The sequence below is a fragment of the Falco punctatus genome (genome assembly GCF_963210335.1).
Source record: "Falco punctatus genome assembly, chromosome: 9".
NCBI classification, from domain to species: Eukaryota; Metazoa; Chordata; class Aves; order Falconiformes; family Falconidae; genus Falco; species Falco punctatus.
In genome coordinates this window covers 51,893,115-52,037,293 of record NC_137589.1, presented here as the reverse complement: position 1 = coordinate 52,037,293, position 144,179 = coordinate 51,893,115, and the positions used below count along the sequence as shown (strand labels likewise).

General features: G+C 43.6%; 1 long non-coding RNA gene across 1 annotated transcript; it reads right to left on the bottom strand.

Moving 5' to 3' along the window:
• Nucleotides 1-78,612: 78,612 nt before the first annotated feature.
• On the bottom strand, nt 78,613-143,010 carry LOC308069668. The gene is made up of 2 exons (XR_013930479.1): nt 134,523-143,010; nt 78,613-134,486 (listed from the first exon to the last, which is right to left on the bottom strand). It is a non-coding gene; the product is annotated as an uncharacterized lncRNA (long non-coding RNA).
• Nucleotides 143,011-144,179: the final 1,169 nt, after the last annotated feature.

Here is a 144,179-nt window from a genome sequence, read left to right as displayed (position 1 = left end):
TTAATCAGTATTTCTCATATTGCATGTATCAACTGTTTCTAGCTTATTTGGATACAGATCAAAGTTACATCAAATAGATAGAAATTAGTTAACTTCTCAAAGCAAGATACCACACTATTCTATCATGGTCTATTCACAGAAAAATGTTGTGATCCATCTTACACCATTTTAATTATTCTGCCATTCAAAGTTGTTTCTGCATACTATAGAGGGCACGCTAATAGACTTACAAGAGCCTTGATCAATTATTCTAAAATACATGTGTTTACTACTCTTCTATCATATAATATCAACCTGCTACTGAACCGACATTCTTTAAAACAGCTCTTTCAGATATCAGAAATGAAAGGAATTTGTTCCTTTCATTATGATCATACCAAGCAGTTTGAATCGTACTTCTACCTCAGTTATAGTAATATATTATATATATATATATATATAAATTAAATGTCCATAAACTCCTTCCCATTCATGACCTGCCTTTACGCCGTGGTCATTACTAACATCCTTACTGAAATCGAAAGAAAGTTATTCACTTCGTTTTTAGGAGGAACGTAGATTACTTTTAAACTTGGTCCCATTCTCCCTGCATGGTGTAAGTATTTCTTCTTTCATTATATTCTCCTTATTTCTATGGGTAAGGAATTTCTACTGTTTGTTTTAATTTCCTCTGCAAAGAATTTCCTGTGTGAGGAAATTAAAACCTTGACATTTTCCAATTCTCACTTTATCCCCACAGCTCATCTGAGATGTTGTGCTCATTGCTGATCAGTCCCTTTCTTTATAGGTCTACTCATAACCCAAGTGGGTATCTGGAAACCTTTGATTTTTCTATTGTCACAGGACATTTATCCTTTTGACTTTCTGAATCCACCTAGTTGTCTGATGTCTTTAATCTAGAGAATTACACAATAGGTACTCTTTTATCCTAGAATCTCCAGCCATTTCCTTTGTGTTAATGTAGCCAGTTACATTCAAAAAAATTAATAGAGTTATTTCTAGAGTTAGGAGAATGATTGTATTCCTCAGAACTTGGGAAGGGTGGGGGTGCAGGGATGGATGGATGGATGGAAAAAAAGTTACTCGCTCTAATTCAAAGTCCACGTGCTGCCCAGGGTGTTGAATAGCTCTGGAGCGATTTCTCCACTACACCCAAAGGACGGATGCTGCAACACACAGCAAGTTTATCTAAAAACCATATTTTTGAATATTGATGTCAGACTCACTTCTATAAACGGAAGCGAGCAGAAATACAGAGGTTTGCCCAAAATACATTTATAGCATGTAGATCAAAGAATGGCTTTTTTTCCTGCACAAAGATGACTTTCACTTTCATAGATAAAGCCATTTCTTACCTCTTGGTCTTACACTGAAATGCATATCTAAAAACTTATCACTTACCAGCTGAGTGGCTATCAATTAGGAAAAGTCAGAACTACATTCATCATCATAGATTTTAATTCATACCTTATGGACCTGAATTACTGGTTGCTTTTATACTTTGAATACATTTTAAAGTCAGACCATTCAGCAGTCAGTCAGCTCAATGCCCAGATAAGCCATTTTACTTCACCCTCCAGTACCTCCCACCTAACATACTTGCTTGGGATCAAATAATTTAGAACATAAATTGAATGGAGCCACAACACCACCATCCAGCCCCTGTTATTTTTGTGGTCCCTGGGTTCCTCCACTGAACGCTTGTGCTGGATATTCAGAATATGCATTGTCACTCATTCTGCACAATTCCTTTTCTATTACATGTACTAATGCACAGCATCTGCTAGTGTATACATAGCTGTTCCATGAGGACTGGGTACTTTGAGGACTGTCAGATGACTGGAGAGGAATTACCTAGGGGTTCCTTCTCCTTGAATTATTCTACTATGAAATTCTCATCTGCAGACTGCAAAGGGGAAATGACAGAGAGAAAAGAAACAACTTCTCCCTGTCTAAACTTTCTGAGGAGCCTGTCGTGCTAAGTACTGGCCTGTCTCCTCTCGTTTGTGTTAACAGTGTCTAAATCACTCTTTCAACTTACTGCCTTCCACAGGAGGAGCTGAGGCAGCAGCACAAATGGATCCTTAAGTACAAGGGGCTGGAGTCAGCTATTTCCATATATACTTGGATGTAGAGGGGGAAAAAGGAAAAAAAAAAAAAAAAGTACCTTTAGCTTCATGTTTCCATCTCTCATTCCCATTAGTGCAAACCTAGAACCCTCCCAACCTGTTTTGCTTGTATTAAAGACATCTCAAAATAGCTTTAAAACTAGTCTCAATCTTAATATAAAAAAATATAACAACCTGGAAGGAAGCTTTGTGTCCATCCACCAGCAACCAGTTGACATGGTGCTGCTTTAGCTGCAGCTCCAATGAGTTCCTTGCTCTGGTCTCAGAAAGGTCAGAATGAAACTCCAGACACACTTCATAGACCAAGGTCTGAACCTGTGTAGAGGGCAGCTGGCCCTTAAGATGTTTGTCTCCTGACCCAGCATTCAGGCACACCTGTGAGGAGCTGCCACTGCCTTTATACCTTTGGTCCAACTGGTAGATAAGTGTAAGGAGCAAAAGCTGCGTCCTCCAGGGCTGTCAGCTCAAATGCCCTTCACCTGTTTCCTATTCACGGGCAAAAGCAAGCCATGAACGGGGCTTTGGGGCTTTTATCTGGCCAGGGAGTTGATCCAGCTGGACCCAGACAATAGTAAGGTGAAGAAAAGCCAATCTTTGGCTCCTGCAGCCTTAGGTGCTCTGTGACACAGCTCTGTCTCTGCGTGCCTGTTGCTGCTGGAAGCTCGCTCTTTGGAGTGTTATAGTCACCAAAAAGGAGACTAAGGCTGCCTACGGGTTCTCTTGCTAAAATTGCTTTCATTTAGAACTATTTATCAGCATTTTCACACCATTTTTCAACCACTCTCCTCAGCAGCTCTGTGCAATGCAAATACCTCCAAGTCATCACTGCAAGCCAAAAGAGCCCAGCCTGATAAAATATAACACATGAGGCAGAGAAATTCAATTACAACAGACTGGCTGTGCTAGCCCCAGCTTTTTGCTGTGCTTCAAAGGGGGAGGGATAACAGGTAGACAGATTTTGTAGACTTGTGTGTGCAATCATTTTTGCTGCTGATCTCTCAGAGGCAAAGTGATGGCTAGGTTTGCCCAAGACGGAGAATTTAACTGCTGTGATATGACCCATTGCAGAAGCTGAACCTTCATTTCAGTCCCACCTGAGCTTGGTTTTGAGGACTTACATTAGGCAAATTTCACCCTTAAACCCAGCTCAAAGTGTTCAGAGATTAAATTTGAAATATTTATTTGATTTGAGGTTGGAATGGTTTAAAATATCTTCAGTCACAGCACCAGGGCAAGTAGGGAAATTTGCACGTCTGCCTTATCAGTCATTACACCCAGGTAAGTTAAAGCCACAAGTTCTCTGTGCATATTTCTGTGCATATGTGATATTAATCCCAGAAAGTTGAAGACCAGAGAGAAGAATTATTCAATATTATGTTCACCATATGCATTAGTTGGATCTGATCAGCCCTCTGAACACATACCACTCCCTTACAAGCTGGCAGGACGCTTCTTTACCATTGCATGCCTGAATACATAAAAGAGTGTAATGAAACTGCAGGGCACAGCTGTGATCCTGGTGTAGTTTCCAAAACCTGCAAAGCCTCTCTCATGGTACTTTCCCAATTCAGGACACTTGCTGTGCTGCAAGAACAAAGCTGTCTCCCTTACGATATTCCTTTAAAACATAATACAGTCCTGTGGCACACTTCATATTTTTTTTTTCTCTTTTCTGAATGCACATGCACATATGTACGCATACATACATTTTTTTTTTCCTGTCCTTTGAGTAATTATTTTTGTTCCAGCAAAATCAGAACAAGCAGAGCAGCTACAAATATCTCAGAAGCTTTTAGAGAGCAGGCAGCAACCCACACACCAAGCTGCTTGAAAAGAAAAACTTGACATGATGAAATTCAGATGTGTCTTCCCGACAGAGACCTGGAGCCCAGGCAGCCATCGAGCAGGGTGAACCAGGGAGCAATGAGGCACTGCGTCACGTGTCATTGACTTTACTGCTTACAGACTGGCATCCATAACACTGGGCACGGCCGGCTGAGTCCCTCCCCACTTCGCTGCATTGAAATGGTTCCATGGGGGAATACAGGGAAGGAGGACTAATGGGAAAATGGCATTTGGCTTCCAGGATTTGAAAAGAAGGAGCTGCCAGTGTTGCTGTGCAAGCCTGTGCTCAGGATAACATGGAGAGCATGCATTACTTCTGCTGCATTGGGACCAAGAAGTTAGGAGCCTCCAGCACGGAGCTGTATATGGCCAAAGTCTCTGCTATGTTTCAGCAGCACATCCAAGAAGTTGTAGCATATTACAGCAACACAGGCGCTAATACACATCCATAACAGCCCAGCTGCAGTCTAGGATCCAGAAAGCCCCTTTGCTGAGACATGTGCTCCTTACCTCTGCTTTAGTACCAAACAGCAGCCCAGAATCTCCGACTTTGAAACTGCTGTGAATAACCTATGGTATCTGCTGCCAGCAGCTCCCCCAGCCAAGCCGCACATGCCATTTGGTAATTCCAACCATACCTTCCCGAAGTACAAAGTCATATTACCACTATCCATTACCTTGGGTAAATATTGGAACAGCAGCATTCAGAACACAGTGCACTGGGATGCAAACACCTTCCGCCTCGAGCCCTAAGGATCCCGCTGAATTTTGATGGAGGAAAACTATTCTTTGACTCCGTGGTGATACAAGGAATTAGCTTGGCCTCACCTACAGAGATTCAAGGACATCCAGAGGTGGCTGCATTGCCTGATACTGACAAGGTTTAAACACCTGCTTAATTTTAGGCTGGTTCTTAAAGCTCACAACATTTACACAAAAGTGCTTTTCTAAGGGCTGTTTTCCTGTCCTGAATGCCAATGCACTTACAGCTACATGCAGTCGGTATCAGTGAGAGGAGAGAATCCTCTATGGGATAAAAGTTTTTGAAAAAAAGATGTAAAGAATCCGTTGCTTCATGCTAATATTCCACTTTGGAAAGCCAATTTATTATCCCTAAGGATTTGAATATTCTGTTACAGGAAAACAGTTGTTTGAATAGATGTGTGTGAAGGAAGACACACACACATACACACTCACGCACAGGATATTGATTCAAACTGTACTTATGATTCCTCAGACCTTTAAGAAATTGATTTTAGACTATTCTCTCTCTCTCTGTCTCACTGCAGCTGAAAAAATCAAAGCTCAGTGTAGGATCCGTTAAAGAATATTTCTGATAGAGCGGGGGGGAAAAAAAAAAAAAAATATTTTTCCTAAGGTTTGTGTGCAAAGAAAAAAAAAAAAAGCCCCCAAATCATGTGGATTTGGTGTTCAATATTCTGTCAACTGTCTTTTCAAATAAACAGAAGATTTAGAAATGGCATTTAAAAATACACAGACAAACAAACACAGCCCCACTTCCTTCTTTCCTTTTCAATTATTGTATTTATTTTCAGCAAGTTCAGACAACAACTTAATTTTGTAATTCTTTCTCTCTCACCAAAGTCTTTCCTGGAATTCAGTGATCTCATTAAGACTGTTTTTTTAAAGAGACTTACACAAACTTAAAGTTACAAAATAGCCCCTGTGCCAGCCATCTACACTAGCACATATCTGTCAAACTGAATTCAGACTGAAATTCAGGCTTTGAATCTAAATAAACAATCTGCCTTTATTAAGAAAAGTGCTTAAGAGTTTGCTCAACTTTAAGCCCAGATTTAAAATGAAGACTGTAATTTTCCTGAGTTTTAAATGTTCTGACGAGCGAATGCACAAAGCAGCAGCTTGTGCTCTGAAGGGGTTTGTCCTGTTAGCTGGTGGCAAAACTCCCACAGACTCCAGGAAGACCTGCGTGAATACCGAGTCACCATTAACTCAGCCTCTGGTGTCTGGCCGCCAGGAAGGCTTACTCGAGCACAGAAAGACACATAACACAAGAATAATTTTGCAGGTGTGGACCACTGACATCTTTTAGCTCCTACCACCTCTTCATTTTTATTAGCCCCTGTGTGTTCTGCCCAAGTCAGTGTCTTACCCATCAAGGGGATCCACTTCATTTCATTCTAAGCACCAAGCACCAGCTAATTATAAACCAAACACAAATTAAACCCATCTTCCCATCCTCCTCTCTGAAACCCCTAATTGCCCATTACCCTGTATTGTGCTCTGACACAAAAGTAATTCTACTAAGTGGGGAGTTTTGTTGTTGTTTTTTCTTTCATAAAAACTGTTAATTTGCTATTAAATCTCTTGTTGAAAGACTAATAGCTTAATGAATGCATTAAACGTGCAAATTAGGTTTTTTTTACTGCATTACTTAGTTGAAGATTGAAAGGGTACGATACATCATCGTTGGCTCAGTAGGATTTAATGAGGCATTAGACCATCTTCTGTCTTGGAGGCCAGACTTATGAATGATCCCCAGAACTGCACAGGCAACACTTGTCCCAGGTCCCTCTCCTGCTAGCAACATATATTTTCCCCTTGCCTGTTTCTTCTCCCGTCGCTGCTGATGTACGTGAAATAAAAATGTAGTTTCCAGATCAGTTTTATAATGAAAAGTAGCCCATTGCTGATGACAAATGTTGTTTACAGTCACTAGAAAAGAGGGTGGAATGGTGAGTGAATATATTAGAGGAGGAGAGGATAGCTTTTATATTCATTATACTGCCATTTTGGGCCTGTGAAGACACATAACCTTTCCCTTTCTCCCTCCATCATACAGTCACTTTCAGATGTCTACATTAAAATAAAAAGCTGCAGGCAGTGTGCTTTGCATTAGCTACTATCAATGAAGAAGACATTTTCCACCAGTCAAACAGAGCTCCTTGTGGGAATACCATCCCTCTAAACACACTTACTGAGGTTTTCCTGGATGCTTTCCCCGCTATGCCCCCCTCCCCGGCTCCTGCCTGCTCCACACCGAAGGAAACCTGCCTAAGCCAGCAGCAAAAGGAGCCAGTGCGAGGTTCTGACCCTTGGCAGTACAGAGAGGGACATGACCCATCAGGGTGATGCAGGACAGAGAGTGATGCAGGACAGCAGCAGGCATCAGTGCCTGCTTGAGGAAACGGCAACCTCTGTGGAGAGGGTTATTTAGGAAGATTTTTACATCTCTGGGGCCTAAAGTGAAAGTCACCAGCCCCATCGACTGAGGTTAGAGAAGCAAGTACCCTGAACTCCACCAAAAACTGCATTTGAGCTGGGGGGAGCCTGGTGGCTGACCTCAGTGGGACACAATTTGCAGAAGCTTGCAGGCTTTCAGCGTGGGACCGAGAAAACACTGGTGCCAGAGAGGAAGATTTGGAGTGTGGGGATTGCAGATACCAGCAGGGAGAAGTGGAGACATAAGGAGGAGGACAGAGTTCGTGGAAGAAAGAGTTTTATCTTGGCAATGACAATAAACTGTTTTTTATGAGAAAAGTTAGATAAATTCCAGAAGAGAGATGCATAGTTTTAATACCTCTGGGGTTGTCTGTCAATTAACAAAGGAAGAGATCTGTGGAGAGGCGGCTGCAGGACAGCCACGAGCTGAGATGTTCTGGAACAAACCCAGAGTCAGACAGGCTGGCACCTATCCCACCCTCACGTCTTTGCTTGTAACTACTCTGTGCCATGATCAAAAGGCAGTCAGATACTAATAAAGTCTTAATGCATCATGTCTCATTCACACTGACTCATGTGAGACATCTTGGGTATCCAAGTTTAGTGGGTCATATTCCTAGGTTCCTTCTGTAGCCAGCAAAGAAGGATTAGCTCTTCCAGATTTGGAACAGATAAATTAGGATCCTGGCATGAATTACCATTTTTTCAAGCCTTTCTCTGCTGATACTACAAGGAGCTTTAAGGGTTCCAGCCAGTTATCTCTGACACCCCAGTCAGATGTCTGTACTTGGTGAATAGCTCTATAGGACTACGATTTTATTCATCTCTGCAAACCCAAGTACGTGAAAAGCAGCAGGGCTCCACCGCTGCTGTTAATGGCTCGTGCTTAGGCATTATCTAAGGGCCAAGAAGAGCAACAGGGCACAGAATCATCGCTACACCTGTACGTTTTCCTCTGAGCTGGTACCCTCCACTGGCCTGAAAGGAATCCCATGGAAGGGGCACGTAAGGGAACATCGGAATGAAAGTGAAGTTCGGATTGTATGGAAATCTGCAGTAATGTGGCCACGGTACCAGCCCTGGAGTCGCCATCTGGGTTTGTGTAGGGTGGAACCTCCCCTGGTTTGCGCTGAAGCCAAAGCAGACAGAGTGAACTTGCCAGGCAGTTCCTTTCTGAGGGATCTAGCTTTTAGGGGAATGTGCAAGGACAAGAACTGATGTCTGTTCAGGAAATGTTCATGTGCTAGAGTACTAAGGACATGCTTCATTTATCCCAAATCCACTGACACATTCATTAATTAGATTAATTTGAGTGCAGCTTCTGAGCTACATTTAGCCAGCTAAGGTTTAGGGGTTTAGTCTGGCCATCTCCTGAAGGTGCATCCAGAGGGCAATTGACACGTGTAGAAGACATTATTTGTCCCATCTATCTGGATATCAGAGTCAGTATGAGGAAAGTCGTCCTGTGAGATGTATAGCACTGTGCACAGACTTCAGAAAGATCCTGAACAACCAGCCTAGCCAAGATATCTAACTCTCAGGTGGTTAATGAAATGAGATGGATCCCATCCCACTGACATTGGAGAACAGTTCCATTAGCGCTCTCTATTAATACACTGACAGTGTAGAATAATACCATCATAAGTTCAGCTAATCTTTTTGCAACTCATAAGTTATGAAAATGCTTTACAGGTTATCAACTGAAGTCACTTCACCCATAATTAGGAAACATTGGATTTAAAAGCCTGCATGAATGCTGATCGTTACTCTTCAGAAATACAGCTATTTCGGGAGGTAAAGGCAGTCCGTGTACCTTACAAAAGTTGTTGAAAGCACATATATCCATATACAAAGAACAGTGGAAGCTTGTTGTTTTTAAATATTTTAAACTCAAAGAATCATTCATGGGAAGTTGCGAACAACTTTTTTTCCAGGATAGTTAGAAATTAGAGGTATTCATTCAAACCTTAAAGAACTGCGAGTAATTGTACCTTATTCACAGGTGAATACTGGCACATGCGCTGTGGAAGAGGATGTGCCCCTGCTATTCAAACCAAACATTTCTCTGTTTCTATTGCATACAGGCTGGGCTCGCATTGTTTACCTGCATACAGCACAGTGACGGCGTACAAGGTCAGTGCTAGACTGTACTCCTATTGTTAGTGTTTGAAGAGGGAACATTTTATCCTTCACAACAAATCTACATATAGGCTATTGAATGAAATACAATAGCTTCACTAAATTACTTCATCCATTAGCTAGATGCCTGTAAGAAAAATAAAACAGTGTATTTTTGTATGATCCATTATGGATTGTGAGGTACAAAACATGCATTCGGGAAAAAAAAAAATTGGTTTCTGATCACGAAAGCAGACAAATTTTGGCATTCAAAGGGAGGTGGGAAATGTCTTTCAGCATTACTTAGCAATGCTTTAGGAAACCAAGATGATCTAAAGTATGAGTGCTGTATAGCAAGGGAGAGTCTCTGTTCCAAGGGGTCTGTGATTTGAATGGGCTGATCTAACATGCACTCCTCACCTTGAAAGAGGGTCTCAGGGTGCAAAGAGAGCTGAGAGCTCCCTGGGGGCTGGGGAGTCAGGAGGGGTACCCCTGGGAGCTGGCAGGGCAGAGTGTCAGAGCCTGAGACCCATCCCCTCACCCCAGCGAGGGAGCAGGACAGCTGTGGGGGCTGCCGGGGCAGACCAGCATCCTACAGAATCTCTGGGACAGGAACTGGTGACCCTGGGCTGGGCTGGAATAGGGCTCTGGGTCCATGGGGCAGCCTGTTGTGTGTGGGATGGAGTCCCTGCATTTAGGCGTACCAATCTCATGCTGTAAAGATTTCCCAGACCTGTGAGCAAGAGTGATGAGGGAAACGGTAACAGGTGACAATCACCTCTACCGTTAGTCCAAGCAGCGATCACTGCATTGCTGATACGGTACTACCAGGTCCTGAGGGTTACGTTGCAGTTCCTCTACCTCATTTCGTCCCAGAACAGGCAGTGATAACGCTCCTTGCTTTTCATCCTGACCCAGTGGCTCCCAAGCACTACTCACAACACTAGTAAATCTGCTCCATTAGGTAATAAGGTAAGAGCCTTGCTGTTGAAGAGAGGAGGTGAGGACGGATATTTTCTTTTATGTTTCTGTCTTTTCTGCTTTCAGACTCTGCTGACGAAGCTTCGCTCTTCCTCCCCAGTATTCCCAGTCTACCTCCGAGCTCAGGACTCAGCTGTCATTCTTGAAAACCTGATGTGCAGGTGACACTTCAAGGATGTAATCAGAAAATGTCATGGGGGATGAAGGAGCAAGAGATGCTGACACAGAAAAAAATGTTCTATTTTAAGCAGGCCATGTGCATGCCTACTCCTGGCCTTCAAATTAGCAGGGCTGTCTGCTCTGTGTGCTATGAATCATCCCAATCTGGCTGGAGGAGTTGGACTTTTTCCCCCAGACTTTGCAATAGTGTGCTGAAAAGGGTGCAGCCATTGCCCCATCGGGGGTTAAGGCAGCTGAGTGGGTTTACTGGCCCTGATCAGAGGAGCAAGCAGATTCTTGGCATCATTGGGAGCCGTGGTGCAGCGAATAGGCTATCTGGCAAGTCAAGGGTAACTCGTGAATCTCCTGAAGGTATCAGTGAAGTGGCAGTAACTGGCTAAGAGCTCTCATCACAGCAGCAGGGATGCAGGGGGGAAAGGGGGCAGGGGAGGAATGGTGAGAAACCTTCAAGGAGGGGAATGAATGAAACACTCCTGGCATAGACATTTCCTTGCAGCTAAACGCACGTCCTCCAATCCTTTCCCATTAATAATTTGGGCATTCTCCAGTGAGGAACATCACTGCACCTTTAACCTGTGAAAATCACCACTGTTGGGGCCAAGGAGAGCTGGGACTGGGCTAGCATCATGGCTACCCTATCTGTGATCCTGCTGTGACTGAACTGGAGCAGCGTGGCCTGTATTTTGGAGCAAACAGCAAGTGAGTAAAACTCTATCTATCTTGCACAGGAGGGAAGACAGATATTTGCATTATAAACATAATCTATAGCTGGGCAAAGATTTCACCATTTCATATGCCCAGAGGTTATATCAAAATAGGAGCTGAGGCTGGAAGAGAAGCTCCCTGTGACGTGGTGGTGCACAGTCTTTGCCATAGTCTTCAGAGCACACAATCTTATAAAGCCAGCACTTTTTTCTCTTTTTTTATTCAGGATTCAGAGACCATAGCAATGAGAAGGTGGCTGACCTTTCAAACATTGCACTCGAGCTGTGTGGAGGTAAAGCTGGACCTGTGTCTGGTTAGGAGAGCTGAAAGTAGTGCACAGTGGAGGGCAAACTGCTTCATAGCACTCATGCATTATGTCACCGTCTAGTATTTGTCCCTCCAGGTCTTTGAACCACTTCTAATTCCTAGAAAGAAAAATAAGGGACGTTCTTGGAGGAAGGATGGAATCAGTAGCAAACTGGGTTACTTATTGGCTCTGTAATTATGTGTATGCTCTGGGCAAGGAGTTTGAGGAGAGTAAACAAAACCCGAAGGGAAGAAAAACAGAATTATCACAACACAGCTTGTTTTGAGGCCCCCAGAATATGTGATTGCTTTTCTTATGGGTAGGAGACCAATGAGAACCAAATACCACCAACTCCAAAGCAGAAAGCGTTTGAATGACGTGCCCCATACTGAGACCCAAATTCCTGTGAATCAGGCACATTACATGTTGTTGAGACGGTGCAGCCCTTCGGCGTGTTTTTGAGCCTGACTCAATTAAAACACAAAGCAGGTAAAACCGGGAGGAAAACTCGTTGTTTGTTTATCAGACATAAAGAACTTGTGTAGTCTTTGGATTACAGCTTGGCGCTGGGAGGGCTCCTGCCACCCAGGCCCTGTACAATAGCAGCCCGCTGTAATGACAGGCTGCTGGAAAACAATGGCACAGAGCGGCCGGGCAGCATGCGGGTCGCAAGGCAGGAGGCAGGGATCCCACAGGCTGATCTTGGCTTTGAAGCTAACGAATGCATTAAATAGAGGCTCACCAGAGCATGAAAAGCACACCTTCCGACTGCAGCTGAATTAACTTCCCTCCTACTGCCTGTAAGTCAAGCAAAGCCCATTTGATGGCACTTGGCTTGACTAAACCCTGGCTGACCATGAAACTCGTGGCTACCTGCATCCCTTCCTTCAGTGCCAGGAGCCCAAGCAAAGACGAACCCCACTGCCAACAAAATTCTTGTCATTGCAGTTGTGTTGACTAACCTTTTAAGCACAGTGTATACAAAAATCATCATCCAACAGCCATAGCATCCTATTCACCTGCTCACACACTCAGTTTCTGATTCATTAAGAGTTGCCCTTCACTTCCCACCGTCCTTCCAAAAATCTTCCATGTTAAGAAATTCGCTGGAAACATCTCTCTTGCTAAAATGATCTGCTGTCTTGTCTCTGATTTAAGCTATCGTTCAAAACTCCTCTCTGAATTAACACTTTTTCTGCACTACCTTAGAGTCATGTTCTGGTCTACGGCTTCTTTCATCACCCTCAGCCTATCTCGGGTTTCCATGAATCAAGGGAACCTTCGTGGCGGTGTATTCCCCAGAGGCAGCTTGTCTCCTGAGGCTTTTTCCACTGCCCCGGCATCATCTCCCTTTCTGTCTCTTCAAATCTATTTCTATTGCTGCAAATTCAATTAAAGCCTTTCTGGGAGCCTCATGATCAAGTCAATGCAATGACCAATGGTCAGATGAGTTAAACTGAGGTTTAAGGCAAGAAGATATGTGAGGAACTGTTAGGAGGGCAGGTTTTGTTATTAAGAAACCAGAGGGGCAGGATTCGTCACTCCTCACTCGGGTACGTACAGTGTAGGTGGCTACTTTTAAGGGGGGTGTCTACACTCCCATGACAGTCATCACAGATCCAGCCAGTACACTCTCATCCCCAAATCTGCTGACCATAGTAGTGCATCTCCATTGGCAACAGGAGGAATTGACTGGGGAAAGAAGGGGACCATACCTCATACCCCATCCAATTGGGTATGTGATTCTGGACGCATGAAATAAGCTCATCTGTATGGTCTGTATGGTCTTTTCTCTCAATTACCCTGCAGCTGTATCTGTTCCAAAAATAACAGCTAGCTCCTTTGCATTTTGTGATCGTGCCATCATAATTAAAACAAATTCCAATCTCCAAACAGCAGGGGTAGGAGCCCATCAATTTTATGGGGGAGAATGGACAAATGCTTTTTCCAAATTATTTTTACTCCAGCCTACCTGGTTTCAAAGCTGTCTTTGATTCCATTCAGTTGCTGTGGAAACAGCCATGACATCAGACTTGGGAGTCGTGACATCGTTGAGTGAATAATCATACACTGGAGAAGGCAGCAGGAAAAATGAAGTAAACAAATGTGTTTATCCACAAATGCTCCTACCATGAGGAACTGGAATCTCCAATGGTAATTTACCACACGTTGCTAATGTGTTTGTTATAATATATTTCTTAATCCTTTTTTCTTTTATTTTGGCTGAATATGGAAGTTCATCAGGGCTGGAACAAGCAGGGGAAACATATTGAAATGAGCATTACAGATCTGTCGTGCTCTAGTTTATGGTCTTTTCTCAGTGATACACAGTAAGTAAAACAAGCACTGATTGAGTCAGCTGCCTCCTGGGTGTTCATTTGCTGTAGTGTGAGGAATATTAATGCTAAGTACATCCGCGTGCATCAGGAAAGGCAGGAGGAGGCAAGCAGATTACCCCGGCTTAGGGGTATTATACACGCGTCTGCAACTTCCAAAGACACAGAGAGGAAACATTTCTGTGGGGTTTTGTCTCTTATCTTCTTACAGTCTTATAGATTTTGGAGATGCATTGCCCTGGAGTTTTAATACTCAGAGTTTTCAGGGGAGATTGTGATTATATATATATATATTTTTTTTTTTTTTAAATCCTCCTTTTTACAGGAAAAAAAAAAGGCAAAAAAGCAAGTACTGAATTTCATCAGGATAAAGAAAAAACAGATTCCAGGAGAAGAAAGAATACATGAAAAAGAAAAGTTTGATTAAAATCCCCTCTTGTTCCATGTGTTTGATGTAAATATCTTCACACCTTTCTCTTTTCCTTTGCAGCCTCAGCAGAGGGTTCAGCCCGTCACCAGGGGATTGAGTTCCAAGCTTAGGGCTTTGTAGTCGCTGCTGCTCTTGCTGCTGTTGTCTAAAGGGATTATAAGCCTTTGTAAAGCTTGTGTTAATACCCTGGAGGGGAAAAATGAGTTTCCAAATAACCTTTTTTGTGTATCTCCTGTCTGAGGTACCCTAGGAAAGGAAAAATTAGGAAGTGTTTTGGCTTCAGTGTAGAAGAGTGGGTCATTTAAAGTTCACAAGTGAGGTCTCCAGCCTTGCTGACCCTCTCTCTCCCAGGGCAGAGATGGCCCTTGTCATTGTGCTGCTGACACCAGGACCTGTTAGGAATAGCCATGCACTTCTCTGTTCACCAGAGAACACGTTCAATCTTAGACTGGTTTTTTAACAGGTACCTGAAGAAACTGAATTTGGTGTTTAGCTCCCACTGCATCCTTTGGTAACGTTTGGGCATTTTATATTCTATACCTTCTTTGGAAAATCCTAGTTCAGGATCCAACTCCACAGCTTCAGACTCTCTTTATCTTTTCAACCCCCTCTTTTTTTTTTATATACTGCAGGAGGATTGGTTTTGAGCCACGTCGCAACATTTCCCTTCAGATGCAGTTGCCGTTGCAAAGGTGCAGAGCTGCTTGGTATTCAGGGAGCGTTGGTGGCTGTGGGTCATTCAATATTCTAGCGTGAGGAGTGAATTGCTCGGCATGCCACTGCTCGGTGTCAGGCGGTCCCCAGGGCTGTACAGCTGTGGATTGCTCAGTATTCCTAGGGTGTGCTTCAGGTGTGTAAAGGCTGTCACGGTGCACTTGGGTGCTTGCCAGGCTGAGAGTGTTTCAGTATTCACATCTGTCTCTCTACTAAGGGGTGAGGACGCAGCCACCCATTCGATTCTCTGCCCTACCGGGTTTTGAGAATAGAAATGAAAGTGATGGTCAAAGGGAAAATTATAATGGAGAGGAGAGGAAAAGAGAAGTGGGGAAAGAAGAGAAGGGAGGGATATGAAAGGGCAGTTCTTTAGAAAATAAGACCTTTGAGCCCCTCACATGGATACTTCACAAAAGCCATAGTTGAGGTTTAAATTAAAAGGGTGATGGCAATGCATTCCATCTTTGTAAGGCTGACTTAAGTATCCATGGCAGAGCTGTCCAGATACATTCATCACCACACCTTTTGGTACTGGGCAGTGTTGGGTTATGTGACAAAAGGCTCATCCCCACAAACACAAAGGATCACAACAGGAGGTGGAGGCAACCCAACGACCTAAGGAGAGAGCGCAGCCCCTGGCCTGGCTCCTTACAGGGCTCTCACAGAGCCAGCCCACCCCTGGGTGAAGCCATCACGATGAGGCGATGGGAGAGGCTGTTCACCCCGCACACCGAGAAGCTTTACAGCCAACGGGGGTAATGGGGCTCAGACACAGCAGACAGCCTTTCGGGATTGTACAGAACTTCACAGAAATCTTTCTAAATTTTTCTTAAAGAAATTTGTAGAAATCTCGATGTGCTGTGTTTGAGAAAAGAACAAGTCCCTAGTTTTTTTGGGTTTGGTTTGGGTTTTTTTCCCCTGAAATTATGGCAATTTCATAATAATATTGAAACATGATAAAAACGGTTACCACAAAACTTTTTGGTGCACTTATTTTTTTCTTACGATTTGTCCACTAACAACTTTGCCTTTTAAGAATAATATTCAGATATGGGACAGAGAAAAAAGAATCTGAGTTTTTGGATAGAAAATGTTTCCAACATAGTTCTTTTCATAAGACCATCTGCTCCTTTGTTACCAGGTATGAGTTTGTAGATACATATGCCAGCTACTACAGATGACAAGCCAGCACTGTGTGCAGGTACTTCTGAGGATGCCTAGCACAGGGCTGAACAAACAGGCTGGCTATGGAAGTGGAAGAAAAAGTTGTGCTTTGGAAAATAGAAAATGAGAATGGAATCTAATACCTGCTTCGAGGGATGTTATACTGCAGTGAGGGTTGAGTGGCCTGCAGCTAGCATGGGCACCAGTTAAAGCTCACCCTGTCTTCAAATGGTATCGATCTTTCTGGATCGAGTTGCAGTGGGTCAGGAACAAAGCCACAACTCTTCATTGTATTCTGCATTTTTACACAATTAACCTAAGTCTTCAAGTTCTCCAGATCTCTCTCCTACAGCTCTGTGCTTCAGTCTCTTTCCTTTTTCTCCTGTCTGGGTATACCCACTGATCTGGAAGGCTTTGCATGTATCTTTTCTTTCTCCATCTACACTTGGCTTTAAAGCATTAAATCAGAGCTCTCTGGATCTGCTACACCAAGAAAATATTTAGTGGATATAACATTTATTCATGATTCTTGATTCACTCAACACACTCTCTAAAGGAATCTCTCCCAACATGCCCCCCAGTACTTAGCTAGGAAAATTACATTCCCTTCCCCATGACTTTGTCAGTGCAGGGAACATCACAGCCTGCTTCAAAATGCTGCACTGCACTTAATGGTATTTTATGACACATTTTTCAAATCAAATTTAAAAGCATAACTGAGTGGAATTAAATTAATGCTGTCTGGTAATGTCAGCAGCACCGGAGCTGTGCATGGCTGGCTTAGCTTCTAAACCTCTGGCAGCTTCCTGGGACTTACTTCTGACTTCAGGGAAGAGTGAATGTGGTGATGTGATTTTTTTTTTTTTTTAAACTGTATCTATGGAAGGGAGTGTGTGGGAGTGAATAGATGGCAGCTGAGGTCTTAGTAGGGTTTTCTAGGGAAGGTATCTTTATGTTTAGATCTAGGTATGTTCCTGTGTACAGCTGGGGGAAGGAGGGCATATGGATTTAAAGTAAGTATCCATAGGAGTTGTACTGTGCTGGATGCATATCCAAGAGCTCTGAGAATATCGCTAAATTATCCAGGCAGATCTTACTGAGTCTCCTTTTGTTTGGTGGGGGTTTTATTTACACCTGTTCACACAGCCTGGTGAAATATATCCCAGAAATGTGCATATCACAGTACTGAAGAGGATGACTATTTAGAACGGCAAATGTTGCATCACTGAGCAGAATGTACAGTTTGTGTCTCTCTGTATTTTGTCTATGCATAGTCAGGAGAGACTGGTAGTGGCTTTTGAGCTGGAAAACTGTTTATACAATAGTATTTGTATTGGATGAGAGAAGCACATGTGTGTGTGCACATGGCGGTGTGTGCAGGGTTGTGGACACATGCAGGTTAATGGACATTTGAACGCTATTTCTACTAACATAGTGTCCACACGTACCTGTTTGATATGGTACCTGCATAACACAGTCTCACTTGTATACAGCCAACTTTTTCCTTTTTTCACTTTGTTTTAAATGCAATAATTCCAGCTTTTTTTTTTTTTTTTGCTTCCCCCCCCCCCCCCCCCCATTTTGAAAGCATCCCGTAATATTTTTAGACAAAATAGATCCAGATTGCTTCAAGGCTATATATACAAGATGTACTTCACCAGTGCCCAACGGTATTTTTTCATTCCTCAATGACTCCACGTGTACTCACGCCATTCAGAGAGGTGTACTTGAGTGCATCGATTGCCTGCCCCTCTTTACCTTTCCATGCAGGCAGCACTTGAAATGCTCCCTCCATAGAAGAGGGAGAAAATTCCTACTGGCAATTCTAGATTAGAATTGCACAGACCCAAGGTGGGTCCAAACAAACTCTACAATCTAGCTGAAGTTTGCAAATCTCCTCTTGTCCCCCCACCAAACATGTGAGTTGCCACTGAACTTGGGCTCACAACATGAAGGATGAACCATGTTCCTTCTGAGTTAAATGAACGCAGGCGCCAACTGCCACTCGATCCACAGGGCACGATTAGAGCTTGTCTAAAGTAACCCTTCATGTAGCATAAATAAAAAGACTGTTGGCCCTTCACTTCTGTTCTGTTTGCTTGCTTTCACCTTTATGGCAAATACCTTGTTTTTAAGGCTACAGCAGTATCCCCCCCCCATGGCAAATGTCATAAGGAAACACAATAGCCCCCTTCCAGAAGATGCAGCATGTTTATCAGCACTTTACATCATCACCTTAATGCCATGGTGACTCATCCCAATCCTACACTTGGACTATAGGTTTTGGTGTCTTCTGGATACTTCCGTGACAAAATCACTTTGAGGTCAGGTATGTGCGTTTGTACTGGTATACGAAGCACCAGAGATATTTATGCTTCTCTATAAATAATAAAGCTGCCTTAGATTAACTTGGAGATTCAGGAGTACAGGAAGAAGGGACAATAATAAGGGGGGGTTGGGGGGGGGGGGGGGGGGGGGGGAAATCACCAAGCCAAAAATGTCAAGGAAAACTCATACTAAGCCTACCTAAGCATGACAGATAATGATGAAGCCAGAGGAATCCTGTATGTGAGTGAGAGATCTGAGATTCAAAATGGGGGGGTGGGGGGAGGAGCTTGTAAAGCTACATTGCTTATTCTCTGTGGCCTGTGAAATAGTATTTCGGAAAGATATTTTTTTCTGGGGACCTTGTCCAAGTCCAAGGTTCGAGCATGGAATTTTGCAAGTATTTCTAAAGGAACGTGTGGGAGCTGAGATTACCCCAGAATTTCACAATTTTTTTAAAATGCAGAAGTAAAACGGCTGCACAAGTATTCTTTTTTCTCCTTTGTTGTTTCTCAAAGCTTGGACTTAATCAGTGCGACACAAGGTTGAAGTAAAGTTTCATAAGCTGTTCTTAATGCACAGGGATTTACATCAGCTAAACTACTGAAATTTTGTATGCTAGACAAGAGCAAGACTCATTTCCTTAATTTAAGCATCTAGGTGTTCAACATCTAAGCCTGCTCTAGTCATGCCAGACTTCCTCTACAGGCAGCAGGGAGAAATAGGCTCCCCTGGAAGACGTCTCATTTCATTCTCAAGAACAGGGTCTAATCTGGGTCAGATGAATTGCCTCCGGAGGTACCCACAGCCCCAGACTACAGAGAGAGATTGGGGTGATTATCTCAGACCTCTCACTGTTAGACTTCTAAAGAGATGGGAGATGAATCCCGGCCTCAGCAGCTATTACATTCCCGTGGGTTAGGGTGCTTAAAAACGTCTCTCTTCTTTGCTAGCATGAAAGGCTCCATCTCTCTCACCGAGAGACAATTTCATGCTCTTAAACAAAGTACCAAGGCATGAAAGCACAATTTGAGTCTGTTCTTTCTGCAGGGCTGGTTAAAGAAAAGGGCCATATGATGTGCTTTGGATTGAACTGAGGAGCTGACATTGGTATCTGGGAAATGTTCCAGTAGACTGAGCAAGAGGGTTGTGCTCAGTGCCAGCATAAAAAGACACAATTTTCATGGAGATGCATCCATTTACACCTGGTCCACGTTTGGCATGGGGAGAAGAGAAATTGCCCCTTGATCAGGGCATATTTGACATATTGAGTTATCTCTCTCATGAGTAATGGAGTAAAGATGAGTACACGTTTGATATGTTATAGTGGCTTCCTATAAATATTAAAGCAAAAGGAAACTTTACAGACTTATGGGACGGAAGCACCTGCAATTCATCTACCCAGGGCATACTGAGTCTGAGGTGCCTGCCAGCAGCAGGTTTCTCTGAGGGGTCATTAATAGCTCGCTCTGGGCTTTTCCTGCTTGCTTTTCTGGTTTTCCAGGGTCTCCGTGGCTGGAAGGAAAACTTCACCTTGCTCAGACTCAGTCTTCAAGGTAGCTGAGCTCTCAGAGCTCACCAACACCAGTGAAATCACCATCACCGGAGGCTTTTAAGAACAGACTAGACAAACTTGTGTCTTGAAAAGCTCTCACTTCCCTGACCCTACTGGAAAGCAAAAGAGTTGACTAGAGGTCATTCAACGATTTGTCTACTTCTCTTTACCACACAAGTTCTCAAATGCTGTGGTCTCTAAAGAATGATTTCTCAGTCTATGGTCTGCAAAACACCTTAACGTGTTGCATTAAATGATTGCAAAAAGCAATTCAACTAAGAAATGAAAATACTCTTCCACATGCTATAAACAGGCAAAATGGTGAGGGAATAAATTAATGAATGAATACTCCAAGGTTTATCTTCATTTCTGTGTGGCTGTACACGAAGATCGGATAAAAGTTTCATATTTTTGGTTTGCTTTCAAAAAACTTAACGGTTTTCCATTCAAAACTAGAGTGTTCTAAAGGCCATTGAACCAACACCACAAAGTCAGAGGAGTGGCAAGCCCCACAAGAAGCTCAGCAAGTTTCCTGTTATTAACCACTAATTCACTGTTAGAGCACCACAAGAGCCTTGCATACCGCAGCTCCTCCATTCCGTGTTTTCCTTGTGTCTTTCTGCTGCAGATTGCAGGGTAATGTATCAAATAATCCCACCAGAGGAAGACTGATCTCAGCAGGGTTTGCTGGTGTCATCTGAAGTCATCTTCCTTCTCTTCCTAACCTTCTCTCTTGCTGATTTCTTGCTAGACTGCTCTACACTCTGAAGATTTTGGCTGCACCCCTTAAGAAAGGAGCTGTAATTGCTGATCCAGCTGTTAGATGTTCCCCTCAGTACAATCTGGAAGTCAGTAAACAACCGTCTGATGTTTATCATCACGATGCAGAGGAACTGAGCAATGCTGCCTGATCCCTCCCTGGAAGGGAACGGAGGGAGCCCTGCACACCTGTGTGCTGTGTTCTCTGCTGGCTCAGCGTTTGCTTCTAAGTGCATTTCAAAGTCAGAGTCTGAGATTTTTCAAAGGTACTTGCTGAAAGGAGTGACTTTCTGACAGACACAGGGTTGTTAGCTGAAAGGCTGCTATCGTAAAACTGGGAAAATGTTTCCTCTTGCTAGGAACAACACTTGTCTCTTGATTTCCCTGGATGGTTTTGCACTGCTACCTGTCCTAAGGCACAGAGTTAACCAAAAGACGCAAAGAGGTCACTAAAGAGCTGAACAAGAAAAGTAAAATGATAAGCAGCATAACTTCACCTCAGTGGAGTTAGCATCAAAATAGTTAGATCAGCAACGGCCTCAATTGCTTCTACTGTTCTGGTTTCTTTTATTTATTTATTGTGTTGCTGTGAAGAGTAGTTTGAAGAAAGAGTTGAGATAAGTCAGACAGGCAACTGCATGTGTCAAGGAGAAATGTGTCAGGTTAGGACATAGCATCTGACAGAGACAGTGTGAAAGCCATAAAAGGCTTCCCCATACGCAGAGGTGGGGGATTCATCAGACTTTTTAACAAGGATTTAGCAAAGACAAATATGTCTGTGAACCTCCCCTCCCATGACTGTCTTCTTCAGCCTGTATGCACGTTGTCCACTCTGGATGAGAGCATAAAGGGTAAGTGTCAGAATTTCATTTGGGACCTGAGGATTCTTGAATGAAAACACCTGTAGGACTCAACATCTGGCTGGGTACAGAGCAGGTGAACTGCAGAATTACACCACAAGAGAGGGAAAAGCTGAGGAAGAAGGGTCTGAAACCAAGCCAAAAGTAAGACCCCAGGAAAGAAAGGTATGCATGGTAACCTGGGAATACCAGGATTTAAATGGTATATGGGGTGTGATACCTAAACATTTCTGCCTGCGGCTTCTTAGGAGTCCACTGCCAATGGATGAAACGTATGTCAAGGGCACTGAGAAGAGAAACATGTCTCTAGAGTGACCCTTCTTTCTGTCACTGTTTTTTTTGCTGCTAGTTTTCGTTATGCTGTTGTAAACCAGAGGCTCATACGAAGAAAACAAACCAACTGGTCCTTTCCCCAGTTCTGACCAACATGAAGCCAAGGGTACCGCTCTTCCACTAGGAACAACACAGGGAGGCAGCTCCCATAATTCATCTGACAGCAGCTTTCCAAGATCCATATCACCTCTCAGAAGTGTTCACACCTCACCATAAGTACATATTCCGTGGCTGAGCAGCAGTTCAGGTATCGTTACATTTCAGACTAGCCAGGCAGCTCGGTGTGCTCGTGCCTAGGCACGCGTGCAGAAACCTATTAGAGCTGGAGCTCCTGCTCGGATGCAAAGCCGCACGCAGAGTCACTGGTTCCACATTCTCTGCGGCATGAACGCTTCTCCCCCCCTTCCCCCAATGTAGTATCAATCTTTAAGTCCTGTTTGCACCTCAATAAAATGGTAAGTGTTCTTTTATTACTGCTGTATGTACTGTCAGACACAAACCTCTATCGCCTGCCACGAGACAATCTGAAAACGGCTCCTGCAGGCTTGGCAATAACCAGCTGAAGGTCTGTCTCTCTTTCCAGGTAGGAACCTTAAGAAACTCCATTTGTTTCCCTACTCTTTTTCCAGATTTTCACCGGCAAGAGAAACAAACTCAGTTTCTTTGTCAGCAAGCTGATTTCAGGTTTTAGTGTGAGTCCTGCATGCAGCAGAGAGATTCTTGGCTGCTGTAAGTCACTGTGTCAATTTACATCCAGCTCAGGTGCCAGTGTTTCGTTAAATCAAACCTCCGCATTCGATAAAATAATTCTTTAGGAAATTAAAATTAGGTTTTAACATCTGTAGCAAACAGAGGGTGTGCTCACATGTCACATCTGCACCTGTGCAAATGCCAATTAACCCAGTATAATTAGTCACAATTTTTACTCATTACCACTAAGATCAGAATCAAAATCAGGGTTTACTTCCTCCTTTTTTCATTCCTCTTTTTCTTCCAGATCGTGATCTTTCTATCAGTACAGTGGATTGGGGTTTTCATGTAGTGGCCACGTGAGGCCAGTTTTAAATAAATAAAAACTAAAAAACCCCAAGACACTAAACCCAAACCCTCAGAACCAAATTCCCAAGATCTCAGCACCTGAAATGCAGATACATTTTTCAGAAGAGTTTGTTTCTTATTTAACCACCCAAAAGAAGGGGTAAATCTGTGCCCGTTCTCTGCCTCTAGCCGTTTTTACCATGATGCATATCATCAAAAGAAATCAGTGCACAGCAAATGGAGCATTTTTGAGAAAATTTGGCTCCTACTGTGAGCCTTGAGCCCTTCTGAAAATGGTGACAGAACACGGCTATTTCAGCACTGCACGAGGCTTTCCTGCCCTACTTCAGGTTTTGTAGCAAACACATGTTACATGACAAGCAAAAATGCTTCTCCCCCCCCCCCCCCCCGCTTATTTATCATTAACCACATCTCAGCAATCATCTATATTATTTATTGTTATTATTCATTACTTTTTGAATTAATAACCACAGTAGCAGGACTAGCATTGTGAATAGCATAGGGAAATACAGGATATTTTTGTAGGTCTTTTCACATGTAAAGTACTGGACTCCCACAGACTTTATTTATGAAGAGGCATGCTGTGGATATGAAGGGTAGGAAGAATATTGTAGCTACTATGGCTTAAGTGAGGGAAGGCTTGTGAGAAGTATTACTTCTTATTAATCTAAATTATATAATTGGGGGGAGGGGGAACGCACACAACACGGGACTGAAGAGAAAGAGTCAGAAAAGCTTTCGGACACTGAATTCTTCAAAATTGAAATTGGAGCAGCAAAATTTGCTTTTGGATGCTACGATTTTATCATTAGATGGAAAGGAATGGATTAGCATCTGTTGTTAACATCCTTGTACGTATTCACAACTCTCCTGAGCACTAATTTTTTTTTTTTTTTTTAGTTTTTAAATCTATTTCAGTATTGCATGGAGTTGCACTGATTTTGATGGAGCTTCTGGCAGAGAGATTTATCTCTAGGATGGCTTTCTGATCACTTCCAAAGATAGAGATTGTTATCCTAACTGAAATGGAAGTCACTCTGAGCTTAAAGAAATGTAACATCCCTGATCTAGATGTCCATCAAGAGAAAGCTCGTTAAAGTATTCTTAAAAGCACCCAGTAAAGGATAGTTCATGGCTATCCTTGCTAGTTCATTCAAGAGCTAAAATTTCTTCATCTAACACAGAACTTTCTGCTGGAAGTCAAACCCAGTACTCATTGTCCTACATCTCAGAGCAACTAACTGATCCTCTGATAAAATGTCCGTTAGCGTATTAGAAGGCTGTGTTGTGTCCTTTTTTAGTCTTTGCTTGTTAAGGCTGAACTGCTTCAACTTTTCTCAGAAGTTCCCTTTCTGGAACTTTTCTCCTCGTTGATTGTACCTGTGTGAACCTCCCCAATGCGCCCACATTATAAGACAGGCTCCCCAAAAGGCTTCACACCCCAGCTGAAGCCTCCTCAGTGCCCAGCTAAGCAGAACGTGCAATCTGCCTGGTGTTACCTCCCAGAGGGAGATTTGCCTCTTCTCCCTGTTAATTCATATCCACCTTGTGCAGCGTTATAAGCCCTTGAACCTTTTCCACTGTACTCCCATCAAGGCAGTTATTCTCCATTTCACAGACGTAGCCGTGATTTCTCCCTCCTAAGGAGTCATTTGCACCATTGTCCTATTGAATTTCATCTTGTTGATTTCCTACTGCTCCTCCAACACATCAGAATCATTTTAAATTCTAATCCTGTCTCCCAAACTGCTTGCAGTCCTTTCCAGCAAAGTGTCATCGGTAGATTTTATAGATGTGCACCTTAGTACATCATCCACATGGATAATGAAAATATTGAAGAAGTATGGGACTCCATTTCTAATGTCCTTCCAGTTTAAAGGAGAACTATTCATGTGTGACTTCTCAGCCAATTGTGGGCCCATCCTGATCTAAAGAACTTCCTCTAGATCATATTTTCCTGGTTTCCTTATAAGAAAACAATGTGGAATCATATTAAAAGCAAGATACATCACAACGACTACATCCTCCTAAACCGCTATGGCAGGTGGCTCTGTTAAAGAAGAAAATTAGATTGAGATGACAAGATATATTCTTTGCAATCCCATGTTGACTGCACCTTTTATCATTTTATTATCCTCCAGGTGCTTATAAATTGACTGCTTAATAATTTATTCTATTATTTTTCTGCATTAAAGTGGCTAGTCTGCAATTCCCTAGGTCCATCTTTTCCCTTCCCAACTGTAGGAACTATGTTTGTCCTTCTCTGGTCCTCTGGGCGCTGCCTGGTATCAGTGGTTGGTTGAAGAAAATTACTAATCACGTGGAGACTGCAGCAGCAGCTTCCTTCAGGGTTTGTGTCGTTAGTCTGACTCACAAACAAGTCACCTATATACTCTTCAACCCATTTGTCTCCTATTGTGGAAAATTCCTGTACTTCACAAGTTCCCTGTTATTTTTTCTTAGTCACCTACACACTTACAAGTCTATATTTCTCCATCTGTCCCTTCCAAGTCTTTCATTTGGAGGATGAGCTTCTCCAATTCTCTCCCTGCTTGTTTGCACTATTCTTTTATACCCATCTCAGTCATATATCAAGACATTTGCATTTGATATTTTAATTTTTCAAGTCTTTAAAGACATCTTCGTGTGTCTGTATTGGTGTCTTGCTTTTCTTCCTGCGCTGCTGTAACTTACCGCTGTGCCTTTAACATGGCCACTTGTAGCAGCTGCCACTTACCCTGCATCTTTTCCCCTTTTGTCAAGTTTATTCATCAGTTTCATGCATTTGCTCCCTGTTTTTCTGTTTTCCTGCCTTCTCCTTGAATTCTGAATCCAGTAGATTCTTGGTCACCATTTTCACAGAGGTTTATTTCCACCAAGTACTGCAGGTTAGGACTACATTCAATAGTCATTTGTAAAATCCACAAACAATGCTGAGTGAAGGCACCAGCACTGTAGTCTTTCTCTTCCCGTACGATTCCTACCAACCTTTATTCCCAATCAGGCCTTAGGAACTGATTTTAATTGGATTTGCCATAAAAATTAGAACTTGTATAATTAGACCCTTCAAGTCCGGCAAATGAATAAATCAGCTCTTCCAGGTTTTCATCCATCTGTGATATTTTACTTTGTCTATACCTACAGCAGTACGTACTGTAGGTTGCCATTCCCTATGGGGAGCCATTACTTTATGTAGGTTTCTTAAGAATCACATAAATCACATTAAGGAAAAAAAAAAACCACACCACCACACCTTTGCAAAAAATAACACAAACACACATTCATATGGCTGACCACTCTAGGGTTTTTTTAAAGTTTGTTCTACTACACCTCAATTATTACGCACAGGAAAATAATAGTAATTACAGAAGGGAGTAAGAGGAGAATAGTAATTTCAGTAGAAAGAGCCTGCTGGAGTCAGGCCAGGGACCCGTGTACCAGCCCTTACACCTGCAGTGTGTCTGGCTGGGGGAGTTGGTTTCCCTTCCCACACTGCAGGTTTGGGAGCACAGAGGGTGCCCTTTGATATTCTGCCTCTGAAATCTAAGACCACTTTGGGCCAGGGAGCTGGCAGAAAGACCTTTTCCCATCCCATCCCGTCTGCACATGGTCATCCACACACCTGTTTTGGCTAGAGGATAAATTACACTCAAGTAAAACATTTTGAAGCTTCCTTACCCCATGTTTGGTGCCAATGGCCAAAATTTGCAGCAGAAGATCTCAGTTTGCCAAGAGACCCCGATTTCTTATTGCTGCCTGTGAACTAGCCTTTTCCCCAAACCACCAAGCTGCAACACAGGAAGGGCATCCTCTCTTTAAACCATAAATTATCCCTTTAATTGGTGATCAGATGCTGTGTGAGAGACCTGGCAGGTGTCAGTTCTTCACTGGGTAATTGAATGCAGCTTGCTCTGATGCATCCCTGCCCCTCGTCTCTGCAATATGTTGGAGAATCAATGCAAGCCTTAAGTGTGACTTACAGTGGCAAAGCGGAAAGAGAAACAGGAGCATGTAGAAGTTTATCTTCCTCCAGAGCAGTGTCTGGGTGATAGCTGAGGCAGCCCGAGTTGAAAGGCATCTCAGATGTGCATTGAGATGGTTATCTGATCTCAGAGAAACTCCCAGTTGCTAGCTGTCCTATCTCATCACTGTCAGTGGCTGGAAGGAAATGGGTGTACACAGGATTTCCACTGCATGGATTAGAAAAACGAATGAAAGAAATTTCTGTGACATGCAGTATTATCTCCCTCTGTTGAACTAGCACCTCCTTTAGTTCCTATGCTTGATCTTTTCTTCCTTTGCTTTCTTTTTGCCCCTACAGATACACCGTTTGGTGTAATCGCTCTGTAAAATTGATAAAAATTAGAAGAAGCGTGCTTTCCTTTGGGATAGATATTTAGATCTTAGATATTTTGGTTTCCTCAAGATACCAGTCATCTAACTCCTGTTTGGGCAACTAACTCCTATTTTAATCAGCAAAAACTAGGTACTTAAATATCTTTGAAGAGCTGGTCCCCAGTGTCTTCCAGCTACAGGATCAAATCACTGATTCATCAGTCTCTGGATCCGATCAGCAGTGATTGATTTAATGAGGTCAATATTCCTTTCCACTCCTCCATAATTTCCCGTCCCTGCCCTTTATGACTTACTATAGGAAGCAACCCGTTATGATAATTCAGTATTCCTACTGCAGAAAACTATGCTTGAAAATGAAAAAACAAAATTCTACACAGACCCAAGGAGCATCCATAGCTGCAGCATCAGTGTCCAGCCTGCTGTTTATTGAATTGTTTATCTATAATGCAATGCCACAGTTTAAAAAATTAAATTAGTCTAATTATGCTATTTAAGAAGATAACTCTCCTGTTGGTACCACTCCCATAATTTTCTGCATTTCCATCTCCTAAATTATCCACTTCTAGGCTTTTTTCTAGCCCATATATATCTGAAAAAAAATATCCTTCGAGGTATAATTAACTTTTTCATTCAGAATCCTAATTTCCTCTCTCAGACATTTTCTGCAGTGTTTAAACTATTTATTATGCAAACTTAGAGAAGTCAAACTATGAATTATGTACAAATCTACGTATTGGAGTTCTCAGCTAATCACTGCATCTCTGTGTCTTGTGGTTCAAGATAACCAAAGTGCACAGAGTGGAAAATAGCAAGAGTCCAGCACTCAGCACATGATTTTTTCCCCTCACGTTAAAAGACATCCTTTCCCCCAAATTAAATAAGTTAGTGCCATCTTTTTAATGATTCTTTTATGATGATGATGATTATTCTGTACTCAGGTAATTTCTTATCACCCACCACTATGTTTGCCTTCCTACACATCATGCTTCTTTCACCCCTCCTACAGCGCTCTCCATAAACTGCAATCGGACATGTGAAGACTTGCAATGACTTCTTATGACTGGAGAAGGTCTTTACACTTGGTGTTAGATTTTCCTCTTTTTCCTGATCTTGGTTCATTGGCTTGTTATTATCCCTTGCATTTCTTGGGGTTTATGTTGTGATTTGACATTGTGCTTTTGAGGGTGGGGACTGTGCTGCATGCCTCTTGTCTTGCACTTACCAAAAGCATTTGTCTTTAGATGTAATTTAGGCTTTGGCCCATCACTGTTGTTATCGTTGCGATGAAAGCTACATGGGGCTTCAAGGCTAGACTAAGGCCTTAAAGACATCAAAGAAAAAGATATTTGCGGTCCCAACGACTTTTTCAATCTATGATTATTCTTTCTGCTAATTAATAGCACATCAGTGGCTATCTATCTGTCCTGTCAGCAAGAAGATGTTTAAAAACCCCTCTAGCTTTTCAGTGGCATATTTTCTTGCGTATCTGTTTTAACTAAAACAGAATTATGTTGCTTGGAGAAACTTTTTCTCCCCCAGTGCATGTAACTTGAAGAAAATGAAAGGAAAAAATATGCTTTTATTTATTTTTGCATATGGGATTGTTATGACTCATTAGCACAGAAAGTGGACAAGCACTGTGGGGTTACATCCAATGAGATAATTAAAAGTGAATTGTTAGAGCTGGATCTTCTGGTTCTATAAGGCTGCAATGTTTCATTGAAAACTGTTCCGTTGGGCTGGTAACTGGAGCTGGATTTTCTGAAGTACAAAGAGTTCTCAAAGGGCTTTGTCCAGAAAAATATGACTGACTTCCCTTAAATTTAGCAGCCAAAAGGTCAGGCATTCAGTCTAACCTACCAACCCAAATTCGGTCATCCCAAACTAACTAGTTACCAAAACAGGTGGGATAACATGACATCCTGGAATTTTTCTCTATGTTGCATATCTATAAAAATGGAATAGACATCTTGAGAATTTTTATTGTCCAAGGGTAATAGCTGGAGAGGGAGAGAAATCCTGATTCAAGGGAAAAAAACCCTTTTCTAGGAAAATTCTTCAGCTAGGCTTTAATTTATCACGGCTTTAAAAGCCAGTGGCTTTTAAGCACAGCAAATGAATGTGTTGCCAAAGGTGTTTTCACATTCGAGGCCAAAGACAAAGATGTATATGCTCCTGGAATGAAGATTGACTAATAGATAAATACTATTAAATGTGTGCAGCCGAAGAAGGAAAGCTCCACGTTGTTTTCTAGGAAGACTTGCTTAACCATGAGCTTGAACTCCGCGCTTTAGCTTGCACTTGCAACCTTGCTGAACGTACGGTTTATTCCATACCTTCAGCCACCAGCCCAGTGGACATAAGAAAAAACGTGCTAAGTACAGTTCATTAAGAAACAGGATAGAACTTGTGATCAGGGAAAGCAAAATACTAAGGTTCTGTCTGGGAAGTCAGAAGGTTTTTAGGGACTTTGGAATATTATTCTGTGTGGGGTCACAGACCTTTCTCTAGAAAAATTCCTCTAGAAACCAGGAAAGAGACCAAGCCTGTCTCCATTAGGACTGGCTGCTTCAGCGTGACTTTGTGAGGAAGACTTGCAGGTCTTTCGGCCTCCCAAAAGGAGAAGAAAATGTATTTTTAAAGACTTTTATAGCAGCCTCTCAATTTCTTCATAATAGGCTCTGCCTCATTACCAAAGCACCCTGCATGCTCTTCTCACTCATGCACGTGTGTGTGCATGAGGTAGAGGGACTTGTTTAGATTTTGTTTCCTTCTCTGCCCTTTGGAGACCAACAGCTCCAGAAGAGAAGGATGTTCGCAGCAGCCCAGCTGCAACCCTGTGAGCTTAATTTAACTCTTGTCAGGCCAGCTGGGACCCAAACCTGCAGTTTCAGAAAACCTGGTGGGAATTACAGACCTTGTGATTTGGTCCGTTAAGCCATCCCTTTAGTCTTGAAAGTCCAAACAAGCATGCACCAGGGGGAGAAATAATTGCAGGAGAAATCCTGAGCTGGGACATCAGATGGAGATGGGGAAAAACATCAAAACAAGTTAAAAATATCTTCTGTAAAGACAACTACAGGCGGCAGTTCTGAAAAGCTGAGATCCTCATCAGGGATTCTCACTATCATTTTTATTTATTGCTTTTGACACCTGGTCTATCATGTCAGGAATTCTTCTGGCTTTTCAGCCTCCTGACGGATGCAGAGTGCAGCAAATGCCTTCCCAGTGCGTCTGCCTCTGTCCTAGCAACAGGCTCAGGATGCAACCAAAGCCCACTGAGATCAGGAATGGACAAATTGAAGGATGGGTAAGATGGCTGCAGCGATGGCTGCTGAGAGGATGAGGCTGAAACCTGTGTCTAAGGACTTAAAAGACTGACTAGCAAATAGAATATGCACAGCAAGCGGATCAGATAATGTCAGTTCAAATCTTATTTATCTCATCAGCAGTAGCTCTGCCAGTTTGTTGCTTTCACTTTTTTTTTTACTATTTTTTGTTCGGGATGTCTCTCATTAACCTGCTTTTCTCTGGATTTGTTTGTGCCTCACTCTGGCAGCTAGCCAGTAGAAAGCAGGGCTTTAATTCCACAAACTGTAGATTGTGTCCCAGTTATTAAGCCATGTTTATTTCTAGTTTTGTCTTAGGCTTTGTGGTTTTTTTTTTTCCTCCTCTGTGTAGCTCTTCTTTTCTTGCTTTTCTCCCCCACCCCCCCCCCAAAAAAAATAAATTCCATGTTATTTTGCTTTTCTTGTTCCCACGAAGAAAAAAAGGTGTAGAGATTTTAACTCTTGGGGTGCCAGAAACCAAACTGACTTTCCATGTGGGACGTGGACCAGCCTCAGGCCCCCGATTCAAGGGCCAGATGCTGCTCTGGAAAGCAGGGTCCTGTAGCCCCTGACGGTGCTAGGAGCTGTATGCAGCTATGCATTGACACTGTGACAGATGCTGCCTTGGGCTGAGCATGCCATTGAATGATGGTGCAGGTGAGAACACCAGCTGTGACGTGACACACCTGTCCAGGGGGTGAGGGGTACTTTGATAACGCAGTGCTCTCCGGATGCTTTATCAGTCATTGGGTGAGGTTTTAAGGCACAGCATGGACATCCATACTACTAGACTTTAGCCCTCTAACTTGGTGTGGTTGAGGTGGTTTCTCAGCCTTTACATGTTGTATGGCCAGTGAAGAAAAAGCCTTTTCCAAGAGGCAGTTTGAGAGGAGACCTGACCCCCTTTTTCTGAACTCTCAAGGAATACTTCAAAGACAAGCCATCTAAACTTCAATGTTGTAAATCTTCCCCTCTCCTAAGCAAAAACCATTTTTTGCAAACACAGACTCACAGTTGTGCATCTTGGAGTTTGAAAGAGGGTTTAGGCATCTGTGTCCTTATTTTAAATAGCTCTTGTGCCTGCTGGAGCATGGACCTGCAGATAGGAGCAGCAGAGCTGAATAATCCACATTCAAAGTTGGGCTCAGTCCAAGTTACCACTGTGAAAATTCTGGTTGCACAACTCGGGCAGAATATTTAAGCAGCGCTTGGGAAAGGGCCTTTCATGTTGCAGGCTTCAGCAGTATCTGGTGATGCCCTTCCTCCCCTGGAGCTTGCTATGGACAGGTCTGAAACTAGAAGCTACCATTATGAAGGCAAATAGTTCTGTCTTACTCGTAACAAGACCCTCATGGAAATACAAGACGACCTGCTTTATCAGAGGATATAGTCAAAAAGCTCTTTTTTAAATTGCCCACTTTTTTCTAGCAAATATCATCCAAATTCTGTAATAACACAGTATCTGAAAATTCTGAAAAACATCTTCTCACTTCCACTACTAGCAAAAAAAAATAAAAAAAATCACTCCATTGTGTTCACCCAGTGACATCTCTTTTTCCATGGAGGTGCTAAGATGGCTCGTTCAGTCAAGAGATATTACTCAGAGGTTCACAGTCCATCAACCTGGCATAAAGAAGATGGATGGCTGATTCTTTTTGAGGACATGTTAGTTTATACAAGTACTCTGAGAACTGTGTTTCAGATCAACCCATTCAAAAAAAGACAGGAATTGTAAGAGGCGAAGGTACCCCTCCAGTATTCCCTGTCACAAAGTGCAGCTAACATTTCTGCCACAGCTGCTTTCCTAATTAAAGCCTAGAGTGTTTTAAAGCACAGGCAGAAAAATACCATTATATGCTCTTTTTAGGCTCCATCGAACGCTTCCCAGTTCTATGAGAAAGAAAGGACAGAGGAGGCTTGGGCCCAGACATTAGATATTTTTAGGTTCCTAAGTCCTCATCAAAATGGTTTCAGTAAGGATCCAGGATGGAGAAAACCAAAGCTCCAGAAGCGTCCTTTATGGGCCAGACAAAGTTTTCAGTCTAAGACCTGTTTCTCTTGACTTCTGAATTCCTTCTGGATTTTTTGAAATACGTCTTTTTGCCGGCCTTCCACTTCCTACTCATTCTGAAGTTCACTCCTAAACTGGCACAAGCCAAGCCAAGGGATTATGGGTGTCCCTCCAATGGAGCGGACGTGGGAACCAGATGGTGCATAGCTCTTGGGCTGGCAGGGGATGCGCAGCTGAATTTCAATGTCAATGAGCAGCTAAATGACTGAGGGCTCATCCACACACACAGCTTATTCACTGGTCTGAAGACATCTAAACTGAACTGTCATGAACACGTAGCACAGAACTACTTCTGTGGCTTTGAGATAGCTGCACATTGTGTGCTTGTGCCTTCAGCAAACCTGAACATCGACTGCCTTCAGCCTGGTACCTGCATACATTTTCTAGGTCACATTTTATGTAGCAGGTTATCAATTATCCTCTAAGAATCAGGCTAGCCTTTCTTCAAGTACGGTTTCATTTGGTTTGTATTTTACAAAAAAAAAAAAAAACAACCAAACACCAAAATCTTTTCCCCTTGCTAGTGTTGATAGTATTTTTGAAGCATAGAAAATGCTCCTATAGAGTTCCTAGTTCTTTACTTTTTTTTTTCCCTTTAAATTCTTTTACCCAAAAGGATTGGGTTCATACTAGTTTTCATCTTTTAGAAATCAGCTCTGTGTATGTGTGTGTCTGTGTGGTTTGGACATCGTTCCATTTGTGTGTAGCAAGTGTAATCAAGTCTAAGTCACTTGCATCTAAATAACTCTTTGGCTTTTAATTCTGTGACTGAACTCTCTTTATCTGTCAAGATGATGAGGTCTAGCACCATTTCCCCTCCTATTGGATAAAACACTTTTAAAATCAGGAAACTGTCATCTTAATTTAGGGAGAAAAAAAAAATCAAGGATATTTTTGTTCCTGCAGTGTGAGATCTCCTTTATATGCCATTCAGATTAAAGTCTTTTTCTTCTTACCTATAATAGAGAGGTGTGTAATGAGCAAGGCAAGAAATCAAGTCACTCTCTAATCTGCAACAGATAGCAGCCAGGACCTGATTTGGTCTCTGTTTGTGAGAACATCAGTTCAGATCATTTGCTTCTGAGTTCTCAGAAATTCAGAAACATGCAATGCCATTTTTAACATCAGAGTACAGCTCTCCCACTTTTATTTGCCCAGTTTTGCTTCCTAAACAGATTATAACCAGTGCTTTTAACATTCCAGTCATGCAAATCTTCCCATCAGGTTTCAGTAACACCAAAGTAGGTCGAATTTATGCTCATACGTGAACAATTCCTATCCTCCTTTACTACTCAGAATCTTCACATTGGTGCACAGGCAATTAAAGATTTTCTATTCCTTCAACTCTCTTGGTACCTCAATTAATCTGGTTCTCAACATCTTGATTTAGAGCTAAATTAGTGCTCCCTGTCCCTGCTCTTCATCCTCCCCTTTGCTATTAGTGTAATGCTCTTCTGCACCCTGCCTGCTCTACACAGCCCCTCCTCTTAGACTGCCATCTCTTCTACTGAAATAGATTTTCTCCAAACGGCACAGCCTCGTGTTCACAGAGAATGACCAATAGTCTACAAAAATAACATCTTCTGTCTTACACAATACCACTGTAATTTCACTTCTAGAATTTTCTGCCTTCTGTCTTGCTTTAAAGGGAAGAAGGCTGCCTGAGAGTGGTACTTGGCCTTGCCTGTCCTTCAGCTGCCTCTTGACCCAAGCATGTGTCCAGACTGGTCTGTAACAAGTGAGGTTCTACATAAGACTGAGTTAATTGTGCTGAAACATTGCTCTTAGCAAAAACTTTCCAAATGGGTTCGGGAACCTCTTGAACAAAACCAAAACCAGACAACAGTTCAGGAGCAACCACATCAGCACATCAGTCCTTGGCCAGTCTTTCTCTCATTTCTTCAGAGAGAATATGAGAAAGGATCTCTCTCTTCTTTGGCTTTTTTCTTCTCTGCCACCCCACCCCTTTCTTTCTTTTTTTTTTTTTTTTTTTTTTTTTTTTTTTTTTTTTTAATAGACACACAATTTTCTCTTAATCTATGCTATGAGTACATTCTCGGTTCCATGTAGATTCCCTTCTACTAATTGGATCATCAGAGATAATTTCCTACATAACAGCCTAAGAGACTAGAAACAACTGAACATTTCCAGTTAAGTGAAAATCATTCTTTCCTCTGTTTGGGGCTCTCTTTCTCATGACATTAGTCACACAGTAGGTCACCAAATCCTTTTGGTGCTGGTGAATATCTGATAGGGCAGTGCTGTCCTCAGCTTTTCTGCTAAGCTCAAGGGAGTTCGTGCAATATTAATATGATTGGCACTAGTATTTTATTAGCAGAACACCTACCTTCCCACAGCACCCCAAGCACCATATACGTGCTGCAGAGAAGGGAAACCATTGCTGATGTTTGCCGGAGCCTGCCTCACTGTGTTCTCTGTGTTCTCAGGACATTCCTCTAATCACCACCGAATTCCGTTCCCTACTCCAGAGTGGTCCCTGCTTCCTACGTTCCCCGTGAGAATGAGCACACTGACTTCATCCACACAGAGCCAAGACATGAATGCCAAGTCCCAGCAAAAGGCAAGGTCTGGTCTGCAGCAAGGTGCTGACTCACCCAAGGGTTTCCAGTGACAGATGCTTTCCTTAAAAACTAGCATTTTTAAAAGCAGATAAATAATGAACTTTAAGCCACATTTCTGCAGCTCAATGGTGACATCCAGTGACTGGCTCAGTTATTCCCAGGTGTGTATTCTGCAGGGGCAGGCGGTCCCTGTTCCTTGGCTCCGAGAGCGGCTCACATGTCTCTTGCAATCACATCATGTTCATACTGGAAAAGGCTTTAAAACAAAATCCCTGTTTAGATCTGCATAATAATTTAATTGCAATGCCTCACATCTCTCTTCTTGTCGTTGAGCAGCGCTCTGTGCAGCAAGCAGTATGTCCGTAAACTCAGCTCACAATCCTAATATACCTGAAAAGGGTTTAGCTCCACTGAGGAAGGAATTCCAGACTTTCAGCCTGAATTTCGTGACCGGCAGCTGTTTACCTTCCTCGTGGCCTGAAGCGATTTGAAATCTTTTATAACCCGGGTCTGGAAATTATTCTTCTGCAGTTGCGCCATGCCTGCCTGAGGGTGCAGGGCTCGGTGGTGCTCTCCTGGGTGACATGGGCAGTGACACAGTGGGAGCAAAGGCAGAGAAAAGGGGGCAACATGTTCGAGAGGAGCAGGGGAAAAAAAGACACAAAAGGAAAATTGAAAGAATGATAGGGAACAGAAAAAAAAAAAGAGAGAAAATAAAAAAAAAAAAAAAGGAAAGAAAAACTTGTGGAGGGAAAGCTAGAAAAAAAAGCAAAAAAGTAGCTGAAGGGAGAAGTGGAGATAAGGCAGAAGGAAGAGTTGTCCCAGTCTCAGCAAGAAATCATGCCATTAAGGGATCTCAGTACAGTGGAGATGGCGTGTATTGAATATGCTCTGTCAGTGCAGCAGCACCCGGCTTTCCACGGTGATAAATGTCACATGTCTTTGCTGACACTTGATAAAGGTTCTGTCTATCAGCAGGGCCGGCTGGCTCACACTTAACCTTCATCACCACTCTTTCGAAGAGAAGTCCCAGAATTTTCGTCTGTTTCGCCACTCCCTCTTCAAAGATGCTTCCCCTCTTCCCAGCCCACTCACCCTCTCACCTCAGTGCATTCTGGCACTCACCTTAAAACAGACCACGAGCATCAGAAATAAAAATGTCTGACTTAGCCAGCCAAGGAAAGAAAGTCTGGGGCTGGACTCATCCAAGCAAGGCTCTCAAGTAGGACGGAAGAAATGGAAAAAAATCATGGGAACATCAAAATAATAGGAAAGAAATGACCCCCCAGAATAATCTCAGCCTTCAAACTAGGATTGCATCTAGTAAATCATTATGCCAGAAAGTTCCTCAGCTGGTGTTAAAATAAATGTGCTGATTTACACCAAAAGGATTTGGCCCTGTGTCTCACGTACCCATGAGAGAAGAGGCACATGGTGACAAAGGCACTGAAAGACTAGATCGATGGAAGCATCGTTATATACTTAAATATACTTTGGATTTGACTCTGAGAGCAGTGCAAAGTAGCTGGAGGTGTAACACTTCCCATGGGATGGCCAAAACATCCTTTAAAAACACTATCAGCTTATAAGGCCTGTAGCTGTAACTGGAAAGTGCAGGCTGGTCACATTGTTAGCTTCGTTTTAGAGGTTAAACCAAGAAGGGAAGGTTATTTGTCTAAGGCAAAAAAAAAAAAAAAATATCAGCAAAATGCCCAAGCGCAAAAATAGTGAGCAGCTGGTCAACCTGGAATAAAAACAGGCAGAAAACATCTCAGCTGCACAACAAAATGAACGAATACAAACCACAGAATTGCAGCTATTCAGGAAGTGAATTATTCAGAAAGGATAAGAATAAATCACACATTAGCACATCAGGTTAATACGGCAGCAAATAACAGGAGAACAGGGTTATTTAGGATATATATAAATTCTTGTCAAGAGAGGTCATTTTTTTTCCTCCCTCTGGGCTCAATGGGACAAACATTCAGTCAGTTCTGAGTATCTCAGCATCAACAACATATTGACAACTTGGAGGGAACTCCAACACCTTCAGAGATGATTTAGGGACTGGAAGGATTGATTTACAAGGAAAGATTTTATGATATGAGTGGAATAGATTCATCTCTACTGTAATTCCATTGATGTCAAAGGGCCAAAATTTGCCCTCGATTACAACAGCGTAGATGTGGCAAAACTTCAGTGGACTAAAACTATAAGGTCATCATTAGGAAAATAAATTGAAAAGGAATATCTATTAGATTTTGGACATATTTCTGTGGAGAAATAGTAGAAACTCCAGTGCTTGTGACATTTAAAATTAACCAAGATAGTAGTGTTGAATAATATTATACAGAGACCTGCAGTGACAAGGGAAATAAAAATACAGAAGTGTTATTCTCCCATATTTTTATTATTATGATGATTACTGTTATATGAAAGGAGGAATCCACATCTGAAATTAACTTCCTATTGGCCCTTTTAAACATAATATATTTTAATACAGACAAAAAACATCAGGGGAAAAACCACATTTAGCAGAGCCAAAGAAAATAAAAGGACATTTTAAAGTATCTTAGGGATAAAGGAAAACCAACAATAGCATCAGCCTATTACAACATGCTGCGGCTGGTGATGATAAAGCAGAGATGACAAACTGTTAATAACAATGGAAAAAAGGCAATTCTATTCAATAAAAGTTTATATACTGCAGTGTAAAGAGATGGCTCTGAGGAAAGATTGTAGAGGATGCCTGAAGTTTCAGGTTGATTTGTAATTTGAAGTATGAAGATGATATAGTCCTCACTACTGAAATCACAGAATTTCACCAACAGGTTGTATGCTGCAGTAGGGAAGAACTATTACCCCTTCACTTTTATCTCTAAGAAAAAAATAATGTCTGTAAGAGGAAAAGAAAAAAAAAAAATAAAAAAGCTGGTGATTCTGGGATAGGGGAGAAGACCTGAGCAGGTTTCAGAGTGTTTTTATGTCTAGGTTTAGAAATAAATTGAGGCAGCTAATGTGTACAGAGTGCGTGGAGGAAGTCAGGCATGAGAACAGCCATGGACATTGCAACATGGATCTGGAAGATAAGAGGGATCAAAATTCAAGAAAAAAGCACACACCTTTAAAGCAGCTCTGTGTATGAGTATCACACCTGACTGCAAGGGCAGGTCCTCTCCAGAGAAAGAAACCAGAAGCACTAAATGCACCGTCCTGCAGATACGTGAGCTGTTGCTCCTCCTGACCGCACCAAGTTCTCTAGGAATGGAAAACAGGGCTACGAAGAGTTATGGGGACCTCCTGCTCCGGCCAGGGGCTGACAAGTGGGATTGAGAAAAAGTACTAAAAAAACCCGTAACAAATGAAGGAGAAAATCTTTTTAAGGAAGAGCAGAATAAAAGAGGAGGGGAAGAATGAGAAGAGAATGCTTAGAGGGCATGGAGATGTGAACAGAGCAAGGACAAATCAGCTACAAGACTTGCATAAATGACCAGCCAAGAAGCTGATTTTACTGTGACACCAGCCTTTGAACTGAAGGCTGCTGATGACAAGGAAGGTGAGGAGGTCATTTAAGCTCACCAATAGTCAAACAATAACTATTGTAGACCAGTGTGGATGCTCTAAATCTAATTCAGGAGACAGTTTGGAAGATATCTATCCCACAAAGGCTAATAAAAGAAATAATAAAACAGAGAAAACAGGATGCTCTGATAACAATGTCACATTTAAAAAAATGCTACATGGGATTACTAGTTACTCTGGATTGATAATTTATCCTGACATAAATGCAGTGAAAATAATGGAAGAGCTAATAGAGGAACCAATTAATAAAGAATTAAGGGATAGGAATAGAATTAATGACTGTCAACATGATTTTATGGAAAATAGGTTTTATCAAATAAACCTGATTTAATTATTTGGGGAGAGTCCAAGTTGGACTGATAATCACATTGATGGACTTGGCTTTAGTAAAGCCTTTGACTCAGTATCGCAAAGTGTTTTGATTTTAAAAGTTAGGGCTGCATTAATACAAAATACACTAAACAGATTAAAAACTGACTAACTTGGTGAGTTCAGCAAGTACTAATTAACAGGGCTTTATCATAAGCATTTTTTCCTCGGGGAATTTTGATAGATAAACATATCTACAGTAGTTGGCACTATGCAATACTTCTGGCAAGGAACCGTAAATTAATATACAATAACTGCTGCTAAAACGTGCCGATGCAACAAAGTTTGATGAAGCGGTACCTAAAGGTACTTCCAGAGGGCTCAGATTTGTCTGAGTTAGGTCCATTCAGGAGAATATCCAGTCACCTGTGCACCAAAGCTCGAGCACACGATGCTGTTCTGGTGTCCACATGCAAAGCTGACCTTGGACAACCTGCAAGGAGATATGAAAGAGTCTGGCACACATAATCCAGCCACTCCAGATCCCTTTTCCTTTTTTTTCATGGATGCTGCTGCAATGTCCAATGAACTGTTGGGGTGCCTGCCTGAACCCTAAATCACCCAAAACCTCCTTTTTTTTTTTTCTTTTTTCTTTTTCTTTTTTTCCCCAGTAGCATCTTCAACTGCCTGTCCTTAGATCCTAAAGCCCTGGCTTAAATCCGTGCAACCTGCAGCAGACAGCCACGGCTTGACAGCCGTCCTGCCAGCCATTGTGTTTAACTCATAACCTCACAGCTTTGGTGTGCTATTAAAACTGGAAGCTTTCTCCTTCTGTTCTTCAGCTGTACAGCTAGTTTCAGCTCACATCCCAAATAACTCTCCACGCTCAGACAACAGAAACAGGCTGTTATTTTCCTCGCCTCAGACAATCACAGACCTTTATAAGGGTGCTTTTCTACCCCTCCCCTTTGTCATCCTGATAGGTCTCTGTCAAATTCTGTAATAAACAAAATCCCAAAGAAAAACAAGCACTTACATTTCTTCCCCTCCTCTCCACTTCCCCACCCACAAATAAGTGATATGCTTTTAGTGCACTTAGTGTTCTCAGATTATGTTAAAATATACCAAACATATACTGCTCTAGTCTTTCATGAAAACTCTAAATTGCTATTTCTGGGCTCAATTCAACCCTTGCCTCATTCTGTGATAAAAGGACTTAAAAGCACCGTTCCAGAATAGGGCTTTGGTTTTTTTATAGCATCTTTCATGTTCCCAGTATCCCAAAGGGCTTTACAAAGCACTGATGTAGCTACTGGAAGTACAGTAAGCGTAGGCAAATGCCGCATCCATTACGTGCTGGAGGATGCTCATGCACCTAGCACCCAGCCTTACGTAACAGCAGCGGGTTTGAGAAAGGAATGGACATTAGTTGGACACCAACATCGCTTTAATGGGCCACAGGGATGTCTAGGATCAGAAAGAGTGGGTGGAGTGAATCAGGTGAGACAGAAAAGCATGGCGTGTGTGGCAGGGCAGGGTGTGCATGTGCATGGCTTGAAGCTGTGCAAGCAGGCAATGGCGCTAATTTGCTCGGGGAGTTTTCACCTCCCCATTACACAGGGGGGGAAATCTGGAGATGGATGGTTTTCCAGGCTGGTGGAGGCATACATCACCCATGTGTGTGAACATGCCTGTCAGATAAAGAGTGAGCAGCCAAAGAATGTGTGCAGGATGGGGTGGGGATGTGGTTGCCCATGGTCAGGGCTGGGAGTGAAGTGTAGGACATGCCATACCAAGATGGAAAGGCTACACATATTGCACAACTGTGGAAGGAGTTGGTGTGGAAAATTAGCAGGATGGAGGAGTTGCACATTCCTGGTTGAATTGCGTGCATGTTACTTGTGTATTTGAGCAAAAGAAAGGCTGAGAAATTGCCTACACTTTGGGTGCAAAATAAAAGATTAACATGCACAGGTACTTACCTCTTTGGAGAACAAAGAGCTGCTAAAGAAAAGTGGACGATATGAGGTATGGTGAAAGGGTCGAGGTGTGTTGGGAAAAGACTGTACAGCAAGAAAGAAGAGGTGAGATTGTCAGGGGTCACAAACATCACACAGCATCAGGACACCAGATGAAGGGGAGGTACGCCCCCCGCCTGCGCGCGCTCCTGAGAGCAAGGCAAAACAGTGAAGCCACTTCCAGAGAATAGGTGGTGTGAAAAGGAAAGGTTCTCTTTGAACCCAGCTATGGGATTTCTTGATGTGTGCATCAGAGTGATTAAAAAAGAACCCATATCACTTTACTTTGACTCAGTTCTATGTTCCTTTCATAAAGTGGCTTTTTAGGGACTCAACATTAAAAATAAATGAGAATTTCCTGTTAAAGAGGGATTTTTTTCAATGCATCATAAGGCATGCATTTACATGTAGAATATTTTTAAAGACATAAACACCTAAAGGAAGTTACTCTGATAGAAGTGGAATTCTATTTTAATGTCAGTTTTCTCACTAGAAACAGAGTTTAAGACAAACCCGGGGGGGGGGGGGGGGGGGGGGGGGGGGGGGCGGAATTCAAAAACCACACTGTAACCTCTCCACAAACAAAAACAAAACAGAAGAATAAATTTAAGATACCTTCTCTTCTCTCCTTTTCCTGAAGAAATATGTTCCGAGTCATGTTATGAGGTGATGTGGACTAAGAAGACTTGAGTCAGAGATTATAAATGATAACTCACTGCAATGACACAGAGGTTAGCGCTGGAGTCAGGAGGAGTCTTCTGCAGGAGGCAGAGAGGCCATTACAGCTTCTCAGGGCAGGGGGATAAAAAAAGAAAAGCAACTCATTCCAGATGGAAAGTTAAGGGGGCTCTTATATTTTAGTTCACTATTACTCAACTGAGATAAACTCTATATAGGGAAGTTGTACCAGTTATTAGTGATGGTTATTACATAAACGCTTTAGAAAATACGATGCCACACTTCCCTCATCCGTACTGATGCTGCTCCCTCCCTGACCCCCCAACAGCCCTTGGGTTTGAGCAGAACTCTGCAATAGCACTTCGGGTTTGTGAGGCTTACAGATCCTGTGCTCGTTCTCACATGTAAAAACATCCAGATGTTCAGTTTGCAGCTCCATCATGGCAGCTACACATGGCACTTTCTTTCCCCTTGTTTTTCCCATGAATTATAAAGAAGCACTCGCTACAGGCCAGGGAGGACAAGTGTTTGGGGGGGCGATGCTCTCCGTGTCTGCCTGCGAGAGAAGCAACACTCAGTCCCTTGTGAGAGAGAAAACAGGCAAGGAAAAAGGGAATGACACAGGTAAGAGGGCAACTTCTGCCAGACATCTTTTCAAAGCCAGAATGATGTAATACTCAATTAAAGGAGATCTCAGCAAGTGAACCCACTGATACCTCATCACTTCACATCAGCCGAGGATCGGACCAGCCCAGCCCACTGCTCCTGGGCTAGGGGCAGCATCCTACAGCAAAGCACGGCTTGCACAACCTGCCTTTCCCAGCACCGCTCCCCTTCGCTCCCAGGTGTACAGCACCGTCTCCTCTCCGGTGGCCAGCTGCAGAGCAGGTGGGTTGCTGGTGCTCTGCATGGGCACGGGATGACAGCAAAGGAAACCGCTAAGCAAGAGAAAAAGATCAAACAGTAGGGAAACGGCACCGTTCTTATCTGAAAGAACCGGTCGTCAGAAAGTAGATAAGCCATGAAAGCAAAGAATTGTCTCCAGACTAAAGTAAATAGTAAGCTCTAAAAATCTACCTCTAAAAGATTATGTAGGTGGAACTTTACAAAAGAAATCTCTGGGGTTTGCCCCAGTATGAGCTGTTGCTTTAAATCATTTCCCAGGCAATTGAGAGTATAATATCAGCTTTTGAAACAGTATTTTTCTAAAGTGATTTTGGAGATTATAGAGAAAGAAGAGGTAAAAATAAACCTGAATGGGAGGGTTTTGTTGCAAAACCAGTTTTAATGCCTGACAGAAAAGTCATTAATATCTTGTTTAAGAATGAAGCCCTAGCAGTATAGGGTATCATTTCTTAGCTTGCAAAGTTTTCAGTGAACTGTCTAAAACACCAATGTGTCAATATCGAGACAGGCAGATGGAAAGGAGCTGATAAGCCATAGACAAAGGAAATATCTCTAAATATCCTTTCAAAGAGATGATATTTTAATGAACAAAGCATAGAGATGGGCTTGGATCAAAGTACTGAACCAAATACCTGTTGGAAACCACAAAGGGTCTGTTTCACAAACAGTTTGAAGATGTTCATATCTGTTTGGATTTCCTAAGGAATTTCTACACGACAGACCAAACAGGGTGTGAAAGGCAGAAAAAAAGATGACAAAATTAAGCTCCAAGTGTGTCAGTAGCTGACAGAGATCTAATAACCCAGCTTTCCTGAAGGAGTGGTTAGAAAAGATCTCATCTTTTCCTCACCTCTATAACCAAAAAGAACACGTCATGACTGACAGTTTTCTCCCCAAATGTTTAATGAATCAGTCTCCCCACAAAAAATTGAAAAAACCTCCAAAACAGTTTTGAAATTTAATGGGCCTTCTGTAAACAGAGATCTCATTATGGACACGTTTGTGAGTTGTTGGTTTGGGGGGGGTTGAGGGTTTTTTTGTTTATTTTTGGGTTTTTTATGATTTTTTGAGTGGTTGAAATCAGTTCCCTATTATGTTTGAACAAACCCAAGCCCTGTAGGTTATGTGTGCAGCAAGAGGGAACTAATACAACTCTGTTCAAATTATTTTAATGTCACTGATTTATGCTGGCTAAGAATCTGGATTTATTTCTACTTTCCTAAGTTACAGATTTTCACTATGTGCTTTCGATTTTTCCTACATTAACAACAATATTGTATCTAGGTAAAGCAAAAAAACCGTGGGATTTGCAAAGCACAGAAAAGCCCATTTCCCACCCAGGTGATGCCTTTATAATAGGCTTCAGTCTCAAAAAAAGAACACTTTTCTTGGAAATACTCTAGTCTGACTGCTCAAACGGAGAAATACTCCTAATTCTGAAGCAAACTACGGTGGAAGAATCTATGCCAGAACCTGTAATCTACATACAGAGAAGATCTCCATACCCAGACCCAGGCGCGCTTCCCCCCCGTGCACTCCCTGCCTGTTCCGTGCTCCACTAGCTGCCCCTCAAAATAAAGTAATAAAAATTCAAATGAGGTTTCAGAAAAATATACCTGTGAAGGGGAGACATCTCCTGTCACTTTAATAACATACCAGGTTAATAATATTAAATCACCGGAGGCCAAGGAAATGTCACTGGAAATATTTAAGGCTCCCCGCTTGGGAGTGATGAGACTTTCAAGTAGCTGGGAGAGAATCAGAATGGGATAAGCGAGGACTGGGGAGGCTGATTTGGCCCATAAGGAAGAGTCATTTTGCAGGGGTTTGCTTCTTGTTTAAGGAACATATAAAATATTAACAAAATAAAAGCTTATTTTAGGCTTGTGGAGAGGGGCAGCGCAGCTCTGCAGACAGCTGTCCCCAGTTTATCCACTAAACCAGTAGAAGACAGACAAGAGTGGGGCCAGTTTCCAGCCTTTTGCTCTGCCAAGGGACTAGTTACTCAGTTAATGTCAGAAGTGAGAATTTTATTGACGTGAACGTAATCATGCCCGTCTGAACTGGCCATCACTTTTGCCTGGGTTAGGACCATACCTTGATCCACTTGGGCACTTTACTGAGGCAACCAGCCTGAAAACAAACCTACCAACCAAAAATCCAGAAACCTCTCCTAAAGACAGATGGACAACGCGAGTTTAAGGCTGGCTAGGATTGCCAGAATGATACAAAGCTTTCTGACAGAGCTGTGGGATTTATGTCATTTAAAAAAAAATACAATTTCAATTTTTTTTTTTTATTGATCTGCAGATATAACTGGACTCTGTGAAAGTGGCCAGATCCTTAGCTCATAAAAAAATCTTCTCTGCAGTTGCTCTGATTTATACCAGCTAAAAGGAGAATCCTCTTCAGCTGGGGGATAATCGATGTTTGTTTGGGTTTTGAGTTTGCTGGACAAACGATCCAGGAAGAAGAGGGAGTGAAGCAGGTCTGCAGTTTGAAGGACCCTTACAGCTCCTGCTTCCCTCTCCATCAGAAGGAAAGCTTGAGCACAAATATGGCTTGTTCAGACTCCGAGTTGTCAGAGAAAATGTAGGGCAGGCAAAACCTTATCCTTAAAAAGCGCACAATCTCAATTTACTCATATCTCTACAACTTTTGCCTGGTGCAGTGACAAGCCCCCACATATGGACTGAAAAGGTAGTGACTGCTCTCCCCATCACCTGAAGACGAGGGTGAAGAGAAAATAGATTGTGACAAATGTGATGTTTCAAGGCCTGAAATAGAGAGCTTCCAGTCGGTGCTGAGCCTTCCTTGGTAGGCAGCCATGCAGCGTGGTTCTGGACCCCTTCTGGAGTGGGCAGAAAGCAGTCTCAGCATGAGAAGGAAAATGGGAAATAGAATTCCAGCCTGGAAAAGTGCTTTCTGGAGCTGACGCCGCACCCCTGATCAACAGGTCTGATTGCTGCACCAGGCCAAGATATTATAAACTAAACCAAACGGAATTAGCGAGCACAGGGGCACATCGTTCTCTGGGAAGAGTCAATACAGCTGTTTCAGAGGGAAGCCATGCCTCCAATCATTCTGGGGTCTTCTGCACAATTCAGAACAATAGCAATAAGGAAGATGTAGTCAATGTTGTGCTCAGGGATTAAAACCCAAAACAAACCACACCTCTCACTGTAACATCCAAAAGCACTTACAACAGCTGTAACAATGGGATGAGAGGAAAAGTATTCTTCTTAAATGCTTAAAAGGACAGGAGCAAACATATTCAACATATTCCTAAACGGTCTGGAAAAGGGGATTCATGACAAGATGTTAGTGGAAGACACAAAATAACTAAGCATAGTCAAATGTGAAGCTGACTGTAGAGAATCACAGACTTGAGATAACCGAATGATTCAGTGATGACAGATGAAATTCAACACTGATAAGTGCTAAGCAACATACATGGGAAAAATAAACATAACTGTATTTCCAGTCAGGAACAGAATCTCGGAGTCACTGTGTATCGTTCTATAAAAATGTTAGTATAGTGCTCAGAAAGGCAAATAAAATAGCAGGAACTGCTGGAATATCAGAGAAGAAAACATGAAGCACTGTTATGCCAGTGTATAAATCTACAGTTCACCTGAATTTCCAATCGTGCATGTAATTTTAGTCTCCCTAGCTCAGGGTGGGGGGCAGATAACTAAAAATAGAAAAAGCACATAGAAAGGGAGCAAAGATCAAAGACCTGTAATGGTGTGCAAGGAGAGCCTCGCTAACCAAGGGCTTCGGAAAGAGAGAAAATGAGAGGTTAGAACAGGGGTCTGTAAAGGTCTGGGTGGGAGAAAGGGAGTGCAGAACGGGACCTCAGACTGCCTTATGTCAGACTAACTATGCATCACTCCACATAGTCATTGTGGGAGTGGTTTCAAATACACAAAACAAACCCCTTTGCAAATGACACACATTTCAGTCCTTACCTCAGGATGCTATGGGAGGTCATGTACCTTCAAACAGGGAGCAAGGAAAGGCAGAGCACGCACATCTGTGGGTTTGGTGGCTGTTTTAAACATCAGCTGCTCAGGAAGCCTTCCAACCACCAGCTGCCAGAGCCTGGCTAGGTACTCCATGGGACAGGTTGGAGTGACATGTTGAAATCATTTTTGCACCAAGGACTTGCTCCTCTCCTTGTGGAGAGTTTTGAGCTGACCAGGCTTGATGGCATACGCGGCCATCACTCCCTCCCTCGCAGAAGTTAGAAGGGGAAAGAGCTACTTTCTAATGTCTTCTACAAGGCAAAGCCCTAAGTCACATTCTCTCTCTCTCACACACACACTGGTATGTATTTAGCTCTCTCAGGAGCCTTGAAGCTACTGAACAGTAGAGGAAAGTCACACCACACAGGTCAGATGCACCCCAAGGATGGTCCCAGCAGTGCTGAGGAATGGTGGCTCCATGTCCCCCCCGTCCCACAGGGCACAGCATGTGGGGTACCAGGCATCATCGGCAAGAGGGACTCCAGTCCACTTAGCTCTCCACCATACCCCACTTTCCAGGAAACACTGCACCTTGCCATAAATCAAGCAATAAAGCAACATTTGTTCATGCAACCTAAACACTTTAAGCAGGTTTTGTACCAACTGATCCTTTCCATGCGCTGTGTGTCTGCCACAGAAGCAGCCTGCTCTCGCTCTTCACAAGGTGCTACCAGCACCAATGTCACTTCTCATAATAATGGACCAGATTCTCTACAGTCTAAACCAATCTCACTGCTTCCAGATCAACAGTGATCGGCCGGCTTATACCAGATCAGAGGCTAGTTAAGTTCAGGAAATCTCCAGTATTACTGTTAAAGAGCAGGGGGTTTTCATTGCATCTGAGGGTTGAAGAACAGAATCAGGTGGGGTTCATGTTCATCAAAACAGGACAAATAAGGGTTTGCTCAGCACAGTAGAGATGTTTCTTTCAGTGAAAGAAAAGGAAAAAACTGTACTTACTTTTGTTTATTTGATGTTTCCCCTCCCTTCATCACCCCAGAGGAGAAAATAAGCTGATAAATTCTGTATTAGCACTAACACATGTATCAACAATACTGACATGTTTTCAGTTGAATTTTCAGTTCATTCTATTTTCCATCTCACAATGAAATTCAGTTCAATTGAAAAATTCAATAGTAATTGGAAATAGGCTCTGGAAATTGCATAATCTAGTTCTCAAAGACCTAGAAATTAACAAACAAACAAACAGAACACACACAAAACTAAAGTAACCACATTCTGTAAAGATGTAATAAGTCAATTAAACTCATGCAAAATGTGATTCTTGGATGACGGGAGAACATAAAGAGAGAGGTCAGATCCTGTTTTCAAAAACGAGCCTCATGAAAAAAGAAGCAAATGGAAATGTCATTATTGAACATTATGATGAGAGATGAAAGGAATCTCATCCAAAAAGCTCCAAGGGGGAGAAACGCAAATTGTTCAGATAAGAGCAAATGAAAGGGGATGTGATAAAGTCAGTGATAGGTAAACATGGGGAAGAGCTGCAACTCAGGTTCAGATGATAACAGTAATAAATACTAAAGGGCCTGGATCCATAGCAGGTAGAAATCAACAGTCTCATCATCTTCAGTGGGGCTGCACAGATTCACACCCAGTCTTGTCTTGCAACAGCACTCAGTATGTAGGTAGCTCTTTTGTCTATTGATATTGAACACAAACTATTATTTTCACCCACGTATAGGGAAAGGGAGGGGGATACAAAGGCCTTCTGTGGATTTTCATTTTTTCTCCTCGCTGCAGTTGTGCATTTTGGTTGTTACAGGATTCGAGGACCTTGTTGAAAGCCAGAGCCAAGTCATCTCCAAACAAAACTCCCTACCTGAAACTTCTGAAGATAAGATTAAATGATTCACTCCAAAACAAATGCTTCCAAAATGCCTAAGGGCGTCAAAGGGCTTGTCCATACAATACAACTCAAGGCTACGTAACACCAGTTGAGATCCCTCACAGAGATGGCTTGAATACAGAAAAAAATACAGTATAACTCCATCATCCTCTGGGATTGCTCCACAGATTTCAAGGACAGATACTGAAAGGACATAAGAAAAACCCCATGTCTGGAAATCTTTATGCCTAAGAAAGGGCTGGATTAGACCAAAAGGGTCAATTTTGAGTTATCGTTACCTAAATCCAAGTTGACATATATACTATGATGCCGGCAGGAATTCTGTACATGGGCAATGGTGAAAGGGGATCCCTAACTCATATTTCATGCCTGCTCTGTTACAGGATTCCTGGTGGCAGCTACATGTGAAATGAAAGCCCTGCAGAGACATCATTTTCTTAGACAAGTTAATCATTCCATGAAGGTACTCCTTACTCCCCACCGTGAACTGTTGCGTAGCTGTTGCCGGCTGTTAAACTGCCGAGCGATTCAACTCAAAACTGGTTGCCACTCATTTATGAAGAGGTAATCCCTGCGCTTGGCATATGCAGGTTTGTTTAATATGTGAAGCTCCATGAGATCCACTGGGATGGAAGGTTCTCAATGGATGCTTGTCATCATCAAATGTAGGATGATAGCTAATTAGCTTGCATGTCTCTCGGTACCCCGTGAGAATAGCCATTCAGGCTTGACAGAGATAACTTGCCTGAAAAGCAAGTAATCCTGATAAATGTAATGCCAGGGAAGGACAGCAGAAATTAGAGAGGCAGCAGCGGTATCTCTCCATATAAGATTATGAAGTTTGACACCACTTCTACCATTGTGTAAGTTAACACCAACACCCCGGTTGGATTGTGAGTTAGGCAAGCAATGTTTGATGCTCACTTCATCACCAACTACATCCACATTGACTCTAGACATTCATAGCCAACCTGCTGTAACAGTGGGATATCAAGGAGTACTTTCGTCCACTACATTCCAATACAGATAAGAATATATTCTATATGTAAGAAATAAAACATTTTGAAAAATCTGGGTTTTAATAAAAGTTAGCTATAAATGCTCAGCACCTGCGACAGTCTGACCTTTTCCTTAGAAGTCTCTGAGTGAATGCAAATGCCTTACTGCAGGCACCCACAATTAAAAATTCCGTCATGGCCCCAAAACAACGGCTTTTTGATTGTGTTCCTAATGTAACATACAGGCTTCCTATACGCATTTGTTTGTCACCAATGATAAAACACTACAAAAACCTCCTTTAAAGAGTGACATGTATTTCCAAGTCCATTGATGCATAAAGACGTTTTCCAAATCTGGGCCACAGTTTGTGAAACCTGCTGAGCAGAAAGGTGTTCTGTAAGATATTATTATTAGGAATTTTATAAAACTTCGAAGGTTATTATTGCTCCAGATTAGTTCAAAATGTTTAATTATGAACAGAGAGAAGGGTTTTGGCCTTTTCAAAGGATAGGAGCCTTTATTGATTTTATTAGTCAAAGAAGGTGATAATTTTTATATTAATAACCAGAGAGCAATTTCTCTGTTAAACAGTGATTATAAAATACTAACTGAAATATCATTGGAAAAGTCCGAGGAAGGTCACTCTTTTTTCTTATTTCTTGTAATCAATCTTACTCTATCAAAGACTGCAGAAATATAGCAATAATCTAAACTGAATTGTGGACGCTTCTGAACTTGCAGGCAGATGTAGCAACGTCTTCCCTGTTAATTGAGGCTGGATCAAATGAAAACCTTTGATTGAATGAACTATAATTGCTTGCACGATAGCTGCAAACATAGCACAATAGCTACCTGAGGTGTTTGTTAAAGGGCTGTACGCCTTATGCAAACACGCCTGTGGAAGGCTCTGGATAAACAGGCAGCTGGAGACGGGACATGAATGACTTCAACTAAGCAGTCAGATGCAATTCACCTTTGTGGCTTTTTGGTTGGGTTTGTTGGGGTTTCTTTGTTTGGTTTTGGTTTTTTTCCCCTGGGGTGACACATGGGGGAAGATGGGACAGGTTTCAGCACACCCTGTCAAGGTGCCTGGGACATCCTGCCCACAGCACCAGCACAATTCCCTTGCACTGAGACCTCCCTCCACAGCTGGGAAGTCAGAAACAATCAGCTGCAACACCAAGAATCACAGCTTCACTGTGCCGTGGGCTACCAGACCACCACGACTCAGCCATAGTTGGCTTGGTTGGAATTTTGGGGGTTTTATTTCAGGCGTTACCTTCAGATGGGAGTTGCCTTACAGCAACAGGGCAGAGGCTCGGGCGGTCCAGCAGCCCCTTCAGCAGCCAGCATCCCAGCCTCACAGCACCCCAAGCAGCCCTGTAGCAAACCATCATGGGATGTCCTGCCCACAGGGGCACATTTCTTTCCTAGCTCTCATCAATTAGCAGCTGCTTTATACCCCGAAGCATGAAGTTCTCCGTCCCTCATACATTTTTTATTTTCTCTAATAGAATTTCTCATTATTCATATGAATGTCTAATCCTTTTGTGAATCCTCCAAAGCTCTTGGCTTCAATAATGTCTGTGGCATTGAGTGCCACACGTTAATTATGTGCTATGTAAGAAAAGTATTTCTTACTATCAGCTTTAAATCATTTGCTTTAAAAAAAAAAACCAAAACCAGAAGTTAATGCTTAAATAAACCATGATTATAACATTACATAGATAAAGCATATATTGCCTCAAAAATTAATTGTGTTTTTTTGAACACTGGGAAACTGAGGCATGAAAGGACATAATTGACAATTGGTCATTTGCCAATAGATACAAAAATAGAACCTAGGAGTTCTTCTTCTTATATTGTTTCTATAAATAACAATAATAATAAAAATGTTTTCCCTTATAATGGAAACAGATTTAGACATCTCAGGTTTTCATGTTCATTTCAAGGAACAATCTCATTGCCTTGCACTCACCAGGAAGAAAAACTGACATTCCTATCTGCTAGAGAGACTGTGTTAAAAGAAACGTCAGGGATCACATTCTGCCAAATCAAGTTTACTGTGACCCGCTGGGAACCAAAGATAAACTTCTGAAAAACAAGACACTATCATGTTGAAGCTACTGGAAATTCTCGGTACTGGACAGGAATAAAGTAATTCTCACTCTTCTATTGCCAATAATCTCTGAGAGGAAATTTGATTTTCCCTTACCATAAATAAATTTGTACATCTTACTTGCTAATATTATTGGGGTGGTGCAATGAACTAACTCATGCAAAATATTTTATCACGGAGCCTTTCTCTACACACTGGTAAGTAGGGTATAACACCCCCCACACCAAACATACACCTCATCCACATACAAAAAATAGCTGAGGACAGAGAATCGCGTTCCCTCTGCTTCTGCCTTATGTGTTGTATATAAGGGTTTCTGGAAAAATTTTTACCATGCAGGAATAAAGGAGATGGAAAATTACCATACTTACTTATCTAAGTATGGTATTTAGATGACCCTCATTACCACTGTATTTGAGTGCCTCCACACATTTAGTGTATTTATACTCCGAAAATCTCATGAAGCAAGAAAGTGTTGACAGCTCCATGTTACAGGAAAACAGAGACGGAGAGAAGAGGTGACTTATTCAAGATTACAGAGAAGATCTGTAGCAGTGCAGAAACTTGAACCCAGGTCATCCAAGTTTTAACTTACTGCTCTATCTACTGCTGTAGCCTGCCTTATTGACCCAGGCTTACAACTCGTTTCACCTATCTGTAAAGCAAGGATTTATTAGTAAAGAGAAATGTCTCAGAAAATGCTACACTCTACCCAAGAAGCCTTTCCTGACAGAAGTGATACATGTAGTGTTGTGAAAATAGTCAATTGCATTATTTTATTTTTTAGCCGAAATGGAATATTTTTAGTCCTAGCCAGCAATACATGGGACAGGAATGCCATCACCTCCCAGGCTCAGATAGTCAAATGCCCTGGTGAGACCCAGCTACAGTCATGAGAGATGGTTGATGGAGAAAGAGTTGACACAGGTTTCTGAAGACTCAGGTGACCACTGAACTATCTTCTCTTACTGAAAAGACTCTAAGAACAGATACTAAACAGGGCCTAACATGGTTTTTATTCTCCTCATTTTAAAATATGTATGTCCCATACAGATATAACATTACTCCAGCCAGAAGATGTTCTGCAGTGCCTTCTCAATCCTTACTCATACAACATCTTTCCCTTATTTAGTTTAATTTAAATTAATGTTTTAATTTTTCAAACAGTGACGTTGTTTATGAATGCATTACCATTGAATAACCCCTCTTGAATTTCAATTAACTTCAGCAATTTTAAAGTACAAAGCCCTTTTAGTCAGAAGCATGTGCTTGCAGAAACAGATTTGTTTAAAACAGCCAAATTTCATCAGGTTTTCAGCTGTCAACAGAAACGAGCGTTTGCAAGAAGCGCTAGCTGTGTGCTAGGGAGGAGGACTCTGATGGGCTATATATGGTCTATGGAGCGGTAGCCAGTTCAGCAGGAGCCAGTATTGCATCTTACACCCACTCCAAGTGTGACCAAGACCACAATTAGATGCCAGAGAGGTCTGTGATGAGGTAGGACTGGCTGCGGGGGCTGTTACAGGGCACTCTACATCATGGCAGAGGCTGAAACGCGGCAGAAATTAGAATTAGTCAGCAGTTCAAGAGAACAGTGAAAGTTAGGGGCTGCCTTCTGCTTAATGCAGGATCTGTCTGGTGGAAACCAGAGGAGACTGAGCGCGTCACCATCCCTCCTTGTCCCTGAGTCATCGTTTCTCCTCACACAGGGACAAGAGCTCAAAAAACACAAAGTCCCAACCTTGGGGGGGCAACTAAACCAGAAGTACAGCTGTGAACCTCAACTTACCCTGAGAAAAAGTCATCCCTGAAGCTCAACAGATAACGTTCATAACAGGCATGCTGCTGCGCCTGACCCAGCCCGGGGATGAAGTATGGCTTCTGGGGAAGCTCTGCCAGGTGCCTTGGCATTGGGGTTGGTTGGGGTTTTTTTGGTTTGGTTTTTGGGGGTGGGGTTGGTGACACGAACATCCCCCTTTTTTCTGCAACTTGCTACCACAATGGAAGGAAGAACTTGGTTTCCACTGAATTCCTACTGGTGTGGATCATGCTTTACATGCATCTGAGCAGGGATACAGGTAGGGTGGGTATGAGGACACACATGTCACACAGCCCCTGTCCTTAAGGTCCTTTCTTGCTCTCAGCTTCACCTGCAACTCTGGCTGTTCCCTGTCGATCTGGGACAGTGACCAGTTCCTGGAGAGGGTCTTTTCTCTCCTGTTTCTCAGCATACAGACACACCAGCAGAATTTCAGCTTCCAGGTGACTCCCCAGAGCCCTGAAAACTCAGACCTCAGCCACGAAAGAGCATGAGCCAATGAGATTACAAGTTACAATCTGTGGTCAACACCTCCAAGATCCCAAACCAGTTCAGCTCCTCACGTCTCACTCACTGGGAAGCCTCGTGCTGTGAGTGACGGCCCCAGCCTGCCTCGCGAGGGCTGAGTAACAAATGGAGGCTGCAATATTTCAATCAATAGCGGGGGAAAAAAAAAAACCAACAAAAAAACTCGACAAAGAAGAAGAAACAAAGCAGTCAGAGAAGACAGAGACATTATTGATGCTTCTATTACAGTCTGAAATTGGTCACTGTGGAGAAAAACAAGTAGCCACAGAGTGGACTTGGCCTGACCTTTCACTCCTCAGCAGGCAGCAGATTGGTCATTCTAGTCACTGCCAGTGAAAAATGAGGCTGAAATCTTCTCTTAGTGGGTAAGGGACCAGTGCTCAGTCCCCATAGCAGGAGAGAATTCACAGGTCAGGAGGAAAGCTATCGCCCTCACTGTGGCCTCCAGAGAGATTCCCATATGACACATCGGAACAGGGAATGCAGGACTGAATTGCTGCTTAACATGAGTGGTGTGCGTCCAAACACGAGAGGACAGCCTCCTCTGAGAAGGAGAGGAGTTTAAGAGTGATGGACAAACCAAGGCAGAAAAATACGTGTACCCAGCAATGCAGTAAAGCAGGGAAACTTCAAGCCAGACAGTAAAATGGTGAAGAACAGGGTGGAAACAAGTACAGAAGAGGAATTTTGACTACACAGTACTGAGACATGACAAAATGAACTGGGGCAACTCAGACCAAGCCAGGCACTTGTACAAATTCAAAAAGGACAACTTTGGGATTAATCCACAGGACAGAGAGCCTGGAGTACCAGTTTTCTACCAGTCTCTTCTTCACACTTTCTCATGGCCTTGGTTAAAGTCCCCTGGACTTTCCCAGTGCCGTAGTTCCACAATGGCTAATAAAAACGCTTTCCTTGTCTGCTGGGACAATACAGTCTCCAAGACAGCAGGTATCTAGAGGAAATACTTGACGCAAGCCATAAACAAAAGAGCTAAGATTTTCTAGCAACAGAGCAAAACTTACATGCTTAAGGACAGATGAATCAGTCGGACATCTGCAGGAAGCCCCACCTTGGGGAGCAGAGGAGAGCTGCAGGGAATAAACCAACCTGGCACAGAGCAGGAGGCTTGTCAAGCGAGCTGCTACCATCCTGGGGAAAGGGACACCCTCTTCCATGAGACCAGAGTAGTCCAAAGAGAAAGAGGGTGATTAGTGTATCTGAAGGGATGTGCTGGCATATGACAGCCTAGCAGAAAAAAGGGAGGGGGGGTGGGGGGAAGAAATAATAATAAAAAAATCAATGATACTAACTTTCAAGTGGGCAAAAGCTCATGAGACAGCATGCTCAATTTCTTGTTTGAGGGACAGAAATTCAATGCAGAAGAAATTAGTCCCCCTCCCCCAAGTACTTCATTTTAATCATACCTGCATGTTCTTCAGCCTAAATGAACACAAAGGCCCCTAATATCAGCCCATCTTAATGGGCTTAGCTGCCATCACAAGCGTCAAGGAACAGCACTTACCTTCCTATTATCACTCTGAACAGACTTGGGTGGCGAACTCTAATGAAGAGCAGACATCAGAGAAGTGCTTTAGAAGAACAGGTCACAAATGCTCATAATAAATCTGTTCAGATGCACTTTGGGGATGTAAATCACTTAAATTATTAAAGCATCGAGCTGTTGGGACTCAGGCAGGTTAAGAGCTGTTGCAGCGAAAGATACTGCAGCCCACAGTGAGCAGGGCAAGGAAGGAAACAAGCACGTTTTAATCGCAAGCTGCTCCACTTGTGCTGCAGCTTGTGACCATTAGCTGCAGCTGGATGTATTTACTTAATGAATGATAGGGCTGAAAAGGTTTGGGCTACGAGGTGGAGGCAATAAGGACTGGGCAGTAAGAGCAGAGAAGTGAGGGAAGGCAGTAAAAACACTTGACTGTGGAGCAAAGATTGGAATAGAGGTTATATATGATACAACGGTGATGTGATAGCGAGCTCCTCAATTTAAAATCCAGCCATGATGTATGTAGAAAGGCACTTTGAAGAAAGAAGGTTATCCTCTACGTTTTCCTGGAAGTGTAGTAAACTGAAGGAAATACTAAAATCGATTGATTTGCTGGAGCATGAGAAAGGGATGGAGATGGGTTTGGGTGGGCTCCCATACCCCTGGGCTGCTAGTGAGAGTGGCCCCACCTGCCTGTGCCTCATCCTAGTGAGCAGCTGCCTATAATCCAGCTCTTATGATGTTTAACCGTATTCTTCTAATTAACAGCTTGAATTTTTGAATGGTCTGTTTATATCATTTGTTCTTCTTTCAGCATCGTCCCTCCAATTTAATAGCTCTTTTCCTTCCCTGCTGTTAGGTTCCAATCTACTTACAGGCAACAATCTCCTCCTCTCTTTCAGCCTTCAGTTTTGCTTGGCTAAAAAAGCTAAGCTGCTTAGTCACCTCTTGTAAGAAAGGATCTTCATTCCCAGACCATAATTTAGTATTTTATTGTTTGAAAAAATACCCATCAAAAGTTCATTATTTCTTCCTTTTTTCTTTTTTTTTTCCTCTCCTTGGCAAAAATTCAGAATTTTGAGCAAAAACAAGTGCAGTACTTTTTCTGTCTGGTGCTACCACCAGCAGCACAAAAACTGACTGGAGTTACTGTAAGGAACAGCACAGGCAAACTGTGCAAGCAATTCAGTCATCAGGGGAGTTTAATTCTACCAACCCACCTGAAACCTTTTTTATTTGCTTTTTCAAACACATTTTTAAGAAGCAAATCCTGCCTGTGACAAAAACACACAGGTATTATTTGCAAGAAATAGTGTTTATTCATCAAAGTCAATAGGAATTTTTCTGGTTTATACAGATCAGGTCCTATTCATTTACAGATGGTGCTGTTCAGAGAATATCCAGGCACAGATAAATGCTGGACTTTGTTGATATGATATCTTGTGTCTCTCTGTACTTAAGGGCTTTAGAAATTGATTAACTGAAACCCTTATCAAGAAGGTAACTATTATAACACTCATTTTACTGACGAGGAAAATAGAGCACAAAAAAGCTTAGTGACAGACACAAGGTTACACAGTGAATTAGTGGCAGGAATACTGATTCCAGCTTCAGCTCCCTCGTTTGACCATTAAATACACTCCCTTAATCAGAATCTTCCCTCAAGCCCTCTGCCTAATATTACTTGTGCTTTTTTTTTTTTTTTAAAAAAATACATTTTGCCCTGAATTTCAACGTTTTCTAGTCTGGCTGGAAGCTATGGGAAAAACAGTGCCTACTGGCAAAAAGTTGGCCTCAGCAATATTTTAAGTATGACAAGAAGGAAAAAAAAAAACAAAACAAAAAACCAAACACCAAAACCACCCCCATAAGATTTTCAGCCTGAATTCGCAGCTTCAGAGAATTGAGCTAAGCCACCGAATAGCTGGGTGCTTTATATGAAGCAAACCTCTTAAGGCTTTGCATTCATGCATTATTAGTAGTTTCATTCTATATCTAAGTTACTTATATGGCTCCTAATTACCACAGTATCTTAATGCCTCATCTTAATGTATTTATCCTTACTGCAGCCCAGTGGCATGAGGCAGTGTTGACAGTCCCACTCCATCGACAATTTTTATGCTGCAGAAGGCTCCAGAAAATGCAGTCTTCTGTGTGATTATAAGCTGAGTCTTCCTCTACTTCCCACACTAGAGGCAGATTTCAGGTTACACCTGGCAGTGCCTCCACGAGCCTGGCTTTTTGTGGTCCATATTCTCTGGCCACACAGGGCTCAGCCAGGCTGGTGTGCAGATGTCCCCACAAATTGCACATTAGCTATATCAAGGTGTCTGTATAAATTTCGGAGAGTTCAGGCTTAAATGAGGTCATTCAAGAAGTGTGTGGTGGAGAGAATTTCACCACAGTCCTGTAAGTGCTTTTCTAGTTTAGCAACAGTAACAAATTCTGTCAGAAATTAGAATTAAATAAGCAGGAAGAGGTGAAAACACCAGCACCAGGACTCCATTTTGGGGCTGAAATGCGGAAGAAGTTCAAACAAAAGTTGTACGATAACAACCAATATCTATGTTTTTTTCATCAGCCTGAGAAATGTTTCTTCTTGCTCTCATCTCCTAATTCCAGTTTAATGATTAAAACAGATGTATGAGCAATTGGCGTTCAGGATTGATCACCTGGAAAAGGACCCCATTTCATTGTATGTCTAGAAATTGTACCCCTGTGCCAAGAAGTGTCCTCCAGGGCTTTTGGATACCTAAAATGTTGCTAAAATCTTGATCTAGCCCTTTTGCCCAGGGGCAAATTCTACCTGTAATTATTAGGACCAGGAATGCTCACCTAGTCCAGGAGTCTGACTATTCGAACATTTATCACCATAAGCTTTACACTTTAATAAATAATTTAGCCCCAAAATGCACTTAAATTAGATCTATAATTCCACCATGAGGCTCTGGTGGTGTGAAGAGACCTTCTGACTTTGCTCCGATCATTTATAATGCCACCATAAGCCATCAGTAGAATTGCAGCATTATTATTTATAGCACCGCTTATATTGTTCCTTATATCGTTTATTATACTCAATTGGAATGGCCCCAGCTACTCAGGATGAGAAGATGCCGCACGGTTACCAGCTCAGGCTATTTCTTAGCACAGGAGTGGTACCTTCTTAAGGGAGCGGGGATGGTGTCTGTGAGGATGGATATAAATTGCCTGGACATGCTGTCCTCATTTCTGCCGGACTTTCCATTCGGTTTGGGTAGTACCACGGGTGATGGCACAGAGAATGAATCTCTAGGTGGTTCCTTCTACTTTCCATCTTGCAGAGGGCAGGCAGCACCACTGGCACTGCACTGACCTGTGCCAAAACCTGTCCGGCAAAGGGGACCAGAAATGGTCCCAGATAACCACGCACCTTTCCCCCGCCTCCCCTCCTGCGCTTACACACGCTATTCACACCGGAGCCAGATCTCTGCGGATATGAATCATGTCCTCATTGCTGTTAGAAGCAGGTTAGAATTATTAAATCAGGGATTAAAAAAAAAATAAAAGTGTCAGATTTAAGATCACCTAGGTATCCCAAATGGTTTTTCTTTCCAGATGCATTACGATAATTTTAAATGACATCATTGAATGCTATTTTTATCACTTTTTTTTTTTTTTTTTTTTTTTTAATGGATAGAACATGGGAGTGATCTCCAAGGTGGTGGTGGTGGGGAGCAGTACTCTGCTTGGCTTTATCTAAAACTGCTTTTGCAAAATCTAACTTGCAACAGATGTTCAGCATGACAAACCAGAGCTCAGATAATTAAAAGTGGTTAAAAGCCAAGTATTTCAATGGGAAAAAGTTGCAAGCATAACCCATAACAAGCCATTGCATTGCTACTGTCCTGCTTTGCCCAGGGCAGTCCTAAATGGGTAGGATAAACTCTTAAATGCTTAGGAAAATTCTGCCTCTTTTTCCCCCACCTCCTCCTTAGCTTTCCTGAATTCATCCCAGTGACCTGCTTGTTTCCCTGCATCTCTAGAGGGTTTCACGCTCCCCAATTTAGCTGTTAGCCGGAGGGCCTGGCCCAGCCCATTTGTTCCCATAAAACACGGCACTGACAGCGTGAGCGTGGGGAGCTGCCTCTGCAGACACTGCTCTTGGAGCTGCTGCCAACCCCACGGCCACGCCAGCTCCCACGGGACACGCTGCCGCAGGGAGCAGCCACATCGCCCCCAGCGTGCCGGAGGGACCTGTCCCACCTGCCCTGCTTTCTGGCCCCGAGTGACAAGCACAAGCACCCACCACTTCCCCATCTTTGCCATCAACCTACAAAAAAATACAAAGCAGAAAAGAGTGAAGAGAAAAGCAGGGAAAGGATCAGGGTGGCTAAAAGTGGGAATAAAGAAAACGCGGAGGAAGATTTCCTATCCCTGTAGTTTAAACTCCTGCACAGCCAAGCAAGGCGGTGATAACGCACCACATAGTTGGTGCGTATGTCATGAACATTAGTCTGGATTTTGAGGCACAGCAAAATCCCACCAGAAAAGAGGGTTTAAATCTTGCAGCAGGAATACAGAAAAGAAGTCTTTTAGTACACACACACACACACCCCTCCTTAAGAAAACATATCAACATTTTGGAATCAAAACGATTTTCCAGGTTATTTTTTTTTTCTGGAGTATAAGAACATCAGAGTTCCATTAAGCAGAGCAACCACTCACCCCCCCACCCCACCCCACCCCCCCACCCCCGAAAGCAGCAGGCAGGCAGACAGACTTCGGGGATTTCATTTTTCTTGTAGAAAAGAAAAAAGAAAAAAAAAAAAGGAAGGAAGGGGATAAGACTGTGCTGCCATGTGGAATCATTCATTTTACACTGATCCCTGTCAGCCACCTGAAGCTTTGCTTAAATAAGCACAGGGATTGAGACTTTCAGAGGCAGCTCCCACTCGTCCGCTGGTGCAGGCAGAGCCTGGCAGCAGGGCAGGGGGTGCAGGAAGAGCTCATCCCAGGGCAGTGGGGAATCAGCCTCTCTGTTGCTCAGATTCACTTGTTAATTGGCCTTTTAGGTTTTCTTCTGTGTATTTCTGGAGAATTAGAAGTCAGACCAGGAAAGTTAGGTAATGAGCCAGGCTCAGGGGAAAGATGAGCTGTTGACCCCCTAAGTTCTTTTCTGTGCCCCTCATAACAACCAGGTGTAAATCTGCAACACCTCAGGCTGGCCGAGACGTGTCTGCTGCTCAGCAAAGCAGGATGGGGAGGTTTACAATGCAAAAAACACTTTTCTGCATTATGAAAGAACTGCAAGAAAATAAGTGACAGTGCTACGTCTCCATTTTATAGCTGGAGAAACTAAAGCTTGGAAAGGTGGTTGTACCCAGGGTCACACAGAAAGGTTAGTGTCACAGCAACTAAATAACTGAGGGGTCTCAACTCTGTTGCACTGGCTGCTGAGCGAGGGAGAAGGTTTTGCATCCTTCCTTTTTCTAGCTACCCCTGGGGAGGTCTGCACAGGCAGCGTTTGTGCTGCCCCCAGGACACAGCAGGATAGATCCCATGTCCCCAGTGCCAGATGAACTGGGCACTGCCTCCACCCCTGGCTCGGTTTCCTCTGAGCAGCAAGATTATTTCACAGCTGCTCAGCACATGGATGCTAACAGGGCTGTCTGCAGGTCCAACTTGCTTTTCACAGGGCAACACCTTTCTGGGCAAATGGTTCGTTATCAGAAATGCAACAGCAATCAGCTTGTAGCATGGCATGGATTGGTGCAGCAGACCAAGGTCAGGACTGTGTTCTTAAGCAGGTGGGTGTAGGAGGGGGGGAAATAGGAATCACCTGTGTGACACCAATGCCTGAATAGCCAAGGCAACCAGGCCAGAGAGAGCTTCAAACAATGGGGGGTTTCCTGGGGCTGGGGGGCTTTTTCCCTCTGTAGTTACCTTGCTGAATATTGTAAATCTGGTGGACTGTGCAAGTGACCATCTGGAATTTTTATGTACAGATATACGTCATTAAGGAGTTATTCAATTCAGTCCTAAAGTTAGCTGTGTGTCATACTTTTGATGTCTTTTCTTCTAGCACAAAAAAGTAGTTATATTAAGAATAAAAGTTCTTGAAAATCACAAAAAAGGAAATAAAATAGTAAAAAATAATCCCTTTCAGTCTCGTGTATATCAAAGGGGTTGTTTTGGCCACTTACTTTGGCTTTCTGTCATTGTCATTTGCTGTGTCTGGTTTGGAGCATGGCAGACAGAGAGGGACGTGCAGGTTCCACTAGAAGCCATTAAAGTCTGTGAAATTGGACAATTGGCTATGCAGACATCCCTTAGAAGTATTTCTAGCACTTTTAGTTCCTGGCTGGGTACTGAAAATGGGGATGGAAGAAAGAAAATGTCTATATATATGTATCAGAGCTTTGAAAAAAGAAGTAGTAAGAAAAAAAAAAGAAAAAAGGCATTGAATGTGGGACATGGAAACATGAAACTTTCAGTTTCTGACAGACTCTGCGAAGTCTTTATACCCTCTCTTCTTCTCACCACGTAGAAACCCAAGTAATTTTCCAGGCATGGCTCACACAACACCCCTCAACACCCTACTTAACAAAGCTCCTAATGAAGTTTCACTTTATGTTGGCATCAGGTACAAGGACATTTCTACGCAGAACGGTAAAAACATTGTTTCCATACGTCCTTCTTTCCTCAGAACTGAGAAAGCTTATTCCATTTTATGAATGATCCCTGCTTGGAAAGACAAGAAAGGAAAAGCAGTTATTACTTTGCTCCTTTGCTGTCACTGAACCTTCCATGAATTTCAGTCTTCTCCTCCTGTGATGTATTGCTCCTCTGGAGATTTCAGCCCAGCCCAGGAAGGGACTGTTTGTGCCATCTGTATCCTCTATATATAAGAGGAATGGACTAGATTCATCAGCAGTTTAGTGCATTTACTCCATAGCCCTGTTCACTTCAGTGTTTTTCAGATTATGCTGTAGCTGTTTAGACTCTGCCCTTGCTTCACAGGTGAACTTTGCTGTCAGGTAGATAGAAATGATTGAAAAGTCCTGCTTTTTTCTTCAAGAATTGCAGGCTTTTTTTGTCTATTCTTCTGTCGATAGGTACATTTTCTCTTTTGCTAACGTGGTATATTCAGACAGGATGACATTTTTTCCCCTGAAACATTACTCAGCCAAATCCTGCAACAAATGGCTATATATTCAGAAGATTTTGAGATACTGATTGTACGACTCTTGAAAAATCTCTCTGTAAGGAGCAAAAGGTTTGAAATCATCACTGCAATCCAGCAACGAACATCCCACTCTCTAGTTTGGGGTACAAAAGTGCATGAAAAAGGTACCATACCTTGTTATAAGAGCTGTTCAGTGATCAGACCTCTGCAGTCTTTTTAGAATGACCTGAATTTATATTTAAGTTCATTAAACTTCACTCACAAGGTCATAGGGCAAAGGGGCACGTGCAGTACAGGGAGGCGATAAGATGGGCATGGATGCAAATACGCTGCATGATATGCCCATCAGGCCACCATCACAAATTTGGAGTGGAAGGCTCGTGGTTTCTGGTGGAATCATGATCAAGGGGCTTGAAAGTCTTCCCTGTGAGCACTGAGCCATCTCACAGATCCTTCCCAGCAACAGAAGCCTGACGGTGAACTTTTCTGCCCATGGGAAATGTACATCCAGCCTCTCTCATTCTGTAAACCTTGAAAATAGCATTTCCCACCACCTCTCTCCCCAGGTTTTTGAGGTTTCCTGTTACAAATCTCTCTTGGTTGAAGCGGGGTCTGATTTCACTCAAACTGTTGCCTATTCTGGAGTGAAATTTCAGGTCACAGGAGGGTACATTTTCCCTAGAACGTCTGTACTACCCTCCAGTCAGCAGAAATGAAATTGTCTGACTATGCCCTCCCCTTGGGGACCTTGCTGAAAATGAGATGTATCTCTCATGAGGACCTCCCAGCAAGCACAATTGAAATATCTTTGTGACTGCACTAGCTCTGTAATGAATGAATTAATTGATTTCACCCTTAGCTGCTTCTTCATCGACCCTGCTGGCCTCACACTGGGGAACAAGCTTTGTTCCAGTTCCAGTTTCCCTCAAAGCTCTGTTCTATTTAAAGACAGAAGAAATGGCTTCAGGACTCAGGGTGGGAATCCCAAAACCTCAGCTTTGGATGGCAGCCAGATGGGTCATCAATCTTCACTCCAAGTTTGGATGGAAGGATGAGAACTTGGACCTTTCAGCCATCCTCAGGGTCTCTGTTACAGATGGAAAGTGGGTTTGTGAAGCCTGATGTCCGAACAGCGCGTCTGCTTCTATCTGTGTATTGTCTGCATGACTAGTTAAGGAGTTTGTGTGGACCATCTCTGGGTCCCCAGGCAGCCCTCGTTCTCCTCTCACCTCTTGATCCAAACTACCTTCTGGGAAAACAGTCTAGGACTCACATATCTAGCAGACTCCTTCCCACCTTTAAAAGTGTGATGTCTTCAGCTCTTCCAATCTCTGTCACCAACAAGGTGACCATAGATACCACACGGATGGGGCAGGCTTCTACATCTAACCTGGTAAATGGCAGGACTGTGCATAATAATTAAGAAAAAAAAGGTGAAACGATTTATCAGTGCCTGAAAAGTGGGTCCTATTCACATTTACAGGCAAACAGCTCCCCCTCGAGTCAATGCCTGAGGGTATCATCTCAGGGTACTTTGCACAGGCTGCTCAGGCTGGGATAACCAAGCAGTTAAATAGCAATGGGAAAAGCCTGTGGGACTCAGGTCACTGCAGAGCTGTTAAAAACCTGAGATTATTCTCATACCCTGGAAAGCCAGTCACGCATTGCTTGAAGGTCTTATATAAGGCATCAGATACAACAGCTTCTACTTGGTGTGTTCCAGTCAACAGAGAGCAGCTCTAGAAGTTATGTCCTTGTGTATTCTAACTACGGCTCTAAAGTGACTCTTCCATGTCTTTGAGCAAGTCATGTGGCTTCTGCTGTGCCTCAGTTTCCCCATTGCGTTCTCCAGTTCTAACCAGAGGCGCTGTCCATTGCAAAATACACGGTCTCGAATATTGTCCCTCTTCTGGATAATATTGCTTCTAGTATAACTTCATTTAAAATTTTAAAATGGAATACTGTTAATTAGTTTTTCAAGGGAACATTTCAGACACTTGAATGTTCAAAATGCTGTTCCACGTTTAATGAAGAGTTTGAGATTCTTGATTTTGTTGAGTGGACGTAGACTTTTGCAGAGTTTCATCTTTTGTGGAAGTTAAAATATTTCTTCTCCATTTGAGGATGAAAACAGATACTGAAAAATAGAAATTTTCTCCTGGGTAAAGTTTGCCTTATGGACATCTGAAATACTCATGTCTGAGTAGTCATAAATGCCACTAGCAGCATCATGAAAGGGTTAAGTATGATTGCACATGATCCTAAATCCCTCTTTAACAACATCCCATTATGTAGGGCTTCTGGGTGAGCCAGTGACAAAGGATTAAATCCATCTCTTGTTAGTAGATGCCACCTGCCTCAGGACACAATATTTAAAGTACATGGTGGTGTTGTACTCGTTTTTGTTGTGGTGACATCTGAGAACCGCAAGTGTGGATGAGATTTCACTGGTATTGCTTATGGTGAAAAGTCAACGCAAAAAGCCAAAGTGTTTGTAGTGTAAATACAGCACGAGGGGACACAATGATGAATTTACACAAGTCAGGGAAGGAGACAGCAAAGTCTGCTTCGTCCAGCTCACAGATTTGCCCTCAGCCTCGTTGGTTTAAGGATCCAACAGGTTCCTTGGTGCTCCCTGCAGCACATGCTGTGAGCAAGACGCTGGATGGGGCACCCAGGAGCAAGCTGTCTGGGTGGAGAAAGGTGTCACATCTCCAAACATATTCCAGGCACAGAAGAGGAATCAAACCCCGGACTCCATGGCCAAGGGAGGAATGGATGAATCGTAGGGAGAACATTGCAAGGAAGCTCCAGATACCTTGGGGCAGCTGCTCACTATGTCTCAGGCCAGTCTTCACTCACATCTTTCCCTTGTCCTGTGTCTCCTCCAAGCCAGCTGGATGGGCTGCCTTGGAAGGCATGTCACTACAGCTGCTGCAGAGGGGAAAAGCTTTGTCCCAGGGTTAAACAGGAGCTACGGAAACAGTAAATGGAGTGTCCCTGTGATGGAGGGAGAGGGGATGCCAGAACCTCCACCAGCCTGCCTGCATCTCCTCTGAACTCTTTCCTGATCCATTTCCAGCTGGGCCACCCTCAGAGATGTCAGATTCAGCATCCAGAACTGAGGACCCGGGGCCAGCTCAGCACCCGTGGCCACCCCGGGGGGGACACCTACCTCAGAACAGGACAAAGAACAGGCACGGCTGCAATACTTGCCAGTCTCCTCTCGCTCTTTCTCCTCACTTCTTTTTCTGCCGTGTTACACTTTGGTAGAAGAGAATTGTTTTGACGGTATCTTCCTTGTAGACATTAAATACCTTTCAAAGCAAGGTCATAGTCCCTGGAGCTATGACAGCACACATGAAGATAACAGTTCAGGCTGGATTTGCTGCCCTCATTGCAGGCAGGGAGCTGCTACTCCATGTTGCAGGGGTTTCTCACCAGACAGCATCAAATCTCAGCATCCTGGGTTTCCACAGGGAGGAACAGATCTTGTGAGCCCTCTTTCCTTCCATGTGCACACCTGCAGTAATAAACATGTCAGACCTCCCAGGTAATCGAGGAGCTGGGCATCTGCACGGTCCTTGGGGGATTTTAGTATGCACCCGCAGATTTACTGTTTCCAAGGAGAAACAACACACCCGTGGCATCGAGACAGCACGGAGAGGTACAGCCTTGAAACGGGAACAACTAATGATCTGTGGCAGACAGGCAGGGCCCGGACAAACCGCTGCACAGCATCGTACATGCCAAGCGGGTTCCTGGCAGCTGGTTCATCTTCCCATGTCACATCTGATGTTTGAATGGAGGAAAAACACATGAGTTTATTTCCAACGCCTCTCCCCGTTAGACGGGTGACCTTTTCATAGCTCTGGAGCACAAGGGAGAAGGCAGCCTACAAAGTGTTCAGATGGTGCTTGACAAATGAAGATATGTAAACGAGGTGAGGGACAGCAGCGCTGAGCTAAGGGAGCGCCAGGCATCATCAGGCGCTGTCTCATTAGTGGGGGAAATGTTTGCGTTGGCTCCCGTGTTGAGGAATGGCAGTGGGGGGTAATAGCCGGGAACGGACGGTGCAGGGGTTCGGATGGAGCACTGGGAATGGTTTATCCCCTGGGGGGAAGGGAAGCCAGCCTGGCAGCTCGCCCTCTCACCATAGCACAGCTGTGCTTACAGAGCACGCAGAAGAGCGCAGAGGGTCTCACACTGCTCCATGATTCCCCATGCCCATGCCAAGTGAGTCGCTATTTTTCCCCCACCAACACCATCCATCAGCCTGAGTTCCGACCTCTTATCACCCATGTGTGATACCCACCACAGATACATGTGAGAGCCGGATCCCAGAGCTAACTTCACACTGACATTCGGCGCTGTGGAGCTCGTACAGAGCCTGCAGTGGTCACCGTTGCCTGGCTTGGTGTCTTCTGGCCCCTTCGCTCATCACTTTACAAAAGACTGCTAAGCCTGGAAGGGCAAAACAATTCCCCTTAATGTTAGGAAATGTCAATTTGGTGCCAGTGTATGCAACCCACATATATACCTTAATTCCTGCTTCAGAACACCTCAGTGTCCACCCCCCTTTGCACACCCTGTGCTCAGAGCAAGCAGATCATCCCAGCTGGCCCCTTTCAGACTTTCCCTGTTGGCTTCTCATCGGCACCAGCCTCCTCCGCCAGCTTCTGCATTGTTCCCACTGCGCCTTGTTGCTGCTGATATGGGAATCTGGGCTGGGAAAGGGCTTCCTGACGCCAACAATAACTGCCTAGCCTTTGCCTAACTCCGAAAGGGAACCATTCAGTCCTGGACTCCATCTCATCCGAGACATCAGAGAGCAGAAAGAGTTTGTAATCTCACTGATCCTGACTGTACCCCCTCAGCAAGGCTGGAGTGTGGTAGATGCGAACACGACTTTCCGCTGGGTGAGCTAAAGGAGCTGGAAGCAATGACTGCTTGGATTACACCACACAACAGCTTTGTGATTTGTACACAATGAGCGAATTGGACTGGGTTTGGATTTGCAGCTATAGGTAGCTCAGATTCTTCTGCATCACTCACTTCTGGGAATGGCCAGGCAAGATGAGTTTTGGTTGAGTAGCTTATGTTTTCTAAAAGTTTTCTTGATAGAAAATGCGATTCATTGGTTGTGGATTTTCTGACTAGATAAAAAAGTTTGCAAACAGATCTGTTCTCCTAAAAATCTCTTCCTGGATTGCAGTTGTTCTAAAATAAAAATCGATACAATGTTCAACGCAAGCTGCAAGGCACTTTTTCATTAGAACTCCCCCGGCCCCCTCCCCCTCAGGTGCTCTTGATGACAGATCTGGAAATTATTTTTTTTTCCTTGAAATTAAAAAAAAAAAAAAAAAAAAGAGAGAGCTTTTATGTTGGTTTTCCATAGAAGATGGAAAAACCAACAAGTTTTTCTCACTGGCTCTAAGTAAAATGCCCCTTAATTTCCACATGCAGAAAAAGTGGGCAGACACCATCCCTTACACACACTCCCCGTACTGGATCCGAACTCAAGGACCTGCAGGTTCCCTCCTCAGCAGTGAAAAGATTCAGTTGATTTCCTCCTCCTATCCCTTTCATTGTCTCTCCACCTTTTGGGGTATAGCCAGCACCAGAAGGAGAATGAAATAGAGTGAAAAAAGCTATTTTGTCTCTTGCCAGCTCAGTTGGAAACAGGCAGCACTGGAAACCTCCCAACTGAGCCCAGCTTTGGAAGACCTCCAGCCCACTTTGTTGAGGCCTGAGGCTCCAGGGGTTCTGCAATGTGGCTGAACTTCTGGGAAATGCCACATCCAACCCAAGACTGCCACGGTGTCAGCAAAGCTTGGGTGGTGGGATCTGGGAAGAGGGTACACCTGCCTGGGAAATAAATGTAGTCCAGAAGGTCTGCATTTTGTGTGTTCTTCCAGTTCATGCTCAAACTCTTTTACATGAATGCTGATAAACTCGATTGCAGGTATGTTCATGAATGATTTGGGGGAAATCATGGTTGTGTCTCTGCTCTGAATTTACTGGTGAGGATGAGGAGGAACAGTGTGCAGGAGGATTGATAGCCTGACCTATGCACCAACACAGCGTATTGGACATTTATGCATCCTCAATCTAGACACCCACAAATCTTCAGACACAGAACTACGGTTGGCTGAAGACGTTAGACCATGAAGGCTTTTCTGGACACCAGGCTCCAAGCTCTAACCCTACTGCTGCTCCGAAAAACAAACCACTTTCTGACACAAAGCTCTTGGCAGCCGCAGACTTGGTGCCGGTGCCAGGTGTGCAGAGACAGAGCACACAGGCCCCTGCGAGAAACCGAAAAGGCTGCGGTTAGTTTCTCTTCTCTGGCACTGTTAGCTCGAGCAGGCAGTTAATAAAAATTGGGGGTTTGGGTATTTTTTCCTGCTGACAGCTCCCACTGTCTTTCCCGTCATGGTCCGAATCCTGGTGCAGCCCAGCCAGAAGGCTCTGCGCTGCTGCCCGTTTGCAGGCGGATGGGACCCGCGGCCACTGTGTGGATTCAGAGCCTGGAGGTGACCAGGAGTGGACAGTGCGTGCACCTGAGGGGAGTTTTCTATCCTGTTGCATTGTGACTGTGAAGCCAGGTCATACTCGCATCTCCAGCCTCTGCAGCTGAACTGCCTTTTAACGCCAGGATAACTCATTATAGCGATGATTGCACACGGCATTCTCTCAGCGTGACAAATGCAGGCCATGTGTGCAATGCCTCTGCAGCCCTGGCCTGCAATCTCTGATGCAGTTAACACTTTGAGGTGATCAGGAGAACCATTTGCCAGGGTTGGCTCAGCAGAGACGTGTGGCTTCAAGTTCCTGTCCCCCGCTCCAGTTGGAGACTTGCTCCCAGTCCCTACTTGTGGCCATGGTAACAAACAGAAGTCCTCCTCACCAGGCATTCTCCATCTTATTGATTCCTTGGGAGATTTATGGCAGAGACCTGATCTCAGTGAAGAAGCTAAATCCAATTCACTAAGGAATTACAAGCCTGTCTGATCAATAATCTATTTATCTCCTTCACTTTGCCATCCTTAAACACTCCAGCCCTGTCAAAAGAAATTGAAAGCTTTTTAAAAATGAAATTATTGAACTCTGGAATGGCTTTACTAAGGCTTCTGGAAAGGATCTTGAGACCAGGAGGGATCCAGTTCAGATCCAGCACTTAGGAGAGATCTGTCATAGCTCCAGTAACTTGACAGCAATCCAGCGCGCAGGCTGGGACGGCGGGGGATGCTGGCACCCAACACACAAAAAGAATCCAGCCCAAGAGGTCACAGGTGGTATGGACACACAGTTTGCAGGAGATACCACTTTGATGTTTTTGCCAAGAAGGAACATGCATGTAGGGGAGAACACAGCAGGGTGACTTCTACTGCATTCCCTTTGGGTGAGCTAAAGTATGAGGAAGGATTGTGTGTCCTCTTCTGCACTGGCAGAACCTAGGAAAGGCTCATATACCTACATACAGGTGCTAGGAGCTAGGAGAAACTGAGGTGTGAAGACTTAATCCCACCTGAAAATGCATTACTGAGGTCCCTGGAAGTGGCAAGCTGCTTTCGTCCATGACTTGAGCAGATCAAGAAGTGTAATTCAACCAGCCCATGACTTCAGAAGCAGTCATTATGTCTCCCAAGGGCAGAGGTGTGCTGTATTCCAGAAATAATGTTATTTTTCAGTTCTCAGGCAGCACTTCTAATTAATGGATTGCAAAGTAGTTTGCATGGAGGACAACCCAGGCACAGAGAGGAAGCAGGGCTAGCTGAAAGCCAGCCAGTGGCAGAACCAGGAGCAGAACCAGAAGCAGAACCAGCCTCTTTGAAGAACAATTTCCACCCTTTTCCAGGCTCCGTAGCTAGTTTTATCTAACAGATGCAGGCCTTTACAAGCCCTGGGGAGACTGCAGGAGCAGTTCACACATGTGAACTGCATTCACAGTAAAGCTCCTTGCCAAAGAAATATTTACGTACATGCTTAAGCCTTTCTTCAGCCCAACTCTTAAACCGAGTATTATTTGCAGTCCCAGTGGGACTGAGCCATATATTATATTCTGCTGGCCAAAATACAGGATATTTTCTTGGTTGTATAGAACTGGGGAATGACAACCACAATTGCTCTGTGGGAACAACTGTGCTGGAGAGCAAGCTTGATGTTCAGACCTGAAGTCAGAGATGTTTAGGTAAGTCAGAACTTCTGCTGACATTAACGATGTTACACTGGTGCCTGTGTGAGATTTCAGCCCTATGTATGATCTTGCCTATGCGACATTTACTCCCCAGCTTGCCCCAGTTTTAACAGGTTCATGTACCTACTTTTCTGCACCTGGAACTCCAGCACTGAAGCTGGAAGGGCCTAAATTTCTCTGGAGACAGAGAGGGGCCAGTTCCTCTCACTTCAGAGGTTAATGAATGGAGTCATTAGGATAATTAATGCTTTAGCGATGAATTAGTCACCCTTTCAAGCAGTTTCTGCCTTTCACTGTGCAGAGAGGCAGGGCCCTCTGGAGATCTAACACATGCCTTGCTAAGGTGGCTACCTCGTCCTGACAGCTGCCTGGTTTTGGAACAGGTTACCCTACACCTGCCCTTTCAGCAGGGAAGTTGCTTTCCTGGGATAGGGAAAACCTCCAAGCCAAGAGCTGTGCTGGAGATTGAGAGGCTCCAGGCTGCCAACTGCTCGGATTAAGCTTTTTCAAACTGTACTAACACTTCCAGTTCTGACTTGGGGCCACCTTGGTGGTCCCCATCCTGAGCCCATTTCACTCCTATCCTTGTCCTTCAATTCCTTCTCCTTGATGCTTTTCTTGCCTTCTCCATCCCCCAATGTTACTCCAGCCCTGACCCCAAGTCTGCGTATTGATCCCAAGCCCGACTGGAATCACACTCTTTTTTTCAAGTCCTCTTTCTAAAGAGCATTACTGAACCACTTCGCTGAAAAGCAAATGCCCTTGTTGTTTTCTTGTTATTGGAAGTGTGAGAAAGTGCGTGGTGACCATGCCAAAAAAATCACTAACCTTTCTGTGGCAGTTTATACAGCGCAATGAAACGTTGAGAAGGGCTGCAGTCACACAAGAACTTTCTCCCTTGGCTGCAGGCACATTTGAACTGTGATTTCCAGGGGATGGAAAGCTAAGAGTGATTTCACAACGTTGTTCCTGAAATAATCCCAGTAAAGTCAACAGGGCTCCTCGAAGAGAGCCCTCTGAGAGCCCTGCAGTGCTCAGTCACAGCAGTGTCGCCAGGCGTAGTCCCAGGGACAGGTTAAGGTAACGGAAAGGCACCCCTCCTCCTTGGGGTAAATTCAGCACCCCTCAAGATCACAGACTTTTTCTGTCTCAGGAACTTCACCACTGAGCATTTTTGGTGAAGGGTATTTTAAGCAAAGAGTTTTGTACAGACACCTCAGGTAGGATGAAGATATCCTATAGAGAGTGCGTAAGGTCTTGGGTGCTCTGGTCAGTTCTTATCAGAAGGCGAAAGAACTGAAAACTTGACCTTTTTACTGAAAAATGAATACTACAACATATTTCTGTTTCACAAGGGGGAAAATGTAAAAGTAATTCAGAAATCTTGAAGTGTGGCAAGACAGGATTGCCACCCCATGGTCTGTACTTCTCAAACCAGGTCAGCCTCTCCGCTGACTCACCCTGCGAGCACTCCGCTCTGCCCTCGGCGCTCAGATTTCAATCCTCAAATCCTATTTCCCCCTCCTGCTCCAGCTGCCTCGGCTCCTGACTTGTTTACGATTGCCCCTCGGACAGTCCCCTCACTGGACATCCATCCATCTCTGTGTGGCCTTTCTTCTTGTCGGTTTAAATGCTGCCTGTGATTTATGGCCCAGCAGCTCCCCAAACACATCTCTGGCATGTTATATGGCACTGGCATAATGCTAACTCTCTTAAACCACAGAGGAAGCAAACAGTGCTAATTTATGCCTGGCTTTTTTTATTCCCCAGCATAATTCTGATTTTAATGTTCCATCTACACCACATCAATATCCCTTCACCACTAGCAAGTAAAAACAAAAAGTAAATATTTCATTTCCCATTCTTTCCCTCTTAAAAGGTTTTGTCTAAACCAGCTCACCCGGCATGCCCTGAGGTTAGACAAACAGGACGCGCCTGCGGTCTGCCAGGGGGTGCTTTATGGGAAGGGCACTGCCCGCAAGCGTCCTGCGCTCCTTCTATCTATCGGTGCACGGCTGTAACAAATGCAGGCATCTTCTGCATCAGGTTAAATTACTAGCCTGAGCTAATGCAAGGCTCTAATCCATCGCTAATTTATCAGTCTGGTATTACCATTTACTTCGTGTAGCTGTGTTCAGAAAGCACATCAAAGTTCTCCGGGAAAGGAGAATTAAAAAAGGAGACAGAGAGAGGTAAAGAGGAAGAAGGGTAACAAAACATTATACAAAAATATTAAAAGGCTAAGATAAGTCTCTGGCCAGGGGCACTGACAAAATGACTTGGCAGCTGGAGGGATGTGCATCCTGCTGGATCCAGGACATCTGCCACAAGCCTTTGCCCAACTGAGGAGCATCTAGATTCTCACTGGTGTTCTGGCAGCCCCACAGATTTCTCCACACTGAAATACAAGCCCTGTATTCCTAGGTGCTCTTCACATCTCTCTAAAACGTCGGGACAGGGAAAAATATTACTTCACCATCCATGTATTTATCAGAGAGATGACATACATAGGCACACATAGCCTATTGATTATGAAACTCCAGCAGCTCAAACAGTCACATCTGTAAGAGCCATGCACTTCTGGTCTTTGCTGCTTGTTTGCCCCCAGCCAGCCTACCTTCTAGATGGCCACCCAGCAGGCTCCCTGTGGAAAGCTGGCCTGGGCAGGACTCAGGGGGCACATGAGAGAGGAGAGGTGCGGAGGGTCTGCCCTCCAGCATTGCTTGAATGCCATCATGCCCACCACATGTATGGAAGACACATCTGACACTGGTGTCCAGTGCCCTGCAATGCCTTTGCCTCACTTTGCTCTTCCTGGCGGCGTGCAATGTCGCTGCTCCGGGACTATACCAGGGCCAGAGGTTTCCTGCATCCCAGTGTGTGTCACCATAGTGCTGGGTGATGCCGAGGAGGGTCACAGCCTGTCTTGGCAGGACAGGCCTTGAGATTCCTCCCTTCCCCAATACACACAGAGCAACAGCCAGAGCCTCCATCAGAAATCAGGTTCCTGCCCTGAAGCTACTTGAGATCATAATTTATTTTCCTCCAAAAGGAACTGTTGCAAGACAAATGCCTCTCTTAAGACGACTGAAATAGGTCACGTTAGACAGTGCTCAGGAGAGTCTGTCTGACACTTTCCCATCAGCAGCAAGCATCGCTCTGCTCCTTTCTTTTCTTTTTCTCCTTCTCTCCCCCATCCCTCCTCTACTTCCATTGCTAAAAATCCGTGAAAAAGGAACTCTGTGAAGGGGAAACATCTCAACAAAATCTGTGTTCTGCTTTGGCAGCTGGAAGAATCAGTGCTAACATGGCCCATGCCTGCAGACAGCGGCTTATGCTGGTGAAGAAGCATCAGACGGGCAAAATCATGATGGGGCTGAACAGAGCAAGTCAGCACTGTGCAAGGCTGGAGCCCCGTGGACCCTGCAGGGCACAGGACCATAGCGTAAAGACTATCATATACAGTAAAGCATGATTTAAATGACAGGCATCAGGCACTGGAATAGCCTGAGGGATTTCATTTGCCCTTCTCCAGAGCTGCTGGACAGACATGAAGGGTCCTCTGCTGCCCATGCCAAGGGAAGCAGCCCAGAGACATCCCAGCTGGGCTGCTGCTTTCCCTCATGCTTGAAGGATGATCCCATCTCCTCCTTGAGTGCACCCTGTAGGCTCCTAGCTCTAGCATCACCTCCCTACTGCCTGCCCCTGCTCCTTCCAGTGAGACTGCTGCCAGCTAAAGAGATGCCCGACCCAGGACCCCCAAACTCCGTGTTTGTTTTCCAGCTGGAAGTGATTAGCACAGTGGTACCTTCAGGCAGCTTAAGGCTGTAGCACTGCAGGGATGTTGCGCCCCACCAGCTAGCCCAGAGAGAAAGAATGAATGTTAGTTAAATTTCGTTACTCATTTCAGTTTAGAAATTAGCAGCAGGCACCCCTCAGCCCATTGACTGGTCAGATAAAGCAAAGTTCATCTGATCAGATAATAAAATCTAAACATCAGATAGTAAACTGGCCCAGACATCAAGTTATAACTGGCAAAAGCCTTTTGGCTGGAAAAAGGCTTCAGGGGATATTTTTTATTATTATTTATTTTTGGTCTTCATTGGGTACTCTGCAAAGCTCATGCGATAAAGCCACTCTCTTGTGGCTGCCAAGACACTGTGGCTGGAGCATGATGGAGCCCTGCTGCATCCCTCCCACCCAGCACTCCCTGCAGCACTCCTGATCAGTGGAAGTTCATTGCAAGCACATCTAAAGGATTTAAACAGAGCGATAGGAGAGAGCAATCCCAGAGCCGGCAGCTGGCAGCAAATGCCCTGCTACCAGCTCCCTCGCCTGTGCGGCCAGTCTTTGGTGGCAAAATGAGACAAGGACCTCAGGACCTCCTGCCTGCAAGGACCTCGGTGGCGTGTCCTGCTTACACCTATCAGCTGAAATGCAGTTTGAGACTGGCTGCTCACAAGCGGGGCTCTGCAGTTCAAACCCTTGAGAAAATGCAACGGGGATTATACTAACAAAGAACAAAATGAATTCACTGGTTTAATGCTGTCTGAATTTTGGAAGAATTTCATGCTGGATGTTTAGAAAGCTTCTGTCTCTCGCAGATGAGCTGCGTGGACTGCCAAATGTATGTCCTCTCAGAGGAAAAAAAATGAGGTTTATTTCTGTTACAAACCTACAGGACTTGTTTCGGTTTTACAAATTTCCTTTCTAAATGGAAGCATTTTAGAGGAAAAGAAATTGCTTTGAGAAATCCTTACAAAAAAAAATCCTTCTGAAAATGTTTTGATCTGATTGATCCATCAAGCAGTGGCTCAGGGTAAGGAAAAGATGACAGCTGCTCCTTTTGTTGCATGCTGTTCTGATTAGCTTCAAATAAGATGCTCCCTGTCACCCATGGCCCTCCACGTAGTGAAGGCACAGAGCGCTGTGGACTCTGCTGAAGATATCTGATGCTGGAGCAGATCTCTTTCTGCTAGAATGAAGATTTTTTTTGCCCAGGAGTGTTTGGAAAACCATGGTTGAACTTAAATTCAGAATAGGAAAAATAAGTTTAGAGAAGCTTTAAGGAGTCTTTCCAAAAGAGTTTGAAGTTAGCTTTAGTTGTGATCAACACTGACTTTTCTGGGAGCAGAATCAGGAGCATCCACACAAGGAGGAACTGTGATGTTTCTGGTTTACCAGCATCCATCTTCCCTTGACCCTGTATCTGCTTTGGGTTGACTGACTAACCTGCCATTGTTTCTGAGGATACTTTATGTTCCAAAAAAGCTGTGCCACAGAAAAGAGCCACAACCACCAAAATCCAACAGTGTCCTCACCTGAATTAATGATACAGGGTAGGGCAGACTCCCTGCAGAAGGGAAGAAGTTTTTTTTCAAAGTCTATGGCTAAGAATAACCTTGCACGCACATTTGATGTTTGTATATGACACAAACTGTAGATTCATCTGAATCTTTGGTATCCTTACTAGATGTTTTGAAGAATTTTTCTGTCACTGGGGGAATATAAAATTCTCTCCTAGCTGTCTCTAGGCTGTGCAAGCTTCCTTTCTGAGCTCCTTTTTCTAGGCAAATGAGGCCACCAATGGGAATTATAGATTGCTTTTTGATGCCAGGGGGTCTGAACAAGGGCCAGAATGGAAGAACCCAGCCACATTCCCAAATGAGAAATAAGTTTGGCTCTAGCTCAAAACTCTGCTGCTCAGGTCCATCCGTGTCACTGAGGATAATCAGACAAGTAGCTTGTTGGAATCCTAATCCAGAAAAAAACGAAAGCCTGAGCTAATGGCTCAATAATCCCCACATTAAAACCTTCCACAAAGCTGAACGAGAGCACCGAGTTTCCAAATACTGCCAATTAAACGAAACATTAAGGTCAGCACCCAGGGTGAAGGCAGAGGGGAAAGCAGGCTGGGAGAGTCTGAGGGCAGCTGGGACAAGCAGCATTTCCAGGGCAGCATTTCTGACTCTCACTCCTGGCAGCATTAAGCGCAGTCACAGCATCAGTGAGATGTGATCTTTATTGGTTCATTTTCATCTCTGTGCATCTGCTTTCATGAGGACAGGGGCAGCTATGTGATTACAACCCCGGATGGATGGAAAGGATTTTACTTTGCCGCTTTTCCTTCTTTGTACACACTCTCTACCACCACTACCACCCTCCCAACCCTTCCACCTAAGAGCAGAGGGTAATTTGTGTACTGGCTGAAATAAACCCACTTACCGCTGATGTCCATGGCTAAAGCCTGTGGACATCAGTGCAGCCTTAATGAAATTTCTGTGCCTGAAACACATTAGTAGGCAAGAGCTGAGCCTGGAAAAAGATTAGGCTGCTGAATAGCTGGCAGAGCTGGAACTTTCAGAGCAAAAGTCAGCAGAGAGAGCAACAGAGGAAAAGGAGACAGACACACAAGGGGCTGCCCTGGCTGAGCTAACCTCCTGCCCACCTGAGCCACAAACCTCCCCTCGTGCCCATGCCTGGCCTCTCCCCAAATCCCTTTCGACCTCCAGCCCTCCCCGTGGGCCTGCAGAGCCCTTACATGCTCCCATAAACCTCCCCATCCTCACTGGCCTGCACCCACGGCACCCAGCGCCAGCAGAGCGAATGAGCTGTGATTATAAAGGCAATAACCTGCTGGTTATTTTGTCAGGCAGATGATCCAAGGCCCTCTGAGCTCTGTAGTGAATTTAGATTCACTTGAAGTGGAGGCTTGCATACTTTTGCCTGATTTCCATTCCAATTTTATTCTGGATTTTAGTCCATTTTACACTTAGGCAGCAGACAGATGTCCACAGGGTGTGTTTATGTGCGGGGGCGGGGGAAGATGCAGGGAAGACCTCAGGCTGTTTTAATTTCTCCCTGAAGACAGGACAACTTAAGTAGATGGCATCTCAGAGCTAGAAATGTGCTCACATCAGCAGGTTTATGACTGCATCATTCAGCCAGTGGCATCGTTCAAGTCACCTCTCAAATTTACAGAGGGCAACAAGGGGACAGGGGAAGCAGGGGGAGAGCACAGAGCTGGGGAGTCCCTGCAGGGGAAACACAGCTTCATGCTTCTGAGTGCCCAGCTGGCAGCTGCTCCACACGGTTTCCCATGGTCTTCAAAGCTGAGGCTGCGCACGCTGAACCAAAGGGCCAGGAGTGGTACACCTTCCCTCTTGGAGACATCTGTCCAGGTGGCTCCAGGAATGCTTGGAGCACTCGGGCATGGATCTGGGGGGAGATTCACTGGGGCTTGGGGAGAAGCTTTGCTGCACCCGGCACTGGCCGGCACCATGCAAGAAGATACGAGCCAGCACCGAGCCCCGTACTGGAGCAGCTGGCTTTGGGTGCAGAGGGACCCTGACGGCCCTGGGATCTGACACAGCCATGCGCTGCGCTCCACTAGCATTGTCCCTGACCCCTTACCCTGAGCATTTACACAATTCTTCTGTGTCTTGAAATGGTCATGGCCATCAGACTGTTGAAAAAAACCAAAAACACACATTCACAAACATATCCTTTAAAATCTAATGCTTATCTAATGCTTTTTTTTAAAAAAAAAAAAGGCAATTAATAATTATCAATATTATTGTAGGCCTGTTCCTTCAGTTGCTGTATTTTTTCTTTAATTCCGGCACAGTTTTGCTCTGTCTCCCGGAAGACAAGCGCTTGACTTTTCTGCTGTGCCCTTTCAGCTGCGTTACACACTGTGATCTTGTCTTTGCTCTTAATGGCTTTGTCAAGAGACCATTGTTGCTCAAACATTGTTAGTTTTAATAAAGATAAAATAAAGTCATAAATACTTTTGTGGTTTCCTTTTTGCTGGGTTGAAATCTGACTAACAAATTCAATTAATTTGGAAACTAATAATTATTTGGTTTAGTTGAAAATGGACTTTTCATAGAAAGAAGAGATATACCAGTTCTTGGAAATATAAACTAAATGTGGGAGATTGGATGAGTGACATTTTGAAAATCCTTTCTCATTAACCGGCTTTAGCTTTCAGTATATGTCATTTTTATCCCCATTTGTAAAGCTAATACTTCTTTCCATCACATCTGTTGAGCAGACAAATCCACGAAGCTACAGAAATTGGTGGTGGAGCTATAGAAGCAGAGAGATCTCATCATAAAGATAACAATCCATTTTCAAAGTTTGAATCCTAGACTGTGTTACTTTCCTGTGATCTCCAAAGCCACATCCAAGAAAATGATGCTCATGCTGAGCTGCGACAGAGTTTTACTGATGTGCTGGGTTCTAAATGGAGAGAGTGTTTTGGTACTCTGTTTTCATTTGTTAATTGACTCCTCTCTTACTTAAGGTAGGAATTGGAGTAGTTTGTGATAAATGGATTACACAGTCCTCTGTTTCAGTGCAGCTTCTGTGAAACAGAAATCCCTCCTGACACCGCCAGCAGCACTGCACCACGTAAAGGTGGGAGGGTGGACTCGGGGACTCCTTTCCTCCCCATCAGTGGAAGGACATGGGTTTTAACTCAATATTTATCTAATATGAAATTAATAAATAACACATGGGACAGAGCCCAGAATCCACAACTCCCTTTTCATGCATGACTTACAGTAATTCACTCCTTCTTGTGAAGGCTCACTGAGGTCCCTAACTCCTGCGTGCTTTGCACAACAGATCCAGCTGCAGCAGGAAGGATGGAGTCTCTGCCCCACGGTGGCTGGGACCCTGCCTGGAAGGGAGAAGGTGCTGCTGTGACACCCCTCCAGCCAGTGTGATGAATGGGACTGAAGGTCTTCCTTTTCCTAGGGGAACACTTCCACCAGGGAGGTGGTCTCCTCCACACTACAGCAACAAACTACAATACAAAAAAGGGGAACCTTGTGCAGGTCTTTGGAAGAAAAGCTTTGGCAATTACCCTCACAAGAGGTGTTTGGACTCTCTAAACTTGCTCAGAAATTCGCATTCTCTAGTATTCCTCACAGGTTTCCTGTTTTAGCACTGAGATTTTAGATCCACCTTCTAAAATGCATAGTTCACTTCAGGTGCTTAAAAAGAAAGCAAAACTGTGCCTAACTATGTCCTTTATTGGATCTGGCCCTCAAAAAACAGAAGGTGTTGGCAAACTCTGCTGCAACTCCATATGGTTGCTTTGTGGCTCCCTCTGCTCTTTAAAGGGGAAGGAAGACATGTTCTCACTCTCATCCAGACAGGCTCCGCTGCCAGGTTCTGATCTTCCAAATTATCACCCCTACAAAGAGGCAGAGAGACCTTTAACAAGGGCTGGCTTGTCCCCTCTGCTGGTTCTCCAGCCAGCATTTCTTCAATGTCAGAGCTGTAACTCCACGTCTTTCTACCTCTTCCTGTACGACCTTTCTGCTTCTTACTCAGTCCTCCCCCTCTCCCACCACCCCTCTCTAGCATTCAGCTTACTCCATCACCAACACATTTTCCAAAAAGAAGCTCTCTCCTGCATTCCTTACTGCCAGCCCATGTTGTCCTGGCATGAAAAGGTAACTAAGAAGGGAGACAACTATTTCTTCAGTGGGGATTGAAGACTGCAGCCATGTTCTCAGCTTTACGTGGGATCAGAAGTTGCCAGAAAAACAGAAGTTATAAAAACTAGAGCTGACTTGTAGCAGACAGAGCTTATGGTTTCTGGCACAACAGCAACAAATTTTAATTTGGATTGGACTGCATGAGAGTCCTTCTCATGGACCCCCTACTGGGACCCATCCCACTGGGTAGCAAGAACCATTCTTGGACATGGACTGACACGGGGCAAGTCAAGGTCTGAGAATGGGCCCCACTTCAGCTTACAGCCTATTTACTTCTCAGAGAAGCTGATGTCTCTAGCTCATCCATGTATGGAAACACCGTGAACATACCTACACACACACAATCCATACATACATGCACACACACAGAGTCCCCTCGCTGAGCCTGGGTGGCAAGTCCCCACTCACCTGGCTGGGGAGGGGGAAATTGCAATGCACAGGCACAATATTCCATCTGCTGTCAGAGCTCCAGCCCCAAGGCCCATGGCACAGGCATTTTGTTCCATTCCTTCCCCACCATTCAAGACCTCATGCATCCTAAAGTTTCAGACATGTCCTGCTTTTTATTTTACCTCTCATTACCCTAATTCCACCAAAGACTGAGTGCATGGGGAATGAAGTTTCCCCTTTGCTGTGCATGCTTCCAACTCTAACTTACTTTCTCAGTAAGTCTTTTCAAAAACAACACCACCAACAGCAAATCCATCTCCCCAAAAAAGCCACAACTTTTTCAGAACAAACAAAGAAGGAAAACACTTGTTACTTTCACCAACAACTGCATAGGACTGATGGAGAGATGAGACAGTGCTTTAACTCCCCGAGGGATGCCTGAGGTGCAAGCACAAGCAAAGCAGAAGGAAGCATAAGTGGTGCTGAGAAAAGGACAGAGGTTTCTGCATATAGGAGGGAGCCTCATGTCAACATTCAGACTTGCTGTTGCTAACAGAAAAGGAGATGCTAGAGCCCTGGAGCTCAGAGCATGCTCTGCTCTCAACTTACACCAGTGTGAATCTGCTGGCAGGGCTGTGAAATCCCTGGGGAAAGAAGGAAGAGACGCTTGCCTGTAAACACCTTCACTGCATCCCTTGAAGCATGGATGAAGGTGGAAGAGCTTCAGAAGGTGCCATCTGGCTGGCAAGCAATCTGGCACTGGGCAGAGCCTTGGCTCCAACTTGAGTCGGCATTTAAATTCAGAGGAAACTTGGGCAAATGCTCAGGCACCACCTTCTCCTCCTCCCACATTGCAAGGCACGCTGCAGCTGAGCCTGGTGTACCGACCTCTGAGCGCTGCTGGCTCCCCCAGCTCCTCCCGGCAGGTGGCCCCAGACAAGCCAGGGAAGTGCTTTGGCCCTAAAACGGGTTCTGCCTCTGATACCCAAAGGTGTGAGAAGCTGCAATTTGTCACTCACGGCAGGTGCTTGCTGCAGACACGCAGCCTGGCCCACAGGCTCATCTTGGGCTGAGTGCTTTCTCCCCTTCTTGCAGGATCTCGCCATCCCTTTCTTCTCTCTAGTACTTGAAGTTAGAAAAATATATGGTAGGAGTAAACACAGGGGGGAAATACCTCTAGTCAGATCAATAGATTTTTATTTTTATGTCAGTCTTAAAAGTTTCCTTTCACTTTTACATAATTTGTTTTGATTTTCTTTTGGTTTTCATCATAATAAAGTTACAGCCTGAAACAAGGGAAAAAAATCCCAACTTTCAAGCAGGGCTTTTCTTGGTTTCTTTTTTCACTTAAAGCTGCTGCGATATTTAGAGTTGGTAAAATGAGGAAAAATTTCCCTTTTATTCTCACAGAAAGCCTGTTTCAAAGAATCAGCATTTTCTGATGAAAAATGGTTTGTTGACATTTCCCAGCCAGTGCACTGAGCATTGTCCTACTAGTGCTTTACTTCCCTGTGGTGGGTGCAGATTCCTCCCCTCAGACTTCACAGGAGCTGTGCTGTTATGAGCATCAGTTGAGCTAAATGCTACACAGGGTTTGGAGCTGGTTGATGAGAACAGATACTCATCTTGGGCTTCCCATTTGATAGAGGTTTTCTGCAGATGTAGACCTACTATTCTAAATTTTTCCACTTTTCCTTCTGCCCCAAATATTTTTAATCTACATGTCATGATCAGCTGTACTAGTGGAGGTCGTCCTGCGTCCAAAACCCCAGCAGCAGTGCAACGCTGTGCCTCCAGCAGCGCATTTTGCCCATGGACAACGAGAGGTGTTACTCTCATGGGTGTAGGACAGAGCAAACACCACCTGCTTTCTTCCAGTTTTGCCAAGAGTATGGACATGATCGGGCTTCTCTGACGTGAAGTGCAGACCTGTCCCATCCTTGGGGCCGTGGGTGTCGTACTACCACTTGGCAGCAAGGTACAAATATGCTGTGGAAGCTTCTACCTCAGGCTAAAATTCTCTTTTGGAGTCTTGGCTAATCATGTGAGGTTGGAGTGGCGTGAAGCACGTGCTTTCTGCAGGAAAATGAGATAACCCTGTCCATTTTTAAAGTGCTGTTGTGTTGGAAAGAGCAGCATCGAATCCCTGAAACAGCCTTGCTTCCCTCCTAAGCCCTTGCCTTCTGCCTCTACTCGATGCGGTGCTGGCAGAAGATGGAGCCAATCTGCAAAATGAGCATCTCCATGGAGATAAGCTGAGAGCGCAAGAAGGTCAGAGCCAAAGCATCAGGAGCAGCAAAGGAGTTCTTCAAACTTCATTTCCTTCCACAAAAATCACTTGATGGAGATTTGTTGAACGTGACACCTGGCTGCCTCGCGTTGCCGACTCAAATGAGGAGACAAAAGAGGAAGCTAATTGTTTCCAATGCATTCAAGTTTAATACAGTGCATTTTTAATTAGGGCTCTAAAGGGGAAGGGAATCAATTACCTCTTGCAGAGGCAGACACCACTGGCAGGTGATGTCATGCGGAGAAAAGGAATTGCAGCAGGATGCTAAGGCGGTCCCTGGTGAGGACCGGGCCAATGTGCTCTTTGGGGAGCCCTGTGCATCAGATACTCCTGGTGGCTCCAAGGAAGCCTGCCACGAAGTGGCACTGTGACACCATCCAAGAGGACAAGATCGGGGAAAATGCTTTTGAACCACCCTGCTTTGGAGGTGCCCTTGTGCCTGGGGAGACTTTATAACCCCAAAGGAGCATCTGCTCTCCAGGACCTGAGGAGGTGATAAAGACATCTGACACTGGCACTGTGAGCATCATTTCCCACAAAGGTGGTGAGATCTAGTCCCCTTCAAGACACTGTATTCCTCATCTGAGCAAAATTGGGGTAGCTCAAAACCTATTGCTTGATAGGTGCTTGGTGGCCTGTGCTGGGAGAGAGGGAAACAAAGGCACTCTTATGGTTGGGATCCAGATCTCCAGAGAATTCTGTGCTGGAAAGGCCATCCCTGTGAGCTGGTGTTGAAGGGACACCAGTGAACAAACACAGCAAGCTCAAGGATTCACTCTAAGAAGCAAATCCCTACAGCATACTGGTGAGACACAAGCACATACAGCGAGGAGCTGGTATTGCCGAAAACTTATGTTCGGATTGTTCAGCAGACTGAAGTTTAGGTCTCCAAGGAGCTCAATTTCATGCCTTTAATGAGAATTATATTTCCTAAAGGGAGCAGCCAAAGTCCTTCAATTCAATGTAATATATTGCAACAGCAGGCAGGTCTCAGGATCCCGCAATCTCAGTACCCTTGTGTTTGGTCTTTGCCAGGCAAAACTCACAACCTTTTTCATGTCTTTCAACAGGAGACTTTGGGATGTGTTGAATTTATTCTCTTTGGTTACGAGTGACTTCAGTGTCTGTTGCTGAAGTCTATACCACAGAGATTTCTTTGCAAGGCCTAAGAGGACCGGTTGAGTTGGCTGAAAAGAAGATTAGGAGCACCGGCTGAGGGAGCCTGCAGAACCCTAAACATCTGCAGGGGGCTGGCAGGAGCAGCGCAGGACCAAGAGCAGAGGTGGTTTCTCCAAATGTACTAGGCACCTCTCTTCATCCAACTGAAAGCAGCTGGTGTTTGGCCAGTTTAGCAGGTTTTTGATGCAAAAGCAAGTTCAGCTGCACACAGGACAAGACCCTCAAGCTGTGCAATGCTACTGTGCAGCCAGTCGGAGCACAGAAATTAGCTCCTAAAAATAATTTGGGATATTTTGACTGTGAAGCTAGAGCTATCTTAGTGTATGTCATTGTAAAGCCAGAAAGAGTGAAAACAGGAACAGTATCCACTAAAATAAAATGGTATGTACAGACTGAGGGCTAAAGAAATACATCCAATAGTGAAATTAACTGTACGCGTGTAAGATCGAGATCAGGACTTTATTGCCAGGAAGAATGTGGCTTTTTTCACATGGTGTCTTTTCTGTTTCTTCTTATTTTCTCAATGAATTTCTGGAAGATGCTGTTTAGGGACAAAATAGAACATGCTTCATGAAAGATTTATTAATCAGAACTGCCAAATTCATAATTACTTTCTGGGCAGTGAAATTGTTTGGCCTTATCAAATAAATGAGAATAACCACTGATTATTGTTTTTGGAGAAAGGAGTAGCTGGTAATAAGGAAAAAAACATGCACATATGAGAAAGAGAAAGACAATATAAATGGACATAGATGTGTTCATATAGATGTCTGAGTGGTCAAATGACTCATCTGCTTGAAAAAAGAAACATAATTTTCATATTATGGGGCACTCAAGCAAGTCAGTAGTACTTTCACTCCAACACGATAGATGGACTTCATTTGCTTCCCCGATCCTCTCCTGCCACTGCCGGTTTATGGTTCAGAGGTGGCTGGATTTTCCCTCTGTTTTTTTAATTTCAAAAGTAGGAACCTCTGTTCAATAAAATTAGTGACATTTAATGCCAGCAAGAAACTCATAAAGACCTCGAGCTTTTCAAGTTTTTCCGCTTCCATGGCAGAACAGCCACATCTGATAACACAGGTGCAACCCTCCAGCGAGTGTTCAGAGGCTTTTTACACTGGCCCTGAAGTTTCTGAAAGTTATAAAACGTATCAACTTCCAACTAGAAAACTGTCACCATACCCAGATGCTTTTGAAAATCCACTCAGCCGCACTAAGAAGCCTCGTCAGTAGGCACAGGACACCCAGCCTGGAGTAAAAAGAGTTTCAGAGCCTTCAAAAAAGGAAGATGCTTGTGCCCACCCCCTTTTTAAGCATGGGGGCAGACATCTGTCTGTACTGACATGACTTGAGGTGCTCTTGAAACTTTTTCTTGGTCTTGCCTGAAGTTACACTGTGGAAAACCACCGTGTGGCCCTGCGGCTGCCCTGCCTTGCCCCTCCTGCTGCAGCCCCCAGCCCCAGACTCTTCGTGCTCCTGCAGGAGCCCTGCAGTGCAGGAGCAGCATCAAACTCCTTCAGGCTGCTAACTTGGGAATTCCTCTCTTACCCTTTTCCCAGATTTTGCAGATTTTTCCCCTTCTTTCCTCCCATGATGATTTAGGGGGGGGGGGGGGGAAGTATAATTCTAAAATGAATAATTGATATTCTTTCAAAGCTATCTCCTTTACTATACTTGTTCTCTTAATTTACTTGGTTTATACCAACTGATGACAGAAGCCTATTGTTTTGCTGAAACATTAACTTCACAAAGTCATTCCGCTCCCATCTGCAGCACTAAAATTAATGATTCCCTCTGCAACATCTGTTTAATTAACTATCGGCACCATAGAAGAGGCATCCAAATACCCCAGTGACTAAATCAGCCTCAAATTAGGGAAATACGATGTTAAATTGTATCAGAGAGAAGCAGAGATTATCCTTTTGAGCGCTGACATTCATTAGCTACCAGCCACCCCATGTATCTTCATAATGAAAAAGTGTCAGCAGCTCTTCGCCGTAAAGTTTTCATTTAAGGGCTGCTGCTCCTTTAGCCACGGTGATTGGAAAGAGGAGGGGGCGGAGGGACGTGAGTGAGCTTAAGCCAGTGCTCCATCATCCTTGCTGATGGATCTGTTGCTGGGATGAAAGATAAAGGTGAAATAGGCTGTCACAGAGTGCTGCCGACATTGCTGCCGTGCCTGTCAGGGCTGCGCCAGCTCCCCGAGTGACTGGCCGTTCCCTGCAAAGGCAGCAGGACTCATCGCCAAAGCTGCCACTGAGGCAGGGCATCTCTGAGGGACGGCCAAAGGTACTGAACTCCTGGCTACGCACGGAAGAGAGAGAGGAGAAGGCAGCTCTAACGGGGGAAGGGGGAAGGCAAGCGATTTGGCCCTCCAGCAGGTCTCTGAAGCGCCTGGGTCTATTAAAGAGGCGTCTTACAGACCCTGCTGCGGCTGTAGCTGCACATCCAACGTTGTACAGAACAAGGGGTGGATTCAAGAGGGTTTTAACTTCTTTTTCTTTTCCTACTTTGAGCTCCCCCCTTATGTTGCCACAGCAACAAATGCAGTGTGAAATTGCAAGTTTGCAAAATGCACTAAGTCAGCAGCACTGTAAAAGCAGGGCCCTAGCAAGGGAAACGCAGCCGGGGAGCGAGGGGGGAGACTGGCAGGGAAGGAGCCCCCTGAGAATGCTGCCCTGTGGAGGGGCCAGGGGCCGGAGGGCATCAGTAAAAGGAAAGTGTGGCAGCTTGGGTTCCCACCATGTAGTGATTAAAACACACATTTACATCCCAACAGTCTGCTGCCTGTCCAGACTTGCTACCTGACATGAACTTTCCCTGCAAAGGGAACTCTCCGGGGATTTTCGGCACTTCTTGGTGAACTACAGAAGCGTTATGTTGTCCGCTTTAAAGAATGAGGCTGAACTCCTGGAAGTACTGAAATAACTCTAAGGTTCTTCTCTAATGCATGAGCTCAGGTCAGGAAAGTGCATCCACAGAGTCCTCTGGGGTGAGATTTTTCAAAAGCACACCGAGCCCGAGGCTCAGTGCCCACAAGGGCCAGGCTTTCATCAGAGCTCAGTTCCCATTTAGGCAGCCAATTAATCTTTGCAAACACCTCAAAGTATCTAAACTGCATCTGCAGTTGTGATGTTGTCCTGAAGAATGGCTGTGGCTAAACAAAAACTTCTCAGTTTAAAAATCCATTTCCCTCTCTCTTCAGAATAGTATCTGCTGGCTTTCTTGGCAAACCACTTCTGGTTGTTGTTTCTTGGCTTAAAGAACCACTACACATTTGAAAGACTGCTCTGAAATCTTACCTTCCCCTTGTCTTCAAATCAAAGATATACTTAAGTACTGGGGAGGAGTTGAATTTGGCTCCTTTATACCCGGGTGACCAACCGAGAGGCAACGTGTTGGCACATCAGGCGCATTTATAAACGGTGAATAAGTTTCAAAGGGAGTATGGGAAGACTGAATAAATGAGGCTGCTGTTAGACAGCAAGCAGAAATATCACCCTTTATTCAAGAGGGGCTAAGGTCAATAAACATAATTACTCTTAGACTAGATCTGTGTCACCCTCACCTTTTACTGAGAATAAGCACTTTTTAGCCCTTTCCTCCCCACCTTTTCCCAAAGATCCTTGTTGTCTTCTGTGTCTTGACACTGCTCTCAGCAGTTGACTCCAACTCCACCATTAATTCAGGATTTTCAAAGGCTGGTTTCCACAGCCATGCTTTCTCTTGTTTCTTAGCAAAGCTACAAGTGTTAAGATTTGGTTTGGTTTATGGACAGCCAGGGGGGTTGTCCCTCTACTGAAACATCTGAATGTTCCTTTGAACGAACTTTTCAAGTGGATGCATCAAACCTTGTTCAAGTTAAAGGCAATTTTATCTAATTCATGGTATGTTTAAGACCATTACAAAAAGCTGTGACTCATTTTCTTTAAAGTTTATTCAAACTTTTTTTAAAAAAAAGCATCCCTTTGAAGGTGTGTCCTATTGTTACTTGCTGCTCAAGACGGAACTGCAGATGAGTGGCCCAGTTAAGAGAAAAAAAAAAAAAAAAAAAAAAAAAAAAAAAGTCCTGCCTTGCTGAGAAGAGGCTCCAGCTGTAGGGAGACAGTTTCTTCCCATGTGGCACATATCTGCATTTGTGACATCCACGCACTTCAGCACACGAGGAAGCAGAGTCAGTAGTTGCTTTCCTGGTGCTCTTGTGCTGCAGTTATTGGCAGAACTCTACTGACAGAGCATGTAGAGAATGTACCAAACCACATTTAAAAGTGTGACATGAAATTCAAAAGCAGCCAGGGGAATTACAACACTCTGTACCAGGATAAGATGCTAAAGGAGCATGAAACACATGCTATGCTTAATGTGATTTTTTTTTTTTTATAAGACTGTTTCGCTTCCCAGCTTGCCAAGGAATACATTGCACTGTCAGAGTACAACTTCAGACGTGAACAGCCGTGGCAATAGTAGTGAGATGGATACAGAGCCAGAGCCAGCATGGTTTACGCTTCTGCCTAGATAAGGGAGTCAGGTGAACACTGGCTATAGCACAACACAGAGAAACCTCTCAACACATAGCAAGATGAAGAATGGAAGTGTTTTTCTAGGTGCAGAGGATCTCCAACCCTGGATGTTACTGATAATGTAAGGAGAAGGAAGATAAGGAGATTGAAGGCTTTAGGTGAGAGTGTCCTTGAATAGCCAGTACTGGGAATCGAGGTATCAATATTTACTTGGCAAAATGGCACATGGCTCTGAAATCCAGTAGATGGGTAATTAGAGATTGCTTGGACGGTGCACAGAGAAGCCAGCTGGGACTGGATTGCCAGCATGATAGGGACTGCATGCGCACAAAGAGGACAGGAAAGCCACTGCCATACTGTGTTTATAATTTTCAACAGATATGATGAAAAAATAGTGGGAGAAAATATAAGGGGAAAAGGTGGCCGAGGACTATGTAGCAGATCAGTGCCAGAGCTGGGAATTGATTCCTGACACTCACAGTCCTTGGGCCTTTATAACAAAAACCACTGAACGTAATAGGAATGGCTACAAGTCTCTGTCTTTGCTATTATCGTCAAGATTTTGGGTTTATGTATTTATTTATTTACCAAACACGGAGGAATGACAAACACAATAAGAAACATGGAGTGAGCAAGAAAGCTCATAAAATCCTTTTCATATCTTTAATCAATCATGACTAGTGTATCTCCCATACATTTTTCCACTTTAAAATAGAATAAAGATGTCCCCTCACATCATAATCTTTCTCCAGGCAGCTGTGCTCCTTACATCAGCACAATGACCCAGACAGTATGGCTGTATTAACAGATACGATCTAGTCTTTAATGGAGCTCAGCAACTGGGATTAGCTACCTGTAATGTAGTTTGGGCTGTCAGGCACTATACAAAACTGCTAACACATTACAAGTTATAGGCATCAATTCTTTCTAAGTGAAAAGGCATTTCAAATTCAAAACACTTCAAACCTAATAACAGGAAATTATCTTGATGGATCCCCTTCAACATGTAAAAAAATAGAGAGATGAGGAGAGAGGGTCAGGTGTCCGATCAAAACAAAATTCTATCAATGCTTTTTTTCTCTCTCTAGTTCAGAGCAGAGCAGAATAGTGGATTTGGATGTCAGGGAGGGAATGAATTGTGCAAATGTAAGGCAGAATGAGAAAGAAAGTTTGCAAACTACATTACAACAGGAGAAAGAGAAAGTTTTCCCACTTGTTTGGGTCAACGTGTACACCAGAAGCATTGGTCTGACCCAGCGGTTTGAAAAGTTTTTCGGTTTGAAAAGTCCCTTGCAGCTCCTTAGGGTATTTTTCCAAAGGAAGCTGAGTCAGGGGTTAAGGGTTTTTCTTATCTTTTGTATTTTGAGGATGTCCAATATGGACATGCTTAATGAGACCTAATCTTTCGGACACTCATTGCTTTCTGAAAAGCAGGTCCTTTTTAAAAGCATCTTTGTTAAAGTACGTATTTGGAGTGCACACTCCAAAAGCGTGCAGTGTCTGAAAACATTGTCCATTTGCCTCTTTAATCCCTAGCAATGGTCCAGGGCTGGAAAACCCAGAGGAGAAGAGGGAGGGTCAGAGTTCAAGTGATGAATGCTGACAAGCTGAGTCATTGATGAGTTGCATGCTATAATCTATCATTTTTAAACCTAGCTTGTCTGAAAGCTTTCTGTGTTGTCAAGCTGAGTCATTTCTGCCCATGAAAGAGCGGGCTAGGGAGGAGAAACTTACTTCATGTCTCAGCACTGTGGCCATGCACCAGTCCTGCCGCTGTCCCACTTTCTCACACCTGTCTGTCTCCGTCATCCCTGGCACGTGAATTGGCCAAGCCACCATCTGACATCTCAGAAAGAACAAAGCTTCCCTGAGGTGGTGACAGAGTCCCCCAAGGAAAAGAAAAGGGTCTGAAGACAAATTGAAAGCAGGACAGACAAACCAAAAGGCAGATTTGCCTTTTAGCACATTTTTGGAAGAGGAGGGGAGAGAAGTCCCTTATGGCCAGAAACCTGCATTGCTGTTGGATTTGCAGCTCAAGTCAGAAGCCCACGGGAAAGCCAGCTCTTCGCCACCTGTCAGGAGGGATTGCAAACACAACAAAGGCTCTTGTAGAAAAACAGTGCAAGATAGTAATTTGAGACTGCCTCATTAGTCATACAGCATTTGCACATGCTGATGGCTAGAGGCAAAATATGACCTTAAGTTACATTATTACACCAAACACAACGTCTTTCTTTGCAAGGGGAGAACAAGAAAGAGCGAATGCACTGCATGAGATGTGAAGGATGGGGCTTTGATGGCGACAAGATGTTACAGCAGCCAAAAGGTGGATGTTCTTGATGATCATCTCTGTTGGGATGGTAGCTCAGACCTGGGACTGTGCCAGTCTGAAATAAACATGATCTGCTCCGAAGAGCTTTCACCCTAAATATCTAATGTCTCCCAGCGGGTGAGTATTGTCAACAGACAAGAGTCCAAGACAGAAGTGTGATGACATTATTGTTGGAAACCTAATTCTTCTTGAAAAAGCCTAATTAGAAACTAACCCTGAGTGCGGAAGGAGGGGATTATTTTGCAGTGCAAAGCATCTAGTCCACCCAGAACTGGCAGTGTTCTCAAAGTCCCTGAAAACACTGCCTCCATACCCATGGAAGGTGATATTTTTCTTTATGTGGCAGGTGAGCCCCGTGTACTGTTTTCTTCAAAAAAGAGTGTGCCTTCAGTGGTGTGAAAAGCTATGTGCTGGAAATCTGCATAACGATCAACTTCATGTGCAGCTCTGTGTCGTCTTTTTCCTGGTTTCACATCCCACCGGAATGAGCTTGGCTTTTTTCCAGCACCCAGAAAGGAATTAAAGTGCTAAGCTTGCCTGTGGCTTCCCATGAGGTGACCCAAAATTTGTTTTCTTTTTGACTGAGGAAAACAGGGACACGTTTTTTATTTGAAATCAGATCTAGAGTAAGATTTTTCAAAGTACTTTGTGACTAAGTTTGCTCGATCAGATCAGCTTTTGGTCTGCTGACCAGATTAGCAGCGCTGTTCTGTTTGGGTGCTCCCAGGGCTGCAGATGTGAAGTTCTTTAGTGCACATTCACTCCCTCTGTTTTCTTACCGAAGACTAAATGCATCGGCTACAGCAAAGAGTGTAAGGGAAACCATAAATACAGGTTTAACCTAAAACAGTGAATCCCAAAGCGCTAAGGAGGGATTTCTAAAGGCTTCTTTAAAGAGTCTTCTCATCAGTAACACTTGTGTGCCTCTTCTTCTGGGTCTTGACATATTTTACATCTATTTCAAGGGCTTGGAACATAGGGAGAATGGGTTTTAATGGGAACCACTGGTCTCCTGCTTCTGGGAAGATATTGTTAGGGTTGCCTCAGACGAGGAAAGATCATCAGCATGTTCTCAGAGCTTCTTGCTTTGGCACTGAGGAAGATTTAGCAGGTTCCGATATCCATTTCCTCCACAGCTCTAATCTTAACACCCACCTACTGCATGCTAAATGAACATCCCAGCACTTCATAATGGAGACAGGAAATTAATTCCTCATAAAGTTGGTGGGGTTTTTTTTTCTACCCCTCTTATTAAGACTCCTCAGCCCTGTCAACAGCCAACTAAGCTTTCGCAAGTCATAAAGGTGCATTTCTGCAGTCTCATTTCCTCAAGTCTCTTACTTGATGAATTATGCCCATTAATAACCTTTGCACTGGAGAAAAACAGCTGCTGGGGATTCAAGGTACCTTGTTGGATGGTGTAACCCCGACCCCTTAGGCAAGGCACTCAGGAAAATGGAGACATGAAGCAGGGGATCTGATGATACGTATCTAATTTGCCGAGTTCCTCTTAGAGGCAGCAGCTATAGAGAAAAGGCCCTCCCTGGTCTTGCTGACCTATGGTTCCCATGGGCACCAGCAGAGCTGGACCATTGCCCTGAGGAGGACAACACCTGAAACAACCCCTTGGTCCTGCAGTTTGATGCAACTTGGAGCACTTCGACATCTCTAGCACTCATTGAGTACACACATCCATGTTTTCAGGATACAAGATGTCCAGAACAAGATTTTAAGAGGAAAAAGTCCATGGAGGTGTCTAACAATAATCTCCTTTTTTGTTATATAAATTAGCCAGGAAGCAAAAAATCCCTAAATATTGTATTATAATTTTTCTCCCTGACACAGTCTGTTGGGAAAAGTTTTTTCTTTGGTGGATGTGACTAATCTTTCATTCTAAAAGATTCAGTCTAATGTGAGCATTAAAATGAACAAAGTTGCATCAGAATGACAGATCTGATTTAAACCTCTGCTATTTCACCCAGGCTTGAGCTCAGCAGCATCATACAAGCAGAGATGATGTTTATAGAGATGGATCCTAAAACAGCAGGCAAAATTCTTGTGAAATGAAAATGGATCATATCCATATGATATGGATTTGGAAGCAGCAGAGTGAGAATCTGGAGCTGGTATCAAAAGCTGGAGGGCAGTGTAAAATAAACACACAGATTGCATCCCCAATTTTGGTAGAAACCTTTCAAAAAAATTTTATGCAGCTATCAAAAATAAAAGCACAAGACCAATCCAATGATCTCAAACCTAGAGAAAATATCCTGGGAACATGACGTTTGGAACTTTCCTTGATTCCCCTTTCAAAATTTTATGTAACATTTAATTTTGATTTTTCACATACCTACACCATGTAAACTATGGAACAGGAGCATAATGGGACTCTTCACAGGATTCTAAAGTTTTCCAACCAGGCCTAGCACAAATGTTCTGTAGGATAGTACAGTTACACTGCTGTTGCCTGGCTAATGTCTGTGAGAAAGTGTTTCTGTTTAAGGAGAAAAACAAAATAAACGTAAACCTTCTGCAAGGGCATGCTCCCCCAAGACACTACTGTAAGACTTAGAGGGTAAAACTGCCAGAATCTTTTGGTAAAATACAGGCAGGCAGCACATCACAGCTACAGAGACGAGAGATGCTAATGTTAAAAACCCTGGTAGTTCTGGCTCAAAGGCAGAAATAGCTCAGTGCTTCTAGTTCTCTTGACCCCAGGGAGTTATTAGTAACGGTTTTTTAAGTCATCTTTAGCATTTTGTCTTTTGTTTCTAATATATTAAGAAATTACACCCCAAAGGGGAATGTAGTCCTCGGTTTGGTCAGTCCCTGAAACAGTAGGCTGGTATCTCTAACTTCACAGCCCAGTTTGTGTGTCCGTGCTGGGAAATACACCCTGAGTCTGCCTCTAATGGGTATTAAACTGTCTTCAGGAAGGGATTAATGGGCTGGTTTGGCTTTTCAAACTCTTCCTTCTTTTGCAGAGATATTTCTTTAAAATTCTTCAAACTCCAGCCTGCCCCTCCAAAATCTTTTCCCACAAATAATAATAAAACAGATCAGGTGGGAAGATGGAGTGTCTGTGATGATGTGGCTTCTGCCTCTCACCCAGAGGGATCAGTTTAGGGCCATCAAAGCCCACTAAGGATCGTATTTGAAGTGAGAAACACAGAATAACTTTAGATAGATGTTCAAAAACATGACCCTCGGTGCCATGGAGTGGGAGCTGGAGAAAAACCCAGGACACCTGTTGGTTTGGCTTCCTTCTGTTCTGGCCTGTTCCCCTCCAGCTCTTCTGTGCTGCAAACGGGGCAGAACGGAATGCCCTGCTGGGCCACAGCTGCATCCTTGCTTTCCATAATGATTAGGTGTGGAGGCCCTAATTAAGTCAGGGTTAAACCTGATTGCCCACCCAACAGCAATATATTCCTTAAACAATGTTGCCAGAATTCCTGAGAGAGAGATTTCTTTAGTGCTCAGTGAAAGGCTTTGGCCTGCTAACTACCTACAAACCCCTTCCAGTGCAGATTAAATCCAAGGACTATTTATCATTTAGCAGGGGACTGATTTATCTACCTGCATACTCAGTTCGGAGCTCAAATCATGAAGATGCTTCCTGTCAAGGGCTATTGCACACGTTTCATCCATTCCTTTAGAAGCAGGGGATAATTTCTTGACCTGATGTTGGGAAAAGAGTGTGAATAAATATTCTCACTCCTGATCATTCCAGGAGAGTTTTAATTTGCACATTCTACAGCTGGGAGTCTTTCCAATCCATATTAAGTTTGTTGAAAGGAAAGTGTGTCACTTAAGCCAAGCGAGCCAGCATAAAACGGCTCTGAGAAAGAACCTCCACATATCTTCCCCTATGAGCTGTGAACTGTGTTAATAACAAAAGTTCTGGAATGCCTCTTGGGAGAATTATCTTGAATATGTGAAAGAGGCAAAACGGTGTGGGCAACCTACAGGGATGCATATGGTCAAGCTGGTTTCATACTCGCAGGACAGATACAAACACAGACAAAGCAGAGGATTGCTTAAAGCAGGAGGCTTTGCTCCTCTGTTTGCACTAACCTGTGGTGCCTGTTACGGCTGGCAAGTCCCTGCTCTGCTGTGGCTTCTGGCTCTCAGGATGGGCTGGAGGAGGCACCAAGCCCACTAAGCCAGGAGGAAGGAGGCACTGAGGAAGTTGGAGGAGTGGGGCAGCCCCATTAAATACATGCTTGGTTGGGCTGCTTATCCCTCTTCAACTCCATCTCTGCCACGCTTCCCTGGCATCCATCCCTTTCCTGCAGGCAAGGCTCATGGCTGAGGGGAGACCTGGTTTGACTGCTGTGACTGTGAAAAGGGATCTCCGTAGGTGTTACTGAATATAGACAGGACTGTGCTGTTCTCAGCCCCCATGGCACTAGCAGGCCTTTCCCAAAGCCAAAGGAGGCAATTATCAAATGGATCGTTATTGCAGCATGGCCTCACTGGTTGGGTGGACATGCTGGATGCTCCTTGCATAAGCTATATAGTAGCAAGCAAATTAATTTTCTTATTGTAAATACCTGTTTCCAGCCTGGAAAATCATTCATCAGTCTTGTCGGAAGTTTCTGATCTCAATTCTCAAGCTCTCCTGGCTTCCAGCAGTAACAAGATGGAGCATGCAGCACGTAGTAAAGGCGAGTATGTGTTTGTCTCCTTCTCAGCTATTTGCAGAAATGTTTAGATGTAGGGGGAGTTCGATTTATGTGCCTTATCTTCCTCAAGCCAGATAGAACACTTCCCTTCCATTACAAACACTGCTTAATGGATCTCTAACAACCTTGCTTTCACAACATCAAATATACAAGAAAATAAGGGGGAGAGGGATGAACCAAACAAACAACTCTTTATTGTTTCCAGGTGTCCCTGATTATGGTTGAAGGAAGAAGTGGAGAAGAAAGAGGGGAGAGAGATAAAAAAACCTGTAATTGGATCACTGGCGCAAACTCCTCATATATAAATGCAGCAGACAAAAAAATTGCATGTTAAAAGAAGAAGTTCTTAACTCCTAAAGATCCCAAGTATTCAAAGGATCCCCGAGAACAGACCTGCAGTTCCTTGGCAGGCCAGTTTGCTTTCTTAAAGCTCTGTGGGTCAAGAAGCAAATAGCCAAGGTGGTACTACCCCCCACCATGGAAGGCTGCTCTCCATCAAGCAGCAAACCAGTTAGGAGAGGGGATGCATTGGAGGATTATAGCCCAGCTGGTGTAACTCCCTCACCTACACCCCCAGTACCCAGACTACACCAAGAGTAAGTCATACAATACCCTCTTTTTTGGGGATAATACAGTTGTTCTAGCTCAGGTGATGTAGGTTGCTCATTACACATACTTTTATTGATCTTGCGCTCATTCCTGTACAAAGTTATGCTGAAAACAGTTATAAAGAATGTAATTTCATTCACTCTAGCACCGTATTATCTACCTCCTATGAACTGGACTGGTACACAAACTAAAGCGATCAAACCTCCACACACCCACGCCTATATGGAACGGGCTGGCACAAATGAGTTGAAAATATTCATCACATTATAACAAAATCTTCTGCTATGTTATTTTCTGTCTCCTGCCTCCTATACAATCCCACGTTTTGCTTCTGCTTTTCCTTACTTTATAATAGTCTCCATTCTTATTTTCCTTTATGATCTTTTTCTTCGCTGACTGACTGTAAAAAACACTCAATTTGACAGCATTCAGTTGTGAAAATCAAGGAGTCCATAAATAAGGCTAAAGGCAGGCCCAGGATAGTATCTAACAGAAATGAGAACTTTCACAGGGCTAGACAGCAACTTTTCAATAACACCTTTTGATAAGCAAATACCACTGAATGGGATGTGATCACAGAGAATGGTATTTTTAAAAATGAAAAGTTCAGGTGTTTTTGCTCAAAAGCATTAAATTTCTCTTGAAATGCAGGGGGAAAGTGGGGAAGGCAAATAGAAGAAAATATGAAAAGGTGCAAAGAGAGTATTTCATCTGATCCAGTCCAGATCCTTCTGTCCATCTCCCTCGCACTCCAATTTATTTTTAACTGTACCTGTTACCCTGATTCTGCATAGAAGAAGGTATTGACAAGTCTAGCGATGTGGAGGTGAGAGGGAAGAAGACGGGAAGGCTTCAAAGCAGCTGGTGCAGGCCAAGGCTCAGTTCCCTTAGAATATAAATGAGAATTAAATACTTAATTCCTGCTGGTGGTGCTTGAAGTCCATCGCGGCTTCTAGCTGTAACGCAGAGAAGGAAAGATTGCTATGGGCCTGTGTGGCGCTAGTATCTCTTGAGTACTAAAGTGGAGATTATTTGAATGTTTCCTTAATGGGCATCCTTGGCTCTGCGTACTTCAGGGAAACCTGTGTCATACAAGGAGTCCCACAGCAGTGGAAGTGACAACAACTGGTTTTTTAAACTCTCTTCCCTGTGGCTTCTGTGGATCTAAGCTCAGTCTCAGCCTCTCCATCAATAGATTTCCTCATTTATTTAGTGCTCTCTCTGCTACTCGCTCGTTTCTTTTCAGAAAATGTGTAAAAAATCAATAGCTTTTAGGACTCCATCTTCCTGTCTTTTCTTGTTAATGGGACACTTTCAAATTAAAATCAAGAGAAGCACACAGGTAGATGATGCTCTCAAGTAAGCATCATTTTCTTAGAGAAACAAGCTTTAAAAAGTCCTGGTTTATTATGGTTTTTTTCTACAATACAGGAATTAAAATTACTATGTTTTGCTTGTCCTGGCCAAAAGCTGTTTCCAATAAGGAAGTTAGAGTCCCTTCTCAATGATTCGTGAGATGAATTTACTGTCAGAAATATTGATCTGCAACTTTTTCTTAAATGTGGTTTGCAGTGCCACCCTCATCGTTCCTCTTTGGTCTACTGTGCATCTGCAGCACATCAAGAACCTCCGTAGTCGTCCCACGACCTTGCTCCCATCACAGACAACAAGGGATGACTAGCGCCTGCTTCACAGGAGCGACCCTCTCTGAAACGCTCCTGAATGAGATCAGAGGAGAGACATAATAACCAAAAGCAATCAGAAAACCCCTTCTAAGAAGTGTTCGAAGATATTGTCAAGCTGTGTGGGAAAGCAACATCTGGCAAAGAATTTTCTACTTGGCAGCCTGAGATGCTCAGCTTCAGACGATATTAGGAGTCACCTGTGTGCATGTCTGGGTCTTCACTGCTGCTTGGAAGGATTCACTTTCTATCAGAAAGTGTAAGATACTATCCTGCGTTAGATATACTATGCTGTGCTGTAGAAAGCATCAGGAAACTGGCCAATGTCATGTCCCCTGTGAGATGGTGAGCATTGCCTGGGGTCCTGCCTTCCTTCTGTCAGCAAGTCCTTCAGATGACAGAGAATGTCACCACAGAGATGTGGGGACTGTGGTATTTGCAGAGCAGAGGGGAGCTCTCTAACATACCTAGGGTTGACCACTGCTAACAGCAGGTTGCTGTGCTAGCGATACCCAGGGGCTGGCAGGTTTGAACGCTCCCTGCAATGTGCACCTGCATGATTCTCAACTCCCACACATGCACAAGAGATCCACATTTCCATTCATTTGTCCTTGATGGTTTAATTAATACCTAAAACATTCAACACTCATCTCTTCACTTGTCCTTTTCATTTAAATGTCATCTCCCAAGCCAGTATCTCCTAAGGAGTGAGAGAAAGGAGGAAAAATTTCAAATTAAGGAAACCTGCCTTGTCTTCTGGATTAACCACCCCTTTTAAACAATGTTTGCCTATCAGATACTGGAAGGGGAAGGAACAACCCTAATAAGAGATATTAAAAGGGTAAGAGAGAGAGAGATGGGACATAGCAGAGGAAGAAAGTGCTTGAATGATGTGCAGCATAGAGATAGGGAATCTAGTACAATGCGAGACCTTGGGATCCTGGGAGGTTTTTACTAATGGTCTCTGCAAGTCTTATTATTTCATACATATTCTCATATCTCTGACAAAGATACTGCATAAATCACTTCCCCTTATCCCAGGCTGACCCCTTAACCTCTGAGAGATAATGAGGCACTGTACCTAGCATCTTCTAATGCCGCCAAGATCTATATCAAAGAACATTAATTCTCCATGATAACATCTCTATTTATTAATGCAAATGCCTTTAATCCTTCCCCAGCCTCTGCTCAGCAAGCCACCTTTACTTTTATTACTGAAATTTCATTGGAATTAGGTAAATTGGCTTAGTGTCCCCAGAAGGTGGATGTCACTAGGAGCTGGTTTAATGTGTCCCTCTTGGCATTGACATTCACCTCCTGGACAGACTAGCTCCCAGACTCATTACAGTTGGCAGGGGCTACATGTTGGGTCTTCCTGAAGGTGCTGGAGTGTTTGTATTCTTTCCATAGGGCTCAGGAAATAAGTCATAATGAATAACTTTGTGACTTTTGCCCCCTTTTTTGGTAATATTTGCCAGCTGTCTGTAAGCATGCTGTGATTTCCCCCACTCCCCTGCTTCCTCCCTCTCAGTATTATGCACGGCTCAAAGTTATTTTTCAAGTTGTTTCTGGGGAAAAACCTTGAAGTGCAGGTCAGCTCCTCCTGCTAGCTATCAAATATGTTGGGCCATTTAGTTTTCTTAGGACCTGATTAGGGGACTATATCGATTTATGCTAAATAATAATATTTTCCAACGACAGGTTTCCCAGGGAACTAGGAAAAAAAGCCTTAAGCTCAAACGAGCCAACAGAGAGAAAAGCAGCTCCTACTTAAGGAAGTACAGCAAAAGAGAAAAAGCTCATCGTTCTGTAATTCTGCCGTTGCAGGATTGTGATCTGATAGGTCATGCAGAGGATCAGGGGAAAGAAGTTATCACCTTCTGGGCTGCTATTAATCATTGGCTCTTGCTAAATTACATTAAATGGCCAGTCTTTAATTAGCACATCTGCATGTACAGCCTCTCCCTAGCCCACCTCCACCGGACCTGCCTGTGCCACATGAGCAGCCACCCCCAGCAAAGGTTTCCTTTGGGCACAGCAGAGAGGGAGTTGTTGTACCCAGCTCAGCAGGCACAAGGGATTTTTCTGCCACAACCTCACACACACACACACTTTGGTAGATGGGGCCTATAACCAAAAATGATGGGGCTCTTGCAACCCTATCCTACCGTACTCAAGTGGGAAACCACTCTGGGGGTAGTGCCTTGTTGCGGGAAGGTGAGAATAACTGCTTACACCACGGGAAGCTAGGAAAGGGAACGCAAACTCAGCAGAGCAGCAGTCTAAGATGGATGCTCAAGAGCTTCACAGGAGGCCAAAGAGACAGGCAAGAGACCAGGAAACTCCACAGTGTGATGCGTTTGCACACTGCTGCACCAAAGCATAACTCTTTGCTCCAAGAAGTAGTGAAGGCAATGATCCTGGAGGACAAGGTGGCACGAAACCGTTAGATCAATTATACGCTTCTTCCTCCGGCTGGTTCTGGCTGTACCCTCAGGCACGGGGATTTAGGCTCTATTACTGCCACATGACCCATGCATAGCATAAAAAAATACTTTCCCTTTCTTCCTCAGCTCCCTGTTTGTAAAGGAATTTTATAAAACTTTCCTTCTTGCATTCTTTGACTGGTACATTTTTCAGGGCAGGCACATTCTGCTGTCATGTTTCTGTACAGAGGGCAGCGCTACAAGGTTCAGATCTCAAATTTAGTCCTGTATGCAGCATCAATATTACTTACTAATAAGTATTAGACATCAGCCTATAAGCAGAGAACAAATGCTTCCTCCTTATGAACTGGTATTATTGTCCCATAAGGCAATGACAGACAAAAGTGGAAAATCAATGTAAGAAACTGAACATCTAGACTAAACTCCAATTTGTCCTATGGTCCAATCTGGCACCTATTCTCCTCTTGCTATTCAAGCCTAAGTCCTGTCGACATCAATGGAAGTTCTGTGCAATTATTGAAGAGGAAAGAAAAAACCCACACACACTCTGTAAGGCTGCAGTTCTATCACCTTTTCCTTTCTTGGCCATCAAATGCTGAACAAGTGACCTTGTTTTCATTAAGAGGAACACCTTGTGAATGAATACAGGATGTAAGATGGAAACAGAGGCAGAAAAGGCAAAGAATTCATTAGACAAAGTTTCTATACTGCAGAGTGAGACATTCGTTATTTTACAAGTAGTCCCTGTGAGTTTTAATTCAAGAGACCAAGTGGTTTGTATATAAACTACCTAATATTGTACCTTAAAATCCCAATAAATAAGAAGCTAAAGTTTGCTTAGTTTAAACATTTTTTTTTCCTATTGCTACACTCCACCACATGGCCAATTCCACCTTGAAAGCTGCGAGACAGAGCAGTTTGGAGGGTGCAAGGCCATGAGAAAACCTGTTCTTGGGAAACTCCTGGCTGAGTTTTGCAGCCTCTGGAGATTTACATAATTCCAAACAACCACCAGAGTTTTCAGTGTGTGGATGTATAGAATTAAATCTGCAAACACTTCAGGATCCCTGACACTGTGAGTTGAGAAAATCACGATGAATAAAGCAGCTCTCTGGAGCACTGAATAGGATTGTGACGCAGATGGCAATTTCTGAAGCGTTTGGATTGATCCTCCTTCCAGACCCACCACCAGCTCCAGCTCCTGCAGCGTCAAGTCCATTGACTAGCAATGAGCTCTCTGAAGCTGCAACACTTGCATTTGGGAGGCACTAGGGATATTTTAAAGACGGAGAACAGTCCACGTTGTTATATAAAGTTCTTCTTATGGGATCCGAGAACAGGATTCATCCCTGTGGGAGGAAAACCTGCAGCAACACATCTGTGGAGCGCGAGATGCAAAGTGGGCTCGCCCACGCTGAGCACTGCAACCTGTACACTCGTCACACTGGTGACTGGAAAAGCTCGGACGGATGGCAGGGCTCCACGGTCAGGCAGCATCGCTTTCCCCAGGGGCCTTTGCATACCAACACCTTTGCAGAGGCATTTGGATTTACACTGCAGGGGATCGGGTAGTCTAGTCTGTTAAAACAGGCTCCAGCTCACACTTATCTTAACCCACACAATTAACTTCAAACTTCGCAAATCCCAGCTGCACATGCGAGAGGCAGGAGCGGGAATGCTCCCCATGCACAGCGGGGAACTGTGGGTAAGTCATTTGCAAAAAGCATATTCAGGACTTCTGGATTGAATAACATGAATTTCTACAACCTGAATTTACTGAAGAAGCATTCCATTAATCTCACACGTATGTGAACTAACCACCGGTCAAGCTGTTTGTAGTTAGTAAGGATTTTTTTTTGTCCTGATGACTGAAATTGTGACAGGCGCCCTGCAGCCCTTCCCCTCTAGGAAGAGTTATTTACTTGTGGATAGCTGCTCAGCGAGGAGGGACACACAGGCAGGGGATCCAGGAACATTTTGCCAAAGAAATGCACAAAGGAAGGATCATTTTAGGCTGATTCACCTCTGTGTATGTGTGCGCAGGGAGGTGTATCTAAATCTGTGTATGCATATGTGTGCCTGTGTGTTTGCCTTGACTGAATGAATCACCCTACCTGTTATAGTGTAAAACAGCAAACATTAGTAAAACTGATAATAAGCCTAGTGGTGGTGATTCAACCAAAACTAGCACATCTGTCACGGAGCAACAGACTGCCAGGTTTTTCATCAAGGGAAATACAATTGAATAATAATGTAGTAAAGGTAAAGCAGCTTCAACAGAGCTTTCTGCCAAATTAAATACAAGGTACGCTAAAGAAAGAAAGAAAAAAACAACAAAAAAGCAATACAAATACATAACCTCACTCCTCTTGAATACAAATCCCTTAGTAATAGGTACTCAATGGCTAAAGACACGTCACATCTGTAGTCTGAGCATCTTGTTCAGGGGGTGGGGGGCTGGATGTGGGTGGATGGGTGAGCAGCAAGGATGCTGACAAGCGTCCAGCTCTGGGAACATGAAATCTTCTCTGTGCCAACAGCCAAATAAGGAATTGGAGGGGAGGAGGAGATGGGCTTTTTAACTAATATTTTGAGGCCTGATTCTCCAGTGCCATCTGGTCACTTGGCAATGCTCTTGGCAATGCAGAGCAGCCGCAACCCCATCCAAAGTGGTCTCAGAGGAATTCCCTTGTGGAGGAAAACCCCTTGGTGGCAAAGGGCTTCTGCAGTGCTTGTAGGAAGGTCTAACCTGGAGAGAAAAAGCAACGTTGCTGGAGGTGCCTCACTCCCCCAGGCCCTGGCGACCAGACTACCTTCCTGCAGCCACCAGCAGCCAGTTAAGACTCAGCAGCCTAACCACAGCCCGACCCACCTAGTGCCTGTTGCCGCTGTGACCAAACGTTCACATTCAAGAATTGCCCTGAGATATTTATTACCACTCCCCATTCCCTCAGCTCACGCCCAGCACAGGTCAGACAGGTGGGCAATTCACCCCACAGGGCTTTGAAACAGCCCTGCAACAGGAATTATTTTCATAGGGAGTGCGGAGGGGCCATCTGTAGCCTGTGGGGCGATAGAAAATAGATGTCTCAAGGGTCTGACAGCTCTGTAGGGACCTCTTCGATTTCAGAGTTGAAATCCTAGGGGATTTTTTTTTCTGTTAACTTGTATGGATAGGTCCATTCCTGGTCATGGGTATGGGTAACTGCATGAATTGGCTCCCAGAAGCACAGCCAAGTCTGTCTGCGAGGTAACAGCACAAAGCACTGGGAACGGAGAGCCTTGCTTGTCACGTAAAGCCAAAGGAAGGGAAGGATGGGGTGAGACATGTGGCAAGATTAGTCCCTTTGGGTCTGCTTGGGCAGCTGAGAAAAACTTTGCAGACCCACAGAACGGGGGGGTGAAGCCAGGACCTGTGGGGCTGGGTGGATGGCCCTTCTCCCACTGCTGCTCAAGGGCTTCAGGACCCAAAGCTTATTCAAATCTACAGATCTGAAGGACTGCAATCACTATAGGAAACAGCAGCCCTCACTGGCAGGAATGAGCCACCGAAGATACCTGCCAGACATTTTAGGAGTGTGTTCAGGTGGCAATGTCACTGCTCCCAGGGGCTGCAAACCAGCCTGTTTCTGTACCACTACTCCCCTTTCATACTGCTCTGGGTGTATAAAGAGCCGTTAATGGGGGTATCATTGTAAGTGACCCTGACTCGCTTCTGCTAGAGTGTAAATAAGTATAATGGACCATCAATCTGTCAGCTACAAACGAAACATCTCTGCGAAGAAAAGAGAAGAAAGAAAGGGAAGGAGAAAGGCTTACGGTCTGCAGAGGAGCTGTTTTGGGGCATATCATTTTCAGCATCCTGTTTCTTTACATTTTCTCTTTCCTTTGTACATAGAGCAGTTTTTCTTCCATTCTGTTTTTGTTCCCATTTACCTTTTCCTTTTTTAACCAGAGGGGCATTAAAAAAAAAAAAAAAAAAACAACAAAAAAAAAAAAAAACCAACACTTTTTAAGCACTTGTGTTTAGCATTCGCTTGGCTTTTGAAACCGCTGCAGGGCTGGAGATAAAAACACACACACGTGCACACGCAAATATTCAGACCCCTTCTGGCTGGAGCGGGAGGTGAAATAAACCTTTTGGACTATTTTGAGAAGAGACAGATTTGCAAAAGCTACAACACAAAACCCACGACAATCAACACAGCGACAGTTCTGCCAGGCTGAAAGGAAGCCCTCCTGCAAATCTCATTTTAAAACATGCTTTGCAATTGCCTCTCCCAAGCATGTAAATAGCCCTGCCAAGCAGTTCCAGCTGAGTCACCATTGCAAACTAGTCGATGCCTCTCCCTACTGTGCTTCTCCCCATTCCCTCTGCCTCTCAGCAGAAAGCAAAAAGATCAATGCGTTCTGTCCAGGCTACCAAACACACTGCAAATATTCAGGCTGATGAATAACATTAGATGGAAGTGGGAGACAAAGCTCACAATGTCGGTGCAGCACAGGGGTAGGCTGTTTTTTTTCTCATTGCCTTCTGAAGCTGAATGATAAACAGCAAGCAGTCACACAGAGGCAGCGGGGCAGCGAAAAGTGTGATGGCAATTTGCCTGGGGTGGGCAGGGTGGCGAAGGACCCCTAGGGCCAGCCATATCAAAAAAAGCAAATTCACTGAAAGGTAAGGATAAAATAAAAAATAAAAATAAAAGCACCGATACTTTTCAGTGGTGTCATAGCACTGGTACACCCGTGAGGAGCTTGCCAGTCATATCTATGTATTACTGTACACTAACATTTCATATGCACACAAATGACACTTTGCTGCTGGTGCTGAACCCACCTGCAGCAGGGGCTGCGCTGTGCTCTGCTCCTGCCGGACCCGTGCCCGCCCTCCCCTGCCCTGCCTGCCAGCAGCAGCCCACGGATTTATTGCTCCGGAGTGCCTGGTCCTAACACACCTACCCTGTCTTCATCTAAAACCAATAATAATAAAGGAGAAGGTTTGAAGCAATTCAATACAGTTCCTGAGCCAGAAAACAGCTGTGTGCTAGGCTCGCAGGATCTGCGGTGCTGGGTAAGGTCAGCGGTACACGGCGTCTGGTTTTGTGCCTCGGGCAATGGCCTACATCTGACACTTCAGAGGAAAGTGAAAATAAACCTATAATGCACTTGAAGTCAGCTGTGTGATGCTGTACTTGGCTTGAGAAGATTTGTCTCTGGTAATAGCCCTGCACGAGTCACGGCCGTGGAGGAGCAAACCCGGGGGCCGGGGGCTCCTCTCTGAGGCTGCACCAAACCGCGCCGGCCACCCGCGCCAGGCACCGGGAAGGCCGCTGGCGGGCGATTGCACACGATGAATTTTTTCCCTACCATGAAGACTAAAAATTGTTCAAGCGATTTTTTTTTTCTTCAGATCTTTCTGATCTTGGTTGGTGTTTAAAAAAGAATTACAGAAGAAAATATCCTTGCGACTGCTTTTTTCGCCTTCCAATTCTTTTTAGTTGGATGATTTTCCAAGGGAAATATTTCAAAATAAAATGGATTATTGAAGAGAAATAAAAAAGCCTACAGGTGTTTTCAAAAGAATTAGCTGAAACAATATTTTCATTATAACAGATCCTGAAAAAAGACCAAACTAGAAGAAGAAAAGGAAGGAGAATCAGTGACAATATACGTGGTTCCTCTCCCTACCCAAAATTTAATTGTTCTCGGGGAATTCTTAGTTTGAAAATATTGGACTGTTTGTCCCATGCCACCTCGTTGCATGGCTTTTCCAGCAGCACCACGCCTGCTGCCCCGTGCACCAGCCAGGCCACCAGGCACCAGGTGCTGAGCCGCAGCCCCTGCTGAGAAGCCGCTCAGGATTCAACCCCCCACCCCACCCCTGGCTCTTCCCTGCCATAAGTGACGTTCCCTTGAGCAAGTCAACTGCAAGTGACTGGCTTATGCTACCAAGATTAAAACAATTTCCCAACAATGCTAAGGACAGCCACCAAGCCCTCTCAGATTTGAACCGGCTTTCTGGAAGAAAAAGGTAAGAAAAGTAGAAAACGGATGCAGTTAGGGGGAAAACAGCAGCATCTTGTCTCTGTTTTAGAGCAAGATGATTTGCCGTGAAATATTACTGCTTTAAGACACATCATTGCATCATTCAGCACTGCTTTCAGACTATTGGCCTCACCCATTTATTTTCACACAGCAACCAGACTGTAAACCTCTTGGGGGAATAAAAGAGGGGGGAAAAAAAGTCTGTTTTCCTATCAATTTTTGCAGACAGATTTTACCTCTTTTCTAAAAAAAAAAATAAAAATAAAAATAAAAATCCACTTGAATAAATCCCTTCCTTGTACAAATAGACACAGCTATATCTAGGTGCAGATGTGAGCAAAAGACAACACAAAAATCTTATTGTGCCACACATTTTGCAATAATCTCATATTTTTAAGCCAAAGTTTTAAAGGATTTTCTGACTATCTCTTTTGCAAAAAATAATTAAGAGAAAAACTCTAACCTTCCTTGCTTCAATAAGAGGAGAGGAAAAGGCTTAAAAACATAGGTTTGAAATTTTGAAAAGCAAGTGTGCCAGAAAAAAGTAATCTTCCATATGCTGTTATTTTATTTGGTATATTTCATGATTTTGATGTTTTACACGATTTTTGTATGCTCAGGACCAGCAGTATTGCATCAGGGATGCGTCATTGTCAGCCCAGACAAGCAGCCTTGCTTTGAACTGTATTCTGGCCCTTTCCTGACTCCAGTGAAATCCAAAACTTCACCATCATTCCCACCCACCAGACAGCTCCTAAGCTACCGCTGAGCAGGCACTAGAACTTGGGGATGTGACCCCTTTTGCAAATCAAGCAGCTGGTGTTTTTCCACAGCATCGTGGCCCAGGACTCAAACAGCACAAGGGCTCTGCTACTGCCTCTTACATGGCCTTAGTACATTTTAAAAATTAAGTAATAAAAATATGTATAAGTAAAGAGCACATCCATAAATAAAGCAAATGTACAACTCTGTGAATTAATTATTATTTCATTACTAACAGCCAAATTCCTAACAGAATAACTAAGAGCAGAATTTTCTCCTGACTTTGCTTCTCGTTATTAAAAATACTTCCAACAATTACTTGCAGGACATGCATTCTTGAGCTAATCATTTGAGAATTAATTTTATGTATGCATAAATAACTCATGTTTTGACTCAGGGTCTTTCAAGCAATGTACTTGACAAAACACGCTTGTGTTTGAATAACATCAGCTCAGCTAGCACACACACACAGAGTTTGTGCTTACATGGAAGGCAAGGGAGTACAGGCGCCCTTTTTCTTCCTAGGAAACCTTTGTACTCTGCCGTGTGCTGGGGTTAGTCTCTGAAAAGGGCTTGCAACTTTGCCACCATCCTGCCAGAAAAAAAATCAGAACATTTAAAGTAAGTGCAGTCTCCAGCGGGTTTTGAAATCAACTCACAAATCCCATTTCATTGGAAAGAGCAGCAACCTCTGCGTGCACAGAGGGGTCGTGGCTGAGATACGCGAGGACAGGTTTTGTTCTGCTTCAAAGCTGAGACTCCAGGCCACCACAGTGCTCCACACATTGCTATTACCTGGCAAAGGGGCTGAGCAAACTCATCCCTAGCACCTCCAAGAAATATTTTTTTTTTCAATGCCAGTATGTCGTCTACAGCCAAAGCTCTCATATCTTTATTGCTGTTATCTGTGATCGCAAACCCATGTTTGCAAAGGTCTCAAAGCATGCCACAATCACACAACGGCCTTTGGCTGTGCAGCTCTTTCCTTCCTCTGCCTCATCTGAGTTTGGAAGCTGTGGGAATGTGCAATGTTTAGCACAGAAGGGGTCTGATACCAGTGTCAAATACTATAAATGATAATATACACATTCATTCCCATATTCACATGCACATGTGGCCTTATCCTGTCACTTAATTTTGCAGAACAAGCTCCATCAGTTTCTAATCTGTTGAATAAGTTATTTCAGAATTGTCAAGAAGGTTATTTCTCACCTCTTTCTCTGAATCAAAATTACTTGGGTGGGAAAATGAATGATATCAAAAATTATCTGTCTTTTTATATATGACTCGGGAAAAAGTTGAGATTTTTATTTTTTTCATAGAAATAAAATTTTAGAGATGATTTGTTACTGAAAATATTTTATTTCAATTGTGTTGCAACACTACATTTTAATAGTAAAATGGTCCATTTTGCTTATATTGAAGTAGCATAATATATTACGAAACACTGGCCATAGACATTTGTATTTATTGTAGTGTGAACTGTCATAATAAATCCAGTTGGCACTTTTTATTTTATAAAAAAAGTGAATTGATGTCAAAACAAAATCTAAATGATTTGTTTCAACTATCCCCAGCTGGAACTATCATTGAAACAGACTACTTCCAGCAAAATATTTTGGGTTTGACAAACCCACAATTTTCGGAATACATACTATTTTCTCAAGATGATTTTGGTGCCTTCCACTATCTCTCTGATATTGGCCATGGCCTGAGCTCCGATTAAAAGACAATGGCCTTAAATCCATAGTTTTATTAGCTTCAGTTACAGTGAGACTGCTATAATGAGGCTGGCAGTATCAACACCTCCATGAGATTCTGCTCCATGGGATGGGGACCCTTGAGCAACTCCCCCATGACTTAATTCTTGCAGACCTTATTATTTTTCCCATTGGAAAATTCTGGTTCATCAAATTAAGGGCAGGACTTCTAGAACCAGCAACATCCTGGTAGACTAATTAGTCATCTGAAACATGTGAGATGCAACCAGCATCAGGAATGCAAATATGTGCAGCTGTGGAGATGGCTCAACACAGGGCAGTAAACAAGCAGAGTTCACATTACTCCACAAAGTAATTCCCCATCTTCCCACGGCACTGGAATGAAAACAAAGCTCCGAACCCTGAGATTTCAGGTGTGGGGAAGGCCAACAGAAAGCCCTTTTTTGTCTTCCCACCAGCTTCCTTTCAAACCAAAGCCCTTCTAGTTCTGCACAGGTGCCTGCAACACCTTGCACAGAACTCCTTACCACCGTGCTCTGGGAGTCAGCCACCAAAAAGGAGATTAAGTTCCCAACTAAAGGACCTTTGTCAAGACATCTCTCTCCACCACAGCCATCCAGTGCCTTAAGGCAGCTGGGCTCTGCAGCCCTGCGTAGTCGTCTGCACTGGATCTCTTTAGTAAGAGCAGAGGTGGGTATGTAGACTTGGCTCTCAACAGATGCATTCACTGTGGGGGTTTTGTATGCCCCAATAGTCCCACTTGCACAGAAGCAGGCTGCAAAGGTCTAAAATCAGGATACAAAAGAGAGAAGCTTCTCTCAGGCAAGCATCTGCACTCCTTGGCTTGCCTGAAGCCGCCACAAACTGTACTACGTGAAATCACGGGGGTCGCACTGCCGTTACACGGCATTAACAGGTTGCTGCCACGACAGCCCACCACTGAAGGGCCAGGGCCATTTTACACCCGATCGGTTAATGTCTATAGAGCAGCCAGAGGAGCTAAGCATGACACCTCTGCTAAGCAAAACCAGGAACCACAAAAATTAACGCTTTCTCTAAGTGATACACTGACTTGCTGTCCTACCAAAGTCTGGGTGGTTTGGTTACCTACAACGAGAACAGAGGGGATGTTTATTCACTTCTCATACCCTCCTCAGTATCTTCATCACACACAGGGACACTGGCAGAACCCAGAAGGCAGAAAAATAAGTAGTATCCACACAAATTAAAGGCTGCTACAGACTGCTGCTTCTGCTTAACCCTGCAGCAGCCTGTCTCCCTGCCCCAGCGCTGGCTGTTTTGAGCCAGGGTGAGCAGGGAGCTATCAGGAGAAAATGGCCTTTGTAGTAAAACCTTCTCAGTAGTTGCTGTTAAAACCTCATCTGCAGATAAAGCAAGGGGGCTGTGGATAACAGCAGTGAGCATGCACACCCATTTTACCTCTACCTGCTGAAGAGTGGGTAGCCAGAAGGCAGTTAGAGCCACTTTCCACCCCTGCTCCAGACCTTGTACTCCTGCCCACTGGGCAAGCCCTGCCTGGGTGCCGCTCACACCGCCGAGCCCATAACCCTGGAGTGTTGAGCTCCAGCCAACACGGCACCTCCCACAGTGCCCACCACTGTGCCTCACCTCCAGCTCTCCTCTGGAGTGCTTGTTCCCCCTTTCTGCCTCCCGGTCACTGCTTTGCCCCATGGGCTCACAGTGCAGGGGACCAGCCAGTGGTCCTGCGGGGCCCCCCCATGTCTCAGGCTACCTCGGTGTGGCTCCGAGGGGAGAGCCACCACCGTCCTCCCCGAGTGTTTTATGGCTCTCCTGCAACCTTCATCTCACAGAAGTGGCCTTTTACCTCAGGCTGTAGCAGCTTTGGATTTAGACTGAGAGGTCTGCAAGTTCAGTCCCCAGCGCTGATGACTCACACAGCACCAGCACGTTATAAATCCTGGTGAACTTTCGAACGCGGAGCTGTTTGTAAACTGCAAAGCAGCTCAGCCGGCCTGGGGCTCTCCCCAGCAAACACAGGCAGCTCACTAGGAGCATGGCAGCACTGGGACTGGAGAAGACCTCGGAAACTGGGGATATTCTGCCTGTACATCTCCCTCCCGTCTTTCTGCTGCAGCCACACCAGCTGATGCTTTCCCTGTACTTTCTTGCCACAAAACACAGCAAATTCCTTTGCTTACTTACTGCTACCTGCACCATTGCTCCAGAGATGATGCCTACGACAAATGCACAAATAGAAACGTTACACGTGAACGAGGACAGACAAGTCACCATGGAAGAATATTGAAGAAGCAGAGCAGTAAAAAAAAAAAAAAAAAAGGAAGAGAAAGTGAAGGCTGGAAATGAATGCTTCTCTTGTCTCAGTGTCCCCATGGTGATGTGAAAAGTCATTAAACACCTCAACAGACTTGCACAGTAGAGTAAACAGGACCAGCTAATAGGACAAAGGCACTGGCACTTTATCTCTTGTCTCTCTTTGGATTCAGAGCAATGAAGGTTACACATTCTCACGGCATCCTCCTGTGTTTTTAATATTCTCCTATCAGCAAGATAAAATGTTCCTCGCTCCTTTCCTTGAAAATTTCTTATTGGAAGAAAAATAAGAAAAAAAGCCTTGCTCTCACTGCATGGGGAATTTCAAAGCCAGAGTTGTTGATTTCTTTCTCCCTGACTGCCCACTTGAGAAGACTAGTTGCAAAACAAACTGTTTCAGAATATGTCCTTGGCCTGGGCTCCCTTCAAAAAGCCAGCAGAAGAGGAGCAAGGCTCAACAGGAGAAAAACTTCTCTGAAAACCTGCAAAGTGATTCCCTCCAGGGCCTTCCGTGAGCAATGGGGGTGGGACACGACCAGAGAAGTAGGGAGCAGAATTAGACAGAAAAAGGCTTCACCACAGAATGTTGTTATTGGAAATAACAATATATTTTTTTATTAGAAGTCACTAAAAGCAACCACTGTGCTACGTTCTGTGCAAAACTCACTGAACACCTAAGTGGAACAAAAGCCCACTTAGAAAAATAAGTGCCCACTGAGAGGGAAGAGCTTCCCGTTGGGAACTTGACAGAAAGGGCTGGAGGACCCAAGCCCAGCAGCACAGACCTCTTATGTCAGGGTACACTCACTTCATTTGATGAGAGAAAATGGGTATAAAGCTTCCCCCTCAATCCTTCACGAAGAGATTATACTGTCACTTCCCCATGCAATACTCCAGAGAAAACAGGCACGCGAGCAATCCCAGTCCTTACTTTTTGGCTTACGAATCTATTTAAGCTACTGTTCCCCCTTAATGTAGATTTTTGGATGGTTCCTTCTTATATTCTCCATGTATGCAAGTAGGAAGCCAACTCTAACACTCTTCCTGGAGGGTGGACCTTTGAATTACAGGGGAATAATTTGTCATTGCTATACTACAGGAACACGGCTAGATTAGATCAAGTTGTGAAAGGTTTGTTCACAGATGATTAAGGTGGCTGGCATCACTTCCACAACTTTTCACACTGAAAGTGGGGTTCATCCCAAGCACAAACCCACAAAACTTACCCTAAAGTACAGGTGCTGCTGGAAGCACTTCAGCATCCATTTCTCTCTCTGTCCTTGCGTATGGAAATGATTGTCCAGCCAGGATGGCTGGCCAGGGAGCAACGTCCAAGGACAACCCTTCTCGATAGCTGCCACCCATCTATCTGCCTATCTCACACCACACCTGGGCACTGCCACCTTCAGGGACTAGCAGAGACCCACAAAACTGATATTTCAAATTTCGTTCATTCTCACTACTTGTTTTAATGCTGCTTTTTAAGCCATTTTTTTTCAGCAGAGAGATAGTTTTATCTCCAAGGATGTATATTGGCTCTGCCTTCAACACAACTGTCCCTCAGCTGCCCAGAAAGCTGACTCCGAGTGAGTTCTGCTTCCATTCCCTACCAAGGACAACGGAGGTTTAGAAGATGCTGATGGTCCTTGACCAGCAGTATTAAGACACTAAATTACACTGACATGGCCCATAAATCGCTAAATGAGGGACTCCCAGACAGCAATGTGGCGTGAGCCGAATGACTGCAAGGGCTGCCCGTTTGCTGGGACATCAGCTGGAATACTCAGCAGACGTATGCATCAAACACCTTGCACAGCACCGAGCCATACTCGCATTGGGAGAAGAAAACCTTTTTTTACCACAGGGTTTTGTTACTGCTGTGGAAACGTCCCAGTTGTGCAGGACTTAGGAGGCTTCGTTCTATTTCCACAGTAATGCTGTCTGTTATTTACGTACGTTGGGTAAAGGACAACTCTCTGGGCAGATCTAGACAGAGACAGTCTCCACAGCTAAAAATAGAATGAAATTACTATTCCTGAGGAGGGGGAAAAGCCTTTAATCTCCTTAAGATTGTGCCACCTGCCCACTAGCAGGCAGGAAAACATCATTTGGATTTTATTTGGATTTATACATAAGTTTATAAAAGACCTGAGCCAGCATGGGTAATGTTTCCCAGCATGAAAGGGAATTGAAGCATGGTCTTAATTTCCAGGAGGATGCCATCTAGGTCTTCTACATGAAGCCGAGACAGAACCCACCTTGGCTAAAATCCCAGGGACTGAACTAAAAGCAGTAAAGTTGAAAACCCCAACAGCTATGATGTGAGCTAAGAAACAAGCTGTTCTAGCTGGGAGTTACCCATAATTTCATAACTTCTGGGGCTGGGTGAATAATAGGCCACTAACTGACCTTTATAAATTTCCTCCTTAATTGATATCAGCAAAGTAACAACTAAAAGTTAAGGTGACACGGACAAACAGGCTCCGCTTGCTATAAAAGCATGCTGTGCTCTGAGAATAGCATGCTCAAGAACCTTTTCTCTTCAAGGAAAGCAACTTCTTCTAAGGTTACTTTCAAATAGAGGAAAGCACAGTGTCTTTTCTCCTTTCAATAAAGTATCAGGGTCTTATCTTTTGATGCTAGAATAAGGCAACGCAGAGGGTTTCTGCTGCCCCAGGGGTTTAAGGCATCTGTAGCTGATCAGATGGTTAGGAGTTTCAGCAATGTCATGGTGCTAGGTGAACATAAATCACTATTTACACCCAATAGTTCAATAATACTTAGCATGAAACACAGCACTTCACCCTCTACATGTCTGCTATGAAATCAAATGAATTAAACTGTGTGGTTTAGGTTCTTTCATTTACTCTATCATGGCTAGAGAACACCCTGGAGAAATAAAAGACAAATTTTGCTTTCTCTGACCTGTCCAATTGGCATCTTTTTACTACTTACAATAGTCAAACCTCCCAGGCCCTGCTCAGTATTGAGTTGAGACTTTTAATACAACAGACACTATAATTGTCAGGATTTTGCAATCAAAGCAAAGACATAAAGAATGGGGAATAGGGGAAGACCCTAAGACATAAGAAAAGCAACTATCCTTGCTTCCTCTCCGCCAGGCTTTCAGATGAAGTTTCTGGGCTTTACCTTCATTTTGGGCTGGCTGGTAAATGATCCTTTGATAACAAACCTAAGTATGAGGGAGAATAAGCCATCTCAGTGACAGTAAAGTTATGCTTTCTTCACCCAAGGTATGTAAAATTCAGATGATCTCTACTGCTTTCTTGGAGGTAATTGTTTTGTTTCATAGTGTTTAAACTGAAGCAGATAACTTCCCCCTCCTCTCCTTCCAGCCAAGATTGAAAATGCTATGGGAAAGATGTCCAGATAGCTGATAGAGTCTGGCATCATTTACTCTGGATACAGAGTGTGAGGAGGAATAAATACGCAGACTCAACAGTTTCAGAAAAGTACCAGCACAGCAAGAAAGGCAGGCGGACAGATTGCTTGGATAGACTCCTTTTTAGTAACGAGATCTATAGCAGCACAGGTTTTCTGTTTGTTGTACGGTTTTAAGAAGGATGTATTTTTGCACAGGATTAAATAAAAAGGAATATTTTGCTTTCCCTAATTCTCCATTCCCCTTTATCTGTGAAGGCTTGTGTTAGGCTTGAGTAGAAGGAGAAAGATTATTTTTATGGTCCAATTTCAGAAAGCAGCTTTCAGTTTGGAAACAGCTGCTAATAACTTCGAGACCTGTGTGGGAAGAAGATTTTTGCTGTGGGAGGAGGGAGCAGATCCGGGTGTCAGAAACTGCTGGCTTCATTTCACCCTGCCATGCATTCACTATGCAACCTTGAATAAGTCTTAATTTGAGTGCTTATATGCCTCCACCTGTGAAACCCAGGTGATGATCAGGTTATGTCTTTGCGCTGCTGTTTGTTCATAAGGACACAAAATGCAATGCTGAACTGCAGGCACTAGGCTGGCTTCACACCTCTGGGCAGCAATAACCCCAAACATCTGAAATGTCGAGATTCTCATACAGAGCAAATGTCAACAAGTCCTGCTCGAGGTGGACATGTCCTCCTGCTGGGTCCTGGGCCAGGTTGTATCACCTACAGAAATTTTACTTCACATTTTTCAGCCTGTGAAATGCATTCCTGAACGTTTTCTTTATTCAGAGGAACATCTAGCCTTGCTAGAAGTCCAAGCATCCAGTAACTTGACACAGACACAGTGTTCTTCTTTCTTTCAACCCTTGTGTTGAAGTATTTCAAGTTTTTACATGGAAACATGGAGGCCAGAGCCATCTGACAAATCTTCAGCTCCAAAGACCATTTGACACAGCAGTATCCAGCTCCACTCCCATTATTAAATCCACAAAGTTCTTTTTTATTCTCCCATTTCAGTTTCACCCAACACAGCATGGTAAGTGACTTAGTGCTGAGTGTTGATGGAGTAGAAGGAAGAAAAGGGGAAGGAAAAGGCAGCAGCATAATCAGTTACGTGGTGTGTGTGACTGGGTACAAAGTAGAAAGCAGTTTTCCCTGAGTTGCTAGTGAGAACTCCTGCAGACACTACTTGCAGCCTGCCCTTCAACTATCATATGCCAGAGCAGGATATTTCATCTTTTGAGACCATGGACAACACGCGTGATGTCAAATAGAAACTGTCCTTCTTTTTACACATCCCTCATAATAATCTGATTTATCCCAGACAGCTTTTTCCATAGGATGTATCATGCTGACTCTCACATTCTCTTTTGAAGGCAAAAAATCATATTGCACCTGTTATGAAATATTCCTTTGATCTAAGGGAAATCATGAGCAATTTGTGTGTGACATTTACTAACTAATGTGCTGAGGGAATATTACTCCTAGAAAAACACTATTTTCTGGTAGTTTCAATATACTGAATAATGCTATGCCAGTGATGATTCATCTGGAAAAGGTAACTATTTCAGCATGATAAGCAATATTAATAACAACACATTATACATAGTGCTTCTCAAGCAGACAGATCCTAAAGCCCACTGCAAACCTTTTATATAAGGACCACTTCAGTCATTCAGTGAATTGCAGGCACCTGTGAGTAAAACAGGAACTCCATTTCGGTACCAGCCACAATACATGGCATACAGCAAAAGGGAAAAGGAAAGTGTGATTGGAGTTGAAATACTAGTAGAACTGGGAGAAATGAATAAAATAAATGGCCCAAACTGAAACCTGACATTGAATATGATGCTCCTGCAGCCTTAAAAAAAAAGCGTATTGGATCATTAATCATCCAAAGTGGTCAGTGCAGGGTCTGTCAAGGCAGAAAAGAGAGGGGACTGAGCAGTGATTAATGCAAAGAGAATTTCCCATTGAAGTCGCTGGACACAGCCGGTCGTTGCTCTCCTGGCTCTCACAGCCTGCTGCGTGTGAGTCACTAGGGCTCCCAAGCCCTGGATCCAGCAGCCACAGAACAGACTCAAACCCACCTTACACCAGCCAGCACCTCACCCTCAAGCCCACCTAACCCCTACCACGCAGCCACGCAGTCAATGAGTAGCACCCCGGGGGAAAACCCAGAACATCAATCTCCCCCTCCCCTGCCTACAGTCCTGCCTGGGGCCCTCTCCTGAGTGCTGACCTGGCTCAGGAAATGACAACAGGACAGTCTGTGGGGTCTGCAGGAAATATAAATAGTGTAAGTTTTCATAATCACTTGCTTAACATTTAGGTTGTATGTGTATTCCATAGTGACATCATTACTGGCATAGAAGACTTTTCCAGATCCTTAGCAACTACTCTATAATACTAAAACACCCAATAAAAATCTGTTGAAATTTATTTGAGAGAACACATGAATGTATTAATCTATTGCGTAGAGATAAAAATATGGATGCAATCCTTGCCTACAGTAATGATTTAAGCTTTGATTCACCACCATGCTTAATCACTTGCTTAACATTCAGACAAGCACTGATGCACTTCCTTTGGGGCTTGGCTACACAGCGCAGAAATTCTTCCCCCTTTTCCTTTTCCCCCACACTTTGCAAAGCCAAGCATCCTGTGCTCCCATGCTTGCAATCCTTCTGATTTCAGCAACTGCTTTTTCACTAATTGGATGAACCACCCCAGAGGGGAATTCAGTTAATTTTGGAATAAGGTGGTGCAGACAGCTGGATTCCCGCCCAGATGATGGCACTTCCACAGGCATCCCACACTCAGACACCACCCAAAGTCCTCCCTCCTTTTCAGGGTGCCCACTATAGCCCTGGGGCTATGCCAGGTAGGTGGTACCTCAGTGCTTTATAGAGGTGGTCATAGCCAGCACCACCACGTCACCACCAGTGTTTTCTGAGGGAATATACCCAGAACCAGAGATCTTTCTTTCTTTTATAGGGTTGCAGAGGAATTCAGTGTTGCTGCTTTGTGCACCGTGGTGAGACACAGGTTTAGACGAGTGACAGCTTCTAATTCAGGACCGGGGAGAGATGAGTTGAAGTCTTTGCTCTGGGCAAGTCACTTCATTTGCCTTACTCTGTACAACGGCACATAGTAACATCTCCTTTCTCATGTCAGCTTTTAGAAAAAGATATCAAAATTCAAGCCCATTAGTTGCTCGGTGCAATAATCATATCTTTGAAGAGGTGCAACACCAAGCATAGCAGGATCTACTCTCAGCTGTTGCTGATACGATACTGACCCCTAGTAACAGCCCCAGACAGCTGATACAACACTGTTTACCCAACCCAAAGCATCCACAGACAAGTTTTTTTCAGGCACAGGACAGTTTGAAGAGACCGCTAGGCTGGTTTTGCCCCTCACCCACAAAGTTCACTCTAAAACCTCGTTTGCTTTTGGTTCTGTAATCAGAACCCTGAGTTTATTTTCCCATTCCTTCCCCCGCAAGGAGCTGTTCACTTTGCATGCTTAGTGTTGTTTCCCTTCTACGGGCTGCGGTACCCTCTGAGGAGTTGTTAGAACTACAACACATGTTCAGCTTACTTTTGTATGTTAATTGATACACTTTTTAATTTTACTTTTGCATATTATTTGAATTTGTTTCATTCTAAATTAAAATCTAAAGAGCCCCTCTAAACAATTGCTGCTTGCCAGAAGATCTCTCAAACAAGCAAAACCTCCTTCAGAAGAAATGCTGATGAAATTCAGTCTTGCTTCTGAATCACTGATGCAATGCAAAAATCCCACCTTTAAGAAAAAAGAGGGGAGGGGGGAGCCTCCATTAATATAAACGCCTAATTTCCACTGACATTTACAGGGGTTATGATAGCTTCATGGAAGCAAAATACAACCCAAAGGATTATACTTAAAATATCTCCACAAACCCACCTGATGTTTTCTAGTACTTAAACATTTATAAAAGGCAGTTTTCTTAATAATAAAAATGAACTCCAGGGAAAGAGGGAAATGATTCAAAAAGATTTGGCTTCAAAGTTATTTCTTCAGACTGGTTCATAAGAGGAATGTTAAAATACACAGGATTAATTGTCCTACCCCAACTAGTATCTTACATTATCATCTGCCAGCTTTCATTTTCCCAAACATTCTAAACAAACTTGGAATCTGTAAAAACTAAATACCAGCCTGATTGAAATGAAAATTCTACATTTTGTTAATTGTAACCTCAACAAACAAACAAACAAAAAAGTAAAATTAACTGTTTCAAGAGCTGTTAGTCTTATAAAATAGTCTTGAACTGAAGCACATACTGTCAGGTCTATGGTACAGTGTAGGCTGTATGCCAAGCTGGAACACAAGGATATTCTTCCAAGATAGGCTGGAGCTGGTGCCTAGACACAACTCATGTCTGCTAGAATCCCTCAAAAATGTGGTGTCTACACTCCTGGGATGTGATGGAGTCACAGCTGGTAACGGGCCATGTCCTGGATGACAGATTAGCCTGAATAAGGGAACAGGGGAGAAAATGGCTCAAAAAGGAACACAAGAAGCAAGATTTTCAATTCAGCTTTCCCATCAGACTCACAAAAACATTAAACATGTAAAAGGATGAAGCTTTGCTCAAAGCATGTCCTTTACTTCCTTAATGGATCCTGTGCACTCTGCAGGGAGTGGCGGCGGAGGCAAGCTCTAGCCAAGAGGGCTGCCTTACAGCAGACCTAGCAAAGGCACTGATTTACTCTGACAAGCACTAAAATAAAAACGGGGAAAGAACAAACTTTGCGATTAACAGTTGTTTCCATCCCTTCTCCGCTGTATCTTCCTCCTGGTTGCTGTATTCAAGCTCTCAGACAATGGATATGGGGGAACTGTCCATAGCGCTAGTCCTCACCTTTAGTTTCTGCTTTAATTTTATTTTAAAGTTTGGGGAAAATCAAAATCAGTGGAGCTTGAAGGAGATGAGGTTAAACTCGAAAGCATTTTGAAATCTAAGAAACAAGAACTTGTCTGAGTATCCAAGTATTTTATCAGCTTCACATACCAAGTCCCCCATGAAGCCAGCTGAACTGTGTCACTTGCTTTATTCCAGCTGAAGACCTGCCATGCAGTCCAATGCTTTGACTCCCAATAAGAGAGATGCCAGAGAAACTCTTAAAATATTCTATAAATGTACTGGATGCAATAAATTCAAGAAAAGAGCGATTGGTTGAGCAATTATTGAACTCAATTCGCATCTGAAAGCAGCTTTTCCAATAAGGCAGAGGGTTTGGCTTGCTGCAAAGAAGTAAGCCACAGTAAATCTGAACCTGGGAGCAGCTCTGTGTTGGCAGGTCAGGCTGGGCTTCAGTCTGGGAGTGAAGAACTTGGGCCCTCTGGATGCTCATCGATGGGCTACATTGTTTGCAGATGCAATTAGGCTTTACTCTGTGACAGTCTGTTGGCAGCCAGCTTAGTCCTATAAATCTGACTTAGATCTTTAGCTCCATGTACCATTTTCAGGTCTTGTTCTCTCAGAGATGGAAAAGAAACAAATTATTTCCAGCACCCATATCATTAAGAGATAACTGGCTTTTCCTCAGTCGTTTTTCCTTGATCTCCTTTTTCCTTTACTCCATTTGTAAAAATAGTTTGGATTGACAGACCGATTTGCAGCATCTCATAACTAGCTGCAAAGGACAAAGTAGTGAGTGAAGATCTTATATACGGCAGGACCATGTCTTCTCTGTATAAATACTGGATTATTACAGTAAAAAGACTCCCTGGGATCCCACAGTCATGCTAGAGCTGAGGACAGAAAAAGGGATGACAAAGCAAACAGGAGTGGAAGCTCCTCTGGAGCCAAGCTTACTAATCAAACTTCTTTCCCCTCAGAGGCAGCTAATCCAATAGATTATTTTCTTTGCTTTTCACCTCCAAGATCAATAGGCAAGTTTTAACTAGGTCACAAATGAGATACCTGGAAAAGGAAACTGCTTTCTAAGGAATATTTGTTCCTCAGCAAATAGTTGGCAATTTCTTTGCCAAAGAACCTAAAACAGGCAAGAAGCAGCGGTGCAGGCTGGTCACTCATCTTGACTGGGTAAGCAATGGGAAACTAGTTTAGTTTCTTTTCCTTTTAATTATACTTTTCCCTACATCCATTTTTAAGTGACCGTTGGAGACAAATCTCAAATAATTCTTTTCATCCAGCTGAACTTCAAATTAGACACATAATTCCTCTTCAAGAGACCTAAGTGGCAGTAACAAAAGTGTTCTTGAGGTCTCCAGGCAGGGATTTTTGTCAGCATCACTAGGTTGTCCAGATCACATCACCATTTCCACACTCCTTTTCTGCTTTTCTTATTATCAACAGAGGAAGACACATGACTGACTTTCCAGGTGTTCATGCATAAATAGAACAAGAACCTTCTATTGAGCAGAGGCGTAGCTCCAAGTGTGAAGAGATACACAAGTTTCTCTCTCCCTAGGTAGTATTTTCAATGCTGGTTTTCCCTCTGTTTGTTCATGTAAAACAAATAACCTGCTGCAATTTCTGCTCTTTGATAAACACTTTCTCTAAGACCATATTCTATGTCCATGCTTTTTTTTTTTTTTTTCATATGATCAATACATCACAAATCAATTCTTCCCCATGGATGCCACAAGTCCCCTAATCAAGCCATTATTGTGCAGCCCTTCAGTAACTTCTCAAATGTCTCCAGACAAAACCACTGAAAATGCAGACGCTGGTTGCACTGCAAACTTCTTGGTAATGTGAAGGGGCGAATCCGACCAAGTGACCTAACAAAAAAAGGCTTTTTGCTTTTGCTCTACCACATATGATAGGGCCCAACACTGTGACATGACAAGTTCCAGAAACCCAAGGTGAACCCTGAAGGACATACATCTTGTGATGGATCTGAACGTGCTGCTGCTTGCTTGAATCCCACCTCTATCTTCCAGCCATGCTTGGCTGCAGGATACTTCCACCAGGATGGGGCAGTAAGAAGCCCTTCCATTAATTTTGAATGATGCATTTCTATCTTCGGCTATGAATAAAACAGATCAATGACACCAGCATGTTTTATTGGGCCTCCTGTGCAATGAATTGGTAGCGAGACAGCCAGTGAGATGAAGTCGACATGCAGATGAGATTTGTAAGTGAGGACATATTGATTATTTCCATCTCAGTTCAGGCAGTAATTCCACACAACGCCTCTTCCCCTGTTTCAGCTCATTATTTATGCCATAAAACCACTATCTCAATGATAATAACAGGCTTCATTTACAAGCCAGAGCGTAAAGCATCGATGCTTAAGACTTCAGGAAGTGGGTTAAAGGAAGTGAGTGAGATTTAACAAGTCCTGGAGATGCACAAAACTGCTGAGGCTGATCTTGTGGCTTTTTATGCCCTCAGAAAGGAAGATTGAGAGCAGGTGTTAGATTACCAGGCTTTTATTAATAACTCAAGGCTTGTATGAGGGCTGATTGATAGCACAGTCAGCACTTTCCCAGTGAATAAAGCTCTCCTCACTTTGTGCCATCAGTAGACTGTCTCTTCGCAAAGAAAAAGCATCAGGCATGCTCTTGATCTCTCAAAGGCAGAAAGCAGATCCGGTGCCAAGAGGAGGTTGCCCAGGAGACTCTTCACTGGAGAAGATCCCATGTGATCTCTGCAGCCTAGCTAGGGTTTATGGCTGTGCTTTATGGCCAGAGTTTTTTTTCATTCATTAGAACCATCACCAGTGAGCTACTAACCAGAATGACTCAGCCAACAACAGCCTCATCCTCCAGACCATCCTGAGAAATTCCTCCACCAGGATGGGTCCGTGCTAATACCTATGATGCTTCAGCCTACATAAAAGAACATCACTCCCTACTGCCACATATGAAGCAAAAAAAAGCATTTTAGGAGATACAACTACTTATTCTAATTGTTTTAGCACATCTGTCCTTTGCAGCTGTGCTAAAATAGCAATAGCATCAACCTCAGCCTGCTTCCCAAATAGCCAAAGGGCAGCTGTAGTTAACGGCCTGTAGGAAGAGTCTCATACCTTCAGTGCTCTCCCTTAATTGCTGGGAAATGGTCCTTGAGCATTAAAACACATCTGATGCTTATACTTTTAAACCTTTATAGAGCTATCGTGCACAGAAAAATAATAGAGCTGGCTACCCAGCCAGATAGCCCAAAAGCCTCTGTTAAGCTGTAGTTAGGGTTACGCATATATCAGATAAGCCAAGAGAAAAGGAACAGCAGAAAATCCTCTTCAGGCAGCAAGAAATTGTTCACTAAGCAAGATCTATTAAAACACAGAAACAGAGTTAAGACATTCTAAACATTCCTCAACCACTGTCATCTCCACACCTAGGCAAAGCATTTTATAAAAGCAGTAGTGCAGCACAGAAGTTCTAGTGCTCTGTAGAGCATGGGGTCTCTTTCCATTTCTGCCGCTTCAGTTATGAGCCTTTAAGTGCTTAATGAACCTAGGTAAGAGTAACCAGGCTAAAATATTTATAGATACAGGACTAAGCTGAATGCACATGAGCTATTAGAACAATACTAGAAGACATTATTTGTAGAAAGTCACTGCTGAAGTTCTCCCATATTCCAAGACAAAGCATAATATCTAGCAGCATCAGCACATTACTCGACAGTATGCGTATGTATTCAAATTCTTAATGGATTTATTTTTCTGATAGGAGTTTATTAAGTCCTCTTCCAAGATACATCAAGGGATGCCCTTTTAACCTAGCTGTTTCTAATTAGGAGAGCCAAGGGAGTCCATAGATGCTCTAGGAGCTCTAAGTTGTCCTTGCACATGACTTCAGGACAAGGATTCTGCTCAGATGTTCTTGAAACTTTACCAACCTCAGTAGTCCCAGCACAACCTAGGAAACTGCAGCAGGGGAGGAAGACTTTTCTTAAAGATATTTAGAGCAAGATGGGAAAAAAGCATCCCCTAACATAAGCTGCTGATTTGCTCAGGGCAAACTGACAGCAAAAGCCAGCCATAGCTGGAGTGAAAGGGATGGCTTTGTCACTTTTCAGGCATGAATGACAACCCTTGTAATGAAGTAAAGATAAAAGCTGTCCCAGAACTCACCTAGGAACCAGAGATGAGTCCAATCCCAAGTATTCAAGAGGCAAATTCAAATTTCCCTGAAGTCAGGAAAATGGGTAGAAGTACATTATTGATGAAGCCATGCAGAAACTACAGCAGGTTAGAAGTGCTGGTGGTCTTATTTAAAACTTTCATGAAGGTAAGCAATATAAGGAAGGAAACTGAGAAATGCTAGTTTTAGTGTGCCTTGACTAGTCACCTGGGGACACAACCTTGCCTCTCCTGAGTCCACAAAGTTAATATGAAACAAAGGCTCACAGCATCTTTGCCCTTCCCTTGCCTCTAAAACATCTCAGGTCAGCAAAGCTCTTCAGGACATGTCACCAAACATACTGCTAGGCAGGATGCTGTAATTATTCAGCTCCTGTGAATTTTTAAATATGAAACCTGTGTGCATGTTATTACAGCACATCAGCTGGAAATCTGCCATCCACAAAGGCCAAGCACAGCTATGAGCTGAATTATGAGTGTAAGAGCAACAGAAAGGAACTCCTCCCTGTCAGCTTCTTCACTTACTGCAGGCTTATGCAAATTGCCCAAATAAAAGCCAACAGTACTGACCCCAGTCACGGAATAAATCTATCTTCTGTAAGGAAGGAGGGGGAGGTGAGGGAAGAATCTGAACTAGGAATGAGGTGTGCAGTTTAGAGAGAAGCATATCTAGTACAGAATCATTCCTCTGTCCACACCAAGCTTTTCTGATTCATTAAACATCCCGATCTGCATCACATTTAACTTTTGTGAACTTCACTGCAATCAGTGGCAAGAGGAAAACATCTCTGGAGAAAGGCACAGAGTCAGCAGAGAGGATAAAGCTTTTACAGCTCTGCCAACCACTATTCCCTTCTCCAAGGGAGGGGCCAGGAGAGATGAGCCTCACAAGGGGAAATGAGAGGAAAGAAGGGGAAACGGAGGCATACCCGTATGGCTATATACCCCTCTGACCCACCACCACGCCGCTTCTGCTGTGCTGTCCCAGTTCCCTGTTTGGCCACAAATCCAGGGGCGGAGCACACACTTCTTTGAGATCTTCCCTTTCTCCCTGCCTGCATACAGACCTGGGGAGTGAACAATGTTCAAAAGGCTCCAGGGGAGAGAAGTGGCAATTGTGATTTTGATGTGGTTTATGACATCTTTGCTACCTTTCAGCAGCTGCCAAGGTGCAACCTCTCCAGTAATTACTGGAGTCTGCCTTTTTGATTAGGCTATATTTAACAGTTTGTCAAGGACACGCAGGCCTTGGGATGGGTGGTTTTGTGTGCTGCAGTATACAGTTGATTATGATTAATACGCCCCTACTAAATACATGAGCAATACAAGGACAAGCAAGGGGTCTGCTTTGGCTTTCTCTGTTCCATACCACAAGACTTGCCTCCTGCTTTTAAGAAACAAAGTTGTATTGTTTTTTTCACCTTTTTAAATGCTTGTGCAGCCACTCCTCTCGTTCCTCCTACCTCTGTCTTCCCTTTTGACAATACAACTGTGAGCCAGTCTTATACAAGAGCTACAGAAATGGAATTATTGGGTTCTCCTTTGGCCTCCGATCTCAGCCAAATCATTGAAGTAAATACCCAGTTTGCAACGAAGGTAACCAAACCCCAGTGCTCCTCAGTTCATGAAGGGATTCCACGGAGTGACAGCTAGCACAATATTCAGTCTGCTTTGCTGTTACCCACTGACACATCCAGCCTCAATTAGACAAGGACAAGTCAGCACTTTAACTGCAAGAGTGCTTCTTTTATTTTAGTTCTCTCATGTCTGCAATCACAGCACAACACCACAAACTTCTGGGTGCAAATTTATCCTGCAGCAGTCCCCACCGGCTTCAGTCAGTTTGGGCCTGCTCTAATTAACCTCTGCGCAATCATCTTCATTTCCACACCGTCTAGAACAAGAGAGAGGTCACTTAGCACCGGGCTTTGCTTTCCTGCAGTTTAAGCAAGAGATGATTAACTTCATTGGTGCATAATACTTGCTTTGCATAATGTTTGCATGATGCTTTAGAAGTGCATCACGGGCATCTCTGCAGGTAATCACCCTCACACAACACTGCCTGTGGACACACTAGTTAAAATGAAAGTCCTGTGCCCACAGGCTGCTTCTCCGCATAAAGATACAGGTTTTGGTGTGTGTTTGTTTTTTTAAGAATGAAGAAGTCCCAGTCCGCATCCTACTTGCGCACAAGTCTCCAAGGTATCTCTGGGGTTAACAATCCTCCAAGAGGCTTGGGCTTATATCCGACAGCTCAGAACATTTTGGTAGATGCCAGTAAATTTTTACTCCCCAGTCATCACAGACTGCCTCAACGCTTGCCAATTTCTCTTTTTTCACATTAAATACTCATATCTAAACTGCTACTCAGTCTGGCCCTTATCACCACAGACAAGGAAGTCGCGTATCTGCTGCCTGCTGGGCTTCCTACACCTCCTCTCCTGAAAGCTGAGCAAACTTTTCTTCACCTTATTTCTATGCAGCAGTGTCAAAGGGGCTTCTGCTCAGAATGACAAACCAGTCCACAAATCACTTGGGAATCTTCTACACTCAATTTGCTCCAGCTCTGCCTGGCAAACAAGAGACAGGAGGCACATATACATTACTACTGATTAGTCCGTGTCTCCAGTATCAGCAGCCATGCACACAGGCTGACCGTAACTTTAAATATTGATAACCAAACTCATATATCATAGGCCTGGGAGAGTGACAGTTTCAGTGCATAACAGCAAAGGCTTTCTACAATAATCAAATACTCAATAATTCATGAAAATATATCCCCCCAAATCAAATTGGAAGCTATTTTGTGTAATATATTATTTAAAATTCAATATTATAATGCACACAACTTCTGCTTCTACCACAGAGGACCATTTCAAAATGTGATTATGTGCGGACTCTATTTAAAAGTGACAATTTTGCTTTTCATTTGTTTAACAGCTTAAATGGAAGAGCTCAACTGGAACTAAGTCGTCTGACAATGAAACCAAAGCTGACATAAGCAACTTTGCAAACTTCATGACAACTAAAAAGTAGTATGAATTCTCCTCATTGGTAACACAGGCAAATTCCCCACTCTGATGCTCACCTTTACCATTTTTTCAAGGCTTAGTGAAAGGAAATATTCTGCAAAACTGACAAACATTTTCATCGTTCTGCTAGTGTGTCATCCTGGGCTGGTCAAATAGTGAGAAAAATATTTACTTGCATTCCAGGGACTCTTGCATAGAAAACAACTTTGGCTTTGCATCTGTTTATTCCTGTTGGAAAACCCATTTGTGTAAGGGACGGCTGCCTGGTGTAAATTGCCAAGAGAAGAGGGTTTTGCCCTTGTAAACAGAATGCACTGGAGCATAAAATACAATCAAGATTTGTGACAAAATCCATCCCAGGCAGACGTCATTCCTCAGTGGCAGCAGGGAGCAGGGTGAAATGGCACCGTGTGATTGAGGGGACCAATCTCGCAAAGTGATCACTGAGGGAAGCTTGGCAGCGAGGAGCCTGGGCAGCCGTGGCTACAGGGAGCTGACTCCAAGTGCACGGACCAGCTTTGAAGGATAAAACTACTTCGTGAAGAGGAAAATCTCAGTCTGTTTATGAAGTGTTCACAAGTAGAGTCTGCAAGAGTTAGGTGTCAAACAGTTGCCAACTCTTCAGTCAGTTCAAATGCCAATCTTTTCTTATACATCTACTGCAGATTAAATCTTGTTCTCAAACAGTGTTTTTTAATGAAAGCGAAGTTGCAGGAACAAACACTCAACTCTCTCAAGTTATTACCCTAAAGGCAAAAGATGCTGTCTTGAATTTTCTCTTCCCATCTGTTGCTTTTAATTGACTACTTTCCACTCTTTTAGCCACCTCTGATATTTGACATCCTTTTGCCCATTTTTACTCCTTTTGCTCTCCAGTCCCAAATCAGAACAAAGTCCGGTCTGGGCCCGAATGCTGCCTCCTTTCCACAGCTGCAATGGGGCCACTGAGCAGGACTGTGCCTCCCATAGGTGACAAAACAAAAGCAAACTTGGCAAGGTCCTTTCACTGCTGCTTGGGAAAAGGAGCCAAAATCCTAAGGCAAAACTGGTGCCCATGAGGACATAGCCTGCTGTTTCGGATGGTATATTTTGGTTCAGGCTCTGCTCACATCCCTCAGGTTTTCAAAAAATTAAGCTAATATGTATCAGTATCTGAAGTGAGGGCACTGCTCTCATGCACAGCACAGTAAGAGTCAGACTGGTGTCCTAGGACCAGTCCTGCCAGATACTGAAGAAATTTTAAGTGTCTGCTTGCACCAAGAATGCTCATTTCTGCTTCCTTTTAGTTAGCAGTTTCCTATACTCCATGTATCATTAGAAATCAAGAACTTAATGTTTGGCTTGACCTTTTGTTTCTGTTCACCCCCACCCTCATTGGTGATTTTCAACCTTGTATCAGAGATGGCTGATGCTTCACCACCGACAGACACTGGCATCATGGTAATGCCCAGCATTCTCTTAGAGAACTATTTTCAGAGCAGCTGAAGACACTTAATATGTTAAGGCAAAAGTTTAAGAGGTGATGCTATGACAGTGAAAGAAGATACATAATAGGAAAATACCAGGTATAAAAGAATTTCTTCAGCAGAGAAAGACAAAACAGAAATAGTGACTTGTTTTAAAGTTGTGAATCACCACCTGTTTTGGATAAAAGATGACCTATTCAGTGCTCTGATCTCCCTCCAGATGCTTTGACAGCAAGAATGACTTAAGGGGGGGGGGGCGGGGGGGGGAGGGCAGGAAGCAGAGGGGAAATATCAGGAAAACACTCCTGTGAAATGATATTACAAGCTTGACTCATTTTGGAGGTTAGTGTGGTTCACAAACACGCAGGGAGTGTGGGTTTTTTTATCAACGAACATCCAGACTTCCCATGCTCTGGCCAACAGCTGCCTCTGGGTTTGCCAGATGAACTACCATGAATTCCCTGCCATCACACTCTATAAATGACCTGAAGTACAGAAACAAACCCATACCTAAGTGCCATAACCACAAGCATGTTTCATGCAACTGCCCACTGCAACAGGACTTCACGGAGACACGCATGTGGTTAGAAACAGGAGAATGACCCACTCTTCTGCAGGGCTCCTAAGACCTAGGAAAGGACAATAGATAAATACGATGAATAGGAATGCAGAACCTTGTTCTTAATAGCGAAGTCCACAAAGCACAGATAGAAAGGGCTGTAGGCACACCAACATGCTTGCAAATCTGTGCCCAACCAAGCTGAAACAACTGGGAAGAGACAGTTGATTTGGGGGTACCAGTATCGCCCTAGATGACGCAGTCAGTGTGGGTGAGTGAAAAGCCTTGTCTCTGAGGGGCTGAGCAGAGATACCTTCCCAAACCCGGCTTCTTTTCGAAGAAAAACCAATCTGCAGCAAAGTCACCGTGTGAGATGTTGAAATTCTTCAGTGTGATATGGCACTTCAGTATATATGCAGGCATTCACACGTGGCTGCATCTCACTTTTAAATGTCTCAAGAGTTGTATATTAAACAGAAGAAGGATTTTTCCAGGAACTAACCCAGTTGACAGCCTTTTGTCTCTATTTTTTAAAGTAATTTATGAAAGAAAAAAGTAATAGAGTCAATTTACAGAAGGCTGCAGACTGGACTTTGATAGATGAACAGATCTACTAACAAAACCTCTCACTTTTCACTGAGCACTCCATCTTCTTATCTGTTAATCCTGGTAAGGAAAGAATAAGGAAGGCAGCAGCGGAGTAGATGAAAGTCCTACATAATGTTTAAACCAGTGAATAATCAACCAGGAGATCAACCTCACTGCTTTTTTTCAGATCCAATCAGATAATCAGCTAAGCATTTCCTTTTGCATTTTGCTCCCCTTGCAGGAGGGGCTGCATAAGATGACAGTGATTCACACTACAACCTGTTGGAAAAGTCCTATATAATTCCTTGAAGAACAGCGTTGGAGCTGCGGAGGAGTGGTCCCTCTTTGACAATATAGGACATTGCACTGGGGTGTAATAACAGTTCCAGCGGTAATATCAAGGAGATGACAGCAAATAACAGCACTTTTCCCAGCTGGTTATGTAGACCTGCTCTCAGGCAACATCTAGGTTTGCTTCTGAGGATGTTACTAGAGTAGTTACATCTGTGTTGATTCCTGATGAGTGTCTCAGCCATGAGCACACGGTAAACTAGAGCTCAAAAGCATCAGAATTAATTGGGGAAAAAGCAGTTTCATTTCCAGAAACCTACTGAGGAAAGCCAGGCACTTCCAGTGAAAAATTCATTTTCAGTGCAGTATTTCAGGTGCAGGCTGGGATTTCTGGGATGGGTTGACATGTGTTGGGACATGTGGAAAAGATAACAGTCCTTTATAAACAGTACTACATATTCACCTGCCGCTCTGGAAGCTGTGCCCACAGCCCCAGCTGTCAGCAGTGCTTGTCCTCCTTCATCCTCACTGGAGCTCCTAGCCACCACACAGCTAGCTATCCTCACCCTGATCTCATGAAACATTTTTAAACACACTTCTCATTTCTCTTTTAATTCTAAAATGAAAAGAGATGTTCAAGCCTCAGCATTTTTTGTTCAGTGAATATCTTGATTTGTGACAAGTGCTGTAGGAGGAAGCAATACTTTTGTGCTTCGTCTGTTCCTGTCCCTCAAGTACAAGCTTCCTCTCCTAAACTGGTTAGTCCTTAATGCAGAAAAAAACAACTGTAGAGACTTGAAAGGAAACAGAAGCCAAGTGAAAGAGAATAATTACGTTTTCCTGACTTCAAGTAGGTTTACTGCAAGTTCTGCTCGAGTTCCTCACAAGCTTTTTTAGCACGAGACACATAACAACCAAAACATACCTATTTAATTGGAAAAAGAATCTGTTTGATGAGGGCCTCATGTGTTTCTGTAGCAAAACTGTGGGCATTTCATTGTCCAGTAAATCCATTATATCACTGCACCAAGACAGAATATTCTTGTGCAAGACTTGGTGAAAGCAATTTTAAGCAAAAAAGAGGAGTTCCTTGAGCAAAACATGCAATGCAAGTGAAAACTGAGATTAAGAGACAGCAATCACTCAATATCAAATGAGCACAGTTCTGCTTCTGCTGTCACTGTGACTCTGCTTCCTAAGCTCAGATCTGCAGATCCCATCATTCATCTTTTTCCTAAAGCCCCAGCTCCTGGAGCCATATGACGACATGAGAATCACCTATCAAATCAAATTTCACCTTCTCAGGGACAAAAAAGGCTTGGAAAAAGCAATCATTAAAGAGACTCAGAAATAAGCACTGGTTATAAAATGAACAATTTTTGAGCCTGCCTTAAAACTGTTGCCTCCCTCCTGCTCTTAATGGTAGAGGCAAGTGAATGCTCAGAACTGTTGCACTACTGCATTACAGCAGCCAGACAGTCCTTGCTCTTTCCCCGAATCCTACCTGAGCTCTCGGATCTGCAGCACAGCTTTCCTTCTTCCTTGCTCTGCACTGCATCATTACACCAAGCTCCCTGCATTCCCTCCCCCGTCTCTGCACAACTCCTCTGCACTGCAGCATTGCCAGAAACCAGCATCACCAGAAACCCCCTTTCCTGGCTCTTCCCCCCCACCCCCAGCCCTGCACTGCCCTGCTGCCCAGCCCCGTGTTGCAGTAGCTCAGTAGCCTCCCGGGTCTCCCACACCTTTGCTCAAGGCTTCAGCTTTTTTACTGCAGCATTGCAGAAATCCTTCTACTGCCACCTCCCACCACTGCTCTGTGGCACAGCCCAGCCCTGGAGCATCAAACCTCATGTTCCCTTCTCTGCTTTTTCCATTCAATACCAGGCTGCAACACTGCTGAAGCACCCCTCAGCTTTTTTTTTTTTTTTTTTTTACATCATCTTTTATGTTCTCTAGTCCATACCTGTGGTGTTACAAGGATTACCTTCCTACCCCCATACTCCCCTCATCCTCAGCCAGATCTTGCATTACAGTCCTGTAATAAGGTCTACCCCTCCCTCCACCACTTGAGCACATATTTATAGTTTCTGTATTTGCGCAGAAGTCTACGTTCACCGCTCAGGGACAATACTGGAGCACACCTGGCAAGTACAGATTGTTTAGAGAGTCATCCTGGATTTACTAAAGGGACGTCATGCCTAACAAATTTGATTAATTTCTTTGAGGAAGTGACACTGACAAGGTACAGGGTGAAGAAGTAAAGCATAATTCAATCGGACTTCAAGAGCCTTTTGATACAGTACTGCATAAAAGGCTAATTTGTAAGGTTAATATGTACGGTATTGATAGCAAAATACTTAGCCAAGTAAACATCTTTTTTTTTTTTTTTAATTACCCTGCAAAGAAGGTAGGAGGCAAAGAAAACAGTGGCTGACCACAGGAGGGGGAAAAAGACAAATAATCTTTTTTTTCCACAGGATTTTTTTTTTAACACAGGAATTCCAGATATTTGTGTTCTCACACCCTTGCCTTGTAGGTATTTTTCTTCCAGTACCTTCTAAGAAGCTGTACATGACTCATTGTAGAAGCTACTCATTTTGGTGACCAAACAGGCTACACATACTGAAGAGTCAAAGTAACATCCTTATTGTGCCTCTAAAGCCCATCTAGCACAATACGATTTACAGCTGCATCCAGCTTAATGGTGCTTAATACAAGGTACCATGCAAGATGAACAGGTGGTGTCACAAAAATATAAGGCTAGCCAGATATGCAGAGGGTGTTAAACAGAAAGCCAAGAAGGAAGAAAACGCAAGACTCCAAAGTCAGAATACAGCCTCGGGTCTACCAAGGCAATCATACCTTTTGTGTTGCTCCACAGGAGACCGGTTGCTGCTGCCATCAGCTGTCTTGCTCCAAGTGGTATCAGGTGTTGATGATCACCACAGCAGTTACTTGCCTTCACCAGCAGGCCACATTCTTCTTGGATATTAAAAGATCATCTGACAGATTAAGATTACCTTTTCTATTCAGGAACTGCCATGGAAGAGAAAGGTAACGTTCCCTTTTGACATGGTTTAGCTAGAGGTGCAAGCAGTTGGAAGACCTCTGGGAGGTCCCTCCATGGAGCCCTGCAACAACATCCAGCTTCTTCACAAACTGGGGACTGGAACCTGACCATTGCTCTCCACTGCCAGCACAGTCAGTGTTTCCCCTCTTTTTCCCAGAAAAAGCACATCTGTTTTCAGTAAATGCTGTAAATTAGTTAATGTTTGTAAAGTGCTCTGATCATGTGAAGTGCTATATAATTACTACATATTATCAATATAATTTGGCTAGATTGTGTAACAGCCGCCTCCTCTCTTCATTACAGTTTTGAAAGAGTTTTCTTAAACATCAGCTCTTTGGGGCAGGGACACTGTGTGCCATCCATCTGAAAACAACCTTGACCTTTCTTGAAGAGCTCCAGAAAATAAACAAACCATAGCACTGAGGCACATCTCTGGAGTCATGCACCTACATCATACCCACATTTATTTCGATCTGGAAGCAGACCGAAAGATGCCTCAGAAGAAGGAGCAGCTGCTCTTCGGGAAGTGCTTGCAGTCCACTACTTCATGCCCTGAAGAACACAGAACAGGCACTGAAAGCATCCCCAGTCGTAGGAAAGGCAGCAGCCTCTGCTAGTGATGGGCTCAGAACAAAGACTAGGGAAGCACCTAGCCTAGCATAGCTGTTAACGGGTGCTGCCTCCTAAGGCACTAACAAACCTCTCTGCTCATCTTCATGCATGCTCCAGACTCTTCATCCAGAGCAAAAAAGTTAAGAACAAACCTGAACTGCTTCTTCCAAATACTTCTTCCCTAGCATCTTCTTCCTAGGAATCCTAAATTTTGATGGCCTTAAAAAACAAAGCTTATATAAAACATTTTCTAGTTTCAGGCTAAAGTCTGGTAAAAAAAGAATGGGGTGTAAAAGAAATGAGCTTAATAATATGCAGCCTAATTCTCAAAGAGTACAGAAAGAACTTCAAGAAGGTCTTCAAATTTACCATTCATAGAAAACCAGAACCCTAAAGATAACAAAAAATTAACACATGCTAAAACAAAAGACCAGGTAAAGGACCCATCCACATCCTACTTCTCCAAGACAAAACCTGCAGGTGCTGCCCCTCCCCTGTTTGAGGGGGTGATGATCAGAAGCAACCCCTGCTGGGAAAGGCGGCTCCCAGTAAGGGCAGGGAGCAGCACCCCCCTGGGGGTTGGGGCAGGGCTGCCCTTTCCCAGCTGAACAGGGTGGAAATTTTTATGCTTCCCACAGATAGCTGCTCTCTTCTGTGGGCAGTTTGTACAGGTTATTATTAGCATTTTTCTAGAGGAAATCTCTATAGCAGAATTCTAGGCAGGTTTTTATTTGAAAACTAGGTTAGTAATTCTTGCAGTCTAGGGCTTCAGTAATGCTGTATAGTGATATAATGGTAAGCTCATATTAGCTGCTATCTGTAGTCTTTTTGGTAACGTTAATGTTGTGTGAGGCTCGTCTTAAAGCACTCGAAGATGTGTGGTTAGAAAGGAAGCTTTGAGCACTCTGGTACAGAGAATCTTCATAAACTGGGAAGAAGAAATTAACTTTGTTTTAAAGGTATTTCCTAGTTTTCTTTCTCACTCCTAGAACAGATAATCTAACTTGAGAGCAAAATTCCCCACAGGTCTGTCGAATTATTGAAGAAGTAGCATAGGGAAAATACTTGGCCTGTGACAAGATGTGCTTAAAATTGCTGAAGTGAAGAAAAGAAAAGAAAAAAATATTACTAGAGTATCAGTTCTTCTTAAAAGTGAAAATTATCAGACTATGAAAAAAGTGTGATTGGAAAGCTAGAAGTCTTCTGGAATACATAAAATACTTTACAAAGCACTAAAAATGCTTGTTAATACTCCCTTAAGTCAGTGCTTCCTAGAAGTGTTATCTGAGAAAAATATTTTCTAACAGGTTCTGTATTTGTGTGTAATAGGAAACTGTCCTACATGCAGACTTCCCTAAAGAGAGGAGAGAGAACAATTTACAGGTAAGCATGCACACTGATCTAATTCATCTAATGTTGCCTGGGAAACCTATGTTCAGGATGAAATGCCTGAACTAAGCTGTTAAACATCATGAAGAAGCTTATTTCTAATCCAGGGTTCACTATGCTATGGATTTGTCTCTTAGGAACCTCTTATTTCAGAGGCTTTTACCTCTGAACTTCTGGGGTTTGGGAGCCTTCTCCCTGTGCTTTAACAGGGTGGGTGAGAAGCCTGAATTCAGTTCTAATGTCAAAATGAAGTAAATCAGACTCATAGGTGGTTCTTCTGGTTAAATCTGCAGCTAATAACAGGCCAGTGTTAGAAGGATCAGCAAATGTAAATACGATATTGAAACAATTTGTCAAATAAGCATGAGAATATACCAGTGTTTATGAAGCACATGCCACGCTGGGACCTGGAAGGTGCAGGGCTCCTTTTGGCATTGCCAGGTTCATTTGTGTAACCTGGACCTCTTCAGCCTCTGTTCCTGTTCTTAGTGTCAAACGTGGACAGTGGAAGAGGGTTGGTGCTCTCAAATCTTTCGGAGATAGACTAGGAGACTAAGATATTTTTGACATGGGTATGATTATAAAGCAATTGAGGGGAAAAGATGGGTGTATAAAACAGTGGAGCAGATCATCTGCTAGTGCAAACGGTTTTAGCTCTGCTGAAATCAATGGAGCAATATCAATTTACAGCTTCTAAGGCTTTTGCTTAGTCTGCAGACCTGGGCCAGAAATGAAGCTTGGCACAGGAGTTGAAACAGCTGGCTTGCAAATCCTGAAGGAATAGGTTGCATTGTAAGTTCTTGCTTGTTAGGGTTGAGATGGAAGGAAAGACATCATCCTGACCAGACTTTACATGGTTGGAGGGAGAAAGAGTATGGTTAAGTTTCAACTTAAACCCCAGGCGTGCTGGGCAGAGGTGTTTGGGGCAATCTGCGCCAGAAGCCCTTCCCTGTCCCTGTGTGTCTCACCCAGCACTGGCTGTCCATGCTGGTTAAGGCTAATGTGCAGAATTGAACTCTACAACTCGAGGAGCGTTACAAAGCAGGTATGTTTACTGGGGCACCAGGTGCAAGGGGGGTCGTTCCTCCTAACTTGCACACCGTTGCAACAAGCAGCTGTGTAATTATACAAAAATATACAAAATCATGCACATATGTAAGGTTTCTGAAAACTCAGAATCTCCTCCCTCTGGCGCCTATTCAGGATGTCCTTTTCACCATCTTGGTGAAATCTTTGCATGCATTAGCAGTCTTTGTTGTTTAGTTTCTGTTACCCTAAAACATCTGCTGGCCCTTCCTTATTGCCCACTCCAAACATGCCAAGCTAATACATTCCCACTGGGCTGGTTTTAATCTATATCAGCATGATCCCTGAGCATGATCACCTTCTTTGGGGTGGGGGCCACGTGAGTATGAGGTCGCTGATCTCCTGTTACCACAATTATTTTACCCTGGTTTGTTTTCTTTTAGCAGTTGGCACATCCTTGTCAGAAGGCTTCTTATTTAAATTCTTGTTGAGCTCATCTACATCGGTACTAATTGTCCCTTCTCAAAGTGCTGAGTGCTGAGCCCCCACCCTTTGCTCTTTCTCGGGTGTTAGTGTTTCTGTTACCAATGTAGCTTCTGTCTGCAGCAGAGTTCTAGGTTTTTCACTATACCAAGGCTGTTCCTCTTTCAGCTGTACTCCTGGCTTCTCATCTTGCAAAGTGAGAGGGTTTGTTTTAAGAGAAAAGAAAACAAGTTCCAGATTATAAATGTATCCTATTAGGGTTTCTTTTTCTTTCCTTCCAGACAAAAGCATTTCTACTTCCAAGCTTGATAGACCTCCTGACCCCACTGATGTGGGTGGATGGCTCTGCATGTTCTGAATCATTTGCTTCCTTTTCAAGTGTTACTTTCTCCTTATTTCAATTACCCTTCCTTTATAATTACATGGGTCGCTCCAGTGAACAGGAGTGCTCTGGAGCTGACAGTCTAACAACAGGGCATACTGGCGGCAAGAATCTACGTCCTTACTACCTTGGGCAGCAGGGAAGGTGTGTGTTTATTAGCATGGGAGAAATTGTCTGAGGATATTCAGGCCCAAGCACTTTGTGGTGGGTTCACTGCCCAGGCTTGCACCAGGCTGTACTGTGTGTAATTGCTCTCCCTGTCCCTTGGAGAGTTATAAACCATATGTACAAGGATCACCTCCCTTCATTCCTGCTGAGTGATTGCCCCTGTGACAGCAGGAGTCAATGAAGCTTGATCTGATACCTACTTGAACTCAATGGGAGTCTTTTAAGTAAACTTGAAAGGGGGCTGTTTCTATGACTGATTAGTTTAGCCCCCAAAAGGTGCAGCCAGCACTGATGTGGGTAGGACGGGAAGGGAAGGTGGGAGGCAACAAGTGGCTGCCTGGCCGCACAGTGGCAGGTGGGTTATGGATGAACTGTGCTGCAACCTCTGGGGCCAGGGTTACAGCTGCATAAAATCCAGAGTTTTGTTTTACGTGATTTATCAATAAAAACTTGATACTCTTTTGTTCTGTTTTTCAACGTATGTGCAACCGAAATCTAGTGGTTGGTTTTGCACAGGAACCTTGCAAAGTGGCACAACTTTGCAAAAGATTAAGCTTTATTTAAGAGAAACAGAGGCTTAACTTCCGTGTTACAGGTCAACTTTCCAGTGAAGCCCTGCCCTATCTATTCTACAGAAAATGTTTTATTAGGTGTTTTCCCAAAAGTTAATATTTCCGAGGCTGCTTCCTGACTTCTGTCCCTGTAAAAGCCGCTTTCATTGAATATCCCATCCAAACAGTGTGCTAATAATATAATGCCTATTATTAGCACCTGGGGATGTTGGAAAAGTGTCTATTCAAAAGGTTCTAAACCCTCTCCCAGATAAAGGCAGAAGAGCGACTGCAGCACTTGCAGAAAAGGCACACCCAGTGCGGGCTGCAACTGGCTGGCGTTTATTGTAGAGGAAGGGAATTTTTAGCCAATTAATTACACATTTCAAATTTAATCTTAAATTGAAATTCTAGGAGGCAAGTGTGTGGGAATGGACTGGGGTGAGGGTGTCAAAAGCTTTCTTAGCAGCAGTTAAGTTCCTACCGTGAGTCATGAAGAAGGGCCAGTAATTGCTGCCATTGTTTTGTGTGTTTGGTACAGCTACCTGTTGGTTATTCATGAACACAACATTATCACTTGCATTATTTTGTCTCTGTATGAAAGAGATTAAGCTGCTGGGGTTGAGTGGCTGAGCAGTACCGTGGTACCAGAGGATAAGAACATAAAACTATTTTTTTCTCTTGATTCATCGAGGAATTAAAGGTGTAACAAATAACTAGTAAGACTTTGGATTGTACCGCAGAGTGATTTTTTTTTATGATTTTTTTTTTTTTTACTATCTATGTGCACAACTTTCCACTTCATCTACATTTCCCTTGCTTCTGCTTGCTCTGTGTTCAGCCAACAGGTAAAAGGAGAGGCACGGATGCTTGATTTCTTCGGAGTCAAGGCTGCTGCCGTTCCTGGGGGCAGGGAATCAGGGGGAAGGCAGTCTTCCCTTGCATTCAATGGGGATCAGAAAGACATTAGTGCATAGGAGCATGTCAGCGCTATTACAGAGCGGATAAGTCTATCTAGTCTGCAATCACACTTACTGCCGCAGTGCTTTCAGCTTGGAGTTAGAAGGTACAGCCTTGCTGCAGCAGTTACGGTGACTCCCATCTCCTTTCACTCACCTGGAGCCCAGCATGTCTAGAGGCACCTGGTGCTGCTCCACTCCCACAGCAGATTGCCTGCTGAAATACCCCTTCCTTTGCAGCCTAAGCCTGCGGGAGAAAGAGGAGGAGGGCAAAAGGAGCAGGGCAACTGAGAAGGAAAACAGAATAGCGAGATAACAAGTCCGAGTGGGGAGTTTCGTTGGGGTGTTCTTTTTTTTTTTTTTTCCCCCAGAAACTTGAACATTTCTAAGTAAAACAAGGCATGGTGAAACAATGAGGAAGACTGTTCCACTCTGGAGTGGGTGACGCTCATTTTTATTTGACTTGTATTGGAGCTGCCTTAAGGGTAAAAGATCGGCACTGTCTTGGACATCTGTACTCAGCAAAACAAGGGAGCAAGGAAAGCTACAGATTTCCCCCACCCACAGTAACTACCATAATGTGCTGTGTCTTTGATGGGACATGAGCAAGTATTTTCAGCTAGGGTCTGTTTGTATTTTTATTCATGGTTTTATTTTTGGATGCAGCAACAGAGGCAAGAGACTGTAAAATTTCCTTTGACCTTTCAAAGTGTTCCTGGGAGCCAAAGGTGTTCACAGGAATGAAACATTAAATTATAACCTAGATGCCATGGTTCAGACCTCTAAAGGATCTGGCAGCTGCAGGAAGCAATGGCAAATAATATCCAAGCCTCTCTGAAATGGGCCTGGATCTCAAGACCTTTCTGAAAGCTGAAATATTACATTTAATCGGATATAAACTGATTAGACTCAAGCAAGTCCTTCACTATGTACAAATCTGGAAGTAAAAGACAGACTGATTTATCTTAATGCTTCCATCTTTCTCAATGATCTTTCGAAACCTGAAGGTTCATGTATTGACAGAGTGTCATACCTGCAAAGGAATGGAATGATACATCAGATGAGGGAAAATAAACTAGTATTTTCCCTTATTCAAGGAAACTTCAAGTTATGGCAGAAGTGATACCTCATGTAGCACAGGCTCTGTAAATAATGGAGTTCAGTTCTCTATTGATGTGATAGGAAGGGAAAGTGACTTCCAGGGTTTTCTGAGAACAGATGATCACTTCTCATTTGAGACTCACTGAAGGAGGGGAGGGGTGGGAAAGGGTCAGTGGTCTGAAGTCTGTGAAATTTTGGCTCACTTAAGGGATTTCAGAAAACCCCAGCTCCTCAGCTCCCTCGCTGAGTGACTAGGACAAAGGCTTAACAGCACACTGTATCTCTGCCACAGAGAAACTGCTTGTATCAAACCATATTTCTTCCCTTATCACCTCTGTCCAAGCAGAGGGTTGCTATTAAAGCACAAAATAATGAAGCAATTTAGAGCTGTCTCTATCTTAGCTTCTAGTAAAGACCCTATGGCCACATGGATTTTTTTGTAGCGCAGTCTTACTCTGCCCTGATTCAGTCCTGCCCTGAGGAGTTTCCAGGTTCACCTGACCCTGGGAAACAGAAAATGGGCTACAAGAATTGCTCTTTCTGGGCCTTCACTGATTCCTGCTGCTCAGCTCTGCACTTCTGTGCCTTTTCAGCCTTATTCTTTAACTTGCTTTGGTTTTTTGCAGTTGTCATTCTTCAAAATCCAAGATAGGACTGAACTAAAACCTTGAGCTAACAGTGGAGTGCCAGACTAGCATACATTTTTATCCCAATTAGAATGGATGAAATGCTCAGTGCGAATATTTGTTGGGTCTGTATCGCTCGTATTGACACCATGAAATCTCTGTGCAGGTCTTCACCCCACGAATTGCCTTGGCTTTGGCTCACCTTTGCTCAAACATCAGAAACTCATGAAATGCAAAGTCAGAGAGCTTTGAATGTGAAACCACATGGCATATTTGTTCTTTGACTGGACAAAACTTTTTTTATAATCAGGGTTCAGATGCCCGTGTTTGCTAGGTTATATTCTCTTTGCTGTGTACACTGTGTTGTCTGTTCCTAAGGCCGGGGAGATCAGAAAGCTTGCGCACTGGACAATTCACAGAAGCTGCCTAAAATAAACTAGAATTAGGAAACAAGTTACTAAAATCTTCCAAACTTATTCTGTAGTGCAGTATTATAAACAAAAGCAAAATAGAAGACAGATGAACATCATCACAACTGCATTCCTTTCTGGAAAAGAAAACTCTGCCTATGTGTGACCACACTTGTAAATATTTGTAAGTCACCTGGCTGGTGTGTGCTGGGCACACACGCTCCTTTGTACGCCTGCTCCAAGGCTGCTGCTTCCAGTGCAATAGGAACTAGTGGGCACCAAATTTACCTCTTCACCAGCAAGTGTGCGGTGCACCTGTACCACTCAGGCAGACTCTGAGATACAGAAAAAAATAATATAATAAAAATAACCCCAAGAGCCATCAAAAGATATTTTTTTCATTTTGGAAGGCTTTGCCCCAGCAAATCACTTCACTGTGTACCAAAGATAATTAGGGCATCTTATTTAAAACTTACGATCTAATTAGTGGCTTTAATGGTAGTTAATTACACAGAGAGCAACAAAGCAGTTATATTTCCTACCAGGCTTCTTCTAAGTCAAGGTGCAGGTACTTATCTAGGGCCATAAAGGAGAGTGGCTACCACACTTAACATCTAATTACACAAAATTGTCCACAGTAATTATGAGCAATGTGATTTTATTTATCTGGCTTAATTACGGGGGCTATGCACAGTCTCTGACCTGGCACGGTGACAGGGAGGACAGAGGGAAGACAAAGTGCCATCCCTGGCATGAACGCTGTGGTGGAACCGCAGGCTCCCCATCCTGAGCGCAGAGGGAGCCTGGGACCACCAGTGCCCTGTGGACCCTCAGTCACGTAGGAGCTATGTATGCACATGGTATGGACAAAGGAGTGGGTTTACAGAGCCCCACAAGACGCTTGAGATGGATGTCTCGTAAAGTAAGGAATCCACTGTTAACAGCAGATACAAAAAGGACAGTTCAGCAGAAGGGACGCTCTATCCTCACCACCAACATCCTAAAGCTTTCCCAGACACCAGCCACTGCTGAAACTTTGTAGAAACTTTCAGGGCATCTCTAAAAATTCAGTGTCTTGTAAAGGACCACTTTTCACTCTCCAGGGGAGGCATAACAGGTTTTGTTGTCTGACCCTAGATTCCTCTTGCTCATGTCCTCAACTTTTAACATCCATATGCATGGATAAAAACCCAGGCGCAACTTAAACCTTGTAAGTGCCTGTCATAAAAGAAATCTCTATATTTGAATCAACCTCCATTATTTGCAAATCCCGATAGAATGAATAACTGTAGTGTGTTAGTCCTCGAATCATTAAAAATAGTAATAGGTCATGAGCAGTGCAAGTGAAATGTGGTTCTTTTGATTTGTCCTTTTACACCATTGGACCAGGTGGATGTGTGTTGAGATGTATTACTGCTGTCATCAGAAGAGAGCAAAGTCCATCTGGCTTGCTACGCTTCTTGTGACAATAAAGATAGTGCTTAAGTAGAAGCATAAGAAGAGATTCTTCAGTTTATATTAGTATCTTCTGGTTTTGCCCAGTCTCTATCCCTTGATGCGAGGGGTACCTTTGAGTTGTAAAGTTTAAAGAGATATATCTTTTACATGCCAGAAAAATAGCTGGCCTTATGCCCACAGCCTTGAAAGACAGCATTTTCAAATACTTCCACTTTATAAAATTGCAGGCAGCGGCATGTATAGCTCTGCTTCTCGACTCCAACCCCCAGGACATTTCCATGTTATAGCAAATCACTTGTTCAGCGACTCGCTAAGATTTTGAATTAGTAGTAAATACATTTTGACCTTATTTTTCTCCTGATAATTACTCTATTTATAGAGAAGTCACTGATTGTCATGCTAATTTCTTCCATTTGAGGATTAGACTGGCTCCATCAGAACTAATCTGTGGTATATCCCATTAAAAAAAAAAAAAAAAAAAAAAAAAAAAAAAGCAGAAAAAGGAAACTGTCTCCTTTAAGAGTGGATTTGCTCTTTTTCCCTTTTTTAATGAAAGCTAGAGGAAAAAACCTCATTGGTGAAAAAAACCCAATAACTTTCACTGACAAGTTAGGTCACTCTTTAGTGATCAGTTAGCTGTATTTTATGCCTTTGCTTTCTATAATGTATTTGGGCCTCAGCTTAGGGTAGAATGGCCTATCATAATAAGATGTTTTATAGTCTTCACATAACCTATCAAAATATCTGCAGCTAGATTTAAAAAAAAAAAAAAAAAAAAAAAAAAAAAAAAAAAAAAAAAAGTGTGATTTCTCAGTATTCGGGGCCAGAGTTCAGATCCAGGCAAGAGCAAGACTTTTCTTTTTTTTTTTTTTTTCTTTTAAGAAATCCAACCACCAGTGCTGCTTTCTTTTCTTTGCTCCATCCCTGAGCTCATATGGCCACGATCATTTTGAGCTGCCTGAGCAAGGAGTGCTTGCAGCAGCCAACCTTGCTCTGCACGCATCTGCAGGGCTCTCCTTTCCTTTTTAACGGCACAGCACCACCAGCACGCCCCGCGCTTGCAGTGAATCACGGCATGGGCTGGTGGCTGCTGGCTGGGAGGTCCATCTCTGGTGGTGACAGCCTGGTGGCCACAGCTTCTAGCTCCTATTGACACAGCGGCTGAGCCAGTTGTAAATCTGGGAGGTTTTGTTCTGCCAGCGATCAACTGGCCCTCAGTCTGAAGAGTGATGGAGGGACCTTGGTCTCACTAAGGCTGGCCGCGCTGCTGGGGGGTTGCTCAGCCTTGAGTCACCGCAGGTTTTGCGGTTCACTACCACAAAGCAATTAACAGCAAGTGAGCGTTCCAAACCTTTGCTAAAAATCATGGCTGTTTATCAATGTGTCAGGCTGTTGGCAGATTCAAGAAATCTAAATTTAACAGGTGACTGGTTCCCCCACGCCTGGCTGCAGCCAATGGATCTTCAGGATGTGGTGTCCCAATTGGGCAGCTGGAGCAAGCTGGGGAGGAGAGTGAATGAATGGGGCCAGCTCCAGAGTTCAGTGCAGGGGAGGCTTTTTTGCACCGCAGCTGCTTAATGACTTTTTCAATTGATTTCAGCAGTGTTGCTTTTCGATTACTGATTCCATCCCAGCCATTGGGCAGAAAAATGGGCTTAGGAAAATAATAGGAAGAAAAAAAGAAAAAAAAAGTACTCAGACCCTCAACACTTACCACAACGCAGTGACATTTGTCCAGATATTTTATGCTGAATTTGAAAAAGAGAGAGAAATGGCAATTTCTGCCATTGCTCAGCCCATGTCATGTAGGCAAGTGCGCATGTACTTCCTTGCTTTCAAGCCCCAGTTCATCCATGCTCGTTGACCTGCTCCTTGGTTTGGAACCAGCTGCAGAAAGCAGCTGTCATCCTCTGTTACTCTGCCAGCCCTATTCTTAAGGC